Source organism: Bufo gargarizans, chromosome 1, assembly GCF_014858855.1.
Source record: "Bufo gargarizans isolate SCDJY-AF-19 chromosome 1, ASM1485885v1, whole genome shotgun sequence".
Lineage (NCBI taxonomy): Eukaryota > Metazoa > Chordata > Amphibia > Anura > Bufonidae > Bufo > Bufo gargarizans.
Genome location: NC_058080.1, coordinates 294,408,333 through 294,530,228, shown reverse-complemented (window position 1 = coordinate 294,530,228; position 121,896 = coordinate 294,408,333). Strand labels below are relative to the sequence as shown.

Sequence of the window (121,896 nt, the reverse complement as noted above, 5' to 3'; positions counted from 1 at the left end):
CATATTTAACACAAAATTGTGCAATATTTACTGAGCCATAGGGTGACATTTTTTACATTGAACAATGTTGCACCAGATCTAAAAAAAAATAAAAATAAAAAATCTCTCTCTCTCTATATATATATATATATACTGTATATCTCAAATGTATCATTAATAGCGATGACATTTATTATATAAAGTTATTTCTGTAATGAACTTTTACATGATAGAAATTGTACATCTGAATCGGTTATTTCATACATATCACCTAGGGCGCTTTCACACTGCGTTACTTATTTCTGTTACTTCATTATAGGAGCAGAACAATGAAAATAACAAGAGTGCTGGATTCGGCACATAACTGAAATGAACGGAGTCAATCAGATCACGGAAAATGGGATCCATATGGTTTTCGGTCTGGGAGAATGTTTTTCTAGAGGAGAAAAAAGTCCAGCATGCAGGACTTTTCTCTCCGCCGTTTTTGACAAACTATGTACAGAGGCCCTGCACGGAGACGCTCACACATGTGAACACTCCCTTACATACTGTGTAAATAATATTATACAGCCGTGTGTAATCCTGTATGATCAGCAACCTCCGGCACGCAGGTGTTCTGAAAATACAACTCCCAGAGTGCTCCATTCACTTCTGTGGTAGTTAGAAGATGCTGGGAGTTGTAGTTTCACAGCAGCTGGCGTGCCGAAGGTTGCTGATCCCTGCTGTTTGGCTTTGCTTTGTGTTGCCTAGACACCTGTACAGTTGAACTTGTTTTCTATATGTATTAAGTTGTCTCTTGTGTGACAGCTGTGAGGTGACACTTGCACATTATGCAGTCATGACATATTACCAAAACTGGCTGATAATTATTGGAGCAGTGCCAATGTTGGCTCTTTCAATGACCCCCATAACAACCATGTTGGCACAGATAGATATAGGAATATAAATGTGTAAATATAAAGGGAAAAGCAGCTGTCCAGTCAGTAATAATTTTTTTCGCCAATGTTTGGTACACAAAAAAAATAAAAAATTGTTGACATGTTATAGTTTCCTTTACTTTAGCTACACTGTACAAAAATGGTTCAGTCATTTCTTTCAATTCGGTTTCATCCAAAATCTTGTTCCATGTGATGTGTTCTGAAATGCAAACAAACAGTTTTAATTAGACTGTGACCGCATTAAACCGATGCAGCAGACCTATGTGTTTATCATGGCACAGCTTTCATTTCAATTTGCCTTTAACCCTACACAGAGAACAGGAACCCCTTTTAATATTGTTATGAGGGGTGCAGGAATAAAAAAAAAACAGACCGCTGCTACAGTACCAGCGCCAAGCTCCTTCCTCCTCCACTTCCAGTTCCCATAGGATGCCACTTATACACGTCACCGCTGCTAGCCAATCAATGGCCTCAGGAGTGGTCACGTGCTGTGCCTGCACATGTCACTGCAGAGGTGTTTGATTAGCCAGAAGTGGTGATGTTCATGTAGATAGATGGTACGTCAGTGTCACACTTCTAGTCCAGTGGGAACCCAAAGTAGAGGAGAAGGGAGCTGTGCACTGGAACCAAAGTGCTGGGAACAGGCAAGTTTTTTTTTTGTTGTTTTTTTTTTATCGCTATACTCTGCCTCGCAATATGAAAAGTGGATTCTGGTCTTTGAGAAACCCTTTATATGAATTACTATAAAAATGACCTGAAACCAGAGATAGATAATGACTAGAACAGTTGCCTCCGCTTAAAGGGCTACTTAAAGGGGTGGGACTCACTACACACTGTGCTTTAGCGCCTGTATATACTTTGAATTGGTGAGCATTCTTGTCAGGCTGCTCAACTTCAGGCATATCACAGTCACTCCATTGTGTATGCTATTGCATAGCAGCAACTCTGCTGTAGAATAGATAGTAATGATGCAATCCTGTGTGTGGTATGTCGTCATGGTTGAGCAGCCTGACAGGAAGAGGGAGAAGGGATGTGATCCTGATCCCTGTTCCTGTCAGGCTGCTCTACCATAATGCCCTGTGAGAGATCTGAGAAGATCGGATAGACTTGCAGCACATGGTCTATCTGACAGGTCTTACTTGGTGTTCCTCTTATCCCCACTTGCTGTCACACAGGATGGCATCATTATTATCTATTGTACAGCAGAGTTTCTACTCTAGTATATGCAGGTGTCGGAGCACAGTATGTACGTAGTAAGTCTCCCACTCCCCTTGCCCCATATGCATCTCTGCATGTTGAGGCAACCCATCCTCTCTATATTCTAGGACCCCTTGAGAAAGCTGATGGTGAAACACGCGTCAGGGTGTGGTGGTGGTCTGACCTGAGGTGGGGACACAATAATTTGGTTGGTATTATATAGATATTTGCCTATATACTTTTTATTATACTGGATCACTGTTATGGAGGGGATCTGTGGATGACACTGTTATGGAGGGGATCTGTGGATGACGCACTGTTATGGGGGATCTGTGGATGACACTGTTATGGGGGATCTGTGGATGACGCATTGTTATGGGGGATCTGTGGATGACGCATTGTTATGGGGGATCTGTGGATGACGCATTGTTATGGGGGATCTGTGGATGACGCACTGTTATGGGGATCTGTGGATGACACACTGTTATGGGGGCATTTGTGGATGACACACTGTTATGGGGGCATCTGTGGATGACACACTGTTATGGGGACATCTGTGGATGACACACTGTTATGGGGGGATCTGTGGATGACACTGTTATGGGGGATCTGTGGATGACTCTGTTATGGGGGGATCTGTGGATGACACATATATAGCATCTTATACTATATACTTGTCATCCACAGATCCCCCCCCCATAACAGTGTTCCTGTGTAAAAAGTGACCCCCAATATACCGGGCCCTGCTCACAGCAGTCCTCATATCTAAACTGTAGTCATGTAATCCTTAACCTCTTTGTTAGCTTGTTAAAGGGAACCTGTCACCGGGATTTTGTGTATATAGCTGAGGACATGGGTTGCTAGATGGCCGCTAGCACATCCACAATACCCAGTCCCCATAGCTCTGTGTGCTTTTATTGCTTTAAAAAACCGATTTGATACATATGCAAATTAACCTGAGATGAGTCCTGTATGTGAGATGAGTCAGGGACAGGACTCATCTCAGGTTAATTTGCATATGTATCAAATCGTATTTTTAAAGCAATAAAAGCACACAGAGCTATGGGGACTGGGTATTGTGGTTGTGCTAGCGGCCATCTAGCAACCTATGTCCTCAGCTCTATACACAAAATCCCGGTGACAGGTTCCCTTTAAAGTAGCGCAATCCTCTGCAGTAGTACTCACTATCAAACTACTGTAGCAGGCCGGCCGGCCGGCCGGCAGTGTAACGTCACTCACTTTGTCACGCGCCTGCTCCTCCCACTTTATTAATGAAGCTGGCGGAGCAGGCAAGAGAGAGTGAGTGACGTTACGCTGCTGGTCGGTCTGCTACAGTAGTTTGATATTAAGTTCCACTGCAGAGGATTGCGCTACTTCAACAAAGCTAACAAATGGGTTAAGGATTACATTACTACAGGTTAGATATGAAGAATGCTGTGCGTAGGGCCCGGTGCAATAGAGTACAGTGACTGCATCTGGCCCCACCGTGATCGCAACTGCAGTTGCCGGCCTCTAGCCCCTCCTCCCTCCCTGCTAATAAATTGCAGGCCGCGCTGTGCAGCATATCGGCCAGCGATGTATCAGTGTCAGCGCACCATTTGCTTTATAAGACGTACTGCCATTTTCCCCCCACTTTTGGGGAGGAAAAGTGTGTCTTATAAAGCGAAAAATATGGATACTTGTTAATGAACTTTTGAATCTGCACTTTATAGTACCTCCCTAAAAATACTTTTTGCACTTTATTATGCTTATCCTGCCGTTTGGTCACCGCCACTGTGTTTGTGTTTTTAACCGTTTTTAATTTATTTACGTATGTCAATCATGTCTGTAATACATGTTTAATAAAAAAATGTGATACTATCATTATGATAGATGTGTGATTAGCTTGTTGTTTATTGTTGAACCACATATTCTTCTATTGGTGTTATGTTCTAGGACAGGTTGCTTGTGGCCATTTTTAATCATTCCAAGGGAATCCCTTGAAGGATGCAGCTATTTTTGGCCCTTGAAGAATACAGTTAGTTTGGGCCCTTGAAGGATGCAGTTAATTTAGGCCATTGTGTTTCAGAAGCTATAACTCTTCAATTTAAATACCAGTTATCACTTTCAGATAAGATTGATAACTACTCCTGAAGAGCATCGCAAGTAATGGATGCTTATAAAGACCGTTGGGACAGTGACATACTCTGGGCAGCCAATCTTTGGTACTAAACTGTACAGTATCATACCATTTTTCTTGAACTGCTGCTGAAAAAAATGCACCATAACATATGTAGATTTAAAGGGAACCTGTCATGTAGATATTTGATTATAATCTAACTAATTATATACAATCATTAACTACTAAAAAGTACCTTAGATGTATTCACTTACTGGTGTGACAGATGGTTACCTCATAATATACACACAGAGATGCCGCATGCCGCATGCTAATGAGCTGATTTGATAGTGTGATGTCATTGAGTCTAGCGTATATTTAATTCAGAGCTATAGCCACTCCCCTGCCCACCTGCTGCTGATTCATATGGAAAATAACTGTCCATCAGCAGCAGGTGGGCGGGGAGAGTCAGGAGCTCATGAATATTCATGACTCATCATTATCAGCTGGAGCTTTTCAATACAAGATGTTGGCAGATTGACTGGGTCAATTAAAGAAAGTGACCCAGCATTTTGCTAAGCAAATCAGTCACTTATTTATGTTGCCCTTAGTTAGGACACCATAAAACTGGTGACAGGTTCCCTTTAAAGTCAGGTATTTGCACAGTTTAACTGCAGCTCTTAGCTGTGACACTATTTCACAGTCTGAACCCGGCCGGCGGCCGTACAAGTACATGACTTTTTCATTTAGAGTACTTACCCTCTATTCATTACAAATGTCATGTCAGAGAATCTTATCTTAGTGCTATTCGACTGTTCTGAATATGGTTAGCTATCAGTATAAAGATAAGTTTAATTTATAAGTACTACAAGGTTAAATTAAGTAGTGACATACATGCCAACACAAACAGGGAACTAAATATTGTGAGTACCCATTTTGTTGCGCTCTTGGCATGAACTTGCTGGAATACTATGGCCTTTGTTCTCATTGCAAGCAAGTTACAAAACAACGTCTCAACTAGTTTACCTTATTACTGGAATGTCATTTATCCAGCATAACCCCTCTTCACCTGCATGAAGACCTGTTTTCATTGTTTTGAGAGCAAAACATGTACATTTCAGAGCTTTTTTTCCCCTTCACCAAATTGTAAGCATTTCTAGAATTGTACAGAAATAGAAGATAAGGTCTAGTAAATAAAATGAGCCTTAGGGCTCATGCACACGAACTTATTTTCTTTTCGCTTCCATTCCGTTTTTTTTGCGGACCATATGCAGAACCATTCACTTCAATTGGGCTGTAGAAAATACAGAAGTTAATCCGTGTGCATTTAGTTTCCGTTTGTCCGCATGGGTGTTCCGCAAAAAAAAGTAGTGCATGTCCTATTATTGTCCGCAGATCACGGTCTGATGCCCCATTCAAGTCAATGGGTCCGCAAAAAATACAGAAAGCACACGGAACACATCCGTATGTCATCCGCATTTCATCCGTATTTTGTGGATCCATACTATAGAAATGCTATGCCCAGCCCATATTGTTGATGTGTTTGGTGATTAATAATTTCTGTATTAGATCCGCAAAAAACTGATCAAATACAGAAACCATATGGATATGTTTTGTGCAATAACAGAACGGAATAGGACTTAAATCGGAGAGAAAAAAACCTCAGATACGGATCAGTGAAAAACGGACCGCAAAACAACAACAGTCATGTGCATGAGGGCATAGGCCGTGGGTCTGTTATACGGTACTCATATCATCATGTGACTCATGGTCACATAAGAACTCACTGCATTGTAAATCATTATGATGCAGTAAGTTTGGGTCAAATGAGCAGCTGTCCGTTCAGGAGATGCGGCCAACAAACAGGCTGTGTTTCCTAGACGGCACACAACCATGTGCATGCAGCCTGACTTTAGCAACACATCATGGAAATGCTGATACCAGATCAAATAAGTTATGATGAGATGACATATGCACTTGTCTGTCTGCACAATAGACAACACAGACCCATACTTTATTTCTTGCTTTATACATTTTAATTATCATAGTAATCTAAAACAAAATCATAATCTAAAAATCACAATCTAAAATTTTCTAAAAACTGCCCCTCTGCCCTCACTCTTCACTCTTTATAACAGGGTCACATGTGACTGATTGGTTGCAGATTTGCTGTTGCGAATTCATGCTGCAAATCAGCAGCATTGTACAGTATCAGCAAAGTGGATGAGATTTCAGAATTCTCATCCACATGCAGCCTTAAAAAATGTGAATTTATGCAGCAGATTTCTCCCTTTCCAATGGAGAGGGTGAAATCTGCTGTCTTTTCCATGGCTTAAACCACAGATGTAATACATACAGTTTTGTTGCCTTTTTCATGTGTTTTTTTTTCTGCTGGATTTTCAGTCACGTGTGAACCCAGCCTTAGGGAAATAGCCTAAGTGGGAGGGGGGGGGGGGGGATGACATAAAGATAAGTGGGTAACATTTGTGTTAAGTATGTGCCATTCCACCTATGACACCACTAATAACAGTCAAAATTAGCCTCTGCTGTGTTACAGATACATGTGCAAAGATCAGATTCTGCACTATATTCGGATTTATATTTAGTAGTGGGGAGAGACATCTGTTACTAACATTTTTACAAAACCCTCTGAGCACTGTCGCTGACTAAACTGGCACTTTGCAGTAAGGGTATATCTACACTGAGTTTATAATGCACAGGATATTCATTAGGAGATGTGTACAATGTGTTTCCAAATACTGTATGTCCATGTAATAAAAAGTGACCAATAAATGCCAAAAGATTATATGCAGTAAAAAAAAAACCACATACAACAATGAGAGTCAACAGTCGAATTTGATTGTTTGAAATTTGAGCATGCACCATAAATTCAGTGTGAATAGGACCCTACAGAAACCTATGAGCAGTATTCTGGGAATCATTGATCCCAGATGACAGACTTCAACAATGTGATTGTGTCTTGTGTAGTGATGACATTTCAGAAGATCACTTTGAACAAATTTAGTGTGCTTTCAATTATAAATGAAAAATGTTATGCCCTCTGATACCCCTAAATAAAATCCAGCATCACTATTTGTCTTCAGACGTCACCTAATTAGTAAATATAGTCTACCTGTGTGTAATTTATTCTCAGTATAACTACAGCTGTTCCTGTGAAGGCCTCAGAGGTTTGTTAGAGAACATTAGTGACCAAACAGTATCATAAAAACAAAGGAACACATCAGACAGGCCAGGGTTAAAGTTGTGGAGAAGTGTAATGCAGGGTTAGGTAATAAAAAATATCCCAAGCTCTGAACATCTCAAGGAGCACTGTTCAATCCATCACCTGAAAATGGAAGGAGTATGGCACAACTGCAAACCTACCAAAACATGACCGACCAACCTAAACTGACAGCCCAGGCAAGGAGAGCACTAATTAGAGAAGCAGTCAAAAGGCCCATGGTCACACTTAAAATTTTGAAAACCAAGTGTCATTTTCTTTTCACTTCACACATACTTGCTACTTTGTGTTGGTCTAATACATTTAAAGGGGTTTTGTCATTTCAGCAAATAGCATTTATCATGTAGAGAAAGTTAATACAAGCCACTTACTAATGTATACTTATTAACCATATTACTTCCTTTGCTGGCTGGATTCATTTTTCTATCATATTATACACTTCTCCTTTCCATGGTTATGACCACCCTGCAATCCAGCAGCGGTGGCTGTGCTTGGACACTATAGAAAAAAGCACCAACCTATGTGTGCACCCACGGTCCAGGCCACCAGAGAGGCCGGCACTTGTTCCTATAGTGTGCAAAAATCCCCTCTGCTGATGGATTTGCAGGGTGGTTGTGACCATGGAAACGAGCAGTGTATAATGTGATGGAAAAATGAATCCAGCCAGCAAAGGAAGCAATTGGATAATGACAGTACATTCATAAGTGCCTTGTATTAACTTTCTCTACATGATAAATGCCACTTGCTGAAGTGACACAGCCCCTTTAAGTTTGTGGGTGTAACATTAAAATAATTTGAAAAAGTTCAAGGGGTATGAATACTTTTTAAAGGCACTTCATCTCAACAAACTAGTCGAATTGCTGTCCATCATAACCCAAGCAAATGTGCTTGATATTATAGATGAACTAGACTTCTCAAGCAGTTCATTCAACTGTAACTCCCCAGAGTGGCATTACCACTTATTCACCCCGCTACTATCTCTAATGGGCTAATATAATGTCATCTGTATTTATTTCAGGTCCAGTGCATTCCTATTTCTAATGTTTTGCAACTGTTATGTTCAAATGTAATATGCCTGGTTCACCAGCAGGTGGAAGAAAACACGGCACAGCTACAGTTAGGTAGAATGGAGCTTTCCATTCCATTCTAACCCCCCCTCTGTGGAGGAGTGGGCGAGTCCCACTTCCTGCAGGAAGGGTGGGGACCAGTACTAGTCAGTCAAGCTTACCCCCTGATAGGGGAAGGGAGTAAGAGCACGTCTCTGCTGGACGTGCCCAAGCCAGCCAGAGCACCCTCAGCTCTGCTGGCCATTGAGGCCAAAGCTTAGAGCCTCAGGAGCCAGGGGGAAAGTGCCCTAGCCAAACCTAGAGACAGACCAGACTACAGAAAGTAGTGAAGCATAAAGAAGAAGCCAAGGTATAAAGCAAGCCTGTCCGTACAGCAGTGCCAGAGAGAAACAGATGTAGCAAAGACGAGTTTGCCTGCCAGAGTTTTAATGCTAAAGCCTGCTGGGACCAAGACAAAGCTTGAAGATTGTTTTGATGAACGTTTATGCAAAGTAAAGCTGCTTTTCAACTGCATCTTAAGGTCTGGACTCAAGTTATTCTTTTATGCCTCAATTATTCCCCCTATTTGTTTGCCTCGGAGCTAAAGCCTGGGGTCCAGCCGTATCCAGGCAGGAGCACCGTGACACTCACTCAACGTAAGAGGATATTTTAGGCCACCCTATACCACTCAGCCATTCCTACAAATGGGACACGCGTCATTACATCTATTAAGGGTCCTGGGGGGAGCTACCCATTGCAGAACTATTCTGAAATATGTCCTATATTAGCCGTATTTCAGGCGCGGATTGCAGTGCCATACCAGGTCTAAATAAAGTGGGCGTGGTGTGGGTGGGGAAGGGGACAGGTCGGCAAGCGCGTCTAACTCCTCATTTTCTATGTCTCTTTTAGGTGTAGGAAATGGTCTAAATGTAAGACAGCAAGGAAGCTGTCCTACATTTAGAAGATGCACTGGATGCTCCAAAGTTATGTATAGGCCTGCGTCTCTACATTACTTTGGCGATCCACCGCCAGCACAGGGGCTTTATTAAGACTGGCGTCTAAAATGTCGGTCTTAATAATTGACCCCTATTGTCTGGAATACCACTGCAATGCTTATAATAACTGCACCTTTCCTGATCGGAACCTGGATAAAACTGAAGTTCTGGTTGGAGGTCAGTGCCTGACAGCAAAATGGCAACTTGCACACCCACCACCCTTTATCTCTTGGAAACAAAGCCCTTCAAAGCTCAGGCCATGTACATAATTTGGGTGTTTTTGATGAGGAACTGTCTCCCAGGAAACAGATATCAGCAATTATTACATCTTCATACTTCCACGTGAGGATCATTGTAGAAGATTTATCAACACTGGTAAAAACAATCATAACCTCACCACTGGACTACTGTAATGCTCTTTATGTCGGTCTCCCAGACAAAGCAATACACTGCCTTCACCTAGTTCTAAATGCTGCAGTAAATTAAATCATAAATCAGTCAGCCCCATCATGCTCTCACGGCACCAACCCTCCACTATCCATACTGGCTGCCCATAAAATAGAGAATAAGTTAAGTTAGACCCCAGCTATCTGAAAGAACTACTGCAGCCATACACCTCCTGCTGCCATCTCAGATGAGCAGGCATAAACAAACTGTCCATACCCAGGATCTACTATAATTCTTGGCGCCTGAGCCCATCATGCAGTCCCCCACTCTCTGGAACACACTATCCAGATCATGTCAAGCACACAATATCAGCCACCGTCTCAGTGTGGATTGTCACACTGCACACCATGTCAGTAAAGCTTTACATTACTTCAGGGGTTCACAGGCAGCAGGCTGGCTATTCAAACGTTTATTCAGGTCACAATAAGGTTTCCAGGTTGAACACCCACTAAAGGATACAGATGGTCCATAACCACTTGCAGGTTCCTCTGCCTCGGGCATGACTCAACTACAATCTCTTCAGGCTGGGACTTTGTCCTTAACCAGTGGCAGACTCCAGGGCAGTTTTAAGGCAGTACAGCAGGCCCAACATTATCACACCATTCAAAGTAATATGCAATGTAGGGTGCAGAGTACCACATCCTATCAGATATCAGGGGCATCAAAAAGCTCCCCTGAGCCAACTTCCACTGGCACTTGTAACTGATTTCTCACTAGCTATGGACAAGAGTACTTTGAGCTTTCAACTCTCTGCTGAAGCAACAATGTGCACACAAACATTACATTACAGTGTACATGCAAACATATGTTCTGCCAATAGCCTGCCATCATGAAACTGTGCAATAAAATGTGTATCACATACACATAACAACAGTCAACTATATACAGTTCAAGGAACCATTGGTGCAGATGGGCAGTAGGGTTATGCTGAAAGTCCAAATCTTACACACACTCTTAACTCAAATTTCTTAACTCATCGCGCTATCTTGAAACAAAAGCCATTGAAAAGAAATACTTAACGCATTTAGTTGCATTTAGTTTAGATAACATGTCTCATAAAGCATGTGCGTTAACCCTGCTACATCCGCATATGCTACTGAAACATTACAGTCAGTAGCCGAAGTACTAAAGCCTATAGTAGTAAGTACTGCAGCATATGGTTTTTCATCATAACTGGAGGTACACATTAAGGGTTTCTGTCCTGAGAAATAACGTTATGTAGCTGACTGACATTAGCGATGTGCTAATGTCAGCAGAACATAACAGTGGGCTTTATAACTCCCTGCCTGCCGCCGTTCTCTTAAAATAAAGACGTTTAAATTATGCTAATGAGCCTCTAGGTGCTATTAGGGCGTTGCTTCAGCACCTAGAGGCTCGGTCTACGCACCCTTTGGCACGCCCAGGTCCAGTTGATTGACTTTCGAGTTCTCCTCAGTGTCCCATAAATCCCGCACCTGCGCCGTCTCATTTAGTATTTGGTGCAGGCGCAGTGACTGAAGGACGCGCTCCTGCTGCCGGCTTCCTTCCTTTGGCACAGGTGCAGTGATTTATTTTAAGAGAACGGCGGCAGGCAGGGAGTTATAAATCACACTGTTATGTAGTGCTGACATTATCAGATTGCTAATGTCAGCCAGCTACATAACGTTATTTCCGATGACCCTTTAAGGCTATGCCCTCCAAGTGCTAACTGTTAACATGTTTGCATAAATTGTCAAGTAAAGATTTGATGCTTAAAGATGCACTTACCTTATGGACATTTGTCTTGCATGTTTTGTGCTGTCATACATTCATCTTGGAAATACTGATGGCAAAATGAATGATATTAAAATGAATGATACTTATAATATACATAACATATATATATATCTATATATATATATATATACTGTACTTGGGGTAAGCAACTTAACAATTAAGGACAATTTCACACAAGTGTAATAGGGGTCTATTTTTGAACCCATATTACATCCGCAAATCCTGGCCTGACCATAGGTGTGATCCTTCAAACTAACAACAAACAGCTATCCACTCTGATGCACGTCATCCCTTGTGCAGCGCATAGGATAGGGTATATATTGCCATCAAACAGAAAAATCCAGCGCAGGAGAGGAATTCAAATGAAACGTCTTCTTTATTGATTCCACATTAAAAGCATATATTCTACATGATTCCCAGTCAGCGTGTTTTTTATGTTTGATGGCTCCCAAACATCATAGAGACCTAGCATTCACGTAGTTTGGGCGATCAGACCCATGGTTGGGCCAAGTTGGGCCAGTATTTGCAGACATAATAGAGTCATCAAGCGATATTGAAAAAGCTGTACCTCTTACTATATAGTGTAAAGTTGACTACAGTTGAATTTTATTAACGAACATGAAATCTGCTGCATCCAAATATGTTTACCAACATTCACAACTTTATATTACATTGTAATAAATTATCTCATTTCTTTGTGATAATTTCACAAATATGTATTCATTTTATTAAAGGGTTGTCCAGCCTTTTCTAAGTGATAGCCTATCCTCAGGATAGTCAATCACTAAAAGATCGGCAGGGGTTTACCAGCATTCTAAAGCATCTGGGGACTGAGTTTCCCCTGTAACTGGGGCTAATATATCAACCCAAGTTACAGGAGAAATCAGCAATACAAAAAAAAGTAATATTAAATGCCCCCATGAGTGTTAAATGACCTTCTGGTGGACACCTAGTGTAAAAAACCAAAAACATAAATACAAGATACAAGAAAAATTAAATAGTAAGAAAAAACACCACCACACTCCACATCGCAGCTACTATGTCACCCCAGCAACCATAACTATACATTCCTTATATCAAAACAACCGTTATAATTTAAACAAGTATTATATTTGCACTTTGCGATTAAAATAAAATAAAAAAATACGAAAACATCTCCCCCTTTTTTTAAATACATTTTCTGGATATAAAAAATGCTAAAATAAAAAATAAGAAATGAAGCCCCATGTATCACAGAAAAAAGGGTCAAAAATTATTTACATAATAAAAGGAAAAAAAAGTTATGGCTTTTACAGCTAGTGTCTATACATGTCTGTCTTTTAAATTAAATTAATAAAAGTCAAATCTTAGGGAGGGGGAGGGGCATTTTCGTAATTTGTGAGGAGAGAATGGGAGACTCGGAACTCCTGTTCTAATGATCGGTCTTGGTGATCTTCTTAGGAAATTCCTTAAAGGGGTTCTGCACTTTGTTTAAACTGATGATCTATCCTCTGGATAGCTCATCAGCATCTGATCGGCGGGGGTGAACAGAACTTAGCCCCGCCCAGGGCAAGTTGATACAAGTCGTGACGTCACTGGGCCGGCGGTAAACAGTGAGAAGGCCGCGGCGCTGCTGGAGCGCTGCTGCCTTCTCAAACAGATGATCGGCAGGGGGTCCCGGGTGTCAGACCCCCGCCGATCAGATGCTGATGATCTATCCAGAGGATAGATCATCAGTTTAAACAAAGTGCAGAACCCCTTTAAATAGCATTCTGCTTTCAGACTATAAGTGATCCTTAATGTGCATTTCTCGAACAAACACAATAAAATAATTACCATTTACGTAGGAATTTTCCTTTGCACGTAGCATTGGTAGAGGTTTTTCTTGGGAAAATTGATGCACTAGATGCTTTATTTTGGACTGTGATTTCTTCTGCATGTCACTTACATTTTCAGTCTCTTTTACACTGTAATCTGGCACGGAATGACAAAACCGTACTGTGTATCAACAAATGTGAACAAAATAAACGGTTTGCTCAAATGTCTAAGACATTTAGGATATAAAAGAGAAATTCTCAGAAATGGGCAGTTATTGTATATAATATAGTTATTGAACGAATAACTAAAATTTTAAAGGGGTTACCTGACATAGGTGCTGAAAACGCTACCAGTCCTAACCTGTACACCATAAAAAACTGCCACCTTTCCGCAGTCCAACCATGTGCACGCTACTGCCTCATAACCAAAGGACTGGCTTGGTTCCATGACTGCTGTGGCCAACCATTGGCCTCAGCGTCACATGTGCTTGAACAGCACATAACTAACACTGACATGTCATTCAAGCACATTTGACTGCTGAGACCTGTAGGTAACAGAAGTGGCTGGGAACAGGAGAGAAGTGCAAGAAAGTAGGATGGCAGACAGGTGAGTTTTTTTTTTATAGGGGCACAGGTTATAAGGGGTTGTGCCACAATGGACATAAAAAAATCTAAATCAGAGATCAAATAGTCAGTGGTGTGCCTAGGGTGTTTGGCACCCGGGGCGGGTCCTTTCTCTGGCACTCCCCCCCCCCCCCTAATACTTAAAAAAAATTGTACCCCTTCACAGTAGTATTGCCCTCATTGTACAACCTTCACAGTAGTTTTGTACAGATGTGTGCCCCCTCACAGTAGTTATGCCCACATTGTGCCCTCTAACAGTAGTTATGCCATCTCTGTGCCCCTTTCACAGTTAATAATTCTCACTGTGCCCCCTTCATAGTAATAATGCCCATTGTGCCCCCTTAATAGTAGTAATGCCTATTGTGTCCCCTTAATAGTAGTAATGCCCTCTGTGCCCCTTCACAGTAATAATGCCCATTGTACCTCCTTAATAGTAATAATGCCCACTGTGCTAGTAATGCCCTCTATGCCCCCTCCATACTAGAATAGCCTATTGTGCCCCCTTCACCGTAATAATGCCCACTGTGCCCCTTCACCATAATAATGCCCACTGTGCCCCTTCACATTAATAAGGCCCTCTGTGCTCCCTTGATTGTAGTAATGCTCTCTGGCTCTGTGCCTTCTCCATAGTGGAAATGCCCATGGTGCCCCCTCCATAGTAGTAATGCCCTCTGTGCCCCCTCCATAGTAATAAAGACCTCTGTGCCCCCTCCATAGTAATAAAGACCTCTGTTCCTCCTCCGTAGTAATAAAGACCTCTGTGCCCCCTCCATAGTAATAAATTCCTCTATGTCCCCTCCATAGTAATAAAGACCTATGTGCCCCCTCCATAGTAATAAAGACCTCTGTGCCCCCTCCATAGTAATAAATTCCTCTATGTCCCCTCCATAGTAATAAAGACCTATGTGCCCCCTCCATAGTAATAAAGACCTCTGTGCCCCCTCCATAGTAATAAAGACCTCTGTGCCCCCTCCATAGTAATAAAGACCTCTGTTCCTCCTCCGTAGTAATAAAGACCTCTGTGTCCCCTCCATAGTAATAAAGACCTATGTGCCCCCTCCATAGTAATAAAGACCTCTGTGCCCCCTCCATAGTAATAAATTCCTCTATGTCCCCTCCATAGTAATAAAGACCTATGTGCCCCCTCCATAGTAATAAAGACCTCTGTGCCCCCCTCCATAGTAATAAAGACCTCTGTGCCCCCTCCATAGTAATAAAGACCTCTGTGCCCCCTCCATAGTAATAAATTCCTCTATGTCCCCTCCATAGTAATAAAGACCTATGTGCCCCCTCCATAGTAATAAAGACCTCTGTGCCCCCCTCCATAGTAATAAAGACCTCTGTGCCCCCTCCATAGTAATAAAGACCTCTGTGCCCCCTCCATAGTAATAAAGACCTCTTTTGCACTTAACAGATTAGGTGTCGACATTTTTGTAAAGTGTTCTTTACATCTGGGGTTGTTTGTACATGGATTACTGCAGTCCACATTCAGGTGAATTGGATAGTTTTTCACATGTGAACTTACCCTAACATATTTGGGCAATATACTAAAATAATGCCATTAGCAGTTCTGCACTATTTTTTCACACAAAAATGTTCTCTTCTGACAGCCTCGCCACTAGCATCCATAAGATGCAAAGAATCACGTGTGCATATAGTTTAGTATTTTTACCAAGGTTTTGTTTTATGCATTAAAATCAGAAAGAACAATGAAGTTAAAATAGTATAAAATTATAAAATAATACTTCATACCAATTTTTGTGTCGTATATATTGGAAATAAATGGCCTCAGTTTTCCTTTAGTTTCATTAATAAAGTAATTTACAACGTCATGAAGGCTGTTCTGTATGACCTAAGTATTAAAAACAAAGAAAGCAAGCAGCATATTACATGTCACTAAATGTATCCACTAAATAAAAAGGTCAAAAACGACTCCCACAAGATGAAGGCATTGAAGTAGTGACCGAAATATTAAGTGGCACTAATAAAAGTGAGATTTTTGTAGATTTTACAACAGATGTTTTGAGTCTGATTCTAAAGAACAATGCCTTCAATTTTGGGGATAAGTGGTAGAGGAAAAATTTGGAACGACAATGGGCACACCAGTCACATGTACGTTTGCTAATATTTATCTTGCAAGGCTTGAGGATAAATATGTATTTTCGGTAGAAAACCCCTTTGTATCCTATAAACAGCTGTATTTAAGATTTATAGATTATGTATTTATTGTTTGGTCGGGCACGGAGCTTATATTCTAAGGGAGTTTGTGGAATATCTTAACACAGGGAATAAAATTAATATGAGGCTTACCCATAATTTTGGAGGTCATAAACTAGAACTTTTAGATGTTTTAGTGTTGATGAAGGATGGTGAGCTATTGTAAATCAATTAACTTCTACATTTTTCTAGCTATCATCCGAATAGTGTGAGGAGAGCAGTCCCATATGGACAGTTTATAAGATTAAGAAGAATTAACGGGATGGAGGGGAGTTTCAGGAGACAATCCCTAGAGTTGAAGAAACGGTTATTAGCCAGAGGGTACCTGATGGAGTTATTTAATGATTCCATGCAAAAGGCTTCATCTTTACACCGTAGTGTGGTAATATCAGGGAAATCAAATATAGTTGATAGTCCTATGGCTGATTGTATAAGGACAGTTATAAGAAAAAAGGGTCCAAACTACTAGCAGCCTTTAGGAGAAGTCATACTCTGATAGATAGGCTAGTTAGGAGTCGATATGTGGAACCAAAATCAGATACATGGTTTAAAGAGTGGGCCCCTACAGGTAACTGCAGGTGCGGCAATTGTTCCTACTGGGGATTATATTTACAGTAGGGATTTAATGGTTTGAGTGGTTTGCACCATAAAGTGAATACCTTGATAACCTATAAAAGTAAATATGTAGTGTAACTCATATTGTGTATATGTGGTAGATTCTACATAGTAAAAACCTTTAGGAGAGATTTAGGGAACATATTAATTCCACTTTTATGGGGAAAGGCTGCCCGTGATTAATAGAACATGCTTGAAAAGTTCAGGGCCATAGATGTGCAGATAACTCTGCTGATATAAGTCATGCCTCGAGGTTGTCATAGCTTTCTGGACTAGATGGAAAAGATGAGAAGAAAGAATGACCACATTCAGAAAAGACACAATTTGCAAGTGATTAGATTTAACTGTACTGTATTCACTTATCCAGTCTGCACGGCGCCTGGTGTAGAACCAGGGTCGACTATTACGCTTTCACTGTATTATGGTGGTAATATTGGTCTTTGCATAGCGGCTTTAATTCAGTAACTGTATGGTAATATTTTTGAGTCACTTTTAAATTGTAAAGGTAATGGCCATGCTGTTATATAGGCCTTGTATAGTGGTATTAATAATATTGATCTTCTTATGGTGCATTTTGTACAGTAACAGTATGGCGGTGTTATTTGATAAATGGTATACGTGATGTCTATTGTGTGTGGGGAACCCCAGCAATACCACTAGAAGCGCTAGAGATCAGTGCTGCAGTTGTCAGACCCCACCTTCTAAACTGAATAGTACTGTGCTGTTGATACAATATTTCACCATCTTACCTTACTTTTAATTCTTCCCAGGGCCACACTTTGTCTAAAACTAGCCCTTGCCAGTATGTAAATACACAATGCTATGCAACATTGTATTTTTACCATTTTATTACCAGAAGAGTACCATAGAGGTATATTTCTTTGACTGGTTTCATAATCTAAAATATTTGACAAGCCATCACGCACGCTCCCACTGTCCCACCACCAGTCAGGCCGGCGCTTTTTACTAAAGTGTTCAAGCATGGCCTTTACTGCTGGATTACAGAGTGGTTGTAACCACTGGAAATGAGCAGTGTATAATGTGATAGAAAAATGAATCAAGCCAGCAAAGGAAGCAATATGGAGAATCACAATACATTAGCAAGTGGCTTGCAGGCTTGGAGTGGCCCACAGGGAAACAGGTGAATCCCCCGGTTGGCCCCTAGTCCCTACACCTTGCTCATGGCACAGTAGATTGACAGGGTAGATTATTTAAGAGACTACGTAGTTTACTTTTATCGATGCATCAGTTGGCGGAGAAAAATTCCAGGTACAGAGGCAGGCCAGCTAGATCTCCCCTTTCCCCAGTGACCTGGCCTCTTGAAGTTGCTGAAGAAAACCCCATAATCAATCATTTTGACTGTCTTGCTGTTGTCTACCGCAGGTAGTATTTGCATGTAGGTTTACAGTGTGCCTTCAGAATGAATTTTATTGGGGGACCCTAGGCTCCCCAGTCCGGTACTGGTGCCTTGTATTAACTTTGTCTACATGATAAATACCAATTGCTGAAGTGAGACAAACGAAATTTTTATGGCGGACTATAATCATTGCGCAGTGCATTCATCCCTCTTGTAATGGTTTTAATGGTTTTAAACTACCGGTAATAAAGATGGTTAATTGGTATTTATTTTTGGTATTCTTATTGAAATGATATATAATCTAGGAACATGTATAGGTGTTCCGATCATTGTTGGTGTTAAGAGCTCTGTCTTTTTATAGGTATAGATATTAATACTGAATTGGCATTTGATAAAATGTACAAAAGGTGCAGTTTGACATAACAGATGCATATGAACTAACACTTTGTTGTCAAGAACAGTAATACTATAATAAAAAAACTCACAGGCCTGTCTAGTTCGATGATGAAGCTACTGTCCGTCTTCAGTATCTTGTAGTGTTTAACCCGAGGTATCTTCCTGTCACATAAATGATAAGATAACAAAAGATTGAAACAACCACTTAAAAATTGTTAGCGCTGTGCTTATTTAATGTATTGTTTAAAGGGGGTATCCAATGATTAATGTAGAGGTAAAAATCATAGTCTAGTACATGACAACCACTTTTTTAAAAGCTAGAACCAGCCCTGTACCTCAAATAGATCCAGAGATCTCCCATTCATTGCCCCAATTGTTCTGCTAGATTTATTTTTAAGATGTCAGTTTAGGGAGCATATCCTTTTTCAAGGGACATGTTCTTTCTACTGCAGCTAGTCACAGTTTTGTAAGACATGGAACTGGAGTTTATTAACTCCATCCCTACCTGGCCCCTGTCCTGAGACAACCAGTCAGGATTATTAAGTGGCACTACAATTTCAAGTTATGGCCACTGAGTTTTGAGGTTTTGAGGCAGATCAGCCAAAGCCAGAAGTGGATCCACCAACAAAGAGGAGTAGAAATCCTTAATTTATATTTCCAGTTCCTTTTAAATCTACTTCTAACTTTGGCATAAAGATCCTGCAGGCAGATCTGCCACAAATCTTGAGACAATTCACAAGTTAGGGTCTAATACACAGCAAGAAACCAGACAGATCCTTTGGGAAACAAGATAATACATTTTATTAATGTATAACCAATAAATAAAAAAAGACGGAGTAATATTGGTTAAAAATAGGCCCCCCTCCCCCGCCTCCAAAAGAGGGACACTAAGAAAGTATGATACAGACTAGTCCAAACTGTGAGCAGGATGCTAGAGAGCCACAACTGTACATCATAGGCATAGTCAAAAGCACAGGAGAGGCTGTAGACAGTTCTACATTCAGCAACATGCAGGTCACAAACTGTGCATAACACTGCAGGAAGGACCAGAGATATCTGTAGTGGCCTCACATTATCTACAGGAAACAGGAATCCACTCAGAAGTGAATTAGTGACGATAGAAGAATACAATCAAGTATGAAAGGGGGTTTCCAGGCTCGCCACTAATTAGCCTTAACATTTCAACCACTTTTAAAGGGAACTTGTCACGTAGAACATGGTGCTTTAGCTGTAGGCACCAAGCTATCGAGCAGGAGGAGCTGCGCAGATTGATACATAGTTTTATAGGAAAAGATTCAGTATAACTTGTATTTTATTCATTTAAATTCCTGCTCATTCTGGGCTTTGAAGTGAAGGAGGCGGAGCATCAGTTACTGACAGCTATCTCTGTATACACAGCCATAGAGGGAAGGCTGTCAATCACTGATAGCTCCGCCTCCTGGACTTAAAAACCAAGAATGAGCAGAAATGTAAATGTATAAATTACAAGCTATACTCAATTTTTACCCTTAAACCTATACATCAATCTGCTCAGCTCCTTCTGCTCTATAACATGCTGCTGGCGGATTACACTGCATTTTCGTGGTGATGGGTTTCCTTTAAGTTTAACATATTTAAAACTACTATCCATTTTAGTGCTGTTTCCATGTTCTGAAACACGGCCATGTGACCTCTACTTTCTGTGACATGCTGTTCATGCTCTGAAGGCTTCTCTTGTGGCCAGAAGAGAGAGAGGCATGTCTCATCTGGTCCATGTAAGATGGGTAGCTGCTTTGTAGGTGAAGTGGGAAAAATGAGAATGTACAGGGGGATGGTGTGCGGGCCACTGGCGTGTCCAGGGGGGGCAGGGGGGGTGGTCCGCCCCGGGTGCCAGCTCTCACGGGGAAGCCACTGCCAGGCACAGAAGCAATGAGCGCTTCCATCAATACAGATGGAAGCGCTCATTGCTGAAGTCCTGACACCCACATACTGCGGCGGTGCTCGGGAGCGGAGTGCATAGTTCCCTGCCCCGCTGGTGATCACCACCATAGGCTTTGCACACCTGTGACGGGACAGTAGCACAGTGCTGGGACTCTGCGAGCAAGCGCAGGTGAGTATTTAGCTTTTAGTTTTTTTTTAGTTTCTTTTCTTTTATGTGCCAACTTTGGGAGACATGAGAGGGGTGCACACAGGAGGACATGTGATGGGAAAATATGGTGGTATACTGTGTGGGGGAAAATAATATTTTTTTATTTTATGTGCCAACTTTGGGGGACATGAGGGATGTGCACACAGGAGGACATGTGGGGGGAAAATATGGTGGGATACTGTGTGGGGGCAAATAATTATGGGAGGGATTACTATGTGGGGTCAAATTACTATATGGGCAATGTGGGGGAAACTACTGCGTGAGGGACAGTGTGGGGGAAATAACTGTGTGGAGGCAGTGTGGGGGAAACTACTGTATGGGGGCAGTGTGGGGAAAACTACTGTGTGGAGGACACTACTGTATGAGGGCAGTGTGGGGGAAACTACTGTATAGGGGCAGTGTGGGGGAAACTACTGTATGGGGGCAGTGTGGGGGAAACTACTGTATGGGGGCAGTGTGGGGGAAACTACTGTATGGGGGCAGTGTGGGGGAAACTTATTTTCTCCTTCAGCCTTTTACAGTGACGTTCCACAGCCAGATACATAGAGGGACACACACCGAAACTAGACCTTTTTGTGACATGCTGTTCATGCTCTGAAGGCTTCTCTTGTGGCCAGAAGAGAGAGAGGCATGTCTCATCTGGTCCATGTAAGATGGGTAGCTGCTTTGTAGGTGAAGTGGGAAAAATGAGAATGTACAGGGGGATGGTGTGCGGGCCAGTGGCGTGTCCAGGGGGGGCAGGGGCGGGCGGTCCGCCCCGGGTGCCAGCTCTCACGGGGGAGCCACTGCCAGGCACAGAAGCAATGAGCGCTTCCATCAATACAGATGGAAGCGCTCATTGCTGAAGTCCTGACACCCACATACTGCGGCGGGGCTCGGGAGCGGAGTGCATAGTTCCCTGCCCCGCTGGTGATCACCACCATAGGCTTTGCACACCTGTGACGGGACTCAGCAGCACAGTGCCAGGACTCTGCGAGCAAGCGCAGGTGAGTATTTAGCTTTTAGTTTTTTTTTTTGTTTTTTTATTTTATTTTATGTGCCAACTTTGGGGGACATGAGAGGGGTGCACACAGGAGGACATGTGAGGGGTAAATATGGTGGTATACTGTGTGGGGGAAAATAATATTTTTTTATTTTATGTGCCAACTTTGGGGGACATGAGGGGGGTGCACACAGGAGGACATGTGGGGGGGGGAAATATAGTGGGATACTGTGTGGGGGCAAATTATTATGGGAGGGATTACTATGTGGGGGCAATAATTATGGGAGGGATTACTATGTGGGTCAAATATGGGCAATGTGGGGGAAACTACTGCGTGAGGGACAGTGTGGGGGAAATAACTGTGTGGAGGCAGTGTGGGGGAAACTACTGTATGGGGCAGTGTGGGGAAAAGTACTGTGTGGGGGACACTACTGTATGGGGGCAGTGTGGGGGAAACTACTGTATGGGGCAGTGTGGGGGAAACTACTGTATGGGGCAGTGTGGGGGAAACTACTGTATGGGGCAGTGTGGGGGAAACTACTGTGTGGGGTAAACTACAGTGTGGGGGAAACTACAGTGTGGGGGAAACTACTGTGTGGGGGAAACTACTGTGTGGGGGACACTACTGTATGGGGGCAGTGTGGGGGGGACTACTGTGTGGGGGACACTACTGTATGGGGGCAGTGTGGGGAACATCACTGTGTGTGGGACATTACTGTATGGGATCAGTGTGGGGGACACTACTGTATGGGTGATACTACTGTATGGGGGCAGTGTGGGGTATATTACTGTGTGGGGGACACTACTGTGTGGGGAAAGTGTGGGGGACTCTACTGTGTGGGGGCAGTGTGGGGGAAATTACTGTGTGGGGGCAGTGTGGGGGAAATTACTGTGTGGGGGAAATTACTATGTGGGGGAAATTACTAAATGGGGGCAGTGTGGGGTAAATTTTTGACAGCTCTTTTAGAAATCTAGTTCTACTTTACACCAGTTTGATGAATTACCCCAATTGTGTCACTATTTTTTCAGCAGTATAGTACCTGGGGCATTGGGGGTCACAGTGGGTGAAGTATTGGGGTGGCAGCAGGATGACACTGTGGGGACACCAGGATGGGGAGGTTGATGGAGAAATCTAACATGTCTGTATTACAAACTCTATAGAGACGAGATGTGACTGAAATAATTTGTCATGGCGATCTAACGGAGAAGAGGAAAGAGAAGGTCTACATGACAGAAGATGTCCCTGGATGTAAGAGGTATGTGGTCAAGTATTAGGGGGGAGGGGGGCAGAGAAAAGACCCTCCCCGGGTGCCAAACACCCTAGGCACTCCACTGGTGCGGGCTGTGAGGAAAGAGCAATGACAGCCCGGAAATTATGTTCTCAGCCGTGTAAAGTGATGCTGTCTGCTTTTCCTATAAAACTGAAAGAAAGCTATCCAGGCATCATATAAGGAATCTGGGGCATTGTTTGTGACTATAAATACAGAAAACAGGTTTTATGAAAAGTTTTATTTTTGACTAGAAATCCCCTTTAACTCCCCCTTTGGTTTGTATGGCATCTGTTTAATAAAAACTGTACATTATAAGTATGTTTGATAAAGTTACCTTTTGTCCACGATGTCTCGAATTGATACAGCATAGTTCTTGCAATCTGCACCAGGCCTGAGAATTAAATTGCCATAATTTTCATCCTCCATGAGCATCTCAGTAGCTTGTTGGCGAGATACTGTGTAAAAGCAGCTTTATAGGATTAAACCAGATAATAAAGTTGAATGAACCTGGTAGTTATAAAGCTTTTTGACCATAGTTATGCAGTATGTTATTTAATATATTATACGCTTAACACTGAAATTGCAACACCATGAAGGAAAAGTCATGGAATTTTGAAAATCACAGGATCGGTAGACTTGTTAATGATATGCAAATGATAACAAATGAAAACGAAATTTGCAAAACATCTCGATTATTTCAGTGTCCAGTATGACTGCCATGTGCAGAAATAGAAGCACATACAGGGCTTGGCATGCTATCAGTGAGGTTATTAATGGTTGTCTGAGGAATGCTCTACTATGATTGAGAAGAATGCATTCTTCCGAATGTGCTTGGGCTGGCAGTTCCATTTGCAATTGAGACCAATGATGTCCAGATGTGCTCGATGGCAGACAAGTCTGGATATGCTGCAGGTCATGGTAGTGTCACGATCCCTCAGGTGACTGATGTCAGGAAATCAAGGAGATTGGCTGAGCGTGGAGGAATCTAACAGCCTCCTTGATTTATCTTGATTCAGTGTTGATAGGGTTAATGACCACTTCCCTTTTCTCAGCTGTTGCTCAGTGGTCATCACTTCTACCCTTTATAGTCTCATCCCACCCTTCTGACTATGCGGTTGATACCTTCATTTGGGTTTGGCTGAGCTGGTGTGAGATCCTCTCTGGTGTTTTTGTTTTTCCATCTCTACAGAAGTTAAGTGTCACGTTTGTTTGTATTTGTTATATTCCCTGTTGTTGTATCTGGGCCTGAGACAGAGACTTCCATTCGTCCATACTTATTCCAGGGCCTTATAGGGAAATCAGGGCCTAGGTATCCTTCTTATGAATATTCCTACCTTCAAGGTCTATTCATATTGATAGGTAGTCAGGGCCCGGATTAGGCTTGTCTAGGAGGTGACCTGTTTCTTCCCTAGTTTCCAGGCTGAAGGGGTAGTCATATCTGCTCTATATCCTGATCTTGAAGCTAAGGTGTTGGAGACCCAAGAGGATGCTCCGGACTCTTGTCCTCCAGGGACATTGTTTCTTCAGACTTACGTTATACGGTATTTGAGGGACATCACAGTACTGTCTTGGTTGGACACCCTGGGAGTAGATTGACTGTCGATCTCATCTCGCGCAGATTTTGGTGGCCAGGGCTGCGCAAGTGTGTTGAGGACTATGTGTCAGCCTGTTGTACCTGTGCTCGTGCTAAGGTGACACATACTCGGCCTTCTGGATCTCTTCTTCAGTTACCCTTCCAATACGGACCATGGACTTTATCACAGATTTACAGTGATCCTGGTGGTAGTTGATTGGTTTAGAAAAATGGCACATTCTATAGTATTGCCTGCTCTAAATAATGCCAAGACTCTTGCACAGGTGTTTGTCGATAACATCGTGAAACTACATGGCATTCCCTCTGATGTGGTGTCTGATCGGGGGACTCAGTTTGGTTCCAGATTCTGGAAAGCGTTCTGTACTGGACTGGGGGTACAATTGTCCTTTTCTTCGGCTTTTTATCCTCAGTCAAACAGACAGACAGAGCGCACCAATCAGAATCTGGAGACTTACTTGAGATGTTTGTTTACGAGAACTAGGAGGAGTGGTCTTCATTCTTGTCGTTAGCTCAGTTTCCCATTAATAACCGTAGACAGGAGTCTACTGATAAGTCGCCGTTTTTTGGGGCATATGGATTCCATCCACAGTTTGGCACATTTTCTGGTTCTCAAACTTCCGGTATTCCTGAGGAGGAATGATTTTCCTCTTCTTTGTCTTCTATTTGGTGGAAAATTCAAAGTAACCTGAAAAAGATGGGCAACAGGTATAAGCGTGTGGCTGACAGGAGACGTATAAATGGTCCGGACCTGAGAGTGGGTGATTCTGTGTGGCTGTCCACAAGAAACATTAAGCTTAAGGTACCTTCTTGGAAGTTGGGCCCAAGATTTATTGGTCCATATAAGATCACTGTCACTGTTAACCCTGTAGCCTTCCGTCTTAAACTTCCTCAGGCTGAAAATTCATAATATATTTCATAAGTTGTTGTTGAAGAAATGTGTCGAACTTGTTGAGCTGTCCTCCTTGCCTCCCACTCCTGTCATGGTGGATGGTAATTTAGAATTTCAAATCAGCAGGATTGAGTTCTCTGTAGATCCCTCCAGTATCTCATCCACTGGAAGGGTTACAGACCAGAGGAGAGGATGTGGGTTCCAGGATGTGAGTTTTTCCCCTAATTTCCAGGCCCAGTTACTGTTCCTCTTCCCTCCTGTGTTCAGTGTGGAGTTTTCCCCCAACACTGATCATGACAGGTAGCATGTTTAGGCCATGTAGGCTGCTCACAGTAGCATGAGCAACAACAATATGTTCGTACAGAATTTCACTGCTGTTCACTTCTTGCTGTCATTCTAGTTTGTTGTTGTTCTCCCAATCACTGGAACACGCAACATTAAACAGTGCTGACATCTCGACCTAGGTGCAGAGTGATCTGCACAAGTGATAAACCAAAGCCTCTTAGGTCATGGATTCCATCCCTCTTTGTTTGTGATAAGTGTCAAATCGATGAACAGGAGGGATCACACAATCATCCCACGTGACTTGATCAGATTTTTGAGGTTCCATGTAGCTAAAAGAAACAATGAATTCAGTCTGGCTTTTATGCCACTCCCAAACGCCACAGATTGGAGCTAGGTGCTTGAAAATGTGATAATTTGCAGATCTTAGGGGCATCTGCTACTTCCTCGATTTGCATAACCTGAAGACTTGTCCTTCTTGGTGTTGCAATGTCTATAATGTATACTACCTTATTTCAAAAATTATTTTATTTTAACAGAATAATGAGAAGTGTTTAAAAAAGGTGAATGTTTCACAATAAAAGGTCTAATGGCCACCAAGCAGCTAAGTCATTCTGTTGTATGATCATTTTAAAAGCTTCATTATAAACTCACGTATTATGGACACATCAAAGAAGCTGACATGGGTAAATAAATGACTGGTGCAATGGCTGGTAGGGCTGCCTCCATTTATAGTATACTCATACATTTAGCTGCGAGAACTGATCCTGCAATCTTGAGAAAATCATCTTCTAATCCATATGCAATTAACCTCTCAAGTGCATTAAGGGTGGGTCAGAGCAACTTGCTGTTTCTATCCCTTCCCCACACCTCTCTCTCTCACTTAAAGGTATTGTCCCACAAAAAATATTCTACAGTTTTCAAACCAGCACCTGGGTCTGAATACTTTTGTAATTGTATGCAGTTAAACATTTTGTACAGCCACTCATTTATTCAATAAAATGTGTCTGTGTAGCGTCACCTGCTGTTTTTTTTCTTCTTATTTCTTTATCCAGCTCACTGAGATGGCCGCACATGGTCAGTTTCATCCTTCAACTGGCTCCTGAGCTGGGATAGGTAGAGCATGGATACGCCCCCTTAGCTGCAGCAGAGAAGACACTCCCTTTGAGCTGCCAGCTTGATATCAATCTAGCAGAGCATTGAATGGGGAGATCTCTGGATCCATGTGAACTACAAAGCTGGTTCTGGCTTTGTTAGAAAGAAACTGGCATATACTATATGATGTATATAGTATGTTTCCCTGCATCATTTGAAATCTTGTGCCTGTGCCGTTAGCTCAAGTCATGATGCATGTTCAGTCCGATGTGACCATTCTGCGCATGTGTCGAGGCACAGGCACAATGACACAAGAAACACCTGACATTGTCAATCAAAAAAATAGAGGGATGCAAAGGGAAGGGAGAGGGCCAGAACTATGGTGCAATGAGTGGCTTGGGCCACCCTTGGTGCACTTGGGAGCTAATCTGAATATGGATTAGAAGATGACTTTCCCAAGACTGCAAGGTATGTGGAGGCAACTGTACCTGGCATTGTGCACAATTTGAAAGTGAATTTAATGCCGAAAGACTCCCTTTAATTGAGAGCCTGAGCACAATCCATAGAACTGTAGTTCATTTTTTCAAGTATTGAAACACAGCCTCAATTCTGACAGGTGTGTCGCTAAAGGGCAGAAAATTGTGATTAGTGTTGAGCGAAGTGAGCTTTGGATGCTTCATCCAAAACTTGGGAATAATACTGTATGGAGATCCGTCTCCCTACAGTGTTAGAATGTATGGGCTTCGATAAGCCCAAGTTATTTATTTATGACGTTGCGCATGACTTCATTGATTAGCGGTACCAAGGTACAGAGCCCATACATTCTAATACTGTTAGAATGGATCTCTATACAGTATTATTCCCAAGTTTCGAAACGCTCAACGCTAATTGTGATCAAATATTAGCAGTAACTCAGCATTTGCTAAATATGAAATATACAAATGAACTCATTTAAAAGGGCTTTCCTAAACTTTGAAAAAACATAGTATAACAAGCATATCACTAAAAATAACACACTGACACATACTGTCATATGGCAGGCTGATAATTCTGTGGTCCACTGCTGGTACATATTTACTAGGCTACATCAACGATGTGTCATTTGCACTTTGTTAGTCAATCACTTGCTGCAGTTGTGATGTCACTACAGAAAGCACGTTATTATTAAAGCCAAGTAAGGAAAGGCTGGCGGGGGCGACAAAACTCAGATGTATGGGGCTTGAAAGGTTGAGAATCTGACAATATGTGACAGTTATATGCATGTTATATTGGGATTTCTCAAAGCATTGTAAAATTATTTTAGGCTAGCATGTTACAACTACTTTCAGTCACACACACTTTTTCTGCACGGTATTTCCATATGGGAGAAAAGTCATGTCATAAGGGCAAACATTAACTGTCAATTATAATAAGAATCTGTACCATATGAACTTTGGAATCCACAAAAATAGAATAAACATGTTCATTCTTCATAGTTTTCCTTGTGATTAGTCCCATTGAATGGGGCTAAATCCGCAAGCAGATCCGCAGCAAGTAAGCTGAATATCTGCAGCAGCAATCTGAGTGTCACATTATTCAGTGTCTATAATCTGACGTTGAATAATTTGACGATATAACAATAAAGAATAAAACATTATAAACTACCACTTTTGTTTTAAACAAGTAGTATTTTCATGTATTTCTTTTTTATGCTTTGAGTATTTTTTATAAACTTACTCAGGCATCTCATTTACATCCTCTACATCTTCATAAGATTCTGAAACTCTCCTTAAAGACTCCTTTTCTAGGACCTCTTTTAGCTGAACTATTTGTCCAGGTAACAAAGTCAAAGAAGTTGGAACTGATTTCTGAAGGCAAAAAAAAGAGGTCACTTTACACTGCATCTGTATGTGGATAAAAGTATTGTTACAATGAATTATGCTATTTCATCATTTTGGAAATTACTTTCATTCTGTATTTTGTGAGGAGGGATGATGTTCTCCTATTGCAGTACTACAAATTCGACAAAATACAATATAAAAATATTCATAGTATATTGTAAATAACATCTGTATCTGTACACTGACAGAACAATGTGTGTGTGTCTCTCTCTCTCATATCTATTGTAAAAGGGGGCAAAGAACAAATGCTTCCTCAGGTAACCAGTTACTCACTGTCAAACTATATATACACTGCTATGAAAAAATATTTGCCCCATTACAGGTTTCTTTTGTTTTTGCACATTTGTCACACTTACATAAATGTTTCAGATTATCAAACAAATTTGAATATCAGACAAAGACAACCTGAGTAAATACAAAAGTGCAGTTTTTAAAAGATGATTTAATTTATTAAGGGGAAAAAAAATAACCAAAACAAACCTGACCCAATGTGAAAAAGTTATTGCTCCCTAAACCTAATAACTGGTTGTGCCACCCTTGGCGGCAACAACTGCAATCAAGCGTTTGCGATAATTGGCAATGAGTCTTTCAAATCTCTGTGGAAGAATTTTGGCCCACTCTTTGCAGAATTGTTTTAATTCAGCTACATTGGAGGGTTTTCGACCATAAACGTCCTGTTTAAGGCAATGCCACAGCATCTCAATCGCATTTAAGTCTGGACTTTGACTAGGCCACTCTAAAACCTTCAGTGGTGTGCTTCAGATCATTGTCCCGCTTAAGGTCTCATACTGATGATTGGACATTCTCTTCAGGATTTTCTGGTACAGAAAAGAGTTCATGGTTCCATCAATTACAGCAAGTCATCCAGGTCCTAAAGCAGCAAAGCAGACCCAGACCATCACACTACCACTACCATCTTTGACGGTCAGTGTCAGATGTAAGGTACGCACACCTTCCAAAATTTCCATTTTTGTCTAGTCAGTCAACAGAATATTTTTGCCAAAAAAGCTAGGGTATTATCAAGACGTTTTTGCCAAATGTGAGACGGGCCTTTGTGTTCTTTTTGGTCAAAAATAGTTTTTGCCTTGGAACTCTCCATTGGATAACATTTTTGCCCAGTCTCTTCCTTATTGTTGAATCACGAACATTGTCCTTAAATGAGGCAAGAGAGGCCTGCAGTGCTTTAGATGTTGTTCTAGGTTCTTTTGTGACCTCCTGGATGATTTGTCGATGCGCTCTTGGAGTACTTTTGGTAGTCTGGCCACTCATGGGAAGGTTCACCACTGTTTCATGCTTTCTCTATTTGTAGATAACAGCTCTCACTGTGGTTTGCTGGAGTCCCAAAGCATTAGAAATAAATGTGTAACCTTTTCCAGACTGAAAGATGTCAGTGACTTTCTTGATCATCTGTTCTTAAATTTCGACAAATCGGGTCACGATTTGTTGCTTTTTGAGATCTTTTGGCCTACTTCATGTTGTCAGACAGGTTCTATTTATTGATTTCTTGATTCTACAGGTCTGGCAGTAATCAGGCTTGGGCATGGCTAGTGAAATTGAACTCAGCTTTCCAAAAACTGTGGTTGAGCACAGTTAATTCATGGGAGGCCAATTCTTTTTTCACAAAGGGCCAGGTTGTTTGGGATAGCTGTTTTCCTTAATAAATGAAATCGTCATTTAAAAACAGCTTTTTATATTTACTCAGGTTATCTTTGTCTGCTATTCAAATTTGATCATCTTAGGCTACTTTCACACTGCCGTTTCTGGGTCCGCCTGTGAGATCCGTTTCAAGGCTCTCACAAGCGACCCAAAACGGATCAGTTTAGCCACAATGCATTCTGAATGGATAAGGATCCGTTCAGAATGCATCAGTTTGCCTCCGTTCAGCCTCCATTCCGCTTTGGAGGCGGACACCAAAACGCTGCTTGCAGCATTTTGATGTCCGTCTAACGAAACGGAGCCAAACGGATCCATCCTGACTTACAATGTAAGTCAATGGGGACAGATCCGTTTTTACTGACACAATATGGTGCTACTGAAAACGGATCCAACTCCCATTGACTTTCAATGTAAGTCAAAACGGATCCGTTTGCATTATCATGAATTTTTTTATTTATTTTTTTCATGGTAATGCAAACGGATCCCTTCTGAACAGATACAAGCGTTTGCATTATAGGTACGGATCCGTCTGTGCAGATACCAGAAGGATCCACACCTAAACGCAGGTGTGAAAGTAGCCTTAAAAATTTAAGTGTGACAAATATGCAAAAATAAAAGAAATCTGTAAGGGGGCAAATACTTTTTCACAGCACTATAGCTAAGAAAACCATTACTTTGAAAGAATTTAAACTAGTTACATCATGGTGCTGAAAAATACAATAGATGCAAATTTTCACTGTATATCAGCGTAAAGTCTGCAAGTTGTTATGTCTGAATGTAAGTTAATTAGGGTTTTAAAGAGGACCTTTCACCACTCCTGACATGTCTGTTTTAATAGCTTCATGCATTCACCATGTAATAACAATTCTGGAGCCTCTATTCCTATGGCTCTATGTTGTGCCATTCCTTTATTATTTCTACCAGAAGTTATAGATGAATTGCTAGCAGTCTGCAGTAAGGGTACAGAGGGGTGGTAACCAGTTGGGGGGGTACCTGCACAGTCTGAAAATGGCAAGACTGATTGGACAGAGTGAGTCTGTGCAGGGACTACTCCCCCCAACTGGTTTACCACCCATCTTTACCCTTACTGCAGACTGCTAGCAATTCATTCATAACTTCTAGAAATAATAAAGGAATGGCACAACATAGAGCCATAAGAATAGATGCTCCAGAATTGGTATTACATGGGGAATGCATGAAGCTATTAAAACAGACATGTCAGCAGTGGTGGAAGGTCCTCTTTAAAGGGTTTTTCCATCTGTTTGATATTGATGACCTATCCTGTGGATAGGTGGTCTGACACCTGGGAGCCCAGCCAATCAGCTCGGTCACATTGGTCACATGGCCGAGTTGCAGCTCAACCCCATTGAAGTGAATGGGGCTGAGCTGCAATACCAATCACAGCTGCTATACAATGTAAGGGGCTGTGCTTGGAAAGCTGCCGGGAGCCAGTTGTGCTCATCAGAGCTATGGTGAGTGCGGCAGCTCCCTGAAACATCTGATCGCCGTGGTGCCAGGACCCCCACTGATGTGATAATGATGACCTATCCTGGGATTACCTGGATAATTCCTTTAAACAATGGATGGGGCCAGAAGTACAAGGTTCTTTCCACTGTTTAATGGCAGTGATGTTGTATTTCTGCTTAGCTCCAATTCAATTGACAGCTAATTTTGAAAGTGCCAGGTTTTGGACCCCCCCTGATCTGTCATTGATAACCTATCCTGTGGATAGGCCATCAATATATAAAAGGTGAAAAGCCCCTTTAAACCCTTCCCAACATCTGCCATACACGTACAGCAGATGTCGGTTCTTTATTTTTATTTATTTATTTTATGCACTCATATAGCGCTACTATATTCTGCAGCGCTTTACAGACATTAACATAAAGCTGATTTTTTATTGTGATGTTGACCGCATGCACAATTGCTATTTATTTCAAAAGATGGTACACTGGGATTAACAGGATCTAACTGTAAACTTAAACCCACTCTACTATAGGCTATTAAAGTTAGTGACATTGACCCCTTCATTTCATTTAATTAATAGGGAAGTTTTAATTAGTATAAAATATTTTTTTTCAAATTTCCTATTTTTTTTTCAGTACTTCACTACAATTTTCTTCAGTAATTTTGATCCTTAATTTTTAATCATAATTCATTGTAATATTTGTATATTCTATCACTGATTCTTGAGCTGCTATTTGAAAACTCCCTTGGACCCTCTATATATGACAAATCACTGGAATAGGATCCTCAGTCAATTTACAAATAAAATTAAACTTTTATTTGGTCTCTATTAGTATTTACAGTACAAGTCTCTGCCTAGGTTTGCCGTAAAGTACGAAGATCCTGGCAGCAACCTGTGTTCTCCTAAATGAAACTAAACAAGATTAACAAAGCCTTTCCTTTTAAAAGGGTTCTCAGGGAAGTATTGCTGACCACTCTTAGGCTACAGTAGGTCATCATTATTAGATTGGTGGGGGTCCGATTCCAGGAACTCCTGCTGATCAGCTGTTTGCAGGAGCTCTGTCGCTGGAACTACATAGCTATGTAGCTGTATAGGTTTTAGCACCAAATATAAATCATTCCAGCTCAGCAACACAGCTCAGTCATAATGAGTTGAAGGACCATGCACAAGAGGGAAGAATACCACACCTGCGGGCAGTAGCTTGAATCCAAGAAGCATGGACCGGAAACTCCAGCACTGAAGTCCTCGATGATTAAAACACTTCTTTATTTCATAAATAAAAAATTAGTACAGTACATCCCAGATGTTGGTGCGTTTTGGGCCTCGCACATCGGCTCTTAATCATAACATGACTCGTACAAAATAGCAGACTCTATTATATAGGAATTGAAAAGACTAAGGCTACGTTCACACTCTCGTTTCGGCAGATCCGTCATGGATCTGCAAAAACTGATCCGTTACAATAATACAACCGCATGCATCTATCACGAACGGATCCGTTTCTATTATCTGTAACATAGCCAAGACGGATCAGTCATGAACTCCATTGAAAGTCAATAGGAGACAGATCAATTTTCTATTGTGCCAAATTGTGGCAGAGAAAACGGATCCATTGACTTACATTATGTGCCAGGACGGATCTGTTTGGCTCAGTTTCGTCAAGCGGACAGCGTTTGGGGGCTGCTTTCAGAGTGGAATGGAGACTGATCGGAGGCAAACTGATGCATTCTGAGCAGATCCTTTTCCATTCAGAAAGCATTAGGGCAAAACTGATCAGTTTTGGACCGCTTGTGAGAGCCCTGGACGGATCTCACAAACGGAAAGCCAAAACGCCATTGTGAAAGTAGCCTACCACAAGTGTGTTGGAATGAATGCTAAAATTACCAATTTCTTTCACAGACTATAATAGGAGCAATCTATCTATATAATTGATAAGGAAGCATGCTAAGATACAACACAATTCACCACTACAACAATTCATAAAAAAAAATCATTTCATTACTATCATTAATAAATATAACATAAATCGTGTTTAAAATCCATTCCTCTAGGTTACCTGGTATCTAAAGTCAGCTTCCAGTACGCTCCTGTATGTGTTAACTTGTCATTCCAATCTCCACCCCAGCACGGCTTTAACACCTTCTCAATTGCAAACACTTGGAGACTGTTCACATTATTCTGATGTACCTGTACAAAATGTGGCATTGTCTGTATTAAATAGATGTTCCCCTATCCTCTTTCTAAGAGCGTGGGTGGTACATCCTACCTATTGGATGTCACACTCACGACATCCTATGACATGTAGTGTAGTGTCTAGAATGTAATATTTAGAAATGACCTGATAGGAAAAATCTCTTCATGATGGACTGATCCAATGGTATCATTTTCACCATGTATTTACACAAACAGCATCTCGTATTGCCACGTGGGTATTAACCTACCATACTCAGCCCAGTGGCATTCATAGAGTATGTCCTATTTTGAAACATGCTAGGGGAGATAATATTCCCAATGGTTCTTGATCTTTCCGCTACAAATTTACAAACATGTTTTACAATCTCCCTTAAAATCAGATCCTTATCCAATACAGGTATAATTTATTTGAATCGAATACACATCTGAATCCTATCTACTTGAAAATATCATGGGAGACTTCTTAGATTTCCATTGAACCTTTCTATCCTGACAATCTTTCTCATTATATAACAACAACATTGTTGTGTGTGAACAAAGCCTTTATGTAACACAGGCTCCCCATATCCCGAATCGCAGGCTCTCTGTATCCCCCATCTCTTAGTAACGTGTATAGTTTCAGCTTGCAAATCAATGCAAATCCATTTAGCTCAAATGTACTCTCCTTGTCCATCACCTTCAATATCACTTTTGTATCTATTATATACCTTGGCATTCTCCTCACTATAGGCTGAAGATGTCCTTGAAGCCATACACAGCCACATATAGATTTTGAAGGTGATGGACAACATGTATTGGTTCAAGGATTGTGTATGGATTAGCTGTGACATTGAGTCTTTACATACTGCAATACCATATGAACAAGTGTTGGTGGTATTAGGAGATCAAATGTCCAAGTACATTAGTTATAGTGATGAACTGAAGGAATATATTATACGTTACGAAAGGCTGCCACCTTAAAGTATCAAATTGTGTCATATTTTGCATTATCAGAACTGCATTGATGTATGTGTTGCTAATCAAGTAAAGATACCAATACTATATGTCACTACATCACATTGCCCCCCTGTGTGTGCCTAAATTCCCCTGATGAGTTCCAAAAACGAAACATGCGTGTAGGGACTAGCTACACTAGGGCACAATAGGGCCAAGTAGCGAAAGGGTCAGGTTCCGGACAGGGTCGTTCTTATTAGAACGGGTGCTCCGTAAATAGGATGCTAGGGCCGAGATAGCACTCATAGTTAGGGCTGTCTAGGTACCCTTAACCCATTAACACCCCTGCCGGGCCCCAATCGCTCTTTTTTCCACAGCAAACCTGCTTGCGTTGGACATCACCAAAGACCAGAGGACCGTGGCTGAAACGGTAAGACCACCGGTTACTCAAGGTGCCGCCGTGCACTAATCTATTGTGAATTTAAAGGTGCCGTCGTGTACCAAGTATTTTTCGTATCCCTTGTGCTATCATACACTCTCTTTGTATCTAATATCACACTTTGGGACATATTCTATCTTAATAATTAAAAGTTAAGTTTTACTTAAATCACCATTACTACTCTGTCTATATAAATTTCTAAATATACTGGTGATCAAGTCATCAATTTAGCATATAGCTCCTCCTAGCTATAACATTTTTTTATTACAACACAACAGTTTCTTCTTTGATCAGTCATTTTACGTTTAAGTTCAAGATTGCCCAATGGACCTCACCTTTCCCCCTTTCCTAGCCAATATTTTCACTGGTTGGTGGGATAAGCTCATATACACTTTAACTCCTCTGTTTTGGATATATTCTGGTATGGAAGTTACATAGATTATATTTTGATCATATGGTCCAGTACCTTCCATACCAGAATTTTTTAAATATATTAATTCCAACTCACTACTTGAAATTTACTTCTGAGATGAATAATAGGTGTCTTCCCTTTATGGATGTTCAGTTACGTGTTGATATCAACACAAATACAGTGAAATGTAGCACTTACAGAAAACTCATTGCAGGTAATTCTATATTAAAATATGATAGCTCCACCCGAAACCCATTGTGGATAATCTCACCAAAGGAGAGTACATTCGAGCTAAATGGATTTGCACTGATTTGCAGGATTTTCAAGTTGAAACCATATGCATTACTAAAAGATTGAGAAATAGGTGACACAGGGAGTTTGTGTTGCATAACCTTGTTCACACACAACAATGTGATAGACGGGATTTGTTATGAGAAAAACTGACAGGATAAAAAGGGTAAATTTAAATTCCAGAAGTCTCCTATGATATTTTCAACTAGATAGAGTTCAGATCTTTATATGATTCAAAAAAGTATATGATATTTACCTGTATTAAATAAGAATCTGATTTTAAGGGATATTTTAAAATATGGTTGTAGGTTTGTATCAAAAAGATTAAGAACCATTGGGAATATTATTTCCCCTAGCATTTTTTTTCAATATAGGACATGTGAAATAAAGACAAGAAGATCAGATCGGATCAGATCAGTGCACCATAACTATCAGGTTATTTCTAAATTGATAGCGTGTCATCATGAGTGTGACATCCAATATGTAGGATGTACCACCCGCCCTCTTAGAAAGAGGATAGGGGAACATCTATTTTATATGAATAATCCCACAACTAGGAATTTGTTTGGAACTGCAAAAGATTTTGTACAGGTACAGCACAGTAATGTGAACAGTCTCCAAGTATTTGCAATTGAGACGGTGTTAAAAAGGCTCTGTCAGCATGACCAACCCTATTAAACCAGGCATACTGCCTGGTAGGGCTCATCATGCCGATTAAAACAATACCTTTCATTTGTCTGTTTGCTAAAAAGCTGCAGAGATGTCTGTGTTTTATTCAAAAACAAATGAGCAAGTTGGAGCACTAGGGGGAATCCACAGAGCACCCCCTGAACTCTGCACACTTTTCCTTCCCATTGATTGACAGGGCTAGACATCAGCATGCTGAAGACATATCTGTGTCTTAGAGCTGTGTCCTATCATGTACGTAGTGTATATGATATGTACTATAGCCTTTCCATAATGAGAAGAGTTGATTACTATGTTTAGAAAGCTAATATACTGTACATATTGCTGCTTTATTCACTGCTGGATACAGTAACCCCAGAAGGGCTAAATGAGGCCCTTAGCTTCAATCCCATTTTGTAATGCGTTTTTATTTTTATGCATGTACAGTATTATAGATTTTTTTTGTCTGTTTTTATTTCACATATTCTTGCTTTCAGATATACTGACCTGGATGTTTTTCTTTTGGACTCTATGCTAGAAAAATTGACATATAATCTTATGGATGAATGCCATGATTGGATACCTTCTTTTGGAAAATACCTTCGGGGATTGGATTACTCTACATATGAACTGAGGTCTATCAGCATGCTTGATTAGGAACCATGGAATTTATGAATTTATGTTAAATTTATTGCACTTTGCACTGTTTTATGGGTTTTTCAGGGGTTTTATATAATTATGAATTATATGGTTCTCACTTTTCATACAATTATGAACTATATGGTTTTCACTTTTCATACAATCATACGCTATATTTTTGATGGGAACATCTAATTCTAAATCTACACACTAATGTTACACTTTTGCACTTCTGCACTTTACTCATGGGTATGTTTATGTTACCGTTAGTTAGGACACCATACAACTGGTGACAAATTCTCTTTAAACCAGGAATACTGCCTGGTAGGGCTCATCAGCCTTATCATATTGAAGACTGTGGTTTTTCTATACTTAGAAAGCTAATAATCATATATTGTTGGAAAAACAACAACAAAAAAAACATCCAGCATCAACAAAGGCATGCATATCCAACCATATAACCTACACAGGGACAAAAGCCATGCCCACCCAAAATTTTTATTTACATTTTTATAAAAATATACAGTTTTATTACATCAAATAAAGACAAAAAATAATGAATGCACATATAAATAGCTCAGGGGTAATACTATTGCAGATCCCTTTAGCAAAATGCTGGGTCTCTTTGTTTAATTGACTCGGCCATTTTGCCACAATCTTGTGCTAAACAGCTCCAGTGCATGCCGAATGAGCTCCCATATTCATGAGTTCATGGCTCTCCTGGCCCACCTGCTGCTGATTCATATGGAAAGAAAACTATCAATCAAAGGCAGGTGGGAGGGGAGAGCTGTGAGCTCATGAATATAGGGACTCATTGGCATGTGCTGGAGCTATTAGAACCTAGCGGCATAAACTGGTGACAGATTCCCTTTAATAAGGCCTCTTTCACACTACAGTTTTTTTTCCGTTTTGCGGGCCATTTTTTGCGTTCCGTATACGGAACCATTCATTTTAATGGTTCCGCAAAAAAAACTGAATGTACACCGTATGCATTCCATTTCCGTATTTTCATTTTTCCGTTCCGTTGAAAGATAGAACATGTCCTATTATTGCCCGCAAATCACGTTCCGTGGCTCCATTCAAGTCAATGGGTCCGCAAAAAAAAGAACACATACGGAAATGCATCCGTATGTCATCCGTTCCGTTTTTGCGGAACCATCTATTGAAAATGTTATGCACAGCCCAATTTTTTCTATGTAATTACTGTATACTGTATATGCCATACGGAAAAACAGAACGGAAATGGAAACACAACGGAAACAAAAAAATGGAACAACAGATCTGTGAAAAACGGACCGCAAAACACTGAAATAGCCATACGGTAGTGTGAAAGAGGCTGACAGATCCTCTTTAAAGCCGTGCCAGTGTGGACATTGGAATGCCAAGTTAACGCATAGAGAAGCGTACTGGATCTTGACTTTAGATGCCAGATATCCTAGAGGAATTCATTTTAAACATGATTTATGTTATATTTATTAATGATATTAAGGAAATGAATTGTTAATGAATTGTTGTAGGAGTGAATTTTGTTGTATCTTAGCATGCTTCCTTATCAAATATATAGATATGTTGTGCATCTGTTATTATGTCGGTGTAGGAAATAGTTAGTTTTAGCAATTTTTCCAACACACCTGTGGTAGTATGTTCAATTTCTATATAATAGAGTCCTCTATTTTGTATGGGTCCCCGGATGTACTGTACTCATTTTTAATTTATGAAATAAAGAAGTGTTTTTAATCATCAAGGACTTCAGTGCTGAAGTTTCCAGTTCATGCTTCTTGGACTTAGGTTCCAGGCTGTCATGAAAAAACTGACAGCCCTGGTGATCACAATGCTGGAGCTGATGGTGGTAAATCAAAAGGAGCCCCATTAATTTGTTTAATCAGTGTTAAGGCTCATGCACATGAATGGGTCCACAATACAGAAGGTTCGGTGTGGATCGGAGGCACGGAACCCCACATAAGCACTCCATAGTGCTTCCGTGGAGTTTCTGTCCATGCCTCCGCACCGTGCGGACCCTTGGATGTCAATCGCAGACCCCATTCAAGTGAATGGGTCCATGTCCGCATACGGCGGCCCTATGGTCGTGGCCGTGCATTGCTGACCGCAATTTCAGGTCCCCAGCACAGCCCGGCCGGCACACGTTCGTGTGCATGAGCCCTTAATCATAGCCTGTATCAGGGAGTTCTCCAATCCTGTCCACTGCAGCTGTCAATCATTGCTGAGCTTCCATATGTAATACACAAAGCCGGGCTGTAGCATTACTATAAGACCACAATGAAAACATACTGGTATGTTCATTTGTGGAAAGGGGTTAATAGCCACAGTTATAGTCAAAAACTTATTAACAGTTGAACAATTCCTGGGGAGTCTTTAGGGATAGTGCCAGCACAGTGGGGGTAAATTTACCACGGTTTTACGCCAGGTGGTGTAAAAAAAGTAACAAAATTTGGTGCAGAGGCCATTTTGGGCAAAAATTTTATGAAACTGTCTAAAATAAAAACTGTCTTTGTTGCCCATAGCAACCAATCCCAGCATAGCTTTCATTTCTCAAATACAGAATGCAAAAAAAGCTGCTCTGCGATTGGTTATGATAGACAACAGTTTTTTGCAAAGTTTCATAAATGCCTCCCTTTGTGTTTTCCACCACTCTTGTCACTTTAAAAAATTGGGTGGCGCTTTACAGAAGGGGACAGGGCCACCACAGCCCGACATATTTACTATAATTTACGCCAAAAAACAGCCATGAATAATAATTGATATCTACTCCAGCTCTGTTTAAGAGCTTGTTCACACAACCGAGCGAAGCCCTTGCCCGTGTTGTGGACCGCAATGCACGGGCACCCACTGTGGCCCAGCCGCATGGGGATCGCGGACCCATTCACTCGAACGGGTCCGCGATCCTTTCGTTCCGCAAAAAGATAGAGCATGTGGTGCTGTTGTGGTCGTGGACTTCAGTAGTATATGTTTGTAATTATATCTCTGATTCTGATTTTTGGGTTTTGGTTTTTATATAATAACTGTGCAGACTTAGGTTATTTATTCTCATCAGCAGAATTCAAATTAGGCTTTGTTCTTGCCTATAATTTTACCATATCCCTTTAGCATATTCATGTGTATTGCTTACTGACCTTTGTTGCACTTGCACTTTATTTATATCGCCCACTAATAATGCACCACCAGTCCTACTATATTTTTTTATTATGTTTTTATGCATTGTGTTATGCTAATCATGTTAACAATAAAATTGTCAATAATTATCTAATTATTTATTATAATTTGTACTTTGTACTATATTGTTGAGTTATGTAAACTGAACATTAACAATGCAATTATACATCTCATGGGTCAGTTAAAGCAGATCTGCCCGCCGAATATGCTGCCTTATGGGCAGCAGCCGCAGCATGTTACAAGTTGGCACCCCTAGAAGATAAATATCACAAGAAATAATGTTTTTGCCCCGTAATTAATAGGAGTGTTGGAATAAAACAGTGGTCTTATAGTTAAGAGTCCACTTTATTCATGAGAACCGCTCTATCCCAGACACTCTCTGCAGTTATTGCCAGGCTGCTGCGTATCCATGTATACAGTCTGTCAATCACTCACCTGAAGGGCAGGGAGAGGCGGAGGAATTGCATAACTATAAGGCTAGTTACACACTAGTGCTAAAATCTTCTGGCACAGGAACAGCCTGCTGGAGGCCATTGTATCCAGCATAGCCGGAAAGGGCTAGGCACCTGCAGGACCCATTAGCTGTAATAGGACCCAGCAGGGATCCGGCCTGTTTCTGAGATTAGTGCTGGGATTTGGCTAGCTTGAGTGCATAGACAGGAGTGAAGGAAGCGGAGGTCTGCTTTCTAGTGATGGGCTACCTGCACACAGAAGACTTCTGTTGTTGTTTACAAAAGATTTCTGTTAGTTTCCGCACCAAAGTCTCTCCAAAAAACACGTGTTACTTGTGTTTTTTGTTGCAGATTTGAGGTGGATTTGCTGAAGATCTTATCCTTGCATTGAAAAGGGTGAAATCTGAACAAAGAATTGACAGGTGAATTTCAAAATCCACACGGAACGAAAAAGCAGCGTACATGAGATTTGAGAAAGCTCATACACTTTGCCGGCAATGTATTATGGCGCAGTTTTCTGCTTCTGCATGAGAATCCACATGAACAAAACATTTGTAATCCACAATGTGTAGGTAGCTTTATTCATACTGTGGTAGCACGTCTGTGGACTACAACAGTACATATGATAGAGTGCCTGTTTATTGGACCTGAAACTTGATCACTGCTTGAAATGGCAACTAGCATTACAAATTAAGCTGTAGGTCATGCCTTGTTTGACCTCATACCTCAGATAATACTTGTCCCATACTTATTATTGGAGCAACATTTTGGGACTTGCATTTGAAAATACAACAGTTTTACTCATTCTGAACCTAGAAATCAACTCAAGCCTCTTTTCAATGGCTGTAATACAGGTACATTTTAGCTTCTATTATGTATTATGGCCACTATGCCTACAGCTCTACTGAACTGTACGAAAAACCCAATAGTATTCTTACCATACTTAAAGGGATTGTCTGACACCAAAACAAGTTTTAGTGAGGGCCGGGAGGGTGTTTAAATGAAAAAAAAAAAAAAATGCACTCACCTACTGAGCCCCACTTCTCCTGGACCTCGGTGGACTGGAGGTGTGACATGGTCACGTGTACCACTGCATTCATTTACAGGCCTCTGCAGTGACGTATCCACACTGAGCCTCTGAGGACGCAAGCTGAACCCAGTAAATTGCTGTTGCAGCAGTGCATGACCGCAGAGGAGTCATACTTTTGGTACCCTGGAAACTTGAAGAATCAGGGGCAGGACCATTCATGCTGAAACAGAGTGGTGTTGAGTAGGTGAATGCATTTTTCTCTTTCATTTAAACACTTAGCCCGGCCCTCACTAAAATTAGTTTAGGGCTTAGACAGCCCCTGTAATACATATTCTATGTTTTCTCTATTTACTGTTTAGTTGAATGTCATCTTTTGGCACCTAGGAGTAGCAGTGTGGTATTGGCGACAGGAATTCCAGAATAATGGCTGCCAACATGACTTTCATATGTGTGAAAAGCAGCTTTTTTATTAGCTGCTGACATTCCCCACCTGTGCCCTTTCACCCATTTAAGGCAAGGACATTTTTGGATCTTCCAAGTCTGGTTTAGTCTAACCATGGTAATCCGGGCATACAGCCATAAAGTGCGTGTAAAGAGCTCCCATATTACGGCCATATGAGGTACAATGCCTTAAGATCAATAGGATATTATTGAAAGCCATGTTATGGTCACTTAGAAGAACCTGTTTATCTTATGTCTTGAATTACTACAAGATGGTACATGGAGGACAACAATAGAAAATACACGTTCACCTAGTTATACGTTATTACTTGTCTACCTGAGACACGGTCAAAATGAAACCTTTCCACTCTTCAGCATCTTCCGTTGTTTCAGCCTGCAAGATCAATCAAAGCATGTTCCTTTACATTTTGTGTGAATTATTTTCATGTATGATGAAATCTGAAACATTTCAGTAGATGGAAAACAGGATAATTTATATAAATTAAAACAACCCATGCAGAAGTCTAAGGTTTTATTTAAAACCAGAGTAGGGATGGCAGAACAAATCTAGACCCTTTTTAATTTAGCACCTAGCACATGCTAATTTTATAATAAAATTTGGCAGTTATTTGTGTTTGCTATCAAGTTCCATACTTGGGTGAGAATTTTCAAGCCAATGTGCAGTTTATAATCCAAGTACAATACTAAGCACAACTAAGCACAAATATGCCAAGGCTGGTGCCATCTTTCTCTTCCAATGTTGGTTGAAACAACACAAGTACAACTAAATATTTTTGAACATTTTAACTGTAGTAGCAATGCAATCTAATGTGATAAATCAAGGTGTTAATATTAAACAGTAAAGTGCATTGCAGATCTACTAGGGTTTAGAAACCTCGCTGCATAGAATATAATCTAATCTACATTATGCAATATTGTAAGACCTGACCTTTATTTCAACATGCAAATAATAAAAAAATCTTGTGTTACTACTGATAATGCTGATTGAATTCTTTAGACATGACTGTTGAATAAATGTTATGTGACACAGGCCAGACTTTATGAAGCAAAATAATGAAATGAAGAATAATGCCTTTGTTCTGTGAAATTGAGAGAAATAGAAGGCTTATTCTTTAGGGAATGAATCAGTAAACATACAGGTATTAATCTGCCAAATGCTGAATGCTGTCTGTTATGTAACTCACCTTTATGTACACTTCCTCATTCGGAAAGTGCAGTAAAACCTCTGTACATTGTTTCTGGTTAGATTTGTCTGTTAGCGATGACAAATACTGCAGGTCTATGCTTTCGGTAAACTGTTTAAAAAAACAAGAATTAAATGTAAGACATAAAAGTAAATCCCAGCTGTTAATCTTAATTTGGTAGAAATAAAAAGCAATTCAATGTTGGATGTATTAGTAAAACTTAACACTGAGTAACTTGTGCAACAAATAATTTTCTAATGAGGAAATTATTGTATTCTTTAATAAAATGTAGCGGATATGTGATTTTGTTGTAAAAACCCTCAAAAGGACAGTGGAGTCTCTCCAAAAGATTACCTCTTTAAGAAGTTCACACGCTGGAGAAGGGTACAAAAAATGTCTGCTGCAGCAAAGGTGGCCGCCATCATTCCTAAATAGAAGAAGGTTGGAACAACCAAAACTCTTTCTAAAGCTGTCCGCCCCACCAAACTAAGTAAAATTAGGGGAGAAGGGATGTGAAGAGAGGAGACCAAGAACCCAATGGTAACACTGGTTGACTGCCAAAGATTGTGTGTGCAGATGGGAGAAACTTCCAGAAGGTCAACCATCAGTGCAGCACTCCACCAATCTGAAGCTTATGGCAGAGTGGCCAGAAAAAAAGTGTCTCCTCAGTAAAAGTCTGCTTGGGGTTTACAAAGAAGCACTTGAAGGACTCTCAGACTGTGAAAAACAAGATTCTCTGGTCTGATGAAATCAAATTTGAACTTTCTGGCCCTGATTCCAAGTGTCATATTTGTAGGAAACCAGGCACTACTCATCACTTGCCAAATACTATCCCTACAATGAAGCATGGTGGAGGCAGCAACATGTTGTTGGGGTGTGTTTCAGGAGCTGGGACAGGGAGACTGGTCTTGGTTGAGGAAAAGCGTGAATGGAGCCAAGTACAGAGATATTAAATAAAACCTGATGCAGAGTGCTCTGGACCTCAGACTAGGCCGAAGGTTCACCTTTCAACACGACAAATACTCTAGGCACTGTAGGAATTTGCTCTGGTAGGCAGGGTAAGCAGTCACAGTACACAGGCAAGAACACGGTAGTAAAGCAAAAAGTTCAGTGTTTATTCACACCAAAGGAAAAAGTTAACACAAACACTTTGCAGAGTCCTGGTGTTAATTCACACCGCACAAAGTCCACAGAACAAAGGTGTCACCTGGCAGGCTGATTTGTCCACGGCAGTCCACAGCCATTCACAGCAGGCTTTAGGGTGCCTGATTCCCAGCAGTGTCACTCCAGCATGGTACCAAATGTTTAGGTCCCAAAACAGAGCCTGACAAGCTCCACTGTCAGATGGAGGATACATTCCACACCCAGCTGGGCTGCTGGCTGGGTTTTTAAACCCATCCCAAAACTTGGCCTGGATGTGTGGAACAGCCGCCCAGCCTGCTCTTTGGCTGCTCCCAATAAGAACCGTCCCGGATTGGCTTTTTGTGCTCGTAAAACAGTGTCAGCGAGCACAAAATTACCTGTTCTTATCTCACACAAAATTACCGGTTCTTATCTCACACAAAATTACCAATTCTTATCTCACCAAGGCCAGGAACCTCGGTGACACATACCTTCTGTCCAGGGCTGTCTTTAACAAGGGGCAAAAGGGGCAGCTGCCCTAAGCCCAGTTGCTCCTGGGGGGCCCAAGGCAGCTGCCTTTTGAGCCCTGCTAGCCACTGCCCCGGGTGTCAGGCTGTCAGCTACACAGGGGGGTGCTGCCATGCCATGCCTGCCTGCATGCTGGCACTCCAGGCAGCATACTGTGAGATCTGTAATTCTCTAGGACCTTAGATGACATCATCACCATGTGACCAGTAACCTAGCAATATTACTGGTCACATGGCTATGAGGTAATCAAAGGTCCTTTCTTTCTACCAGGAGTGTTGCTGCAGGAGAAGTTTGCCTTAACTGTGGAGCTTTTTTTGTGAAGATTACATCAGGAAAAGGTGAAAGGGGCTGTTATGCTAATATACTGTAAGCTACTGTATATTGTGGGGTGCTGTATAGTGCGGGGGGCTGTATACTGTGGGGTACTGTATACTGTGGGGGGCTGTATATTTTGGGGTGCTGTATACTGTGGGGTGCTATACTGCTCTACTGTATACTATGGGGGGCTGTATACTGTGGGGTACTGTATACTGTGGGGGGCTGTATATTTTGGGGTGCTGTATACTGTGGGGTGTTATACTGCTCTACTGTATACTGTGGGGTGCTGTATACTGCGAGGTGCTGTATACCACGAGGGGCTATATACTGTGGGTGCTGTATATTGTTGAGTGCCATACTTCTGTACTGTATAGTGTGGGTGCTGTATAGTGTGGGGTGCTATATACTGTGAGGTGCTGTATATTGTGGGGTGCTATACTGCTCTACTGTATACTGTGAGGTGTTGTATACTGTGGGGTGCTGTATATTGTATAGTGTGGGGTGCTATACTGCATACTGTGGGGTGCTGTATACTAGAGGGTTCTATACTGCATACTGTGGGTTGCTGTATGCCAGGGATGGCCAACCTGCAGCTCTCTTAGCTGTTGCAAAACTACAACTCCCAGCATGCAAAGATTGCCTACAGCTATCAGCCTACAGCAGGGCATGCAGAGCGGTGCCCACTTCCAGCCCTGAGCCCAGCTGCCCAGAGCACTGATCCTGAGCCGCTGGAGTCTTCAGAACTGGAAGTATTTACAGTAATTCACTGTACTCTACCAGGTGTGTGGATTTTTTGTGTGTGTTGTGGTGAAGGCCATGATTGCATGCTAAGGTGTGGGAAGGCGGGATCCAGGGGGCCCAAGTAAATTTTTGCCCAGGGTCCAATCGATATTAAAGACGGCCCTGCTTCCGTCAATGACGGACCCTTGGGCCTTCCTACAGCACACAGCGACAACACAGGAGAGTTGACTTAAATCCAATCAAACATTTCTGGAAAGACCTGTTATGGCTGTCAACTGATGGTCCGCATCCAACCTGACTGAACTTGAGAGGATCTGCTGAAAAGAATGTTAGAAAATCCCCCAAACCAGGTGTCCAACCCTTACAAAAGAAGACTGGAGGCTGTAATCCCTACCAAATGTGCTTAAACTAAGTACTAAGTAGAGGGTCTGAAGACTTATGTCAATGCAATATTTTCATTTTTAATAAATTAGCAGTTTTTGAACATTCTGGGTTATTTTTATTTATTTTTTACTTTATTTTATTTTCCAAAATAAATACAAAAAAACAAATACATTATTGGACCGTCCAAAAGGTCAGTTTTACAATACTCCATCATATATTAAATTTTACCCCAAATACCCAGCCCCCCAATGCAGAGAGAGAGAGGGAACAAAACAAACAAACAAACAAAAAAACATTCTGTTTTTACTTTCTCATTATGGGGCACTGAAGTGCAGAATAATGGGGACATTTTTTACTTTTATTTTAGCACAAGGCCACAGCAGCCTGCTGGATCTGCTGTTGCATATGTGAATGTACCAGATTCCATCGAGAATCCTTTTTCCCAAAGTGTGTGATGAAACTTTCTTTTAGGATTTTATATATATTTATACCGGTAAATGCTTTCCTCAGATTTAAGCCATCACTAATAAACAGGTGGTATAAAAAAACAAAGCATGGTAAGTTTAAGTTACAAAGATCAGTATGACATAATTTTTTTTTATTTTTTAAATATTTTTATTCGTTATAATACAAAAATTCATATCCATATTACATTTACAATATTATGAAATCCATCAATCCGTCAATTCTGATTTGTGAGCATGATTGACAATAATTTCATGCAAGTGTCGATAATTATGTGAGTGTTTAAAAATCAGGTGGAGATCTCACTTACTGTGGGAGAAAGCAGGATCCGTCCGGCATCCATAGCTTAATAAAGCGGATGGACAAAGCATCTCATTTAACGTTGTGTTATCTAAAAGGGGCAGGGATCAGAGGCCCGCAGCCCAGACGGCCACCAGGCAGCGAGCGCGCACCACATACGACCTCCTCCAGACATAGGTGAGCACGATCGGCAGGATCAACACTCATGTGGCCTATCGTCTGGTGCTCACCTACACCGTGCGAAACGGGCTTACAGCGATCTTTAATCGCGAACCTTTCGTAGAACAGAAAAGAAAGGGGGGTCCAGCAGTCTTCTATCACAGTGGTAGAGAACCCACTCGCATATTTTACTGCCTCATCCCCGTGTGGTTAAATTGAGTATTAATGGCCTGGTTGACCGTACCTCACATGTATTCACGTTAGTATCTCGTGTGGCAAAGGACTCGAGTCAAATATCGCTCGGCAGTCACCGGCAATTGAAAAGGATATGGACAAAAACACAACCAAAGACCGACTCTGTCCCATTAAAAGAGCACATAGTAGCACCCATCAGTATGACATAATTAGTATGATAACTAGAGATGAGCAAATTTATTTGAAATTGAATTCAGCTGCTTTGCCGAATTTTACAAAAAAGTAAGCAGTGGGTGCAATGATAGGGAGCTGTGATAGCACCATGTCACAAGTTAAGGGGAAGGGAAAACACCAAATACACACCACAACAAATCAAAGAATAGACAACAATCTAGGCCTCAAAAGCTAAGTGTGAGGAAAATGGATCATTATTTAATGGCAGCCATGATATTCATCTGTTTCACCTTTGTCAGTGTACCTGCAAAATAAGTTCTCACTCCAACCATCAGCTTGTCAGGTAGCAGAGGTAGTGAACTCCACAGGGGTTCTGGCTTCTTGGAGGCCACATGCGTACGAATTCACACCTCAACCAGCCAGTACGGAGGCCAGCTAATCCTACAGGAAAACCTCTCTGTAGGGGGTCTCAGCCCTTGCCCAGATCTATCATTTCCCCCCCAGACATCATGGAACCGGCGGTTCATAAGGAATTATGAATCGCCTGTCCATCCCAGACATAAGTCAAATATATTTGTACGATCCTGAGGCAAAGACAAACATACCTAATAACGGTACCATGCTTGGACTTTAATTTTAGCCGAAACCCAGGCTGGTCTATTGGTCCCAGAACCATCTCCCTGTGACCTTCTGGTCTGGAGCTATGAACTCTAAAGTGTTTTGTGGGTCATTGAGCTGCCAGGATCAGCAGGGAGAGGGGACCCTTCCCACAGACAGGAAAGGGGGGGGGGGGGGCGGCTACAGTTTAAAAGGCTTGTCTTTTCTCTGAAAGGGGGTCACATCGTGTCATGTGTTTAAAGGGACCTGCAACCAGCTGACATCACTGCCTCCGACGTGAATACAACGTGAATAGAACTCATCGCAACCCAAAGGACTCATATATCTGGTAAACTGACTTATTGTTCTGCTTAACCCTGTTGTACCCTATTACCTGTATTTGTAACTTCAGACCACTGTATAAATTCTTAGCGTGTATAGTGTAATTTCTAGTGAGCCCTTAAGGTGATTAAATATATAATTTAATCTTGTCCTGTCTTGTATAGTTGATCACGAATCCCCACGTCCGTGCTTAACAGACCAGGCTTATATGAAACAAGGAACTGGTGGTGGTGGCAGTCTTTCCAGGCTGAGAACACACGGTTTCACTGGGGCAGTGAAAAGGCTCTCTCAGCTAGTTGCCTCTCTGTGATCGTGTGGACAGGAGGAATCTATGAAAACTGTACCAAGACTGACCTTACCCACTCCTCCAGGAGGGTGTAACGTCACGCCTTGGTAACCAGTGACCATACCGTATCTCGTGAGATCGACGTAGTTGACGTCTGACGTCAGTCAGGGCACGAGGGGTGGTATCTGTCACACTAAAGAAGAAGGATGGTGACCTCCTAGTAATCTCTAGGCCTTTCCCTAACTCCTGCCAGTATGAGCAGATTCTGATGGTGGAAATACTCATACACCGGATACCTAAAGCCCTGCAAAACTGACGAGCCCTAGGATAGGTATAGCAGGGGATGAGACAGCTGATTCCTTCCAGAATTAAGTAACCTAAGTCTCCCTGAGGCCTAGAAACAACACACACCAGATAATAAGAAACAGCAAAGGCAACAAGTACTTAGATTAGAGATGAATGGAGAAGCAGGAGATCCAAGACAAACGAGCACTAGCAATTCCAAGCAGAAACTATCAACCGCATGGTCAGCAGTGTGAGGCGGCTCCAAATAGAGCCTCATCACTGATAACAAGCGGAACCTGAGGAGTGCCACAGGCTGATTGCCTCCATGCGATGCCGCATTGAAGCAGTCATTTCTGCAAAAGGATTCCCCACCAAGTATTGAGTGCATAACTGAACATAATTATTTGAAGGTTGACTTTTTTTGTATTAAAAACACTTTTATTGGTCGGATGAAATATGCAAATTTTTTTAGATAGGAAATTTGGGTTTTCATGAGCTGTATGCCAAAATCATCAATATTAAAACAATAAAAGGCTTGAACTACTTCAGTTGGTGTGTAATGAATCTAAAATATATGAAAGTCTAATGTTTATCAGTACATTACAGAAAATAATGAACTTTATCACAATATGCTAATTTTTTAAGAAGGACCTGTACATACAATACTGGATTCGTCGATTCAGCAGACTTGAAGCATATAAATAACAGGTACCTTTAATTTGCTTACTATAAAATAGTCTTTTGGACTATGTGTTAACCTGCTTGTACAGGTGATCAGTCTGTACAGAGGTATTCCTTCAACTAAAAGAATAAGATTATGTGCACATTGAAATTGATTATGTGCACATTGAAATTGCTGGTATTATCAGTGCTGTTACTCAGTTTCAGAGTGGGTATTTGCGGCCGTATGTACTAAGGAACAGTCTTACCCCGTCAGTAGCAAGTCTCAGGGGAGATTCTGTGTATGCAATGTCCCGATGTACAGGCGATGGTCCGGTCCTGGATGGCGTTGGTGCGCACGTGGTGATGCTCCCTCGGCGTCTCTCTCCGCTGCGGCGTCCTGGGTCCTCGCTTCCGCTTCCTGTGCCCCACGTGATTCAGGGCATGATATCTCACGTGACCGGAAGATCGGCTTTGTTGCTCCGGTCGGCTCCGTATGCAGAAAGTGAACAACTGGCCGGTGTTCGTTATAGGCAGTCCTTATATAAATTACCGGCTGGGAGTTTTCTTTACAAGATATTCTTGAATAACTTCAGATATTAGAAGCCCATATACTGTCTTACCAAACGCGTTTCGGTGCACTCTTGCACCTTCATCAGTGGTGGGTTAACCATTAAATGTCATCATAATTATATTAAGAAAATCCTTAAAGAAAAAACTGCTGGAAAAAGTTTTTGCAGACATTTTAGGAAAAAGGTAAGATTATTATATGTTCATCGAATAAAGGAAGTTGTATTGAAGCTTGATGTACTCTCAAAAATGAAAATAAATACAATCTATTGGGGTTACAATCCATTCAATGTGCACAGCGCAAAATATGCAGATTTCAGTAAGCAAGCATTCCAAAAAATAAATTCCCAAAAAAGAGAAAAAAATTCCAAACGTTTAGAGACCCTACTACCCCTTTCTTTTACCATCTTCCCAAGCCTATAAAATCCCTGCAAGGTAGACCAATAATTACTGGTGTCAATTCCCTAATGAGTCAGCTTGCTGATTTCTTAGACATACATTCACATCCACCTGCAATGGAATTGCCTTCCTATCTCTCTGGAGCACTGATGAGGAATCTAAAGCCCTTGAGGAAGGAGACAGATTACGGTACATCTTTCTTATCCTTTCTTAAACTACAACACTTAACATCCACTGAGTTTAAATACTGTGGAAGAATCGTTGAAAAAGATCAATATAAAATGCAGCAGATTGACATTCTTATTGAGGGTTTGAAATTTATATTGACACATAAATAGTTCTCCTTCGAGGGGGCAGTGTACCACCAAATGCGGGGACTTGAGAGGTGCACAGTTATACTAATCTCTTCATGGGTGTCTTCAAGTTACTATATGTCCTGGAATCCCACTGGTATTCAAATCAATCTACTACCAGAGATCATTCCTTTTCCTGATAAGGCAGAGCACCCTGGAACAGGCATGTTTCTGTAGACATCTCAAAATGAATAAGTGGAGTCTTTCCTTCACTGCTATATTCAGCCAAATTTCTACATCTTTTTTGACCTAGAATCTTTTATGATGGAGGGGTATAATGTCATATCTCCACCAAAACCCACTTCAAAAAAGTTGACACCAACTTTTTAAACTTTATTAGCGCACACTGCAAAAATGCATGTGAAATATTTATTTTGGTCAATATTGGACAAAAGCCAACGCTATTCATTTAGACATCTCATACAGAAATGGTAAAGGTGTTCTGAGGACATCAAAATACCCTCAATAAAACAGATCCTATTGGAAAACCATGAAAGGCAGACAATGCTAAATAAACATAAAACATTTTGGATTTTTAAGGCTACTTTCACACTAGCGTTCATAGGTCCGTTCGTGAGCTCCGTTTGAAGGGGCTCACGAGCGGACCCGAACGCCTCCGTCCAGCCCTGATGCAGTCTGAATGGAGCGGATCCGCTCAGACTGCATCAGTCTGGCGGCGTTCAGCCTCCGCTCCGCTCACCTCCGCACGGACAGGCGGACAGCTGAACGCTGCTTGCAGCGTTCAGCTGTCCACCTGGCCGTGCGGAGGAGAGCAGATCCGTTCAGACTTACAATGTAAGTCAATGGGAACGGATCCGCTTGAAGATGTCACCATATGGCTCAATCTTCAAGCGGATCCGTCCCCCATTGACTTTACATTGAAAGTCTGAACGGATCCGCTCAGGCATCTTGCGCACTTAGAAATTTTTCTAAGTTATTAATGCAGACGGATCCGTACTGAACGGAGCCTCCGTCTGCATTAATATGATCGGATCCGTTCAGAACGGATCCGATCGAACGCTAGTGTGAAAGTAGCCTAAATTACAATGTTTGTACCCGGCAGTTTATATGAAACAGTTGACAACATCTAACGTCTCTTTCTCCTCAACTTTTGGTTTCATTTTAAGGTTAGAAATACTTTAACGACTGTGTGTGTGTGTGTGTGTGTGGAGAGGGGGGGGGGGGGCATACTGCAGGTTCCCGAGAATTGCCATTCTAAATTGAAAAGGTGCATTATTTTGAATTATCTGCCCAACAGAGAATTGTTATCAAACTGCCAAATTGGATTCTGTTCTCTATACAATTTATTCTGAATGTGTACACCAATTTTTATCTGTTTAACCCCTTCTACCCCGGAGGGTTTTTGCTTTTCGTTTTGAGCTCCCTGTCTTCCCAGAGCCATAACTTTTTTTTTTTATGTTCACATAGCCATATGAGGGCATATTTTTTTCCGGGACAAGTTGTACTTTCCAATGTCACCATTTAATATTGCATATGATGTAGTGGTAAACAGGAAAAAAAAAATCTAAATGGGGTGAAATTGGAAAAAAAAGCAATTCCGCTACAAGTTTTTATTTATTTACAATGTTCAATGTGCGATAAAACTGACCAGTTACTTTCATTCTATAGGTCAGTACGTATCTGGAAATACCTAATATGTATAATTTTTCTTGCATTTTGATACTGATAAAATAATAAAAATATTTTATTTTTTCATTGCCATGTTCTGACCCCTATAACTTTTTTGTAATTATGTGATTGGAGCTGTCTGAGGGTTCATTTTTTGCGAGGTGATCTGTATTCATTGATACCTTTCTGGAGTGTGTACGACTTTTTGATCATTCTTTATTACAATTTTTGTGGAAAATGAAGCGACCAAAAAACTCTGAATCTGCCATTTTGATATTTTTTCCTGTTTTGTGTATTTAACGTATGGGGAATATATTTTTATACTTTTCTAGTATGGGCATTTTCAAACATGGCAATACCCATGATGTGTATTATTTTACATGAGCAGCGGGTGTCTGCTGTATGAAACAGCAGGCACCCCACAGCTATAATGCGCAGGCGCCATCTTTAAAGACCTAGCCAGGGCTGTACTATTACGGAGCTGGTCGGGAAGAGGTTAAGTGTCTATTGTAGTTTATTATAGGCCATCCCACAAATGTGAGCTATAATACTTAGACTATTTAAATTATATATCTAGATCTTCTTTATGTTACGGGCAGTTTATATATTTAGACCTTTTATATCACAAGGTATTTTAGTTTGCTGCATCTTGTCAAGTTATGTCAGGTTACTTTTACAACCGTGACAGGCTAAATTATATATGCAGACCCTACAGATTATACGGTATATCTAAACTCTCTCTATTTTAGATTTTATACCTTGACTTCCTATATTATAGGTTTCCTTTACTGTGTCAAGCAGTGTCAGTTTGCTTTGACAAGCATGGTGTGCTGTATGTGGATGTGCCCTGCAGGCTACCATACCTTGCTCTGTAACATCAGGTTATGACAGAGATGTGATAGATGATAAGTAACTAAAAGTACAATTAAATAAGGATGAAGGCCGAGCAGTGTTTGACATGATGAGCCTATAGAGTAACTAACCTGTAGGCAGAACTGTTGATAAGGCCTTATGCACACAAACGTATTTTCTTTCCATGTCCGTTCCGTTTTTTTTGTGGACTGTATACGGAATCATTCATTTTAATGGGTCCGCAAAAAAAACAAGTACTCTGTGTGCATTCTGTTTCTGTATGTCCGTATTTTTGTTCCGCAAAAAAATTGAACATGTCCTATTATTGTCCGCATTACGGACAAGGATAGGACTGTTCTATTTGGGGCCAGCTGTTCCGTTCCGCAAAATATGGAATGCACACGGACGTCATCCGTATTTTTTGCAGACAGCAATGCCGAAACACATTGCTTATATTAAATAAAATCCGTTTTTAGTTCTAATAGTTTGTTGCGACTGCTTAATTTTACTGGAATCTCCTAAAAAAAAAAAAATGTCGACTTTGGGAGTAAAAGATTTTTGATGGAATCTGATTTGTTTTACTAATGTACTCAGGACCTGGACAAGTGTTGAATGAGATTCTCAGACGTTGCAGCACAAGATTTCTGATCCCGACAGCCAAGCCTACATAAAGTTGTGCCTATATATCAGGTTAATACATATCTGTTAGCCCTTATTGTAAGGGTTAAAGTTTTTTTTTTTATTATAATGTTTTTTTAAGCAAGTGCCCACAGTCCTCCACATTGCCTCAGCAGTCTCCACCTTCCTGTCTCGCACTGTAAACATCCAGGGGTTTAAGGGCATGGTCACATGCACCACTCCAGTCAATGACTGGCTTCAGCAGTGATGTGCCACCGGAAGATGGATACAGTGGAGGCAGAGCGGAGGGCCAGAGTTCTATGGAGAAGATAAATATGAATCTTCTATTTCAGCAGGCAGGTTTTGTGTGCAGGACCACAGTACAGGGGGTATGGGGGTGGGCTGGCTCCACCCTTAGGTCTAGAGTTTTCTAGTAGGTCTGAGGGAGAACTTGAAGAGGTACCGTAGGAAGCAAACACCATGTGCTCCTCTCCTCAGGTCAAAAACCTTCAGCTTCAGAGACTCACAGTTCACTGCAGGTTCTTGGAGAAAGAAAGGAGAAAGATCTAGAAAGCAGAGGATCTGCAAGGTCGAGTGAGAAGCCAGTCATAAACCTACTACTAAAGCTATTTCAGACTTTACTACTGTGGAGGGATATCAAGTAAAGACATCCTACACTTGGGCATGACTTGGCCAATCGTACTTAGTTGGAACTGCATGCTGCATTGCAAATTGTAGGCATTTTTGCAAGAATACAGTCGCCAGCCAGAGATTCTACTGAGAGAGACTTTAACAAGACAGTGAAAAGAGCCATAACTTCCATGCTTGCCAAAAAACAGACTGAGGGAAAGCACTGTGACACATCCTATAATCAGAGTCACTACCATTATCATCCTCTGCTTCAGCTTTTAAGGGTTGACTGCATGGGTACTTGCATAAACCCCTTTAGTATTTTACTCTGCTCTAAAAGAACACTACACTAGGGAGCACCCTATTGTCCCTTTTTCATGTTTTGCAGTTCTTTTATCTGTAGAAGCCATGTGCTGAAAAACTGTATAGTAAGACAACTGCATTTGTGGTAGATAGAGGCAGTCAGTATCACATGAGAGTGGGTTGTTGGTGGTATGACAGTGGAATATTATGGGAGTCGGTCCAGAAACCAAAGTTCCTGGATCCAACTTCTGCAGAGATTCATGTCATCTGCATACAGGACAGCTGTCTTCTACAAAGGGATTTCTTTACATTATTGTTAATGGCATGTATTTAGAAAAAAAAATATTTTGGGGAGAGACTGTTAATTTTAAACACATATTGTTCCAGATGATAGCACCTCTTTAAAGAGGTTTCCTGTCCATTTATATTGATAGGCAATCAATATCTGATCGGCAGGGGTTTGACTAAATAGGGTTAACATTAGCACCCATTCCCTCCTGGAAGAGGTTGTTTTTGAGTGAAGTTAGTTGGTGAAAGTGAGTGAAAAGAAGCAATAGAACAGCTCTAGGAAGAAATATTAGCCAGCTGAGGAAGCATAGAAATCTTTTCTGGATGGTAGAGCAGGGAGTTGCTGGGAAAAAAAGACTGTGGAGATCATGTCTGTCTAAGGCTTTGGGCTCCACAGCACATTTGTCCGGGGATTAGAGAGTTTCAGGTACTCATAGGACTACACTTTGCAGCTAGTGCCACATTTTGAAGAGGGACTGAGAGAAAAATATTGCATCCATTTGGCCATAATAAAGAAAAGCATCAGATATATTGGAAAAGTGACTCGGGAAGCGTTGGGACTGTTCACTTTTTATGCGCAGCCTCAAATATTGTACCAGGATGAAAACTGTGCCTACTTCTGAAAAGTATGTGTATTTGCACTTTGCCATTATCTTCAGTAAAGACCTGTTTGTAGCATCAGACCAGCCTCATCATTGTGGACCACCGTCCAAGCCCCTGTTTCTGGCTACTTGCCTTGCATCTTACAATACCACCAACATCAATGGCACCTTAAACCACTATCAGGCCTTGAAACCGTCACCAGGGTGTGCCCATAGGGGAAGAATGGGGGTGCCTCTACCTTCACTGTGTGTGATTTGCCCAGGGAGATCTGGAAAAGGACCACTACCCTCTCCATGTGATGCCTCTCCTACAAGCCGGGGCATTGCACAACCTTCTTCTGATGTAACATTGGAAATAAGTTCCATAATTTGACGCATAAATCCGTACAGTTCTAAAATATGGCCACAAAGCAGCAGGCAGTATAAAATAAACATAAACTCCTTACTCACCTTTCAAATGTCCTACACCTCCAGTGCCACTGTTCTGGTCCCTGTTGCTCCAGTTCCTGCAGGTCAATCGTTCATATCACTGCTATGAGCAGGTTTCGAGTGGCAGTATTGGAGTAGTGGGACATTTAAAAGGTAAGTAAAAGTTTTTTGTTCATTTTTTACAGCCTCCTGCTCTTTGCCCATTTAAAAAAATCTTGAAAAGCCCCTTTAAAACATTGGTTCAGTCCAGAGAAATGTGATACATTCCACTTCACTAGACATGGTCTGCCTGTGACCAACTACTGTAGGTATCTATCTACCACAGCCCACCTAAGCATGGAAAATCTATACATTAACCTACAAACAATCATAAATCATTGAGGTTACAAATTTTTCCCCCAAACAACCAGAGATCATCAGTGACTATATAAATCTAGTTAGTGTGTTGGACGTTGCATTTACAACTCTATCGTGATATAGTTCAAATGAAAACATATTAGTGGCTCAGACTATTATATCCGAGGATGGGATGGTGCACTCTCCACGACACAAAGTTCTATCTATGAACAGGGAAAATTTCTTCATACCCAACAAGGAAACAATGAAAGAAACCAAACAAGACAGTATTTTCAGAATTATTCTAACCTTCCATTCCCAATACAGAATTGTTGAAAAAATAATCAATAAATATTGGCACTATCTATTGATGGACAAAACTATAGGGCCTACACTTACAAATATTCCACAAATAGTATATACAAAGGCTTCCAACCTATGCCTAAAGATAGCCCCAACAGTCAAAAAAAAACTCTACAACTATATTGAACTGGTTATCAGTTAAAGGGTTCTATAGGTATGGACGTTGTCAGAATTGTTAAGTCACCAAATTCCCAAGAAAGACGATTAAGATAACATCAATTAATATTTCATATGTGTTAAAAATTAAAGATAATCTCACCTGTGACTCGATGGATGTTATATATTTGTTGTCAGAATTGTAAAGTCACCAAATTCCCAAGAAAGACGATTAAGATAACATCAATAAATAAACTTTTTGGTTTCTTATGATTCGGGACAGGCGTCGGTCGGTGACGAGAGATCGAGTGTCTGGCTGTTCTATCAGCACCTTGATCTCTCCTCCCTAACCGTCCCCATCCCCTTTCCTTCCTAGTTCCTCTGAGACCTGGATGAACTTAAGGATAATCAACTAAGCAACTATCACTAGCAGATAACATTTATATATTAGAGATATGTTTATTTCTGCTGCAGCTATAATGCCGATTGGAAAATAAAGAAAACGCACAAATAACGCACTGAAACCGCATATGCGTTTTTATACTGATACATCTCAGAGGGAACATATCTATTTTAGTTAAATGTGTATATACCGGTATATTTTTTACATTTTCTATATTTTTTATACTTTCTATATTGTTATATTTGTATATTTTAGTAGTCTTTTACTATCACCCGATCCTATGATCACATTATACCTCATAATCGGGTGGCATGCAAAGCAATTAATTAGCCACTACTGGGTACATATTAGAGCAATAGTAGTGAACTTTTTATATGGAAAATGCACTGAAAACGCATATTGGTTTTTTACTTATTGACGCCTTTTTTTATAGAATGACTCCCTTGACAGCAATCTTTATACCTTATAAAAAAATTGCTGCAAGGTTCCTTCTATAGAAACTTTTACACCTCATAAGTCCTTACCAGTAATTGGTCCCTATTTCATATTCTGAGCTGTATGCTCCATTATGATACCAGGGAATTTTGGCTATATTCCTCAGAACCAATCTGGATTTTATTTTATGCCTAATGAAAATATTGGGCTAATCCAGTCCATCTATTCATCTTTACCTATGGTCTGCCAATAATCACATTCAGCTGCTCAGCCACATATAAAAGGAGACCTCACTCCAGTCACTGTTTGACCACTGAAGAAGGATCTCCTCTACGAAATGCATCTGGTGAACAAACAGTGATACAAGCAGATCTGCACATATCATCCTGCTTTTTGGGTACTACAGAAAATTTTGGAAAGCATACCAGTGCACAATAATTAACTAGCCGTCTTCCTGATTTTTTTCAAATAGCCCACTTCTGTGGAACCAATAGCGGTCTACTCCCAGCATCACGTGAGACGCCATATAAGATGCCAGGAACATGTAGGACGCCATGTGGGACATACAAACTCTGCAGTCAACTATCAAGCATTGCAGACGGGCCACAGGAGCGGTAAAATACCTGACAATAAAAGTTGTTATTTGATGAAACATGTGGTGTAATGGTACAATAGTTAACCTCTGAGTTACCGCAGGATAAGTGAAACTAACTGCTGAATACTATTACCTTTTTCTTTTTTCATTTGGATACTATTGCTCTACGATTACTTTCATACTATATGTATGGTGGACTCTAAATCAGTTGGTACCATATCAAAAGACTATTAACCAAATGTGCCATTCCTTTTGATAAATATATAATCATTTAAGCAGCCACTATATTGAACTCTGTTAAACTCCATAAGTCCTATATAGACTACTCATTATCTACGTTTATTTTATGTTCTCATCTATATGGTTGCATTTTTATTCCTATCGGCATTGTTAATTGTTGGGGGTATTGATCATCAGTGATCATATAATTTGTATGCTTTTAAATATATTGCGTATATTTTAATAAATTTGCCACATTTATTTTACTTACTCATATCGTATGAATCTATCTATAACCAGATAATTGAGTGCCTCTCTCTCCTACTTTCGTTACTATCCTGATATATCTTATTACCCAAAGCAATCCCTTCATGAGAGGTAGCCACTCTAATAATAGGGCAGAGTATTAACTAATAGATTCCCATCATTCTGCCTGTGAACCTATTTACAAAATCCATTTTGCAGATTAGCACAGACATTATTCTGGTACAGTCATACACTAGCTGGGTAAATTGTTGCCAGAGTACAGGAAAGACAAAGGGAATTTCTTGCATTCATTTCCTGCTTTGTTATCAACATTGTTACCAGAAGGGAGTTACACTTAGAATATTTAATTTCTAATTATGCATGGTAAATTCTTAAAATGTAAACTTTTCCTGGTAGTATTCATTATGCATGGCCGAAGATCGCAAATTACTGACAGATTGACTAATTACAAGCTTTTTGGCATATGGTAATGGTAATGTGGTAGTATATTGTGTATGGTAGTATATGGGGAATCAATGTTCTTCTTTCAAACCCATTTACCTTTTCTTGCTTCTTGTCAATGTAAAGAAATAGTTTTGCTCCTCGCAGCTCAGTCCAGTACTTGTCTTCCTAGAAGTATAAAAAATTTTTTTTTATCATTATATTAATGGACAGAAATGATATCAGGGTATGCATTTGCCCTAGCATGTAATAATCTTTTTTGAGATTGACAAGTATTGGTACAAAGGTAGTCAGTTACCTACTATACCCTACAATACCCAATTTGGGTTGGGCAAAATTCAGAAACTCCAAATTCCTCATCTCTAGTAGGAATATTTCTACATATCTTTTTGTGCTTCATAGATCAATTTCCCCCTGTTTTTTTATCCACTTAGTTTTTGGTGGTAGCTACAAACTGTTAAATTAGTGCTTTTTTCATAATAAGATTTTCCCCTTGTAGCAGCCTTAAACTGTTCAATCAGTGCTTTTTTATAAAAATATTTTCCTCTAGAGATAGCCTCAAACTTTTCAATCAATGCTTTTCCATATTAACATTTTGATCTGTTGCTGGGCTTGCATCCCCAAATAACACTTGGAAAAGAAACATACAATCTAGTCTCCTCTCTCGCGCCAAAAAAAAATTGGGTTTGTTAAAATCAAAACTTTTGGGGAAATTCAGGATGAATTCTGAACCTGTAGAATTGATTCGCTCATCCTTACTCTCCAACATTATAACATTTTTTGATGATTTTGTAGTGAGCAGTAAGCTCTAGGTATTGTGTTTTTTTTCTTTTTGTTTCATCTGATAGTCTTCTCTTTAATAAAATGCTTGAAACGCAAACATGCGTTTTGAAACTGCCAAATAAAATTGTGTGTGAATATGGGCTAAGGCTGGGATCAAAAACTGTGTAACTAGAACTCTGCACCACAATGAATTTTGTTGTGGATTTAAACATGTATTTTGCTCATTGCCCGTGGCCCCAATGCTCCACATTGTAAAAAGTATATAGTTGGAGAGTAGGAGAGGATTCAAAGGCAGATTTGAGAAGTATCAAATGCAATGAGACCAGCATGGAAAAGGCACCAAAGAGGTGGTCCTATTAAAATGGTTAACACATGGCCTTTTTTTTTTTCATTTTACGAACTTTACAAAAGATTTAAGGATTTTCTGTATATGTGGCGGAAATATGTTTTATATAGCAATACAGGAAAGGGTTCAAACAACATATGGAATGCCCTACTCCAAGATGAAGTAATAGGAGATACTAGGACGGAATTCTAAAAAGGATTAAAAGTGTATCTAATATTAAATGACATTTAGCAATTGATGTATAATTGATCTGCAAAAGGTTCAAGTTGGTGGCAGATGTTTTTTCAACCTACTTTAAAGGGGTTCTACATCCCTTAACACCTTTTCTTAAGACCCCCAGCGGGGCCGGACCTGTGGTGGTGCTCATACTTACCTGATTCCCACCACTGGGTCCTAGGTCTATCGATCCCTCTCGGGCGCTGCAGGTCTCCTCACATCAACAACTGGTTTGACAATGATCGCAAGGTTGCTGCAGCTAATGACTGGCCCACAGTGGTGACATGTCACCCGTGCATCATGTGACCTAGTAACATGACAAATGGGTGACACAACATCACTGCAGCCAGTCATTGGCTGCAGCAGTCATCTGACCCATATTAATCTTAATGTTGCCGAGGGTAGACCTGAGACCTACAGTGTCTGAGGGTCCCCAGGGGTGAACAACCCCTTTAAGCAAATACAGTATGTACAGTGCATTTAAAAATCTTCAGACCTTCACTTTTTTCATATTTTGATATCTTGCAGATAAAAAAAGTTCACATTTTCCCCTATCATTCTGCACTTAATATCCCACAATGACAAAGTGAAAACAAAATGTTTTAAATCTTAGGTGCTAATTTATTCAAAAGGAAAAATTTAAATCTTACATTCAAATAATAAAGACACTAGCACTCGTATACCTTTGTATGTTCTAGCCTAGCGCTGCAGTATCACAGCAGCCCGCTACTGTTGTAAAATATAATCACCCTTAATTCCTGCAAGCGGTACCGCACGATGCAACCCTATCTATTCTGTGCTTTCAGTGATGAGGGATGCCTCATCGTTGATATCACAGAATAGATAGTGTTGCATTGCGTGGTACCTTTTGCAAAAATTAAGGGCAAATTCTTGCATTGTCATAAATATTCAGACTTTTACTCAATACTTGGCAGCGATTACAGCCTTCAGTCTTCTTGGGTATGATGCCACAACGTTTGCACACCTGTATTTAGGGATTTTCTGCTATTCTTCTCTGTAGATCCTCTCAAGCTCTATCAGGTTGCATGGGGACTGTCAATACACAGCCATTTTCAGATCTCTCCAGAGATATTAGATTGGGTTCAAGTCAGGTCTCTGGCCGGGCCAGACTTTTACAGAGTTGTCCCTAAGCCACTCCTGTGTTGTCTTGGCTTTGTTCCTAGGGTCATTGTCTTATTGGAATGTAAATCCAGAGCACATTGGATCAGGTTATTATTAAGAATATGTCTGTACTCTGCTCCATTATGCTTTCCCTCAAATGTGACCAGTGTCCCTGTCTCAGCTGCTGAAATATAACCCCACAGCATGATGCTACCACCACTATGCTTCACTGTGGGATGGTATTAGGATGGTATCCAGACATGATGCTTAGAATTGAGGCCAAAAAGTTGAATCTTCATCAGACCAGAGAATCTTGTTTATCAGTCTGAACGTCCTTTAGGCTACTTTCACACTAGCGTTCGGGCGGATCCGTTCTGAACGGATCCGCTCATAATAATGCAGACGGAGGCTCCGTTCAGAACGGATCCGTCTGCATTATTTTTAGCATAGAACAGCTAAGTGTGAAAATAGCCTCGTACGGATCCGTCCAGACTTTCAATGTAAAGTCAATGGGGGACGGATCCGCTTGAAGATTGAGCCACATTGTGGCATCTTCAAACGGATCCGTCCCCATTGACTTACATTGAAAGTCTGGACGGATCCGCACGGATCCGCACGCCTCCGCGCGGCCAGGCGGACACCCGAACGCTGCAAGCAGCGTTCAGCTGTCCGCCTGTCCGTGCGGAGGCGAGCGGAGCGGAGGCTGAACGCCGCCAGACTGATGCAGTCTGAGCGGATCCGCCTCCATTCAGACTGCATCAGGGCTGGACGGCTGCGTTCGGGTCCGCTCGTGAGCTCCTTCAAACGGAGCTCACGAGCGGACCAGCGAACGCTAGTGTGAAAGCAGCCTTAGATGTTTTTTGTAAACTTTCATGTCCTACAAAGCCTAGATTGGTGGAATGCTGCAATGATGGTTGACCTTCCAGAAGCTTCTTCCATCTGAAAACAGGATCTTTTGAGCTCAGCCAGATTGATCACTGGGATCTTTGTAACCTCTCTTACCAAGGCCCTTTTCCCGGGATTACTTAAATTGGTGGGTCGGACAGCTCTAGGAAGAGTCCTGGTTGTTCCAAACTTCATATATGTAAGAATTATGGAGGCCACTGTACTCAGAAAATATTTTATACCCTTCTTCATATCTGTGCCACCACAAAATCATGTCTCTAATCACTACAGACAGTTCTTTCCTCCTTATGGCTTGGCTTTTGCTCTGATATGCATTGTCAGCTGTGAAGCCTCACATAGACAGGGGCATCCAATCAACTGAGTTTACTACAGGTCAAGGTGTAGAAACATCTCAAAGATGATCCAAACACATGGGAGGCCCCAGAGGTAAATTTCAAATGTCATAGCATGTGAAATTTTAGTTTTACCTTTCTAATAAATTTGCAAACATTCTAAAATTATATTTTCACTTTCTCATTATGGGGTATTGAGTGCAGAATGATGGGGGATTTTTTTGGATTTTTTTTTCATTTTAGCACAAGAACGCAACATAAAACTTGAAACATTCACATTTGGTTTTTGGACTTTCACTAAATTTTCTTTTTCTTCCAGGGTTCCAGAGTCTCCACCAGGGAAGATGAGAAGTTCGTTGTCCCTCACATCGATAATGAACTCCCATCCAACTGGTGGAGGCGCGTCCCGCTTTATGGGACCACACCGATCACCACCATGCTGACCATCAGCGGACCCAGCGGCTCTGAAGGGAGATCGGTGAGGCCTTATTCACCACCTGGGGGGATCTCACCACGGCGGCTCAGAGGTAATGTGGTAAGTATAGCAATGTTTATTTTTACCACATTCATATTGTTGTTTATAACCTAACAACATGCAATTTTTTTTCACAGTTCAAAAGGTTTTCATTCGGTGGCGATCAATGCGGGACCGCTTTAAGAGGAATTACAACCGGGAGGTTCAAGCCCCAAGTGGATTTGCAGCAACTTCAAGGCTGCCATATATGTATCATGCGGCCTTGGGGTTCCTAAGACGGACGCTGGCACTCCCTCCTCCACACATAGGAACCCTCCAGTTCTCTTCCTCTCTCCACACCCAACAAATTCATCCTGCATTCTTTCCTGGGGCCCGTAATTTTTATTCAGCCTACATGGAGGACAGGGAGGCTAGGATTGCCAGCCCAAGAAAGTGCACACCTCGACGGTCCACCTCCCCTTTCAAGTTTTATCCTTTGGAGTTTTTTATTATTTTATTATTATTATTTATTTATAGATATATATACAGTCAGGTCCATAAATATTGGGACATCGACACAATTCTAACATTTTTGGCTCTATACACCACCACAATGGATTTTAAATGAAACTAACAAGGTGTGCTTTAACTGCAGACTGTCAGCTTTAATTTTAGGGTATTTACATCCAAATCAGGTAAACGGTGTAGGAATTACAAGAGTTTGCATATGTGCCTCATAATAATCATAAATCAAACTTTAACTTTTTAATACTTGGTTGCAAATCCTTTGCAGTCAATTACAGCCTGAAGTCTGAAAAACATAGACATCACTAGATGCTGGGTTTCATCCCTGGTGATGCTCTGTCAGGACTCTACTGCAACTGTCTTCAGTTCCTATTTGTTCTTGGGGCATTCTCCCTTCAGTTTTGTCTTCAGCAAGTGAAAAATGCATGCTCAATCGGATTCAGGTCAGGTGATTGACTTGGCCATTGCATAACATTCCACTTCTTTCCCTTAAAAAACTCTTTGGTTGCTTTTGCAGTATGCTTTGGGTCATTGCCCATCTGCACTGTGAAGCGTCATCCAATGAGTTCTGAAACATTTGGCTGAATATGAGCAGCTAATATTGCCCAGAACACTTCAGAATTCATCCTGCTGCTTTTGTCATCAATAAATACAAGAGAACCAGTTCCATTGGCAGCCATACATGCCCACGCTATGGCACTACCACTAGCATGCTTCACTGATTCGGTGGTATGCTTAGGATCATGAGCAGTTCCTTTCCTTCTCCATACTCTTCTCTTCCCATCACTCTGGTACAAGTTGATCTTGGTCTCATCTGTCCATAGGATGTTGTTCCAGAACTGTGAAGGCTTTTTTAGATGCCGTTTGGCAAACTCTAATCTGGCCTTCCTGTTTTTGAGACTTACCCAATGGTTTACATCTGGTGAAGTCTTCTCTTGATTGTTGACTTTGACACACATACACCTAGCTCCTGGAGAATGTTCTTGATCTGGCCAACTGTGGTGAAGGGTGTTTTCTTCACCAGGGAAATAATTCTTCCGTCATCCACCACAGTTGTTTTCTGTGGTCTTCCGGGTCTTTTGGTGTTGCTGAGCTCACCACCAGTGCAGTTTCTTCTTTTTAAGAATGTTCCAAACAGTTGTTTTGGCCATGCCTAATGTTTTTGCTATCTCTCTGATGGGTTTGTTTTGTTTTTTTCAGCCTAATGATCGCTTGCTTTACTGATAGCGACAGCTCTTTGGATCTCATCTTGAGAGTTGACAGCAACAGATTCCAAATGAAAATAGCACACTTGAAATTAACCCTGCACCTTTTATCTGCTCATTGTAATTGGGATAATGAGGGAATAACACACACCTGGCCATAGAACAGCTGAGAAGCCAAATGTCCCATTACTTTTGGTCCCTTAACAAGTGGGAGGCACATATGCGAACTGTTGTAATTCCTACACCGCTCACCTGTTTTGGATGTAAATACCCTCAAATGAAAGCTGACAGTCTGCAGTTAAAGCACATCTTGTTGGTTTCATTTCAAATCCATTGTGGTGTTGTATAGAGCCATGTTAGAATTGTGTCGATGTCCTAATATTTATGGACCCGACTGTACATATATATATATATATATATATATATATATATCTACACATTGTTATATTTTTCTGTAATAAAAAAATATTAGTTTACTTGACTGGGTGTGTGTTTTAATTGTCCAGGGGATCACAACCTTGGGCACTCCAGCTGCTGTAGTAGTAAAACTCCCATCGGCTCACTACTCTATGTTTATTATAACGCCCTTGGGAGTTTTAGTTTCAAAACGGCAGTAGAGCCAAAGGTGGCTAAACCTTGAACATTTCATGTTGCATGATCAATAATGGGCTCCTTATTGATCACATTCCCAAATGCTTGTTCATCGGTCAGTCTTGTGCCTTTTCACATGAGCCCTTGTGGGAGTCACGGTCTATGTGAATCAGCATAATCCCGAATTCATTAGCTACAGACCACTGAATTTCAATTTCGCTCTTTAGTTAGTGATTTCCAGATGACGATCTCACATAAGTAGCGTGATTAACACAAGGGACATGCTGCTGTTAAAGGTGTTGTCCAGGTTCAGAGCTGAACCCGGACATAAACAGAATTTCACCCGGTCATCCGCCTTGATGTAAGCTACCGAACATTTCAAGCTCCAATGCTATCCCTTGCCCTGAGCAGGATCGGGCAGAACAATTCCTTATTTATTTACAATAACACACTGCTAGGTGGAAGCTTCTGCCAAGCAGAGTGATGGGTGACGTTACCTTTTTTAATGGCCCTGCTTTAGAGCTGCCATAGCCGTTTTAAAAGCTAGGGCAGCACTAAAGCCCACCCATCACTGGGCATACTGATGGCACAAGCCTCCGCCTGGCAGTCCTATAGAGAGCCCAGGACGTAACTGAATCGCCATAAAATGTCTGGCCAATGCAATTCAGTTCATCTTAGGGGCAGTTTGGTTGAAAATATGGGTATTATGTCTGTGTTCAGCTGTGAACTCTGACAACCCCTTTAACTAGCATTAATGTTCGTGACAAAGTAGATTGTGTAATGTTGTCAAACAACAAAAACACAATGGTACTATGCAATATTGAGGAAGGGCCAATAGCTTAAAGGGGTTCTCTCAACACAAACGATGGGGTCATATCACTAGGATACGCCAGCAATTAGTTGCGTATCCCAGCACTTGTGCACGCACCTATATCGTGAACATGAAAGTGCTGGTGAGCGCACAGCTCAGGCATATCCTCCCTACATTCTTTTTCTATGGGTCCTCTAAAACTAGCCGAGCGCTGGATAGGCTGTTTCCATCGGGCCCATAGAAGTGAATGGGAGCAATGGCCGGTCATGTGCATTGCACTCTCATTGACTTCTATGGAGAGTGCGCTGGGTGGTGGCCGGACTGGAGTACAACAGACAACACTTTGTGATGCTATGTCACTGATATCATTGCGGGTCCCAGCATTGGGACCAGTACCTATAAGTGGGGCATATACTAACAATATGCACCAATTGTCTAAGATGAGACAACCCCTTTAATAACCATACGTGTGGCTACTACCCTTCATGTTTATTTCACAAAAGCTAATGCCACCCATGAGGATCAGAACCGTGTACATGTTCACAAGAGCGATGCTGCAACGTGAACTATGGCATGGGGTGGCATTAGCTTGTGTGAAAAAAATAAAATATATCATTAGTGCTGAGTACAAAAGAAGAAGACACAAGGTGTATACAAAAAAAACTTTAATAGAAGATCAAACAGATTAAAGAACAGTAAACAACAATATCCTGCCAAATCACTCTGCCCGCTTTAGAAACAAAGTAATCAGCGACCTGTCCCTCATTCGGGCCACGGCAACGGTTGAACGATATTCCAGATGTTGCAGTGTGCAATCAACCTCTTGTGGCTCCAGGCGCAGTAGTTCATCTGATAACAGATAGTTATGTAGAACTACACAAGCTTTTTGAATCAATTGTTTTTTTATTGGATTTTAAGTAACATAAACATACATTGCTTGGTGAAAACATTCGGCGCCTGCCTGCTAGATACAACTGTATTGCCATCCGCAGGACGGCAATAAAACTTAATCTAATGCCCTGCAAGAGCTGATGTCATGTGATCAGTGCTAAATGCAGTAGCTGAAAAGGACCTGCGATGATGTCACCGTCATGTGACCAGTGCAGGAGAAGATGGCTCAGCAGTGAAGAGAAGTCCTGGGAAGAAGCTGTGGTGAGGTCTGCTACATGAGGAGAGGTAAGTGAAGGGGTAGATTACTTGTAGATTACAGAGGAATATAACTACAGGGGGCACTGCAGGGGGCATTAAAATACTGGGAGGGCTTCAGGGTGAGCATTATAACAGTAGGGGGCATAATAAATACTGGGGGCATTGTGGGGGCATTTTAAATCCAGGGGAAATTAGGCGTTCTTATTACTACTGGGGGCTCTATAGGAGGGACTTGTATATCCGCATTATTTCTACTAAGAGCACTGTGGGGGGTCTTATTACTACTGAGGGGTCAGTAGATAGCTTTATTACCACTGGGGGAACAATAGGGAGTCCTTATTTATACTAGGGGCTCTGTAAGGGAAATATTAATACTGGAGGGCTCTTCAACTAATGGGTGCACTCTTGGGGGGCATTATCACAGTGGGGGCACTGTATTACTAATGATGGCATTCTAGAAGGGAATTACTATTGGTGGGACTATTAGGAGAATTACTACTATAGGGGGCACTCATTTTTCTTCAGGATAGTATTTGGGGGTACAGAAAAATGAGGAAGCTAAGATGTTTGTGTGTCACACTCTGTAGAGACGTGGCGCGGCTAAGAGAAATTGTCCGAACGGAATGGAGAAGATGATGACAGAGAAGATCTACATCAGAGGAGACGTCACCTGGGAGGAACTGGATGTTAAGTCTTATACCTTTCATTCTTTCAAAGACATCATAGATTGTCTTTGCATTACAAATGTTTACAGAAAATAAAAAATAACTCAATAAACCAACCATTACCAGGTGGACATCCGCCGCATAGGGTAAGTATAGACAACAATATTCCTCACATTTCTTTTGCATCAATAGGGCAAATGAGAAGGTTAGGCCTAGCTTGGATAGAAGGTAATGCATGCCCTTCTCTGTAATCTCTCCAGCTTTGCCGTGTCTTACTAAATTTTAGAGAAGGTGAGCATTTAAAGGAAAGAACATTTTCATAGGAATAGGTTCTATCCACTTTTGTGACTATCTCTCCTATTGTAGGAATCTCCGTTGATTTCCTGTATTTAGCTATAGAAATTTTCGTTGCCAGAAGGAGATGCAAGACTACCACTCTAAATTTTATAGGGAATGATTCTATACCAATAAGCAAAATAACAAATTGTGGGGATTTGACTACAAGGGATTTAGTTACATTGGAAATTATTGTGAAGGTATGGTTCCAAATACCCGTGAGAAGTGGACAACTCCATAGTATGTGTGTCAGCGTGATCACAGCCCCTCTACCAAAGCTGTGAAGATCCAGGAAATATTCTACTGAGACGTTCTGGGGTAAAATACCATCACAAAACTGTTTTCATGTATGATTCATAATGAAGCGCACATTTAAAACATCTAGTAGCATAAGAAAGGGCCTGTGACCACTGGACAGTTTTAAAAGATTGTCCAAGTTCTAATTCCCAAGATTTGAATTGGGTGGATTTTGTAAAGCTATCCTTTTCTCCCAAAGATGTATAGTATGGTTTAATACCACGCTTGGGTATGACCAATTGGGACCAGGATCCAAGCAACTGGATATCTGCTTGTATCACCAGATGATAGGAAATGCCTGATACGTAAATATTTATAGAAGTCGCAATTGGGAATATCATACATATGGTGAATTTTTTTAAAGAATTGTAGATGGCCCCCTTTAAATAATTCAGAGAGCATACTCATCCCCTTGTCTCTCCAGGTGCTCAGACCCAGGTCCTCTATACACAACTCCAGAGACTCCAGAGGGGCCCACCGTAATATTGATTGGGTCTCATCTACCTAGTATAATAGATTCAATGGATACCCATGGGTAGATAGTGTTACCTAGTGCAGTTGTGAGACCTGAGTAGCTAAGTAATAATGTTTAATGTTAGGAAGGCCCAGGCCAACCATCCTTCTTTCCCCCGTAAGAATATTAAATGCTATGCAAGGTTTTTTCTTTTGTCAAACAAAACACGTTAATGCTGAATGAACTTTCTGGAAAAAGGATTGTGGTAAAGTAATCAGGAGTGTATCCACACCCCGGATATATGGACATTGCCTGATAGCTTGGGTTAGAGGTTGTATGGTAAGAATGAAGATAATGGGGGACAGCGGACATCCCTGTTCTGTTCCATTTGTTATGGCGAACTCATCTGACATGGTGCCATTGACAAAAACCAGGGCTGTAGGCATAGAGTATAATGCCTTGATCTCAGAAATTATCTCTGTGCTAGAACCCATCTTAGCTAACACTGAGAATGCGAAAGACCAATTAACACAGTCAAAAGCCTTCTCTGCATCTAATGCAACCAAGGCTGTAGAGATATGATTGTTGTCTACAAAATCTAAAATGTTTAGTATCCTTTTTGTATTGTCAAATGCCTGCCTCCCTTGTACAAAACCTACCTGGTCAATAGCCACTAAGTGTGGAATAATAGAGGCTAATCTGTTAGCTAAAAGCTTAGAATACAACTTAGTGTCTGTGTTTAAAATAAATATAGGACAAAAGTTCTGGGGGGAAACCGGATATTTTCCTGGTTTGGGAAGAGTCACTATTGTAGCTGTTAACATTTCTGAAGGAAGAGAACCAGGTATACAGGACATCTTCCAATGTGTTTCATAAATGGGATAGTAAGTATTTTAAGAATGTTTTATAGTATTGGGTGGACAGTCTCAGTGGTGTGCCTAGGGTGTTTGGCACTCGGGGAGGTTCCTTTCTCTGGAACCCCCCCCCCCCCCAATACTTGACCACATACCTCCTACATCCAGGGACATCTCCTGTCATGTAGACCTTCTTTTCCTCTTCTCCTCTGTTAGACCGCCATGACAAATTCTATCAGCCGCATCTTGTCTATACAGAGTTTGTAACATAGACACGTTAGATTTCTCAGTTTTTCTATCAACCCCCCCATCCTGATGTCCCCACAGTGTCATCCTGCTGCCACCCCCAATACTGTGCCCGTTGTGCCCCCCAATGCCCCAGGTACTATACTGCTGAAAAAATAGTGATCCCAGTAGACATAATTGGGGTCATTTATCAAACTGGTGTAAAGTAGAACTGGATTTCCAAAAGAGCTGTCAAAAATGAAAGGTGAAATCTGATTGGCTGCTATGGGCAACTAAGCCAGTTCTACTTTACACCAGTTTGATACATTACCCCAAATGTCCCTTTAGTGTCCACAGTGGCTATAATGTCCCCTAGAGTTCCCCCAGTAATAATAACACCCTATTTTGTGCTCCTGGTAATAATCCCTGTATCGTGTCCCCAGAAATAATAGAATTTCCCCTAAAGTGCCTCCCCAATAGCAATGACCCCCACGCTGCTCCCATATAGTAATTTCCCCCACACTGCCCCACGCAGTAATTTCTCCCACACTGCCCCCACACAGTAATTTCCCCCACACTTCCCCATACAGTAATTTGCCCCACACTGCCCCCATACAGTAATTTGCCCCACACTGCCCCCGGGCCCACACAGTAATTTCCCCCACACTGCCCCCACACAGTAATTTCCCCCACACTGCCCCATACAGTAGTGTCCCCCACACAGTAATTTCCCCCACACTGCCCCCATACAGTAGTGTCCCCACACAATAGTGCCCCCCACACTGCCCCCACTACCCCATATAGTAATTTGCCCCATACAGTAGTTTACCCCACATTGCCCCATATAGTAATTTGCCCCACACATAGTAAACCCTCCCATAATTATTGCCCCCACATAGTAATCCCTCCCATAATAATGTGCCCCCACACAGTATCCCACCATAATATTTTCCCCCACATGTCCTCCTGTATCCCCCAAAGTTGGCACATAAAAAAAAAAGAAAAAAAGAAAAGAAAAAAAACCTATACATAAATACTCATTACTCACCTATGTCCAGCAGGTTCTTTCTCTCAGAGGAAGGAGCGCACACTTCACTGTGCTGCTGCGTCCCGGCACAGGTGCGCGATGACATCATCGTGAACGCCTGCGCCAAGATTTAACTACCGCATAGGCCTCAGGCCTATGAGGCCTGATGCCCATGGCGGTGATTGGCGACGGGGCAGGCAGGGAACTATGCGCTCCTGTGCCCCACCGCAGTATGTGGGCGTCAGTGCTCCAGAAATGAGCGCTTCCATCTGTATTGATGGAAGAGCTCATTGCTTCTGGGCCTGGCACCCCGTGAGAGCCGGCATATGGGGCGGACCACCCCCCCTGGGAACGGCACTGGACAGGTCATCAGGGCCTTAGGCCTTATGTGATGGAAGGGACTTTATGGTTTTTTGGAGTTCTTCAATTGAGAAGGGGGCTTCTAGAAGACTCAGATGTTCCATAGACAAACGGGGCAAAGACAGAGAGTCTAAAAATATGTTAATGTCTCGTTGAGACGGTATGGGTTCAGAAGGTGCAGCTAGGTTGTATAAGGAAGAATAGTACTGTTTAAATGTATTGGCTATGCCTTTGGAGTCATATATGTTTGTACCTGACCTATCTTTTAACAGGAAAGGGATTTTAGTTTTGTGTGCTCTAGTTTTCAATGTATGGGAAAGAAGCTTGTTGGCTTTGTTATCTTGCGAGTAGTATTGTACCCTTAGGGAACGCATGCGTTTTTCATAAGTGAGTAATAGGAATTCATTAAGTTGGGTACGTAATAATCAAAGTTTATCGATTAATGAAAGGAAAATGTATATTTTATTAACAGATTTAATACGTCTGATCTCAGGCATGAGTTCTGTGAATGTTTTTTCTCTTTCTCTTTTAAAGCTGATTCCTATTTTAATAAAGATGCCTCTAATAAAGGCCTTGTGTATATTCCACAGTGTTGCCAGATTATTCACAGAACCAGCATTTAAAGTGAAATATTCCTGTAATGCCCTACTAAGTTCTGCTTGGTACACTTCATAAGACATAAGATATTCATTGTTTCTCCATTGGGGGCATGTATTAGACGCACATTTTTCTGCTAAGCTTAGAGTAATCGTGGCATGCTCAGATCACGTAATGCTGTCTATGGATGCAAAAACTGAACTGGACAAGAGAGATCTAGAGACCAAGAAAAGGTCTATACGTAAATACATGCCTAGGTGAAAAGAACGAGTAATACCTTTCTGATTCATGAAGGATTCTCCAAATTTCATACAGGTCATGTTTACATAGCAGTTTCGACCTCCATGTAGAAGGGTAAGTGGTGTCCTAATGAAATTCATGTACCGTGTTGAAGTCTCCACAGACCACCAAGTGTCCCTTTTTATGTTTGTCCACCTTGTTCATTAGTTTGTTGTAGAAGGACTGTAACTGGCGCTTATGTGGTGCATATATGGCCACTACAGTATATTGGATATTATTAATAGTACCTACAAGTATAATATACCTGCCCCCCAAGTCAGTTATAACTTCCTGCTGGCTAAAAGCTACTGTATCTCTGATAGATAGCAATACGTCTCAGTTTTTTGGCAAAATGGGCTTGAAAAATGTGTGGAAATTAAGGGTGAAGCATTCTATGAGCGTCAGAAGTCATAAGGTGAGTCTCTGACGCACAGAAAACGTCCGCCCCTTGTGATAAAGCCTCTTTCCACATCAATGATCACTTGAATGGGCTGTTAAGCCCTTTAACGTTCATGGATGCGAGTTTAAGTGGCATGGAGAAGGAGTGGTACAGTATGTTAGTGAATTAAACAGGTACCTCTACTTGGGGATCGGGGGGTGTCAACACAATGCACGGAGGGCAAAGAGACAATCATTTCACAGTAGAACAAGTCCTGACAGCGGCGGATGCACCTGGGATGAAGCAAAAGGAAAAAAGAAACAAAAATGCTGAGAACAAAAAAGTCCCTCTTGACTCTAGGGAAAAACATCTTAGAAATCTAGGAAACAACAGCAACAGCTGGTTGCACCTCTTGTGGTGGTAACAACTTAACATAAGAAGTCTGTCAGATAGCGACAACTTGACACCTCATAGTTGAGGAGTATGTAGAACCCTTCATTCGACCGTTTGGCGTGAATTAGACACCACTTGCCATTCTGTATCCATGAGCTTCTGCTTCTCTTGACCAGAAGGGGGGGGGTGGATGTTGGGGGGGGGAATACCCTATTCTTATAGCAGGCGTTTTCCTTCTGTGACAGAGGAGGCGCTGTGGAATTTTCCATTACGGTTTATCAGTAGCTTCACAGGGAATCCCCAACCATATGAAATGTTGTTCTCTCTCAAAGCAGAAGTAATAGGTAATAGTTGTTTCCTCAGGCGGAGAGTAGTGTCTGAGCGATCTGCATACAGCTTGACTTGTTGGTATGCAGTCGGCAGTTCCTTCTGAGATCTGGCAACCGCCATAGCTTTAATCCTCTTTATTGTGGAAAAAGTGAACACATGCTAACACATCTCTGGGCATTGAATCTGGACTGTGCTTGGGCCTCGCCACACGGTGTGCACGATCAATCACGATATCCCGGGGGTCACAGTTTGGTAGGGTCTGCCTTAGAAGAGATTGAATGAATGATGAAAGTTCTGATGAAGGAACCTCTTTCACAATGCCCGTAAATTTCATATTATTTCTCTGTGACCAGTCCTCCAAATCAGTAACTTTGGCCCTCAGTGACTCGACCTCTTCTGTTAAGTCATAGTGGGAATCAATAAGCTGATTATGAGAGTTCGCAAATTCTCCCATTTTATGTTCTATATGGTTAACTTTGCCTCATATATTATGGAGCTTAGCTTGGAGAGGGGTATATAGCTTAGCAATGTCCTGATGTAGGGAATGGCTGAAAGCTAATAAAAGGCTTTTAATGAGGGAGCCGGACGCTGGCTCGTCAGAGGCCTGAATAGAGGCGAAGGAAGCTGCGATGGTGACTGGGAGTGGAGGTGTGAGGGACCCCATGTAGTGGGTTTTCCTCTTTGCCGGAGCTCTGTGCTTCCATTCTGGACCGCTGTTTGGCGGGGCTGTCCGAAGGAGACAATGGCGCCTCGTTGTCTGCTACACCAGTATCTCTCGCGGTCTCCGACTCCCACGCCAGCAGGGAGTATCAGGAGCCAGTGGATGTTAAGGATGGAGACGGCGCCTGGTTCTTTTCCTTCCCGCGTTCTTGCTCCGTCTCTGCTGACCTCTCCAAGGGAGGAGACATTGGCGGCATGGTAGGTGGATTCGCGCCATCTTCGGTAACTGCGCCATTATGATCTCTATCTTTTTTAAAGTAGAAGTTTGCCTTGCGCTTTGTGTGCCCTTTTCCCCCTGGTCATCATGTGGGGGTCTCCAATAAAATAATCCAGGAATCAGGATGGAATTAAGAGGATAAGTTGATTTAAAGCTGAGGTGTTGCTGGAGCTCTTCTAGTGTGCGGCCATTCAGGTCTGCGGCTAGCCCTCCCCCCCTAGAACTACACAAGCTTTGACTATATTGTCTATGGTTTCACCCTGAAAATTTATGGCTTTGGTGAGAATACGCTATTTGGCAACTTAAATGCCAAAGGCGCACTCCACTAGTCATCTGGCTCATGTCTGTGTGTAGTTAAACACGCGCTTAGCAGTGTTCAAGTCACAGCTAGAGTATGGCTGGATGAGGTTCTCGCACATTTGGAACGCCTCGTCCGCTACTACCACAAATGGCATTGAAGGTCCATCAGTACCTGGCAAAGGTCTCGGAGTTGGCAATCTAAAATCCTTTGAATACAGGAGGCGTCCCATTGCTGAGTTTTTGAAAGTCATTTGTCCGCCCATAAGCTCCAATGTCAACGGTGACAAACTGATAATTGGCATCCGCAATGGCCATCAATATAATTGAAAAGTATTTCTTGTACTTATAGAATTCAGAGCCGCTTCCAGAAGGTTTTAGAATCCTTATGTGTTTCCCATCCACAGCTCAGACACAATTAGGGAATTGGCAGGTTTCCAGGAACTTGTCTGCAATCTGAAGCCACTGTTCTGTAGTTGGATGTGGGATGTAATCCTCACCCAATACCTCCCACAAGGCATTACAAGTATCACGGACTATACTGGAGGTCGTCAAAATTCCCATCCCATACTGGCAATGCAGCGATGACAGTCTTTCTCCCGTAGCAAAAAAACCTGTGAAAAATATAAATAAATATAAAAAAAATATATATATATATATATATATATATATATATATATATATAGCTGTACCAAAAAAACACTTTCCTTATTGTCACCATTAGCCGCTCTGCAGGAGAAATTGCGCTTCTAAAGCGGGTATCCTGCCTTTCGATGTGTGTCGAAATGTGTTGCAGTAGCTGGTCATAACTCTCGACAGTCATGAGCATATAGTTGAAAAAAAATTCTGGATGCGTACGAAGCTCCAAATACAGGACGGAAAAAACGCCTCTGCTCATCCATTTGGCAGGTATCGGGTGGACCCAATACCGGCATTTTCTTCTTTCCTGGGCACGTCTTCTCCATTTTGCTTTCAGGATTAGTAACCTCAATCGCAGACATAAGTGTGCAGGCTACATGGTCTCAAAACACAAAGAGCCTGAATTGAGGTTTGCCTGCTTAAATACACTGTAAAAGTGGGTGTACACTTTGAGACTTGCCTCCTCGTTAAAAACGGATCCGCTAAACGGAAGCCAAAATGTAAACAAACGTGACAAAAGGATCCGCTTTACAGACGGATCTATTTGAACAGATCCGTTTAAATGGTTTCCGTTTGCCTCCTTTATTTCATTGGCGTGACGGATCAGTTTAAAACGGCTCTGTGAAACGCAAGTGTGAAAGTAGCCTTAGACAGAAAATTAGCTGATCTCAATCTTCACTCTTCTCAACAATGTAACTACAAGATATATGGTCTGTACAGCAGACTAAGGTCTCGTGCACACGGCCGGGCAAACAGTGGGTCCACTATATGCGGGCATCGGCCATGTTCTCCCCGCATCACGGATGCGGACCCATTCACTTGCGGTGCAGAACGGAGGCACTGTTCTATTTTTTTGCGGTGCGGACGGATCACGGACCCATTCAAGTTGAAAATTGTGGTCCCCAATGCACGGAATGGCCGAAAAACTGCTGTGTGCAAGAGGCCTAACACAGTGATCAGTGAATTCAAACCTTTTTTCATTTATTTACCCTCCCTAGATACTTCACACAGTGGCAACTTTAGGGAAAAAGGTGCTAACAAAAATTAGAGTAAAACACATCTGAATGTATGGGCTTACAGTTGCAAAAAGCTGAAATATTTTTAGTGTCATTCTTCAAGTTTGCATGCTGAACATGATGAGAATAGAAGAGTGAGCAGAGCCTAACAATTTTATATACGCAGATTAACATATTGTAAATGATGTTGGTCCACAAATATTTATTGCATGACCCATTAAAGTATCTAATTGGCTATTACGGATAACAGTGGCATATTAAAAGTTAAATAATTGTGCACACAACCACTCAATGGAATCGTAGCAACTAATTTTACTTCCTGGTCACTAAGCCAAAAAAAAAAAGATAAGCGTGTTGTCAGAAAATTAAGCCACACCAAACCTAACCATTATTTTCATCATACTATCTGGCTCACTGAGTAGGAAGTAGATTGCATATTTTTGTTGTGTTTGCTATACTAGGCTCACATATAACTTACTATTATTTGCACACAAAAAAAAAAAATTGTCTCCAGTAGTTATAATGCCCCCTATAGTCTGAAACACCGGTCTTAATAAATGCTCTCCCCTTTATAGTCCCTATAGTATATATATATACAGGGAGTGCAGAATTATTAGGCAAGTTGTATTTTTGAGGATTAATTTTATTATTGAACAACAACCATGTTCTCAATGAACCCAAAAAACTCATTAATATCAAAGCTGAATATTTTTGGAAGTAGTTTTTAGTTTGTTTTTAGTTTTATCTATTTTAGGGGGATATCTGTGTGTGCAGGTGACTATTACTGTGCATAATTATTAGGCAACTTAACAAAAAACAAATATATACCCATTTCAATTATTTATTTTTACCAGTGAAACCAATATAACATCTCAACATTCACAAATATACATTTCTGACATTCAAAAACAAAACAAAAACAAATCAGTGACCAATATAGCCACCTTTCTTTGCAAGGACACTCAAAAGCCTGCCATCCATGGATTCTGTCAGTGTTTTGATCTGTTCACCATCAACATTGCGTGCAGCAGCAACCACAGCCTCCCAGACACTGTTCAGAGAGGTGTACTGTTTTCCCTCCTTGTAAATCTCACATTTGATGATGGACCACAGGTTCTCAATGGGGTTCAGATCAGGTGAACAAGGAGGCCATGTCATTAGATTTTCTTCTTTTATACCCTTTCTTGCCAGCCACGTTGTGGAGTACTTGGACGCGTGTGATGGAGCATTGTCCTGCATGAAAATCATGTTTTTCTTACCTTGCAGACTTCTTCCTGTACCACTGCTTGAAGAAGGTGTCTTCCAGAAACTGGCAGTAGGACTGGGAGTTGAGTACTTGGACGCGTGTGATGGAGCATTGTCCTGCATGAAAATCATGTTTTTCTTACCTTGCAGACTTCTTCCTGTACCACTGCTTGAAGAAGGTGTCTTCCAGAAACTGGCAGTAGGACTGGGAGTTGAGCTTGACTCCATCCTCAACCCGAAAAGGCCCCACAAGCTCATCTTTGATGATACCAGCCCAAACCAGTACTTCACCTCCACCTTGCTGGCGTCTGAGTCGGACTGGAGCTCTCTGCCCTTTACCAATCCAGCCACGGGCCCATCCATCTGGCCCATCAAGACTCACTCTCATTTCATCAGTCCATAAAACCTTAGAAAAATCAGTCTTGAGATATTTCTTGGCCCAGTCTTGACGTTTCAGCTTGTGTGTCTTGTTCAGTGGTGGTCGTCTTTCAGCCTTTCTTACCTTGGCCATGTCTCTGAGTATTGCACACCTTGTGCTTTTGGGCACTTCAGTGATGTTGCAGCTCTGAAATATGGCCAAACTGGTGGCAAGTGGCATCTTGGCAGCTGCACGCTTGACTTTTCTCAGTTCACGGGCAGTTATTTTGCGCCTTGGTTTTTCCACACGCTTCTTGCGACCCTGTTGACTATTTTGAATGAAACGCTTGATTGTTCGATGATCACGCTTCAGAAGCTTTGCAATTTTAAGAGTGCTGCATCCCTCTGCAAGATATCTCACTATTTTTGACTTTTCTGAGCCTGTCAAGTCCTTCTTTTGACCCATTTTGCCAAAGGAAAGGAAGTTGCCTAATAATTATGCACACCTGATATAGGGTGTTGATGTCATTAGACCACACCCCTTCTCATTACAGAGATGCACATCACCTAATATGCTTAATTGGTAGTAGGCTTTCGAGCCTATACAGCTTGGAGTAAGACAACATGCATAAAGAGGATGATGTGGTCAAAATACTCATTTGCCTAATAATTCTGCACGTAGTATATATATATATATATATATATTTATTATATATATATATATATATATATATATATATATATATATACAGTGGGATGCGAAAGTTTGGGCAACCTTGTTAATCGTCATGATTTTCCTGTATAAATCGTTGGTTGTTACGATAAAAAATGTCAGTTAAATATATCATATAGGAGACACACACAGTGATATTTGAGAAGTGAAATGAAGTTTTTTGGATTTGCTGAAAGTGTGCTATAATTGTTTAAACAAAATTAGGCAGGTGCATAAATTTGGGCACTGTTGTCATTTTATTGATTCCAAAACCTTTAGAACTAATTATTGGAACTCAAATTGGCTTGGTAAGCTCACTGACCCCTGACCTACATACACAGGTGAACCCAATTATGAGAAAGAGTATTTAAGGGGGTCAATTGTAACTTTCCCTCCTCTTTTAATTTTCTCTGAAGAGTAGCAACATGGGGGTCTCAAAACAACTCTCAAATGACCTGAAGACAAAGAGTGTTCACCATCATGGTTTAGGGGAAGGATACAGAAAGCTGTCTCAGAGATTGCAGCTGTCTGTTTCCGCAGTTAGGAACATATTGAGGAAATGAAAGACCACAGGCTCAGTTCAAGTTAAGGCTCGAAGTGGCAGACCAAGAAAAATCTCGGATAGACAGAAGCGACGAATGGTGAGAACCGTCAGAGTCAACCCACAGACCAGCACCAAAGACCTACAACATCATCTTGCTGCAGATGGAGTCACTGTGCATCGTTCAACCATTCGGCGCACTTTACACAAGCAGATGCTGTATGCGAGCGGGATGCAGAGGAAGCCTTTTCTCCGCCGCTTGAGGTGGGCTAAAGCACATTTGGACAAGCCAGCTTCATTTTGGAATGATGAAACTAAAATTGAGTTATTTGGCCATAACAAGGGGCGTTATGCATGGAGGAAAAAGCACACAGCATTCCAAGAAAAACACCTGCTACCTACAGTAAAATATGGTGGTGGTTCCATCATGCTGTGGGGCTGTGTGGCCAGTGCAGGGACTGGGAATATTGTCAAAGTTGAGGGACGCGTGGATTCCACTCAGTATCAGCAGATTCTGGAGACCAATGTCCAGGAATCAGTAACAAAGCTGAAGCTGCGCCGGGGCTGGATCTTTCAACAAGACAACGACCCTAAACACTGCTCAAAATCCACTAAGGCATTTATGCAGAGGAACAAGTACAACGTTCTGGAATGGCCATCTCAGTCCCCAGACCTGAATATAATTGAAAATCTGTGGTGTGACTTAAAGAGAGCTGTCCATGCTCAGAAGCCATCAAACCTGAATGAACTAAAGATGTTTTGTAAAGAGGAATGGTCCAAAATACCTTCAACCAGAATCCAGACTCTCATTGGAACCTACAGGAAGCGTTTAGAGGCTGTCATTTCTGCAAAAGGAGGATCTACTAAATATTGATTTCATTTCTTTTTTGTGGTGCCCAAATTTATGCACCTGCCAAATTTTGTTTAAACAATTATAGCACACTTTCTGTAAATCCAATAAACTTCATTTCACTTCTCAAATATCACTGTGTGTGTCTCCTATATGATAGATTTAACTGACATTTTTTATCGTAACAACCAACGATTTATACAGGAAAATCATGACGATTAACAAGGTTGCCCAAACTTTCGCATCCCACTGTATATATATATATATATATATATATATATATATACACACACACACACACTCAGCGTCCTGTTCCCCTTATTCCCCAAATTGCAGCAAAAAATACCACTGTAGCAGCACTACATATAAAGTACAGCACAAAATATCTATCTCCCTGGTAGCAACAAACAAATAACAGTGCCTCCTTCACTATTTCAACACCCAGAGATCCCCCCCACATAGCAGTTCTGCCCAGATGTGCCCCCTCACTTTAGTTATGCCCAGATATGTGCCCTTTCACAGTAGTTATGCCCAGACATGTGCCCCCTCACGATAGTTATGCCTAGATATATGTCCCCTCACAATAGTTATGCCAAGATATGCCCCCTTCACAGTAGTTATGCCCAGATGTGCCCCCTCACAGTAGTTATGCGAATATATGTGCCCCCTTCACAGTAGATATGCCATGATGTGCCCCTCACAATAGGTACGCCCAGATATGTGCCCTCTCACAGTAGTCATGCCAAGATGTGCCACCTTCACAGTATATATGCCAAATGTGACCCCTCACATTAGTTATACCCAGATAAGTGCAGGGCCAGCCGCACTGGCAATTAGGCGAGATGAGGCTATTGCCTCAGGCGGCGCGGCTGTAATGAAAAGGGGCAGCAGCGGCATAGTGAGATGAGCGCTTCCATTGTGGAAGCACTCATCTCCATAGTCATCTGTATTGCCGTCCTCAGGACAGCAATACCGATGGATGTGCTGCGGCGGGGCAGGGGAGGGAGAGGCGTCTCCCTTACCTGTTCCTCTGATAGGCCTAGTACCTGTGGCCTATCAGAGGCTGGTGCAGGCAGCGCAATGACGCCATTGTGCCGCCTGAGCCATACAGCGCGGGACACAGGTCGGAAGAGGCCTGCATCGCATCGCTGCCAGCCTAATGGAGGTAAGTATGTGACTTTATTTTTATCTATATGGTACAAAATATGAGAGGAGCACTATGGGGGCACTTCTTACTGGCACATGATTGGGGGGCATTTAAGGGGGCACTTTTTAATGGCACATAATTAGGTGGCACTATGGGGGCATTTCTTACCGGCACATTATTGGGGGCATTATGGAGGAAGGGGGGAGAGGAACACTATGGGGGTATCTACCGAGGCCACAAAGAAGGCATATTTTATATAGGGGCTCTGTATAGGGGCATTTTACAAACCGGATTCCAAAAAAGTTGGGACACTATACAAATCGTGAATAAAAACTGAATGCAATGATGTAGAGGTGCCAACTTCTAATATTTTATTCAGAATAGAACATAAATCACGGAACAAAAGTTTAAACTGAGAAAATGTACCATTTTAAGGGAGAAATATGTTGAATCAGAATTTCACGGTGTCAACAAATCCCCCAAAAGTTGGGACAAGGCCATTTTCACCACTGTGTGGCATCTCCCCTTCTTCTTACAACACGCAACAGACGTCTGGGGACCGAGGAGACCAGTTTCTCAAGTTTAGAAATAGGAATGCTCTCCCATTCTTGTCTAATACAGGCCTCTAACTGTTCAATTGTCTTGGGCCTTCTTTGTTGTACCTTCCTCTTTATGATGCGCCAAATGTTCTCTATAGGTGAAATATCTGGACTGCAGACTGGCCATTTCAGTACCCGGATCCTTCTCCTACGCAGCCATGATGTTGTGATTGATGCAGAATGTGGGCTGGCATTATCTTGTTGAAAAATGCAGGGTCTTCCCTGAAAGAGATGACGTCTGGATGGGAGCATATGTTGTTCTAGAACCTGAATATATTTTTCTGCATTGATGGTGCCTTTCCAGACATGCAAGCTGCCCATGCCACACGCACTCATGCAACCCCATACCATCAGAGATGCAGGCTTCTGAACTGAGCGTTGATAACAACTTGGGTTGTCCTTGTCCTCTTTGGTCCGGATGACATGGCATCCCAGATTTCCAAAAAGAACTTTGAATCGTGACTCGTGTGACCACAGAACAGTCTTCCATTTTGCCACACTCCATTTTAAATGATCCCTGGCCCAGTGAAAACGCCTGAGATTGTGGATCTTGCTTAGAAATGGCTTCTTCTTTGCACTGTAGAGTTTCAGCTGGCAACGGCGGATGGCACGGTGGATTGTGTTCACTGACAATGGTTTCTGGAAGTATTCCTGAGCCCATTCTGCGATTTCCTTTACAGTAGCATTCCTGTTTGTGGTGCAGTGTCGTTTAAGGGCCCGGAGATCACGGGCATCCAGTATGGTTTTATGGCCTTGACCCTTACGCACAGAGATTGTTCCAGATTCTCGGAATCTTCGGATGATGTTATGCACAGTTGATGATGATAGATGCAAAGTCTTTGCAATTTTTCGCTGGGTAACACCTTTCTGATATTGCTCCACTATGTTTCTGCGCAACATTGTGGGAATTGGTGATCCTCTACCCATCTTGGCTTCTGAGAGACACTGCCACTCTGAGAAGCTCTTTTTATACCCAATCATGTTGCCAATTGACCAAATTAGTGTTAATTGGTCTTCCAGCTCTTCGTTATGCTCAAATTTACTTTTGCCAGCCTCTTATTGCTACTTGTCCCAACTTTTTTGGGATTTGTTGACATAGTGAAAATTTGAATCAACGTATTTTTCCTATAAAATGATACATTTACTCGGATTAAATGTTTGATCTGTCATCTACGTTCTATTACAAATAAAATATTGACATTTGCCATCTCCACATCATTGCATTCAGCTTTTATTCACAATTTGTTTAGTGTCCCAACTTTTTTGGAATCCAGTTTGTATACTGGGACACATTTTGGTGGGTACTATGGGGAAGGAGGGAGAGGAGTACTATGGGGGCATCTACAGAGAGCACTAAGAAGGGGTATTTTATACTTGCAAATTATGGGGGACACTGACGGCATTTACTCGGGTACTATATAGGGGAATTTTATACTGGTACATTACGGGGCCCACTTGGAGAAAGGGGGAGAAGAGCACTATGGGGGTATTTACTAGGGGTATTTACTAGGGGTATTTACTAGGGGCACTATATAGGGGTATTTTATTCTGGCACATTATGGGGACATTAGCTCAACTGGAGGCATTAAAACAGGGTATTTTTTGCACTTGCACACATTATAAGGGGGAATTTTTTATACTGTCACATTATAAGGAGAATTATTACTACTGGGGGCATTATGGGGGGCTTTATTACTACTGGGTGTCTATGGGGAACATAATTACTAGTATGGGCATTTTTGGAGCATTATCTCTGGGGCACAGTGGGGACATGGTGGGGACACTGTTGGAGCACTATTACTACCATGTGTGCTCTAGCACAGAATTATTACTATTGGTGGGACTTTTCGGAGCACTACTACTGTGGGGGCACCTTGGCACAGTATCAGCTTATCACAATTTTTGGGGGGGGACGTTATGCTTACTCTATTAGTGTCAGGGGCACTATTTGCTGGGCGCAGTTATTTTAGGATACTGCGTGCCAATAATTATTGAAGGGCACTATCTGCATAGTACTAGAATTATCAGGGGGTTTATCTGTTTCTGCAGTGTAATATTGGGGAGCACAGCGGCACAGTATTGGGGGTGGTAGGATGATTTGTCCAGAAGATGGGAGGATGATGGAAAAGTAGTAAACTGATTATTTTTTTTGTCACACTGCAGAGACGAGTAATTGCTGACAAATGGTGGTCTGGTCTGGAGGTCTAAAAGGAGAAGACGAGGAAAGAGAACATCTACATCAAAGGAGACATCACTGAATGTAAGAGGTATGTGGCGCTGTATTACCCTGTATGTTCTGTAGTGATATACGTAATGTTAGGAGGGAAGGGGTTAGGTTAAGAATTTGGTATGGGGGGGGGGGGGGGTTGCTAGCAGAAAGGCTAGGTGCACCCCTGGATATGTGGCCCCTTCACAGAAACTAAAAATATTTCAAACAGTAAGTACTTACCTGGTTCCTCCAATGATCACAGCTCAGCTGCTGGCACTCCCCAGAAGTAGCAGTAGGATACCGGATTCCCAGGCCTGGCCCACTCCTCCTACACAGACCAGGAATTTGATGTGTGACAGATATCGTAATGCTGCTGGCAAACGCCAGAAGCTGAGGTGAATGGCGACGCGAGAAGTGGCTGGCAGAGCAGGACTTACCTCAGCCATTCTGAGACCGTGGGACAGCCACCAAAATTCAGGACTGTCCTGCCGGTAACGGAACAGTTGGGAGCTATGCAGGTTACATCTGCATTCTGCAACATATATTATGAGCCAAGTGTAACCAGTACAAGCTAGGTCAGCATGAAGAAAGTATGTACCAAAAATAGTGGGGGTTTTCACATAGTTTAATTTTTAAAACTGGAGTTCCTCATTCCTGAGTTAGCCATGTGTGTCAAAGTAAGCTATTATTCCAATGTTCAACAGCAGACCACTAAATGATATCAAAGGATCTGAACAGGGAGTATATCTGAATTAGAACAGAGGGGCTACATTTACACTGTCAATTATGCAGCCAATTCCTGGAAATAATAATTTTAAATAGATAGTCATACAATCATCTACTCCTCCCATTATATTATTGATTTCCTATTAGCAGCGCTACATAACATCATCTAACCCCTGTGTTTTGCCATTCCTCTTATTCCAAAACATGTTTTGTCATACTGCCTGCTTTCAATTGCTCCACCGCTCTGTGATCAGCCACGCTATCTGCACCAGCTCGGACCCCAAAGGTAATAATAACATCCCCCGTTCTACCTTCTCTTCTTGCCTACCCCCTCATCCTCCATCTAGGATACCAGCTCACTATACCCACTACACAGTTACGAGTTATATTACCCCACTATATCTAATTTGCCTCCCTAACCCCCATTTCAGTTGGCGTGTCTTATAATTCACAGCCCGGACCATCTCAAACCTCCCATCTACAGTGGTCCTCCCTTTGACCTTACAAATCACTCACGCCAACCTCTTTTCCATTTTCCATATATTCTAAACTTATGCTTATATGATCAGTCGTTCCACAATCCAAATGCTTGAATTATCTTTTTCCTCCCACCTTACCCCTATGTGCCCTCAACCGTGTATTATTATCACAATTTGTATACATTTTATTATTATTTCGCTACTTGAATCATTTCGTTCCTCTAATCAAACATCTGAAATACTGAAATTACCCTTTATTTCCCAGCATTTTCCTGTGCGATTATAATAATGTATCACTATTACTAATTATTATCAATATTATTAATATTATTTCACCACTTAAATTATGTCATTCCTTTTTACTCCCACCATTTTTCTTTCGTGTAGTACAAACCGGATTCCCAAAAAGTTGGGACACTATACAAATCGTGAATAAAAACTGAATGCAATGATGTGGAGGTGCCAACTTCTAATATTTTATTCAGAATAGAACATAAATCACGGAACAAAAGTTTAAACTGAGAAAATGTACCATTTTAAGGGAAAAATGTGTTGAATCAGAATTTCATGGTGTCAACAAATCCCCAAAAAGTTGGGACAAGGCCATTTTCACCACTGTGTGGCATCTCCCCTTCTTCTTACAACACTCAACAGACGTCTGGGGACCGAGGAGACCAGTTTCTCAAGTTTAGAAATAGGAATGCTCTCCCATTCTTGTCTAATACAGGCCTCTAACTGTTCAATCGTCTTGGGCCTTCTTTGTTGCACCTTCCTCTTTATGATGCGCCAAATGTTCTCTATAGGTGAAAGATCTGGACTGCAGACTGGCCATTTCAGTACCCGGATCCTTCTCCTACGCAGCCATGATGTTGTGATTGATGCAGAATGTGGTCTGGCATTATCTTGTTGAAAAATGCAGGGTCTTCCCTGAAAGAGATGACGTCTGGATGGGAGCATATGTTGTTCTACAACCTGAATATATTTTTCTGCATTGATGGTGCCTTTCCAGATATGCAAGCTGCCCATGCCACATGCACTCATGCAACCCCATACCATCAGAGATGCAGGCTTCTGAACTGAGCATTGATAACAACTTGGGTTGCCCTTGTCCTCTTTGGTCTGGATGACATGGCGTCCCAGATTTCCAAAAAGAACTTCGAATCGTGACTCGTCTTGCCACACTCCATTTTAAATGATCCCTGGACCAGTGAAAACGCCTGAGCTTGTGGATCTTGCTTAGAAATGGCTTCTTCTTTGCACTGTAGAGTTTCAGCTGGCAACGGCTGATGGCACGGTAGATTGTGTTCACTAACAATGGTTTCTGGAAGTATTCCTGAGCCCATTCTGTGATTTCCTTTACAGTAGCATTCCTGTTTATGGTGCAGTGTCGTTTAAGGGCCCGGAGATCACGGGCATCCAGTATGGTTTTACGGCCTTGACCCTTACGCACAGAGATTGTTCCAGATTCTCAGAATCTTCGGATGATGTTATGCACAGTTGATGATGATAGATGCAAAGTCTTTGCAATTTTTCGCTGGGTAACACCTTTCTGATATTGCTCCACTATGTTTCTGCGCAACATTGTGGGAATTGGTGATCCTCTACCCATCTTGGCTTCTGAGAGACGCTGCCACTCTGAGAAGCTCTTTTTATACCCAATCATGTTGCCAATTGACCTAATTAGTGTTAATTGGTCTTCCAGCTCTTCGTTATGCTCAAATTTACTTTTTCCAGCCTCTTATTGCTACTTGTCCCAACTTTTTGGGGATTTGTTGACACCATGAAAATTTGAATCAACGTATTTTTCCTTTAAAATGATACATTTACTCGGATTAAACGTTTGATCTGTCATCTACGTTCTATTACAAATAAAATATTGACATTTGCCATCTCCACATCATTGCATTCAGTTTTTATTCACAATTTGTTTAGTGTCCCAACTTTTTTGGAATCCGGTTTGTATTATCATTATTATTATTTCTATTTCACTATTCAATTTACGTATCATGTTTTACGAATTCATGCGGGTGCCCCAGTGGGCTGCACCATCTAACCTATACGTCCCTATTATTGTTTACTGTACGTCCACTCACGTACTATATCTAATCATGTTAATTTTTACGTCTTCAACCATCTTTTTACCTATTGAATAATTTTTATCCCTTACGATTACTTATCATATTTTCATTTTATATATACATTTCCTTATATATTTATTATATTTTCTCTTTAACCCTCCATCGCTATACGTCACCTTTCGCCAATATTATGTGTTTTTTTTAGACTTGAAAAAGGAGTATATTCACTCCGAAATGCGTTGTCTCTCTGTACCAATCGAAAATAAAAAAAGATTTTATATACATCCATTGAGGTTGTGTATTTGCGCCAAGAGGTATTATATTTGTGCACTATGCTAGTACACATCATCTCCCCCCCCCCCCCCACACTGCATTTGAATGAGGTTGGAAGCCATTCAGGTGAATGGAACTGATTTTCAGTTGCAGAAAATTTTCTTCAACAAAATCCGCCCTGTGTGAAGACGCACTTAGGCCACATGTGACTGATAAGCTGAAGATTTGCCATTGCAGATTTTCATGTGACAAATCCTCAGTGCTAGGCCTCTTGCCCACGACTGCATGCCCTCCGAGACATACGGTCCAGGAATGGGCCATATGTCCTGGAGTGGCATTGATCGTGCGAACGGAAGAGCACAGCATCATAGATTACAATGATGCTCTGGATGCCGGGATGGCTGGCGGGGCTATTGTCCTGCACTCATCTGATCACATGAGTGTGGGACAATAGTCCCGCGGGCGGCCTGACGTGCACAGCATCATTGTAATCTATGATGCCGTGCGCTCCGGTGTGCACGATCAATGCCTCTCTAGGACATATGGCCCGCTCACGGACCATATATCTCGGAGGGCATGTGGTCGTGGGCAAGAGGCCTTATACAGTACTAGCAAAGTGAATGAGAATTTCTGAATTCTGGTCCACACACAGCGGATAAGGTGCGGCATTGCAGATTTATACAGCAGATTTTATCCTTTGCAATGGAGAGGGTGAAATCTGCAGGTTTTTCCATGGCACACAACCATATGTGTTTTAGAGTCGGCAAACAGTGGATCTGCAAAACACGGATTCCAGCTGTGTGCATGTGGTCATTTTTTTCAGCTTTCTGTAGAAATTTCTTCAATCCTTGTCCACAAAAGGGAAATGTTCTATTTTTTTGGGGGCCGGCCGAATGGACACATGGTGTGCTGTCTGCAGTATTTGTGACCCCATTGGAATGAATGGGTCCACATCCAATCTGCAAAAAATGCCTTAGAGCAATGCCTTAGAGGCCGTAGGCCAAATGCACACGGCCATGTCTCACGGCCGTGATCGATCCGTGGAACCACGGGCTGGATTCCTGCTGAGAGCAGGAGCGCACGGCGTCATTGGTTGCTATAACGCCGTGCGCTTCCTGCTGCCGCCGCAACTCAGTAATACACTAAGGGTCCATTCACACGTCCGTTGTTTGTTTCCTGATCTGTTCCGTTTTTTGCTGAACAGATCTGGACCAGATCTGGACCCATTCATTTTCAATGGGTCCTGAAAAAAAATCTGACATTGTGCTGATTAGAGGGATGTTAGGCCAGATTCACAAAAGCAATGCACGGACGTATTTTGCATCCGCATTAGGCCTCCTGCACACAAGCGTTTTTATTTTTGTTTATGAGACGTTTTCTGTGTTCCGTATACGGAACCATTAATTTCAATGGTTCCGCAAAAAAAATGGAATGTACTCCGTATGCATTACGTTTCCGTATTTCAGTTTTTCCGTTCCGTTGAAAGATAGAACATGTCCTATTATTGACCGCAAATCATGTTCCGTGGCTGCACTCAAGTCAAATAGTCCGCAGTAAAAAACGGAACATATCCGTATGTCTTCCATATCCGTTCTATTTTGCGGAACCATCTATTGAAAATGTTATGCCCAGCCTAATTTTTTCTATGTAATTACTGTATACTGTATATGCCATACGGAAAAACGGAACGGAAACACAACGGAAACAAAAAAAAAAACGGGAACAACGGATCCATGAAAAACGGACCGCAAAACACTGAAAAAGCCATATGGTCGTGTGCAGGAGTTCTAAGGCAATTTTGCGGAACGGGTGCGGACCCATTCATTCTCTATGGGGACGGAATGGATGCGGACAGCACACAGTGTGTTGTGTGCATCCGCAATTACAATACCAGAATTATTGTTTTCTATACATCTAACCTATCAAAAACACAATAAAAAAACAGCATAGTATTAAGGCTGATTTCAGCCTGTATTTGTGGGCAGGGCGTAGCTCCCTATATATGCCTGTCAAGGTCTCCCCTCAGGTGGTGTGTCTCACTTACGTTCGTAGGAGGAGCCACATCTAGCCGTCTAGCAAGCTGTTTGTTTCTCTCTCTCGTCCAGAGTGAATTGCTGCACGGTGCTACATTCCGGTGAGAAGTCTTTCTCCTCAAAGTAAGTTTATGGAGCGTGATACTCCCGTACGTCCTCCAGCAGTGCTTCCCTAAAATCACCTTGCGGTCCAAGGCGGAACGCATGTACTTCCGCCCGCCTCCTGTACGCGCTCAGCCGGCAGCAGCGCTTCCCCAAGTCGTCTTGCGGTCCAAGGTGGAACGCACCTACTTCCGCCCGCCTCCGGCACGCGCACAGCCGGCAGCAGCGCTTCCCCAAGTCGTCTTGCGGTCCAAGGTGGAACGCACTTACTTCCGCCTGCCCCATTCAGCCTCCCCAGGCGGAGCACAGACCGTTCCCACACACTCACCCGCCGGAGCCGCACCGGAGTCCTCCTTCCCCAGCGTGAGGTACCGCAGTATGACTGCAGTGTGTGGCTCTGGACTCATGGCGTTCCATCAGGGTCGGTCTGTGACCCGCATGGTGACACTGCCAGGCACTCAGAAGATGGGTCACATCCACATGCGGCGAGGTTCTGGCATGTTGCCGTTCCAAACTGGTCACTCACTTAGATATTCTCAGGCATGTCAGTTCGTCTTTTCAGATGAATGAGGTCTGAGAAGAGTTTGTCCCAGCAAGTCCAGCCCTGTGCCCCCACTCTCTGCAGTTCCCCAGCACACCCCGCATGTCACTCTGGTTCCATCTTCATGTTGTATGTCTCCTGGATCGTCCAGGCTCAGTGCCAACGTTGCATGTCACCTGGATCGTCCAGGCCCTGGTCATGTTGTATGTTACCTGGATCGTCCAGGCCTAGTCTAATGTTGTATGTTACCTGGATCGTCCAGGCCCTGGTCTCATGTTGTATGTTACCTGGATCGTCCAGGCCAGTCCAATGTTGTATGTTACCTGGATCGTCCAGGCCAGTCCAATGTTGTATGTTACCTGGATCGTCCAGGCCAGTCCAATGTTGTATGTTACCTGGATCGTCCAGGCCCTGGTCTCATGTTGTATGTTACCTGGATCGTCCAGGCCCAGTCCAATGTTGTATGTTACCTGGATCGTCCAGGCCCTGGTCTCATGTTGTATGTTACCTGGATCGTCCAGGCCCAGTCCAATGTTGTATGTTACCTGGATCGTCCAGGCCCTGGTCTCATGTTGTATGTTACCTGGATCGTCCAGGCCAGTCCAATGTTGTATGTTACCTGGATCGTCCAGGCCCTGGTCTCATGTTGTACGTTACCTGGATCGTCCAGGCCTAGTCCAATGTTTTTTGTCACATGGTTCGTCCAGGCCTCGCTTCACGTCATAGGTCACCTGGATCGTCCAGGCCATGGTCCAGTGTCGCGCGTTTCCTGGACCTTCCAGGCACGTTCCTGTAGGGTCACCTGGATCGTCCAGGACATGTCTCGCATGCGTACCTCCTGGATCATCCAGGTCCAGTGTCGATGTTGTATGTCACCTGGATCGTCCAGGCCAAGTTCAATGTGGTATATCACCCGGATCATCTGGGCTGTTCAATCTAGTGTGCCACTGGGTTCGCCATACCCTGTCCTAGTCTGCATAGGCTCGGCTTCATGAGCCTTACGGACGTTCAAGGGTCTCACGGTTCCCATCCTTTCTCACAGCTACGTCATTCAGTCTACTTAAATTTTCCCTCAGATTCCTAGAAGTGTTTCCAGCTGCTATAATTTCCAAGTAGAAAGTAGGCTAAAGTTCCGCAAGGTAAGATATTCGATACAAGAGTTATATCACTGGTAGGTTCTGTTCTTGCTTATTTCAGTCCACATATACCTTGTCTAGCTCTTATTTTTGGTTTTTCTGTCCGCGGCAATCCAGATCAAGTCATTCGTCAAAAGTCGGTTCAGCTTAAGGCGGGTCCAAGATGTCACAGGTGTCCGATATAGAAGACAACGTCTCTTCCTTAGGCTCTGCAGTCTCAGGTCGGGTCACCAACAGATCCCTCCGGAGCTGGACCATCCCAAAGTTAATTGCTGAGCTGAATAGGAAAGGGATCCGGTATCCTGCATCTGCCAGAAAAGCAGAACTTTTCAGAATTTTGATGTCTGAGGCTGGGCCCTCTGGGGAACAAACTTCCCTGTCATCAATTCAGCTCTCACTGTCTCAGCTCCAATCCTCCATCAGTGGTTTGGTCAGTTCGGTCTCGGACATCCAGTCCAGAGTCGACGTTCTGGAAGTCCAGCCCTCAACATCCGGTCAAAGTCAGGCTACCACATCATCCCTGGCCATCCCACAGTCTCTCCCAGGTATTCACATACCTACCCCCCAAATTGCCCCGTCCCACTTTCTGCCAGAGAATCTAAAAAAGGACATTGTGGCAGGGAAAGATATAAATCTAGCCTCCATTCTCATTGCATCCCACGATGTTCCAGAAAGTCGCGTGATTAACTGTGGGGATGTGTCCATAGTCATGAAAGCTAAAGATGCACGTCTCAACAGGAAGCTGACCATTCCGGAATTCGTGCTAGCTTTCAGCGTATATAGAGATGTGGTCTGTTCAGCCCAGCCAGACAGAAGGGAGGAACTGGACAGATATCTTTACCAGGTCACCGACCTGGGTCAGAAATATGGTGGATCGGCATTTTACGATTACCACCGGTCCTTCTCCGCTAAAGCTGCAGCAGCACTTTCCCAGTTCCAGTTTGTCACCAATTGGGCGGAGATGGACACCGAGCTATTTTGCCGGCACTTTGCAGGTCTCAGGGCCCCCACCTGCTCGAACTGCCAATCCATATTTCATTTAACAGATTGGTGCCCGAACTCTAGCCCTGGCACGCCGCAAGGGGCGTGGCCCGGTCCCTCCGGTGCTCAGGGTAATCCCAGTTCAGTGGACAAACTAGGCCGGCCCATAATCTACCTCGGCAAAAGCCAATTATGCAATAACTTTAACTTGGGAAGTTGTGCCTTCAATGCGTGTCGGGCCCTGCACATCTGTTCATTGTGTTTCAGAGCTCACCCACGCTCCTTGTGCCCTAGGAAAGCCTCAAAGCAGTTATGACTAACCGACATCAATGTCGAACTGCTGTCAAGTCTCCTCAAAAACCATCCTGACCGAGTCTTCACTGAATCCTTAATAGCTGGGTTCCACGAAGGGTTTCACACAGGGTTAGTCGCTCTTCCTCAAGCCAACTGGGAGGGTTCCAATTTACTGTCGGCCAGTCATGACCCAGAAGCAGTCGAGACATTGATACAAGCAGAGGTCAATAAAGGTTTCTTGCTGGGCCCCTTTTCTGATGTTCCCTTTCAGCACTGGCGCATCAGTCCTATCGGCATTGTGTCTAAACAGTCATCGAATAAAAAACGTATGATCTACGATTTGTCTGCTCCACATGCTTCGTCCACCCCCAGCCTGAATTCACTGATTCCATCAGAGGAGTACTCAATGAGATACTCTTCTATCGATCAGGCAGTCCAACTCATCTTGCTCTCAGGCAAGGGTTCTTGGCTCACCAAGGCAGATATAGCTGACGCCTTCAAGCTGCTGCCCATCCAGCCACAGCTTTGGGGTTTTTATGGCATCAGATGGTCCAATAAATTTTATTTTGCAAATCGTCTCACTTTCGGTTGCAAAAGCAGTCCATGGCTCTTTGACCAGTTAGCACAGGCCCTCCACTGGATATTGGTTCACCACGGCGGTTTGCCAATGGTCATCCACTATCTGGACGACTTCTTGATAATTGAGAAGCGGCATCCTCACCCGACCGGTTTAAACACTTTGACGGAGTTCTTTAATCAGTTACAGGTCCCGTTAGCTCAAAAAAAGACAGAAGGGCCAGCCACACAGGTCACCTTCCTAGGTATCATCTTGGACACGGTCCGTATGGAAGCCAGGCTTCCTCCAGAGAAATTAAGTAAAATCCGCATAGCCATGGACAGAGCAGTACTAGGAAACTCCATCACCAAAACGGAACTTCAGTCTCTTCTGGGAATGCTCAATTTTGCGACCAGGGTCATGCCGCAGGGTAAATCGTTTATGTCAAGGTTGCTGCAGCTTCTTCCTGAAGCTCAGGATCAGGACAGCACAATTTCTTTAGACAGTCATGCCAGGGCAGATCTGCACATGTGGAAGTCATTCTTGTCAAACTGGAACGGTATTTCTTTATTTATTCCTCCCCGAACCTCACTCTCCCCCATCATTTTTTCAGATGCAGCGGGGTCAGTCGGGTTTGCTGCTATTTCTGGCAACCATTGGATGGCGGGCAAATGGCCCCCAGAATTAAGCTCCGACATAGATGCTTTAAAATCATCCCCCCTCATAGAGCTTTATCCCATAGTAGCAGCCGCTCAAGTCTGGGGAAAACAGTGGGCCAATTCCTCTGTCCTTTTTGTCACGGATAGCCAGGCATTAGTTGACATCCTCGACAAACAAAGGGCTAAGTCCCCAAAAATCATGTCACTGCTACGCAGACTAGTATGGCTGTCCCTTTCTTTTAATTTCCGTTTTGCAGGGGAACACATTCAGGGACATAAAAATGTAGCAGCAGATGCATTGTCTAGATTAAATTTTTCGGTTTTTTTCCAGGAGATGCCCGACGCGGATCCCACGGGAGCCTCAATTCCGCCACACAACACTCTAGTGATGGACTAGAGTCTCTCATCTCGACAGCAAAACATTTCATAAGCCAATCCTTAGCCCCAAACACGGCCAGGAATTACAGAACCGGGTTGAAAGCATTCAGTAGGTTTAGACTCCTTTACCCTCAGGGCGACCGGGACGAAACATCGTACCTGCTGGCGTTCATAGCTTTCTGTCAATCCCAACTCAAACTCTCTCACAGTTCCATCAAAATATACCTAGCAGGCCTCCAACACCACTTCATGCTTAGTAATCCGGATCGTTCTTCCATTTTCTCAAACCAGGCCATCAAGGCAGCCCTTAGGGGAATTCAGAAAACCGCCAAACAAACTCCCTCCCGCAGACAACCGGTGTCCACCAAGCTGTTCAGGGATCTGTCTTCCGCGCTAGACGGCTCCCCTTTTGGGCCCTTGACCAGCACGGTATTACAAGCAGCCATGTTTTTAAGTTTTTACAGCTTTCTCCGTCCAGGAGAATTCACCGGCAGCACCCCGGGGCACGGCTGTCTTCGCAAAGACCAGCTGTCGTGGCATAATGACCATTTCATACTCAGCCTACCACTGACCAAAACAAGCCAAACAGGGCCACCCACGGAGATTAAATATTTCCCTACCCAAAACAACTGGTGCCCGGTCTGGATTCTTAACAAATTATTATCCCTGTTACAGTCTGCTCCTCCCAACAGTCCTCTCCTACCCTTCAAAGATAAACCCCTCTCTTCACATCAATTCACGTCCCATATCCGTTCGCTAACGGCAGGCCTTGGGTACGACCCAGGCGTCATCTCGGGTCACTCATTCCGCATCGGAGCGGCTTCGTCAGCTTCAAAACACCAAGTCCCTGCTCATGTCATCCGTTCCATGGGACGCTGGAGATCTTCTTGTTTCAACAGATACATCCCGAATCCACATAGGGAAATATCCCAGGCTTTTCAATCGTTGGCGTTATAGGTCATGCGGGGCTGTAGCACACAATAAACCGGTTTGCACGACACAGTGTACTTGTCTCTTTTGCCCTCTCCAGGCCTACCCACGCCCGTGGCTCCCGGCACAACTCAGCCATAGTTTAGGTTTGGCATGCCTTACCCACGTCCAAGACGCTTCCAGCCCTGCCCATAAATAAATATTTAAGCAAAAAAAAAATGGTACCAATCAAAACCACAACTTAGGCTACTTTCACACCAGCGTTTTTGCAAAAACACTTCGGTTACTGATAATACGGATCCGGTTGTATTATCTTTAACATACCCAAGATTGATCAGTTACGAACTCAGTTGAAAGTCAATGGGGGACGGATCTGTTTTCTATTGTGTCAGAGAAAACGGATCCGTTCCAATTGACTTGCATTGTGGGTTAAGACAGATCCGTTTTGCTCCACATCCTATGACGGAAAGCAAACCGCAGCATGCGGCTGTTTGCTCTCCAGTATGAGAACGGAATGGACTGCATTTGGAGCATCACGTTCTGTTCAGTTACATTTTGTCCCCATTGACAATGAATGGGGACAAAATGGAAGCGTTTTTCTACGGTATTGAGACCCTATGACGGATCTCAATATCGGAAAATATTAACGCTAGTGTGAAAGTAGCCTTAGGCTACTTTCACACTACCTGCAGGACGGATCCGACAGGCTGTTAACCCTGTCGGATCCGTCCTGCCGCTATTTCGTTGTGCCGCCGGACCGCCGCTCCATCCCCATTGACTATAATGGGGACGGGGGGCGGAGCTCCGGCGCAGCACGGCAGTGCATGGCGAAAGGCCACCGAACTAAAAGTCCTACATGTCCGACTTTTTAGTCCGGCGGCCTCTCACCACGAACTGCCGTGCTGCATCGGAGCTCCGCCCCCGTCCCCATTATAATCAATGGGGACAGAGCGGCGGTCCAGCGGCACGATAAAATAGCGGCAGCATGGATCCGACGGGGTGAACAGCCTGTCGGATCCGTCCTGCCACTAGTGTGAAAGTAGCCTTATCTGGCAGAAAACAAGCCCTCATACAGTTACAGCATCAGAAACTTAAAACTAGCAAGGAAGTGGAAGAGCGAGACATTGGAGGAGGTTATCCTAATGGTTAAAATTTCCTCTTACTCAAATGTGTATGGATGAGAACTATATCTTTCATGTAAGGAATATAAGGGAGAAATGGAACATATGGATGGAGTGTGCATATTCCATGCTATAATTAATCATTTTTAGGCCCTCCCTGCATGGTATTAACTGCACGATAGTCATTGAATGAATATGCTAATATTTAAAGTTTTGTATTGTGTATTATAATATATAAATAATTTAAAAATGCTCTATATTTTTGGTCTAATTTTTGGGTGACCGGTGTCACATTTAAGCCACACACCCTTCCTCAACTGTCATATGCCTTTCCACTAAGAACTACCCCTTGGTCATAGAAAGTACCTAAAATACGTGATAAGGCCTCATGCACACGACCACGGCGGTGCTGTGGTCCGCAATGCACGGGTACCGACACCTGAATGGGGTCCACGCATCCGACGTCATGGAGAGAAAACCCACCAAAGCACTCCGTAGGGCTTCTGTGGGCTTCCAATCTGTGCCCTCGTTCCGCACTGCACCGTATCTCCCGGATTGCGCACCCATTCAAGTGAATGGATCTGCATCCGTAATACAGGGAGTGCAGAATTATTAGGCAAGTTGTATTTTTGAGGATTAATTTTATTATTGAACAACAACCATGTTCTCAATGAACCCAAAAAACTCATTAATATCAAAGCTGAATATTTTTGGAAGTAGTTTTTAGTTTGTTTTTAGTTTTAGCTATTTTAGGGGGATATCTGTGTGTGCAGGTGACTATTACTGTGCATAATTATTAGGCAACTGAACAAAAAACAAATATATACCCATTTCAATTATTTATTTTTACCAGTGAAACCAATATAACATCTCAACATTCACAAATATACATTTCTGACATTCAAAAACAAAACAAAAACAAATCAGTGACCAATATAGCCACCTTTCTTTGCAAGGACACTCAAAAGCCTGCCATCCATGGATTCTGTCAGTGTTTTGATCTGTTCACCACCAACATTGCGTGCAGCAGCAACCACAGCCTCCCAGACACTGTTCAGAGAGGTGTACTGTTTTCCCTCCTTGTAAATCTCACATTTGATGATGGACCACAGGTTCTTAATGGGGTTCAGATCAGGTGAACAAGGAGGCCATGTCATTAGATTTTCTTATTTTATACCCTTTCTTGCCAGCCACGCTGTGGAGTACTTGGACGCGTGTGATGGAGCATTGTCCTGCATGAAAATCATGTTTTTCTTGAAGGATGCAGACTTCTTCCTGTACCACTGCTTGAAGAAGGTGTCTTCCAGAAACTGGCAGTAGGACTGGGAGTTGAGCTTGACTCCATCCTCAACCCGAAAAGGCCCCACAAGCTCATCTTTGATGATACCAGCCCAAACCAGTACTCCACCTCCACCTTGCTGGCGTCTGAGTCGGACTGGAGCTCTCTGCCCTTTACCAATCCAGCCACGGGCCCATCCATCTGGCCCATCAAGACTCACTCTCATTTCATCAGTCCATAAAACCTTAGAAAAATCAGTCTTGAGATATTTCTTGGCCCAGTCTTGACGTTTCAGCTTGTGTGTCTTGTTCAGTGGTGGTCGTCTTTCAGCCTTTCTTACCTTGGCCATGTCTCTGAGTATTGCACACCTTGTGCTTTTGGGCACTCCAGTGATGTTGCAGCTCTGAAATATGACCAAACTGGTGGCAAGTGGCATCTTGGCAGCTGCACGCTTGACTTTTCTCAGTTCATGGGCAGTTATTTTGCGCCTTGGTTTTTCCACACGCTTCTTGCGACCCTGTTGACTATTTTGAATGAAACGCTTGATTGTTCGATGATCACGCTTCAGAAGCTTTGCAATTTTAAGAGTGCTGCATCCCTCTGCAAGATATCTCACTATTTTTGACTTTTCTGAGCCTGTCAAGTCCTTCTTTTGACCCATTTTGCCAAAGGAAAGGAAGTTGCCTAATAATTATGCACACCTGATATAGGGTGTTGATGTCATTAGACCACACCCCTTCTCATTACAGAGATGCACATCACCTAATATGCTTAATTGGTAGTAGGCTTTCGAGCCTATACAGCTTGGAGTAAGACAACATGCATAAAGAGGATGATGTGGTCAAAATACTCATTTGCCTAATAATTCTGCACTCCCTGTATGGTACTCACAACCGCCAGTGCCAGCATATTGTGGACCCGCTGTTTGTGGGCCACAATACAGGCACGGCCGACACGCGGTCATGTGCATGAGACCTAAACGTGCTGAAAAGCATGTAGGTCCGTTTTATTTACACAAATTAGTAAATCTTCCCCACTTTTTGCACATAAATTGTATTGCATATTCGTAACTTTTCAAGATCCTCACACTTTTCTGCTTTTCAGTCAATAGATTTTTTTCAGAGATTCTTTTGTCAAATTAAGTCAAATACAAGTCAATTACAGTGGAGAAAAGGTGTACTCAAGGTCACCCCACCAAAGAACATTAAGGGGTAATATTGATAAAATGGGTTTATCCATTTTTAGGTAATTAAAGCATATCTGTATAACTGAAGGTAACAGTATATAACCTTGTCATATTTTTCAATTCCTCACAATTTTCAAGACCTCCTCTGAGGTAAATCATTCTTGTTTATGTCAAGAGACGTAGAAATTGTAAAGAGCTAATAGAAAGGTGGATACTAGTGTAAGCAGTATAGGGCAGTTTAGGGAAATCTTCTGTTTTTACACAAAAATGTTTTCGCTCACAGCAAGTAGAGATATTAAAGGGGTTGTTTGGCCAGAAAAGCTAATTTAAAGCGGAGTCTGGTAGGCGGAGTCTGCCCTTGTTCTGCTCTAGTGCTGGCTAATCGCAGCGCAGAGCTCACAGCCTGGGAGGTTATTTTCTCCCAGGCTGTGAGCTATGCAATGCGATTGGCCAGCGCTAGAGCAGAACAAGGGCAGACTCCGCCTACTATAACTTAGTGACTGAAATCTCCGCCTACTATAACTTAGTGAGCGGAGATACCGGGGGGTATAGCAGGAGAACGGAGCGGCGCCCGGGGATAATAGTAAGTGCAGTGAGATCCCCGGGCGCCGCTCTCCATGTCTGCATACTCAGTTCATAGTGTAATAATAGGTGAAATGTCCTCTTTAATGAGGCCTAGAAAAGAAAAAAAAAATACATTCAAGTAGTCACTGCCGCTGCGTTCCAGCACTGAGGGTCCCGTTCTGATGTTTCCGGTCACCTTTGGACCAGAAGTGTGATGTCCCATCTGTGGTCATGCAGTAATTCACTCAATGATGGCTCAGCGGTCACGTGCCGCTTGGCGAACTGTTATAGCTGGAGCCGTGAACATGATCATGCAAGGAATGTCAAGCTTCCGGTGCACAGTGGAAATATTTGCTTTTGGGGTTGGACCAATAGACAAAATATATCATCTTTGTTTACATAAATGTGGGAAAACCCCTTATCCTGCTTCCTGTCACAGAGCTGCCTCTTCACATCCAAATTGAAAATGCCAGTTTCCATTAGAACATGAATAGACATCTGATGTTTCTCCCTGTTACAGCAGATTCGGGGTTCTCTCTCCCACCCAGCTTATTCGTATTTAACTCCTTGCTGATGCCAATTGCGACCACACCATCTAAGGAAGGTGTGTGAGGGAGGAAGGGGCTTCCTCTTTCAGTGCTTCATCTTCCCATGATGCAAACGTGGAATACTAATGGATTTCAATGGCAGCAAGGAGCCAGACACGGGCCTCCAGGTCTGCCAGAACCATGGTCTAATAGCTTTCCTGTCAGTTTTACACAGGCATATTTAATATTTAAAAAAAAATAGATGTATATGGTAGTGACACAGTACTGTGTGAAAGCAGCCGTAGGCCGTATTCAGATGGTCAATGTTTGGTCAGTGATTTCCATCAGTGATTGCGAGACTAAACTAGGTGCTGCTCTAAATAAAGAAAAAGTGCAGATATTTCCCTTATAATTTATCTTTGTTACGGCTCCAATCCTGGTTTTGGCTCACAATCACTGAAAGAAATCACTGACTAAAGGCACTTGCACGCGACCGTATGTCCTGCGAGACATACGGTCCATGAGCGGGCCATATATCCCGGAGCGACATTAATTGTGCGCACGGGAGCGCACAGCATCATAGGTTACTATGATGCTGTGCGCTCCCGAGCACATGATCAATGCAGCTACGGGACATATGGCCCTCTCACGGACCGTATGTCTCGGAGGGCATGCAGTGGTGTGCAAGGGCCCTAAACACTGGCTGTGTTCCGTGGCCGCGGCCGAGAGCGGTCCATTGTGTGCCGGGCTGGATTCCTGTTCAGAGCAGGATCGCACGCGTCATTGGTTGCTATGACACCGCGCGCTTCATGCCGCCGCTGCACTACAGTAATACACTCGTATGATGTATTACTGAATTGCAGCGGCAACATGAAGCGCACGGCGTCGTAGCAACCAATGATGCTGTGCGCTCCTGCTCTGAACAGGAATCCAGCCCGGCATACCATGGACCGCTCTCGGCCGCGGAACACGGCCGTGTGCATTCGGCCTAAGGCACCTAGCAGCTGCTTATCCACCTGCTCTTAAATCAATAAACATGCAGTCTCAGTTAATTGGGATAATGTTCTATGGAAATACTAGTCAAAAGCGGAACTACTTACACTACCATGGCCCCATCCGGTCACAATATTTGGTTACTGTATACTGAGATTGAACTGCTATTTAGTTGAGGAGTAAGGCAGTGATCAAAAATACAAAAACTAACATTAAATGCCTGGGCTATCCTTAAAAAATGAAAATGTCCCAATGCTTCAGAATGCCCAGATGTAGTAAGGGTACATGCACAGTCTGTGGATAAATCACAGTTTTCTCAAGTACTATGTCCAAATCAGCAAGTCTTGTGGGGTTTTCTCAGTAGGCAGTGGTTAGTACAACTGGTGAACTGGCAGCTAGGTGATGAATGCTGAAGGTTTATGGATTTGCATGAGAAGCTAATATTCTGCTGGGGTTCAACAGAAGATTAGAACTGCTGTAGCACAAACTGCTGAAAAACTTAAAGGAGTAGAGCACTTTTTGGCTACTAGTGACCAATGTGTAGGTAAGATGACTATATGGCACTTACTAATATAGCCTTTGTTGATATTCTGTGCCGTTTGCTATGTTTTATAAGCTATGTCCCATTGTTGGGCATAGAGGTCCTGTTCATAAAATGGCCGCTGATGGAGGGTCATATGACCAGACACAAGACTCAGCCTCCTCCACTCAAACACACTGCACATGCACTAAACTTCCAGCAGAGCAAGTGCAGATAGCAGGTCCAGTGTATGTGAATTTGTGATTTGCCGGTCACATGTCACGGCTTGGAGGTTGTTTGCCATGACACTTTTGCCGTGTGGCAATGTGTTGCTGTTTATGCATGTGTGTGCGCTTTCCCTTTAAGGCTGTTTCTCTTCCCTTCTGGTGAGCATGGGGTTAAGGTGTGTGCTAGGTTGAGCTGGGTGTGGCCTCTTGGCTCTTATAGTCTTGGTGTTGAGAGCCTGAGGTGATATTCACTTCAGCCTTTATTGGGCTGTATGCAATGCTCCTTTCTGGGCATTTCCAGCTGCCCTGTTCTTCAGGGCCACCTTGTGGGACATCGAGGTCCTTGCCTATGTCTACCCTTCCCCATTGTTATGTGTGGTGCTGCACTTATGGGTTGATGTTTGTCTAGTTGTTTGTTCCATGTGTGGTTTGTCTATGGTGTGGATGATCCCGCATGGTTGCAAGACATGTCCTGTTTGTTGTACCTTCGGAAGGGGGTCCCTGGGGTTCCCCGGAGGGGGAAATACAAGAAAGCAAGCTGTGGCTTCTGGTAAGTGTTGTTCTGTTGTCTGTGGCCATCTGGCCACAGGACACTTACCTGCTATTCTGTTTGGTTCGAGGCCTGTGGGAGACTCTGATTTATCTGTGTCTTGGATTAATCGGCCGTCTCTTATTCCTGACTCTCATATTGCAGGGACAGATAGGGTCAGTAGGGCCCAGGTTCCGATGCATGAGACATCCTACCATCTGGGTTCGCTCATGCGGTTAGGAGGTCAGGGATAGGATGAGGGTAGCGATAGGAGGTGACCATCTCCCTTATCCTGGCTTCCAGGCCTAGTGGCCTTTCTTAATTTCAGACATTGGACGGTGGGGAGTTTACCCCACTCCCCACCGTGACATCACATGACCCTCCATCAGCAGCTATTTTATGGACAAGACCTCTGTGTGGACAAAGACTTGGCAAACCAGGGAAATACTGTATGAAATATAGAAAACAGCACAGAATTTCAACAAAGGTTGTATTAGTAAGTGCCATATAGTCATCTAACAGTAACCAGAAAGGGGCCAACCCCATTCATGTTAGCGATGAAAGGAAGATGCCAGAATGTACACTGGGGGGGGTCATTTATCAAAGTGTGATAATGTTTAGTTGCACTGCGGGTTTTACACTATGTTTGACAGTTGGCCAGGATGGGGCGAACTTTGCACTATTTCCAATGTTTTCCGGTTACAGGGGAAAACAGCCCCCTGTGGCAGTTTTGTACAAGGCAGAGCCGATATGGGTCTGCTAAGATCCTGCATCCGGCAACAATGTGATTGCTAGGTCCAATAGAGGAAGCAGCATAGCCACTTCCGCTATTCACTGCATAGCACTCATTGGGAGAGATTTATTAAACTGGTCAATCAGAAAACTGGCTTAGCTGCCCATGCCTCATCATGACAATGATATTCCATAATGGCAGTTTCCGCTTTCAGCAAGATAATGCACCCTGCCACACGGCAAAAAAAATGTCCAGGAATGGTTTGAGGAACATGACAGAGTTCATAGCTTTGATTTGGTCTCCAACTTCCCCAAAGCTTAATCTGATCAAATGTCTGTGGAATGCATTGTTAAAACAAAGCTGAGGCCCTACTCAGGATTTATGGGTGCCCTCACACGTTGTGGAACTTTCCGCAAAAAAATCCCCAGGTACAGATTTTACAAGTTTGCGTTTTTTTGTTGCGTTTTTTCCAAGAATGGAATTAAATGGATATCTGTGAATTTTATTACAGATTTCTGTGAGTATTACATCTCCATTGAAATAAATGACATTCCTCTACAGGAAATCTGTAACCAAATATTATTTGTGTTCTATCTGTTCTATTAATTCCGCAGGTATTGACACTTTTCAACCCCATATGTTAACATAGGGGATGTCTTTATGTTGTGGATTTTATGAAGGCACCCTAAATAATCTTCTACTAACCTGTTGGTGCCAGATATCAAGGGATACCCTCAGAGGTATTACAGACTCATATCTCAACTGCTCAGCGCCATTTTAATGGCCCAAGGGGATCTACACAATATTAGGCAGGTGGTTTTAATATTATGGTTGATTAGTGTATTGCCATATTCTTCAAAGCAGTCACAGGTATCATGTTCTATGAGCCCAATGGTGCACCTGACCCTTCATCTATGCATAGTCTTTCTTCACAATGCCTTCAAGGTGAAATCCTTAGCAGGACTGGTTTATATGCAATACCGTTTCCTGCTATTGATATCAGCCTCATTTAGCTGCAGGAGACCTACACGTAGATTAGAGTGACATTATGTGAACAGTACCCACGGTTTTACAAACACATATTGCTTTTAGCTTTAGGGTTATAGTTCCTTACTATGTTTTGGGAGTTTTTAGCCTTCCTTATGCTAAAATATTTTAAAAATAAGGGCTCTAAGTAAATATATGTAGTTACCCGCTGGAGATATCTTGCATATAGCAACTTCTTTCTAGAAAAGTAAATTCCATGCTAAAGTCCACCTGCTGTAATACAACAGTCAGTGTGTGTTATTTATGACAGTCATAAAGATTGCTTTAATAGACATGCTAAATATGGTCTTTTACGTATAATGATAATAGTATTCATTAAGTATTTAAAGGGGCTTCCCTATCACATAACGTGTTGACATATTGCTAAGATATGCCATCACTTTCTTCTGAGAGCTGGAACCCCCCTTGATCACGAAAATGAAGGACCTTCACTGTTTTCCTAGCATATCTGATATGCCATCAATGTATTAAACGGGAAGGCCCCTTTAAAGGGGGTCTCTCATCAGAATCCGAGAATATGCCATGAGCCAAAATGGTACAAAAAATATTGGAGCATTCAAAGCATGCACGGGTCTCATCGTCAGGTGTCTGGTGTATTCATTAAGGCAGCACTCTAACAATTGAGGGGTTGCTGTGTATGCAGTATCCCCAACCTTCTCTAAGGGCTCGTTAACACAGTTTTTTTGGTGCTGTGTGGAATCTTCACCAAAAAACGCCACCAAAAAGCCTCTCATTCATTTCAATGGCAGAAACCGTGCTGATCTTCTAATTAAAATGAAGCTGAAAAACTGCACCAAAAAACGTACCAAAACAGCGTGTTTTCTAAATCCGTTGTGGTATCTGCACACAGCAGTCCTTCAGGCAGTGTTAGGAGCGTGCGGAAGGTGCTACCCTCATGAATACACCTGACTCATGTATAACCCTGAAAATAGTGTCGTCTTTGATCACTTCTGTTAGTGAAATAGCACAATATTGTTTGTGCCATATTGACATATGGGAGAGCGCATCTGTCCCCATAGTATAATCTGACGACAGATCAGCTTTAACCTTGTTCATTAATCCTAGACCTAAAGAAACCTGGAAAAGGGTAGTACTAACATTTTTATGAACATTCGGTGCAGATCACTTGCTAGACAAACTGAATGCTCTTACCTTACTTCTACCTCGCTTGATCGTCAGAAAGCCCTCATAGTATAAAGGCAGTGAGGTTAGCTTAGACCTTTGCTGATAAATTTTTCTTGGGGCTGTTTCTGCAGCTGCCATGCTCAGTTTCCTTATGCCAAATATCTCCTCAGCAGTTAACTTTCCTCTTTGTTAGCTGTTCGTCGAGTGGAGGAAAGTACGGTAAACTGTGTGTAGAAGGAAGTCCAGGTAGAGAATAATTATGCTGATTGCCTGTGCTACAGGCTCACCCAGCCCATTTTCACTGGGAGGAGAAAACAGGTAAGCGAGGCCATTTTTTTGGCTAAATTCCATCATATCTGACATATGTAGCATACTGTCTCAGAAACTGGACATTATATATAAGCTATAGTAGCAAATGAAATCATGAGGTAAATACCATGAGAATGGATATGTCTATCTATCTCTATAAAATATCTACTGTATCTGTCATGTACAGTATCTTCTCCCTCTTAACCATTACTAAAGTGGTTCTGAGGGGCGGGCAGGGATTCGAGGCAGGGCATGCACACAGATATTCAGCCAATAAAAATCATAGGTAATCTATTTAAATCATCATCCCCATTCTGGCTGGCGTCAATGACCAATATATCTTTAGTTGTTTTGTTTGGTCTTTGTGACTTCTTCTGAACATTAACTTAACTTGTTGTGACTCAACTTCCATGACAACTCTTTGGATTTTCCACTACACCATATCTTAATTTTGCTTGACCTCTGTTAGGCCCCATTCACAGATGCATTGGTATTCCGTCAGGCTATTACTTTAGCTTGTTCCAGCATAAATGCAACGGTATTTGTCCAGCTGAAACCCAGCATTTATGCCGGAAAAGCAGCCAGAATACCGCTGGATCCCATTATTGTCAATAAGGATCTGGAGGTACATGTTTGTATCTGGAGTTACCGGATACAGTGAGTTCTGGTAGTCTGATCCACTGTCAGATCAGGCTACCGGATTACCAGCACAACCGTGAACAAAGCCTTAACTGACTCTTGGCTTGTCTATGCTTGTTAGGGTATATATATATAGGGACCCCTTTACCTTAGTGTCCCTGTAAATGATCTCGGCAGCAAGCTTGGATTAAGGCTTTCTGGTACCAGGAGGTGAATGAATGACAAACATGTGCCTTGTTCAAATTCACTCTGTTTAATGGCAGAAGAGCACAAGTAGATATAGGAGGGGTTGAACTTTCTTTACATCCAATCATGTGTTAGCATTTATCACAACCTATAGTATTCATACACATGAGCTCTGCATTAACATAAAGGATGCAGTAGTAACAGCACTTGACCAATCAGGTATGGACACATGGGCCACTATGCATCTAAAATCCTGATGACCTTATAAGGTGAAACTTCCAACTTTTAGGAATGTTTGGGTATTCTTGAAACCGCTCAGGAAGTGTCTCACATTCCAAAAGGGGGATGGAGATCTTAAACAGATGTACTGGTCAACTAAGAGAGACAAGATGGAGTTACCTATATCCCATCAATCCTCTCTTTAGAACATATATATATCTTATCTATATGGTTCTTTCTCTGTTCTCCCTTGGGTTGCTTGTAAGCCTTTAGGTATTCCATATACCCTTCAGGAGTATAATCCTCATGCTTTGTTGGGGTTGGGTTTACCTCTTCTACCTCTACCGAAGTATAGAGGAATGCTGAGTGTACCCCTCTTTCGGCCACATTTTTTTACATATGGCAAAAAGGGAGGGCACACATTGTAAACAACAGCAGAGAAACACTATTGCAGCGATCACAACGAGTACCACTCCTAAAACATACCTTATTTGACCAAAGTCAGGTATCCAGCCAAAAAGCCAGTCCCACCAACCTTGGTCAACATCCTGTTTTATATGTTTTATCATAGAACAAACTAGTTTTTATATTGTCCTGTGGTTATATATGGCCAACCCTGGTACCCATATATTCTGCTCTAGAGAGGAGATTCACAATTTTCCGGTAGCTGTAGGGAAGTGTCTCTCGTGTGTCGTGTCTGCATTGCTGGGAATAGTGGTAACATTGCTAATGTCAGCCTAGCTATTGTACAGGGTCCCTCTGTAATATTGGCCGGTATATACGTGTAACTAGAATTTCCACAGGCCAATATCCATCCTGTTGGTAGAGGTACATGTTTATCTAGGGATGGTACTGTTTTGGTAATATTGCATTGCATATTTTTTCCTGTTACTATCTTTTTACAACTACCTAGATCTCTATCACAAATACTTGGCCTAGTCTTATTCTGCATTTTTGCTTGTATGCAGGGAGGCAATAGTGTCTCATCACAGGTGAAATTATAACATATTTCTGCTGCTGTAACAAGACCTGTAATTATTTCTATCATATTACTTTGCAGAGTCTCATATGTAGGACAATTATGGCAAGCATGATAAGGATTTATATATCCATATCTAACATCGTGACCCTCCAAGTCTGTGTCATTCCATTGGGAACGTAGGAGCCCCGTCCACACATCTACTGGGGTGGGGACTGCTACCAGACATGTCTCCAAAATGTTAGATGCAGATAAAGTGGTTCGGAGACAAAAGTCAGTTAAGTTCAAAGTTCTGGCCAGGTACAGCCATAAGTTCTCCTTTGTCTTCCATAGATTGTCTTCCCCTCTGCCTTCCGTTTTCAAGTATGTCTGTCTGTTCCACAGCCGTGGGACAGTAAGTAGGAGACAAACAAATGCAAGTATTAAGGCACTGTATCTCAGCCATCTCGAGGAATGCCCTGACTGCGTCATCCTGTTGGGGGTCAAGGCTGTCTGCCTCCGTTAGCACCCCTCCTGTATCTTGTTCGAGGTCAAGGCTGTCTGCCTCCGTTAGTACCTCTGGGCCTTGTTGGAGGTCAGGGCTGTCTGCCCCCGTTAGTACCTCTCTTTTCTTCACCAACTTAATCCTTGTGGCGTGGATCCACGTGGGCGACTGTTCAGTGAGGACTGCTGTTCTGGTGATCGCGACTACCTCGGTGGGTGGTCCGTAGGTGAAGCTTCCTGGTTCCTTTCCCTTCTTTAAGATCTTGATCATCACCTTGTCGCCTACCCGGAATGGACGGGTTGGTTCCTGTGAAAGAGAAGGAGACTTACAAGTAACTTATTCTTCAGTTTTACTGAGGACCTTGATCAGATTAGTAACATACTCCTCTCTGATCAGGTCCTAGTCCCCTTCCTGCACTACCAAGGGGCGTCTGCTATTTAAGATGGAAGCACTATGTTGGGGAATGCATAGCTTCCTCTCTTTACAGAATAATCCTGTCTTAGGATTTTTCTGCAATACTAGATAACACCAGTCTTACTGTTCCTGTTCAGTGGCATACCACTGAAGATCAGTAAGCATTTGCAACATCTCAGGGGTTGGAGGTGCCAAACATGGCATCTCCCAATGGTTACAAAAACCTGTGAGGTTGCATTTGGCCACTCGTTTCGCCACCTCATATGCCAGCGCATTGCCCTGTGAGACATGATCCTTACCATCTGCTGCCGTGAATCCTCTCTTTTGCCAAATCATACCATGGTCTCACACTACCCCATCTGGGTACCTACTATCAGTATGTAAAATACATGCCCTAGTATGTGTAATGAGCTCAGCTGCCTGCTGTATTAAGTGTGGATGCCCTTGAGTAGACCTACAACATCATGAGTGGTGTGCAAAATGGTGTAATGTCACATTGTAAAAGAAGTTGTCAATTCTACCATCATAGCACAGGCTGCAAGAGAACACAGACATGCCGGCATCCCTTGAACAGGGGTGGGCATTACCTTTGAGAAAAAAACGCACAAGGACGCAACTTGCCTCCGTTTCTTGTGTCAGTACACCCGCCATGGTTTTACAATTTTGGCATGCAAACATGTAGAAGGGCATATTATAGTCAGGGAGGCCCAGCCCTGGACTCGACATGAGCGAACATTTCAGATAATCAAATGCATTGTACATTTCAGAAGACCATTTAATCAAATCTGGATTTTCGTCCAGAGTGGCTTGCCTCAAAACATTGTCATAATAGGAGCAACCAGGAATCCATTGTCTACCGTTTATCATACCAAGGAAAGATAACATTTCTTTCTTGGTGTGCGGGGCGACCAGACCCGCATTAGACTGGACTCTGTCTGTGCTGATTCTCCGTTCACCTTTTGTGAGGACAAAGCCCAAGTATTCAACCTGCATTTTACACCATTGCATTTTCTTAAGTGTCACTTTGTGACCACATCCTGACAACCATTTTAACAGTGATAAACCATCCTGAATGCTGGCCTCCGCTGACATGCTACACAGTAACAAATCATCGACATATTGCAGCAGCACAGAACCTTGGGGGGTGTACCATGGTTTTAACGTTGCTAGGAGGACCATGCTGTACACTACAGGTGAATCAGCATATCCCTGAGGCTTTCTGCACCAGGTCAGTTGACGTCTGTCAAAGGAAAAAAAACAAAAAGTAGTCTGGTTATCTTATCAACTGGGATAGAGAAGAAAGCATTTTTCAGATCTATCACACTGAACCAAACAGCGTCTGCTGGAATGGCAGAAGATAATTGAGGGACATCAGGCACAACAGGGGCTATAGGCACAATGATGTTGTTGACGGCCCTTAAATCCTGTACAAAGCGGGTAGTACCATCTGCCTTTGTCACTGGATTCACGGGCGTGCTGTAGGGTGAAATCACCTCTTCCAGGATTCCCTTTTGTAGGAATTCTTCTATCATTGGCCTAAGTCCATCAAGTTTCTCTTTTGACAGCGGGTAGTGTTTCTGGTATACTGAGATGACACCTGGTTTCACAGTAGCTATGTAAGGTGTGCAATCTATGAATCCTGTGTCATATTCATTTGAAGACCATAATGCAGGATTAAGTTCTGGGTGGTCCTGTATGTGTGCAAGAATCAGTGGGCCCGGTGTAGAGATTGGATGAGACCTGAGTGTACTCTTATGCCCTGATTCTTTGCTGATACCTGCAAGTCAAGCTTAATGAACAAATCTCTCCCTAATAGGCTGACTGGGCAATCTAGTATAATGCTAAATACATGATCTGTGATGTATTCCCTGTCCATGGTCTCGAATGGTAGTGAGTCAGTTTTGAAAAGTTTTGTCAAAACCTCATTAATTCACATAGAAGGCTCAGATTCTCTTTCCTCCCACTTTTAGGCATCTTAAGTCCACCCCTTTTAGTCGGACGCTGCGGTCATCCTTCCGTCCGTCAGTAGTATGCCAGCTGCCCGTGAGAACAGAGCTCTGATGTTAAGCACAACACTTAACATGTAACTGCAAACATTGAAACAAACAGATCGGACAATACAGACATGAACACACAAAGGGCCCATAAAAAGTTTTCATTGACTTCAATAAATAAAAAATATACAGCTTGATCAAGGCTGTTGGCACCAATAAAAACCAAAAACTTCCAAGAAAAATAAAATTAAATTCTCAATGCGCATATCATTCACATTTTCATGTATTCATTTTCACAAGCAGCTCATAACCTCGCTCTTACACATAAAAACTGAATTGCACACACAGCTCTGCTAAACATCTCACAGTCTTCGTACATTTTTCAACTTCACTTATAATTCAAAGCCACACTCATTCATATACCACTGAATCATGTATCTTTCAATCTAGTCACACAATTTCTTTGTTACATTCCAAAACTTGCAACACAGACAAACACAGCTTTCCTGGAAACAGATATCCACACCCAGGATTGCTAATGGTTTGTCACTAGTGAACTACTTTTTTTCAATATCTTCTGTTCTTCACTCTGTGATTAATCAACTCTTATAAGAAGACAATACACATGTTATAATTACACAGTACAGTAATTTTGTTAAAATCCAAATTATCTTATGTCATGTGGTTTTAGTTTAGTGTTGCACACATCGTCACTTACTCTATATAATCCCCCTTCCCCCCTTTTCCTTTGCCTTGCGTCTCTTATTTCAGGAGTGTTCAAGCAGGGGAAGTAAAGCAATCAATCACAGGACATTCAACTGTCCCACATGTTTCTCAAACTTTTACTCATATCTGAATAGGGACTTAGAATGGGTGCAACCTTAGATTGATAGGATTGGACATGGGCACTTTCTTAACTAGTGGATTTGCAATCATTGGATCTAATTCAATGCTGAAGTCCTGTCTGTAAGATCTATAGATAACACAGGTTAGCATCTTCACAGTCTGCAGATGCATTACCAATTAGCAGCCTCCCCCCCCCCCCCCCATATGAAATTCCTGAGCACAGGAGGGGGATGTGAGATGGGAGGGAGTTCTCTCTGAGAGCACATTTCCAGAGAGAACTGGTGGTACTACAAGTGAAATAATGACTTTTGAATGTTACAGCAGATATGGTGGGGGAAGGGATGCCACATGGCAACTTCTTTGTTCTCTGTAGGATTCAAAATCCTCCATTAATATCTTGCTATTACCTGCATCATACCAGTGGGGGGGCTATTTCCAGCCACTGTTCTCCTCCCCTGGACATGTACTCCATGTCCCAGGAAGGATCAGCATCGAAATGCGGCCAGGCTGTTTTATCACCTAGACATAGTCCTTTGACCATATCCATATGATAAATACTATTATCACCGTCCCTGGGGAATGGATGTGCAGCATCCATTACCTCAGTCCAGCCTGCTAGATTATCTACCCACGGGTTGATCAGGTAATAGTTTGTTGGACTAACACGAGCTACATAGATTTTGCAAGTCTCTCCTGGTTCTGATTTAGGGAATTTAGTCTTAGACCCTTGTCCTCCCATGTTAGTATTTATAGTTCAAAGAATAAGTGAGACAATCGCCGTCAGGACTGGCTGTGCTGCACTGAAATAGCGCCGACAAGACCTGTCAACTGATCAGCTGATTCGTATCTTAATGTCTCTCTATACTCTTTGGACCCCTATCGACTATTGTTGCTTTGGACCGCCACTTGCGTTCATATTTTCCGGGTCATCAGATTATTCCTAGCCGAAAAATTGGGGCGTCTTGCGGTCCTCCACAGCACAAACAATTTTACACATTAACAGTAAATAACCCAAAATACATCAATTTGACAATAACAGTGGGATGTGACCGTACACTTACCACCCGGTCAGTATCTCACACAAACAGATAATCTTATCACTTCTAAAATACTTATACTATATATATATATATAAGAGTTAATCCAAGCTTTTAACCTTTCTGTTCCCTGAACAGTATCTCTAGTACGTACTACAAAGGGCATGGGTTCCCGGAACCTCTTACTGCCTACTTTAGCTCCCTGAGCTATAATTGCGTGTCCCGGACACAGCAATCTACCGAAATCATAAATAGATGGTTCAACTTACTTGATTGAGATTTTGGTCAGTGCCTCCAGGTCCAAGAAGGACAAAAATTGATGTCCTTCACTGTGGACGTGAAGATGAACCTCTCAATCCCGAAAAACGAGCCCCCAGCTGTTAGGGTATATATATATACGGACCCCTTTACCTTAGTGTCCCTGTAAATGATCTCGGCAGCAAGCTTGGATTAAGGCTTTCTGGTACCAGGAGGTGAATGAATGACAAACATGTGCCTTGTTCAAATTCACTCTGTTTAATGGCAGAAGAGCACAAGTAGATATAGGAGGGGTTGAACTTTCTTTACATCCAATCATGTGTTAGCATTTATCACAACCTATAGTATTCATACACATGAGCTCTGCATTAACATAAAGGATGCAGTAGTAACAGCACTTGACCAATCAGGTATGGACACATGGGCCACTATGCATCTAAAATCCTGATGACCTTATAAGGTGAAACTTCCAACTTTTAGGAATGTTTGGGTATTCTTGAAACCGCTCAGGAAGTGTCTCACATTCCAAAAGGGGGATGGAGATCTTAAACAGATGTACTGGTCAACTAAGAGAGACAAGATGGAGTTACCTATATCCCATCAATGCTCATATCTGTTCCATGCTACTGCAAACTCTGGCTTGTTTGACTATGTACCTGAACCTCCAGGTCATCATACTACCATCCCCAGTACATTCTAACACTAATGCTAATTTTAACACTAATGCTAACCATTACATGTGGTTGTACCTCAGCTAGATATTAGTCAGGGAATCAAACACTAGACCAGTCCCGGGCATTGTAGCTAGGTGTCAGCTGTATTATGCCTCATTCACGTCAGTGATTGTGAGCCAAAACCAGGATTGGAGCCTCAACAGATATAAGGTAAAGGGAAAGATCTGCTCCTGTTCTGTGTTTAGAGCCACACCTGGTTTTGGCTCAAAATCACTGATGGAAATCACTGACCAAACACTGATGTGTGAATAAGGCCTTACACAGCCAGCACCTGCTGCAAATGGAGTGGACTCAGCTTCTAGGCCCACTCATTACAATGCTCCTGCACAGGGAACATATATGCTTGTGGCAGGAGCAGGAATAGATTAAGATCTATGGTTTGTCGTAGTACCTTCAACAAAGAATGCTGTCAGAACAGTACTAAAACAAGAATTTGAGTAACCCTACTTGGAGTCGGTAAAATAACTACTATGCTGGGGAAAAAATGACATAAGCAAAGCACTTAAATCACTAATATCAATACATGTCACTGCTGCTACTTAAAAACTACATGTCTGATTATGTTATCATCTGGGTTGTAAAGGCTACAGTAATCTGGGCAAATCCCTTTACTACTTCCTTGTTTATCATCCATTCCTCTTGTATGGCCTTAGAAAAAGATCATTTTGAGTTAAATGTAGGTGACATCTGATGCCAGTTTGCATAATGCTGGGAGCAACAATAATATATGGGTTCATTTAGGGGAGTAGCTAAAGGCTCATGGGCCCCGGTGCAAGAGTTCAGCTTGGGCCCCCCTTCCCTCAGTGCTTTTTTTTTTTTTTTTTTTTTTATGCGGCACAAGTGTTTTTGGGCCCCTTCAGGCTCCTGGGCCCGGTAGCGACTGCTACCTCTGCACCCCCTATAGCTACACCCCTGGGTTCATTTATCAAAGTGGTGTAAAGTAGAACTGGCTTCGTTGCCCATAGCAACCAATCAGATTTCTCCTTACATTTTCCAAAGGAGCTGTCAAAAATGAAAGGTGGAATCTGATTGGTTGCTATGGGCAACTAAGCCAGATCTACTTTACACCAGTTTGATAAATGACATCAAAAGGATGCCAGTGCATTACACTTGTTCAACAGGGGCAAGAGCTAACTATTAACTTTATTAGTATGGAAAGGCTGGCTTGATACACAGCATTTAGCCACAATTTTATGGTGTTTTCAGAATATAATGCAGCACCCTCATGTTAGTTCATAGTCTATTGGAAAAATGAGTGTCTACATATGCAGTATTTCAGGTGTTTTAATAGTTTTTTGGGGGTCAGTGGAGGTTTTATCAAATGCTGAAGTTACGGCTCGTTCACACGAACGTTTTTTTGCATTCCGTATATGGAAACATTCATTTCCATGGGTCTGCAAAAGATGCGGACAGCACTCCATGTGCTGTCCGCATCCATTGCTCCGTTCCGTGACCCCGCAAAAATTGACACATGTCTTATTCTTGTCTGTTTTGCGGACAAGAATAGGCATCTCTATAATGGGCCTCCTGTTCCATTCCGCAAATTGCCAAAGGCACACAGCGGCATCCGTGTTTTGCGAATCTGCAATTTTCAGAGCGCAAAACACGGCACGGTCGTGTGAACAAGCCCTTATGGTGTTTTAAACCAATTTCATCCATAGGCTTCTATAACGAGCAGCACAGATTTAAGCCTCATGCACACGTCCGTGGAACACTGTCCGTGAGATACCGGACTGGCATTGCAGGAGTGCACAGCGTAATTGGTTGCTATGATACCGTGCGCTCCTGCAATGCCAGTGCGGTATCTCAGACCGTGTTCCACGGATGTCTGCAAGAGGCTTTACATATTTTCTTGTCTTCTCTGAGTCAGATGATCACCTTGCTCAGCTTGGTTAATTGGTTATGCTACCTTTTTAAATATTCATAGTCTTTCTGGTCATAGGTTGTAGAAATAGTGTGAGCTTGGTGCATTTTTATTTAATGCCCTTGGTATTTCTTGTATCTTGTTCCTAGCCTAGATTTGTGTCATGTCAGTACAGCTTGGTTCTTGTAGTTCTTCTAGCCTCTACCTTGCTACTATCCTTGACGTTACAGAAGCAACTATCCCGTGAGGGAGATAAAACGTAACTTTTACTATTAGCCAATAAAAATAATACTAATGCACTACACCAAAATTGCCGTAAATGACAAATAATCAGAGCAAAATACTCAGCCAACCCTTGAATTGGGATGTAATAAATCCGATAGTCCAGTAAATGATCAGTCACAAGGGACAAGTATGTGAAAATAACAACTATATGCAAAGTTCTTACCAATCCTGAAGTGCCTCATGCGGATATAATTCAAATGCATGTACTTCAGCTGCAAATGCGGTTCAACTGCATGTAGTTCAGGCTCAAATTCAGGTGGCCAAAAACATCATATATAGAGAGGCAGCGGGAACATATGACCCTGACATATGGGAAGGTACTACAAACACCCTGCCTATCTATACAGAGCACTCGCCCCAAAAGGGGCGACCCCCGTCCAGATACCTGACCCTAGGCCGGGCGGTATCCCTGTTAAACCCTATAAGCAGTTTCCGACGTGCCCTGTTTAGTTTGATAACTTGTCAGGGGAAACTTCACTTAGGCCCCTTTCACACGGGCGAGTATTCCGTGCGGATGCGATGCGTGAGTTGAACGCATTGCACCCGCACTGAATCCGGACCCATTCATTTCTATGGGGCTGTACACATGAGCAGTGATTTTCACGCATCACTTGTGCGTTGAGTGAAAATCGCAGCATGCTCTATATTGTCCGATTTTCACGCGACGCAGGCCCCATAGAAGTGAATGGGAAGCGTGAAAATCGCATAGCATCCGCAAGCAAGTACGGATGCGGTGCGATTTTTCACGCACGGTTGCTAGGAGACGATCGGGATGGAGACCCGATCATTATTTTCCCTTATAACATGGTTATAAGGGAAAATAATAGCATTCTGAATACAGAATGCATAGTAAAAGAGCGCTAGAAGGGTTAAAAAAAAAAAAATTCATTTTTTACTCACCTTAGTCCACTTGATCGCGAAGCCCGGCATCTCCTTGTGTCTCCTTTGTTGAATAGGACCTGTGGTGAGCATTAAATACAGGTAAAGGACCTTTGATGACCATAACCATGTTATAAGGGAAAATAATACAATCTACAGAACACTGATCCCAAACCCGAACTTCTGTGAAGAAGTTCGGGTTTGGGTACCAAACATGCACGATTTTTCTTACGCGAGTGCAAAACGCATGACAATGTTTTGCACTCGCGCGGAAAAATCGCGCATTTTCCCGCAACGCACCCGCCTCTTATCCGGGCCAAAAATAAGACGCCTGTGTGAAAGAGGCCTTAGGGTATCTTCCAAATTTAAAAAATGCAAGGATCAAGCCAGTTAGGCCAAGATCCAAAAGTGTATGTAAGATCAATAGGGACCTCCCTACAAGGTCAATGGACCAAAGATATGGGGAGAAAAAATGCGTCCTTCATCCAGTATACACTTGCCAGTGGGTAGGGTTGCTGTATGGCTATCTGCCATGTGCGGCGTCTGGTGTGGCAATTTAAAAGGCCGCACCAGGAACGCCCATCCCCCAGAGCGCCTCCCCAGTCATGTGAGCGGGCCAACGTGACCCCCATGATGTGTCACATGAGACGCTGCGCCAGACACGCTGGACACGTGTGGGGCGGAACCAGGATTATGGCGATGAGCGTGCCTATCAACCAGGAAGTCTCAATTTACATGAGGCGCCGCAGTTGCTGCGGATATGTGTATAACTGTAATACACCTATTGGTATCGATACTAATCTTCAACTGAAGAAATAAGAAGAGCTTCTTGGGCAGTACACGGACTAAGGTGACTTGCTGAAGAGGGGGCAATCTGCATAATAAATATGGATATGTCCAGAATTACTGACAGCATCAACCAACAAAAAAACACCACAAAATAACCTTGATACTGCCCGGCCTAGGGTCAGGTATCCGGACAGGGTTGCCCCTTTCGGGGCGAGTGCTCTGTATAGATAGGCAGGGTGTCTGTAGTCCCTTCCCATATTTCAGGGTCATTTAGGGTCAGATGTTCCCGCTGCCTCTCTATATATGATGTTTTTGGCCACCTGAATTTGAGGCTGAACTACATGCAGTTGAACCGCGTTTGCAGCTGAAGTACATGCATTTGAATTATATTGCAGCTGAAGTACATGCATTTGAATTATATCCGCATGAGGCACTTCAAGATTGGTAAGAACTTTCCAATTATTGTTATTTTCACATACTTGTCCCTTGTGACTGATCATTTACTGGACTATCGGATCCATTACATCCCAATTCAGGGGCTGCCTGAGTATGTTGCTCTGATTATTTGTTATTTATGGCAATTTTGGTGTAGTGCATTAGTATTATTTTTATTGGCTAATAGTAAAAGTTGTTTTATCTCCCTCACCTTTCCCCTCTTGGGATAGTTGCTTCTTTAAATTGATTTTTGTTGGGAGTTTCTTGTGAGCACCCACAGGCTCATAACTGGTGTTTACACTATATCCTTGAAGTTAGTTGTTTTGCTATGGATTCAGTTAATTGTCTGTTTGTGAAATTAGCTTTTTTTGATTTGTCTCTGGGTCCTAGATTTTTCTTGTTGTCTTGCAGGGTTCAACATTGTAGATTAGGGTCAATTTCTGTCAGTCAGTGTCTCATACCGTGCAATGAGGTGTAATGCAGCCAACAATCTGGGTGGGATAAAGAGCATTTTACTTAGGGGACCAGCGAGCTACTAGCAATTCATATGGCTGGATATCAAGGTATGTTGTGACAGATTACCTTTAGGCCCCTTTCACACGGGCGAGTTTTCCGTGCGGGTGCGATGCGTGCGGTGAGCGTATTGCACCCGCACTGAATCCTGACCCATTCATTTCTATGGGGCTGTGCACATGAGCAGTGATTTTCACGTATCACTTGTGCGTTGAGTGAAAATCGCAGCATGCTCTATATTGTCCGATTTTCACGCGACGCAGGCCCCATAGAAGTGAATGGGAAGCGTGAAAATCGCATAGCATCCGCAAGCAAGTACGGATGCGGTGCGATTTTCACGCATGGTTGCTAGGAGACGATCGGGCTGGAGACCCGAGCATTATTATTTTCCCTTATAACATGGTTATAAGGGAAAATAATAGCATTCTGAATACAGAATGCATAGTAAAACAGCGCTAGAGGGGTTAAAAAAAATTAAAAATAATTTAACTCACCTTAGTCCACTTGATCGCGAAGCCGGCATCTCCTTGTGTCTCCTCTGCGCTGAACAGGACCTGGGGAGAGCATTAAATAGAGGTTAAGGACCTTTGATGACGTCACTCCGGTCATCACATGGTCTTTTACCATGGTGAATCGACCATGGTAAAAGATCATGTGACGTACCATGTGATGACCGGAGTGACGTCATCAAAGGTCCTTAACCTCTATTTAATGCTCACCCCAGTCCCCAGGTCCTGTTCAGCGCAGAGGAGACACAAGGAGATGCCGGCTTCGCGATCAAGTGGACTAAGGTGAGTTAAATTATTATTATTATTTTTTTACCCCTCTAGCGCTGGTTTACTATGCATTCTGTATTCAGAATGCTATTATTTTCCCTTATAACCATGTTATAAGGGAAAATAATACAATCTTCAGAACATCAATCCCAAGCCCGAACTTCTGTGAAGAAGTTCGGGTTTGGGTACCAAACATGCGCGATTTTTCTCACGCGAGTGCAACGCATGACAATGTTTTGCACTCGCGCAGAAAAATCACGCATTTTCCCGCAACGCACACGCCTTTTATCCGGGCCAAAAATATGACGCCCGTGTGAAAGAGGCCTTAGAGTTACAAAAGCATGTAATGTGATGAGGCATAAAAACAACTGATATGAAGGTGTATAATACCTTCAGGGAAAGCTCACCGAACAGTTAAAATGGAAGGGGAGGATGTGTAGAGAAGTTGTGGACTTCAGAAATTGATTATAATATGAAAAAGCATTAATTAATAAATATTGATGTGTGCCTATATTACAGTCTTTTTAAGTGGGATGTTAGTAAACCTTACAGGATTACCCATAGTCTTGAGGGTTATTTCAGACCTGCAGTCACGGGTGCACCATCACTGAGGCCAGGTGAGGCGATTGCCTCAGGCAGCACCAGGTAGGGGCAATGGAAAAGCCATGGGCAATGAGCGCTTTCATTGTGGCAAAAGGGGTTAGGTTAAGAAATTGGGATGGAGGGGAGGGGGTGCAGTTTCTGTTTTCGCATCAGGCAGCAGAAAGGCTAGGTGCACCCCTGCCAATATACAGGGTTATTCAAAAAGAATGGTGCAAAATTATAGCCTCAGTATTCCGAATAAAACAAAATTTTATTAACATGAAAAGACAAATTATCCAAGTTTTATCTATATACTACGAATGTTCAATGTGATCTCTGCTCATGATACGGCAGATATCTAGGCTGTAGTCCAGTTCTGTCAAGATGTGTGCCAGCATATCCACGGATATGGACTCCACTTATATAGTGATGCTTCATTCAGGTATCTGTGAACATCCAACTAGAAATTAGGAGCAGAATAATTCTGATGATAGACTAACTTTGGCAGATCTTTCACTATTTGTAGCATAAGCCATTCCCTTAACATTTCCAGGTAGCAGTGGAGAATGACAGTATCAAATAAGAAGGAACCATACACTTTGAGCTGACCTCATATGTTCGATAAGAGCACATGAGCTCCAGATTCTAATGTGGTGATTGACCTTCCCCCTGAGGTGAAAGGTAGCCTTATCACTTAACGCCAGCTTGTCATCAAATTCGTCCTCTTCCAATCAGTTCTGCAAGGGCTAACAGCCAAACATAACATATTTATTACCTGATTCTGCAGTTTACAGAAACACCCCATATGTGGTCAAAAGCTGTTGTATGGGCACACAGCAGTGCTTGGGTGTGAAAATTGAATTTTTCATTTCTTCCAAAAAAATGTTGCATAAGCTCCCTGTTTTTTTCTTTTCACAAGGGGTAACAGAAGAAAAAGCACCACAAATTTTGTTAAACATTTTCTCCTGAACATGGCAACACCCCATATGTAGTTGTAAATTGTAGTTTTGGCACAAGGCAGGGATCAGAAGAGAAGGAGCACCATATGGGTTTTGGAGGGCAGTTTGGTAGGATGGTTTACGGGTGCCATGTTGCTATTGAGCAGCCTCTGGACAGCAGTACAGTCATTTTCTGACAACCATACATTTTTCTCTTAACAGAGCTTAATAACTGGTTCTATTAAGGAGTACAGTTGCAAGAAAAAGTATGTGAACCCTTTGGAATGATATGAATTTCTGCATAAATTGGTCATAAAATGTGATCTGATCTT

The 121,896-nt window shown here is 42.4% G+C and overlaps 1 protein-coding gene across 3 annotated transcripts; it reads right to left on the bottom strand.

Annotated features, from left to right (window-relative positions):
• Positions 1-954: 954 nt before the first annotated feature.
• Positions 955-106,633, bottom strand: STAP1 (signal transducing adaptor family member 1). Of its 3 annotated transcripts, none has more exons than XM_044278891.1 (11): positions 106,432-106,633; positions 60,302-60,370; positions 43,819-43,929; positions 42,951-43,007; positions 28,659-28,789; positions 23,417-23,551; positions 18,791-18,863; positions 15,869-15,968; positions 13,512-13,649; positions 11,688-11,742; positions 955-1,116 (listed from the first exon to the last, which is right to left on the bottom strand). In XM_044278891.1, exons 1-10 carry the CDS (start codon positions 106,540-106,542, stop codon positions 11,729-11,731), a joined length of 939 nt encoding a protein of 312 aa, XP_044134826.1. In that variant the 5' UTR covers positions 106,543-106,633; the 3' UTR covers positions 955-1,116; positions 11,688-11,728. The 3 variants fall into 3 exon arrangements, with proteins under 3 accessions (XP_044134826.1, XP_044134834.1, XP_044134845.1); XM_044278899.1 differs by lacking the exon at positions 106,432-106,633 and adding an exon at positions 85,825-85,911; XM_044278910.1 differs by lacking the exon at positions 13,512-13,649.
• Between the last annotated feature and the right edge of the window lie 15,263 nt (positions 106,634-121,896).

What these genes read in the sequence shown, in the direction of transcription:
- STAP1 (XM_044278891.1), bottom strand. Translation starts at nt 106,542, where the DNA reads ATGGCAGCTGCAGAAACAGCCCCAAGAAAAATTTATCAGCAAAGGTCT. An exon ending in ATGAGGAAGTGTACATAAAG is followed by an intron (nt 43,008 to 43,818) that starts GTGAGTTACATA and finishes TTGATCTTGCAG; the next exon opens with GCTGAAACAACGGAAGATGC. An exon ending in CGAGACATCGTGGACAAAAG is followed by an intron (nt 18,864 to 23,416) that starts GTAACTTTATCA and finishes TTTATGTGACAG; the next exon opens with GAAGATACCTCGGGTTAAAC.